General features: G+C 42.7%; 3 protein-coding genes across 10 annotated transcripts; 1 reads left to right on the forward strand and 2 right to left on the reverse strand.

Moving 5' to 3' along the window:
* Positions 1 to 365: 365 nt before the first annotated feature.
* On the reverse strand, positions 366 to 34,032 carry LOC118617632 (protein mono-ADP-ribosyltransferase PARP15-like). Of its 6 annotated transcripts, none has more exons than XM_036243627.1 (11): positions 33,861 to 34,032; positions 21,864 to 22,138; positions 19,864 to 19,953; positions 16,875 to 16,953; positions 14,436 to 14,498; positions 11,663 to 11,830; positions 6,927 to 7,133; positions 6,692 to 6,841; positions 2,514 to 2,647; positions 973 to 1,147; positions 366 to 656 (listed from the first exon to the last, which is right to left on the reverse strand). In XM_036243627.1, exons 2-11 carry the CDS (start codon positions 21,903 to 21,905, stop codon positions 367 to 369), a joined length of 1,398 nt encoding a protein of 465 aa, XP_036099520.1. In that variant the 5' UTR covers positions 21,906 to 22,138; positions 33,861 to 34,032; the 3' UTR covers position 366. The 6 variants fall into 6 exon arrangements, with proteins under 6 accessions (XP_036099520.1, XP_036099523.1, XP_036099519.1 ...); XM_036243630.1 differs by having other exon boundaries at positions 16,875 to 17,024; positions 21,358 to 22,138; XM_036243626.1 differs by lacking the exons at positions 21,864 to 22,138; positions 33,861 to 34,032 and adding exons at positions 30,120 to 30,345; positions 31,173 to 31,544.
* Positions 34,033 to 39,043: 5,011 nt separating this feature from the next.
* DTX3L (deltex E3 ubiquitin ligase 3L) lies at positions 39,044 to 53,026 on the reverse strand. Its single transcript, XM_036243265.1, has 5 exons — positions 52,799 to 53,026; positions 51,593 to 51,807; positions 42,143 to 43,687; positions 41,505 to 41,722; positions 39,044 to 40,624 (listed from the first exon to the last, which is right to left on the reverse strand). Exons 1-5 carry the CDS (start codon positions 52,986 to 52,988, stop codon positions 40,555 to 40,557), a joined length of 2,238 nt encoding a protein of 745 aa, XP_036099158.1. The 5' UTR covers positions 52,989 to 53,026; the 3' UTR covers positions 39,044 to 40,554.
* A 99-nt stretch (positions 53,027 to 53,125) lies between these two features.
* Positions 53,126 to 103,715, forward strand: PARP9 (poly(ADP-ribose) polymerase family member 9). Of its 3 annotated transcripts, none has more exons than XM_036242944.1 (11): positions 53,126 to 53,174; positions 59,499 to 59,604; positions 60,310 to 60,451; positions 62,248 to 63,113; positions 66,348 to 66,575; positions 67,659 to 67,877; positions 72,953 to 73,013; positions 78,486 to 78,863; positions 82,124 to 82,260; positions 83,094 to 83,268; positions 102,961 to 103,715. In XM_036242944.1, the coding sequence occupies exons 2-11, from the start codon at positions 59,590 to 59,592 to the stop codon at positions 103,320 to 103,322; spliced, it is 2,583 nt and encodes an 860-aa protein (XP_036098837.1). In that variant the 5' UTR covers positions 53,126 to 53,174; positions 59,499 to 59,589; the 3' UTR covers positions 103,323 to 103,715. The 3 variants fall into 3 exon arrangements, with proteins under 3 accessions (XP_036098837.1, XP_036098840.1, XP_036098839.1); XM_036242947.1 differs by having other exon boundaries at positions 60,310 to 60,343; XM_036242946.1 differs by having other exon boundaries at positions 53,155 to 53,174; positions 59,502 to 59,604.
* The last annotated feature ends 5,064 nt before the right edge of the window (positions 103,716 to 108,779 follow it).

Here is a 108,779-nt window from a genome sequence, read left to right on the forward strand (position 1 = left end):
AAGACAAAAACTCTATAAATTGTTCTTATAAGTAGATGACTGCCCTGCCTGGTTTGGCTCAGCCTGTAGAGCATCAGCCTGCAGACTGAAGGATCGTGGGTTCGATTCCTGGCCAAGGGCATGTACCTGGGTTGCAGGTTTGATCCCCAGCCAGGTAGGGGTCATGAAGGAAGCAACCAATCAATGTGTTTCTCTCACATTGATGTCTCTCTCTCTCTCTCTCTCTCTCTCTCTCTCCCTCCCTCCCTCCCTTCCACTCTATCCAAAAAGCAATGGAAAAATATCCTCAGGTGAGGATTAAAAAAAAAAAGATATAAAGAAGTAGATGACTAAATCACCTCTGAAATTTTTTTTAAATCCTATGTTTTAACATCTGAAAGTTATGAGATATTCTGGGTAAGCTTGATTATCAAAAAATACCACAAATAGCTTTGGATGTTGTATGTTATCTGTGACAGAGTCAAACAGATCTGTGGGATTGTAAGGGTTCTTTGATGGAGGAGTAATTAATCCTTTATGCCCAAGTGTGTAGACTCCGGTAAGTACTCGTACAACATAAATATGCTTCCTCCCATTGCTGTCTGGTCTGGAGTAAGTATCATCAGCAGAATACTTGGCATCAACAGCAAAATAAGTTCCTTTTCCATGGGCTACGGCTGTGAAAAGAAAGACAAAACCCTTCATAAGAACATAAACTTACCATAGTATGTAGAACCATGCCTAAACCTGACAATTAAATAAGATTTTAATGCAGTTCTTGGTCACCAAAGCTACTCTTCATCATTTCTAAAATTCACTCCACCTGTCCTCAGAAGGTTGCCAGTCTCTGTTTGGGTGAAACAGGATGAGCTCTATCCTGACAATGACGGTATATATGGCTTCCACCTGTGGCTACGCTGTTTGAATATGAATAGTCAACACTGGAACTTCCATTTGCCTCATTCTGATCAGTCCAATTACTCACTTCCTTACCATTCTTCCCAGCATAACTACGATTAAAGCCATGCTGATTGACATGTGGCACTGAGTCTGCATCTGTCCCATGGAAGAGGATTTTCTCATTATTTGTATGGCCATTCTTCATGTCCATGTGTTTTTTCTTTATCTGGTAGGTCTGCCAGAGAAATTCATTCTGTATCCTCTCAATCTGCAAATGACGAAGAGCAAAACATTTTGGAAATGACCTGAGAGTTCAGTATAGTGTTTATTGTGGCCTTTAAGCAATAGAGAGAAGGAGGAGAAGAAGAAAATGCAAATAAATGGCAAATTCGGAGTAGGTGATGACAAGAGAAAAATTCGGAGATGTTCTAAACTGAATTACAGTAGGCTGGACGGTGAGAGAGAGACAGAACACCTAACAAGATTGCTCACGTTCCTGAGTGTATGTTGGAACTGTGGGTTAACTTCCATCTTAATTCATCTCTTTTAGAGATGATCTAAAAGAGAGAATAGCCAGGCACCATCAGACCCCAGGAGCCTCGGATTCTTGTTTACTTTCCAGACTGCTGCCCACCTCCAATCCGAAGGAGCAGACCCTTCTTCCCTACAGATTCTGCGCCTATCCCAGAATCTTCTCCCACCCCTCCTACCAATGTAAATCCTTTCAAAACAACTTACATCTTCCTCCCCTTGCCTGATGTATGAAAATGCTCCACATCCCCAGGAGGGCGGGCATGTTGCCTTTTCCACCGGGCACTGCTGCTGGAGGTTTAGACTTCATGCCTCAGGACCTCGTCTTTTTTCTTACAAGCAATGGCCCAATAAACCTTTCAAAAAGACTTCCAGCTATGGAGCTTAAAATTTTTGTTTTTGTTTTTGTTTAACAGTAGCCTTTTGCCTTTAAAAAAAGAATAGGCTAAAAGTACCTGTATGTTGTAATAGTGGTCATTATTACCTATTTTGCAGAAAAAACTTATAATTTATATAAAAATGTTTACCTATATATATTCCCTGGAATTCCTGGAAATTTACTGACATTCAAATTTCTACTAAAAAAAATTGTAATAATTTAATAATTATTTTGTTAATTCCTTCTGATATCCCAATAATAGTTCTCTCTGCATTGCTCCAATTATGGTCACAAATCACCTCATAACTGCCTAATTTAATGACTACTTCTTTCCAGAGAGCTCAGTAGCATTTCAAACCATGAACCATTCCTTCCTTAAAATTTTGTTCTTCTTTAACTTTTTTTTCCCCAGAAAATCATTCTCTACTGGTTTTCCTTTCTTTTAGAAAATGAATTTAATAGACATTTACTAAGCATCTATTAAACATCTAGTATGAATCAAGCACTGTGTTGGGTCTCTGCCCTCAAGACACTTTCAGTGTAGTGGGGGAGAAAGACAAGAAAGCAAATCATTACCCCTCATAGTGATAAGGATGGGTTAGGAGAAATACCGCCTAACCCGGCAGTATTCATTTATAATGAATAAAGAGTGTTATATTAAAAGGTAACTTTCATGTTAGTTCTTCAATACTTAAAAGACGCCTTTTTTTAAATGCAATATTACCTTCTCTATTCTGTAGGAAAGACAAGTCTGAGAGAATCTGTGCTTCACACTTTCATATTCTGACTGTCCGGGTTGTAGCTGGATCACACAAAACAGCTGCTGATTCATATCAGCCCAGTACTCAGGAATATTATCTGGAAAATTAGCATTTGGTGAAAACAGAACATTCATTACAGGAGATCTCTGAAAATCAAGGCATTTCCTGTGCTCTTTTTCCTCATTCATCTAATGCTGGTCTTTGGGGTGGAGAGAAGCTACACATTTTACTATCCTAAATTTCATAAACACGGATGAAGGGAACAGTTCTGACACTGATACAACATAGGTTAGTTAATGGTTAAGCTAAAATATTTAGATAAACTTAGATTCACTATAGCTTGATATTAGAATTTTCCCAGAAAGTTCTATGGAATTAATTCCGTAGGAAGCTGATTATGTAAACATGAAAGCTAATTTATTGATATTTTCACTTTTATCAGTTCTTTTTTTTAAAAAAACACCATGGCTTTATTTATTTATTTATTTTGTCCTCACCCGAGGACATTTTTCCATTTTTTACTCAGATAGAGCGGGAAGGAGAGAGAGGAAGAGAGAGAAACATCGATGTGAAAGGGACACATCGAGTGGCCGCCACCCACACGACCCAACCAGGGCCGGGGACAAACTGCAGCTAAGGTACATGCCCTTAGCGGGAACCGAACCCAGGTCTCTGTGGACCGCAGGCTGACGCTCTAACCGCTGAGCCAAACCGGCCAGGGCTATCAGTTCTATTTAGTGTGGTTCTTTATTGTTTTTCCTTTGCAACATGATTACCCTGCTAAAGCTTTGTATCCTATCTGCTATGCTAAGTTGTCACTACCTAAAGAAAGTAAGGGAAGTGCTAAGTGGATGCTTTCATATAAAATGTTGGTACTCAAAGTTTTCCTTGGCTTTCCAATGGTTTCCAGAAACTTCTAACACACTAAGGCTACACATCAATGTACCAAGACGACGTGACTAGCAATATGGACAGATTGTATTAGAGAAGAAGATGCCACAATACCACAGATAAAAACCAAATGACTTCTTACAAACACAGCCACAATTTACCCATTTTTAGTGAAAGCTATACCAGGCCTGGGAAAGGGATCCGGGCACTGAAACTTGCTTAGCAAGTCCATTCAGGGAATGAAATTCTAGTGACAAAGCAAAGCATCTAATCCTAATATGGAAGGTTTTTCAAATTTCATCTTCAAAGAGTTTTTCTGGAGAAGTTTCCCATGGTAGGGTGTGTAGTTTCTGCAAATTAAGTTCTTTTCTTTCCCCCACTGTCCACCCCTTCTAGATCTTTGGGCCTAATCAGTTCTAGTCCTAGGTGTTAGAATCTTGTTGGACCTGCTCCTTTCTTTTTCTGAATGCAGTAGGCAAGACAGGAAAGTAAGGAGAGTGTTCCCTTCCTTTCATACCGTGAGGTTGCAGAGCAGAAAACTACTAGCACTTAGTGTCAGAAGACCTGATAAGCTTCAACCTGTGACCAGCCATCTGAGCCTTCATTTCTCATCTTTAAACTGGTGATGATAAAATCTGCTCTCTTTACCACCTCATGGGATTGTTACAAGTTTAAAATATAATAAGAGGTATTAAAGAAAGCACTTTAGGGAATACCAAGTCCTTTACAAACATATGGTTATTGTTCTTAAAAAATTATTACGCTTGATCTTTTCTACATCCCAGAGGTATTTATACTTAAAAAGGGTACTGGGTAAAGCCAAGGGTATTTTCTTGAGAGGAAGGACTTTAAAATCATACCCTTAAGCCACTCCAAACTGTGCTACCTACTCCACCTGTGGACCAAAGGTGTCTCTGGCTGAACAATTTAAGGATAAGAAAAATGAGTCCCAGAAAAGCTGACTACTCAAGCATCCAACATTACATGGAAGGCCACCACTAAAGTAAGGAACAGAATTGTGCTCTATTGTCATGCAGCTCAGTACTTCATAAAAAAACACACATAACAGCCACCTTTCTTTAAGAGTTTACTAGGCACGTCCTTGAGTTCTTTTCCTATAAATCTCTTCTAAAAGAGCAATGTCCACCCTGGCTGCTTTGGCTCAGTGATTAGAGCGTCAGCCTGCAGATCAAAGAGTTGTGGGTTCGATTCCGGTGAAGGGCACGAACCTTGGTTGCAGTTCAGTCCCTCACCCTGACATGTAGGAGACAACCAGTCGACGTGTCTCTCTCACATCAATGTCTCTCTCTCACTCTCTCTCCCTCCCCACTCCCACTCTATCTAAAGATAAATGGAAAAATATACTTGGTAGGATTTTAATTAATTAATTAAATAAAAGAGCAATGTCCATCTCCTCTCCTGCTCCTGGTGTTGAAGATAAATGCCCTCCTACACGTCTCCCTGTGCATCTGCCTCTGTCTCCCTCCACATGTGGAGGTAGGATTAAACACCAAAAGTCCTGGCTCTTCCCTCAGTCTCCACTCTCTTCACCCTTCACACTCTCCTTGGGTGATCCAATCCACACTCAATGGCTTCAACTCCCACCTACTTACATGATTCCCAAATATACATATATTCTGATAAACAGTTGGTGCTTAATAAGTGCTCTTGGAATCAATAAATAGCTGTAACCTACATTGGGAAAGTAATTGTGTATCACTTGCTCAAATGAAACTCAAAGCAAGCTTCTTTAAGTTCTTTTAAAGAAGTCCATATGGTAAATTCTTACTAAAGGCAAAGTTTATCTTTGCCGATTAACTTCCTTTTATCCAACATTTTATTCTGTATTATTCCTTTTATCTAACAACAAAGATTATGTGAGGCAGTTTTGTTGTTGTTTGTTTTTGTGTCAAGTACCATATGGGCATTTGTTTGCTTATTTTTGTCATTTTTTTGTTTCTTTCTCTCTTTAATGTTCCTATTTTATTATATGAATTTCATAAGTCAATTTAAGTTCTTGATAAACAAGTTTAACTTCATTTTTTACTTTACTAATAATGACTTACTACACTTATATTTTATTTAAAATTTCCCCTACAAAAACCAAAGGAAAAAATTGTTCATTTATATATCCCCAGATACAATAGTAGATATGTATTATTTTTAACTGTCTGGCATCCTTTCCCCTTTTTCCTGGTGAAAGTGTCCTAAATTTTCTCTTTGGAGGACAGCCCTTCCCCATTGCTTCAGGTAGTGACCTCCCCTGCCCCCAATTCAAGTGTAGAGCATGTGACTCTGACTTGGCCAGTTCATGTAATTCTGCAAAGATGACCTAAGCTGGTCCAATTAGAAGGAATCTCAGGCCTTATAATGATACTTCTGTTCCCAGGCATCATGCTCCTGATAGGATATATTGCTACTGGATGCTCTCTTTCCTACTGGACCTGATCATACAAGGATATGGATCTGAAGCTGTGTGCAGCCATCTTTCACTATGTGAAGCCTGATCATAAAGACAACCCAGCTGAGAAGAGAATGAAAGATGAAGAAAGTCAGAGTCCAGATGACTGAGCACCTGGATCAAACTGGACCTAAAGCCAAGTATATCTGGACTTTATAGATTTGTGAGTCAATGAATTCCACTTTTTTGCTTAAGCTAGTTTAAACTGGATTTTTTATTACTTGTTACGTCCAGAGCCTTAACAGATCCAAGTATTATTTTTATTTATTTTAGGTGAGTATGTAGAGCTCTTACATGCACTGTCTGTTGCAACACATTGAGGAGAATAGTTGTCAGGAAATAAGTGTAGGGAGAAATGAAATTCCTGCTGACAGACAACAATTCTCAGTTGAGGAAGGCTGCTGGTGGCAGGTATGCCTCATTACCAGTAAAATTCACAGTGCTTTCTGGGAAGGGCTCAAAACAGGTAAAAACCGTGATTGCAAGAGGAGGCTGCATTTTTAGTTATTTTAATAGAAGTCACAAAATGGGAGAAAGCTAGATCAGAGGAGCAGGTCAGCACAGACACTTTCACAGCAGGAATCTGTCTGCTCATGATGTGGTGTGACCAGAGGACCCTGCCCACTCTTCTTGCATCTGCTTCTGTTCTCAGGCTAACTTGTCTAGAGGTTACTGACCAGTAGTACATAGCTACAAGGGGCACTGAGGGTCAATACCAATCAAAAAGGAAAAGAATGAGATCATTGGCTTGGATTTTCAACGTCTATTCCGCTCTTTCCACTTTCTCACCTCTTCTCTCCTTGTCCTGTTTATTTGTTTTTCCTGTTTCCCAGGTACAATTTTGTCTCTCAGAAGAACAATCAGTTGACGGGAGATAGTGATCCTTAGTTCTTGTACTTTCCCCAAATATTATAGGAGGTTGTCTGGAATGTCCTGAAACTGATAAAAACCATGAGTATTCACATCTAAATATGTTCTAAGTGATATTAGAGGTGACCATATAATTTTTAAAAGAACATCTTACATGCATTTTGGGGGGATGTGGACTGAAAGGTAGGTGATATGGTTATTTCTCTTTTCTTCATATTATCATAGAAAACATTTAGCAGCTCAGTTAGAAAGATGACAACTTTCACTTTGTTTAATGATGGCGTAGAATATTTCTGTGTGAAGTCTACAATAGCATTGATTATGTCATCAGCAACTTTAGTTGGGTTTTTCCCAGCATTTCCTGGAAAACAAAATTTTTTTAAGTGACAAAAAAAGTTTCAGCTGGTGTTGGTCATGTGACCAGATGTCACAAATGCAGTTCTTGGTACTGGAAAAGAGGAAAGCAGCACCAACAGCCAGGAACTGGCCTGGCACTCACAGCCGGGCCTTGGTGTTCCCCAGCTGAACAGAGACAATTTCACAGAACATCATCAAATGGAACCACTATGTAACCATGATGAATTAAACCAAAATGAGACCACTGCAGAGTCACGTCTGACCACAGATAAAAATACGAACACTATCCAAACCACATAAATGGCTCAACGCCCCCCATCTGGACTAATATAAGCAATCATTCCTCCATTACCAATCACAGCTTTAGCTACACTCTTCTCTTCTACATAAGACACCCAGTCATAGAATTATGTCTGCTCCCTGAAAGTATCCAATTCAGAGCAAAGTCCTACTTACTTTCGACTGCCATAAAATTGCCTGACACAATCTCAAATAAATCTATGAATAAGTCCTTTCTCACAACCTCTTGCTGAGATGCTGCTGCAGAGTCCCCCATAGTGTGTGTTCCTAGTGGTTTTTGCTGAAGGGTACTGGAAGTGCAGAGAAAAGAATGGTGATTTGGATCAGAAGATCTGGGTTTATGTTCTGGCGCTCTAATGATTAGCTGTGTGATCTAAGATAAGTCATTTGATCCTTCTTATATTAGTTTGCTAGGGCTGCCATAACAAGGTGCCACAGGCTGATGGCTTTAGCAACAGAAATTCATTTTCTTAAAATTCTGGAGGGTAAAAGTCTGAGGTCAGCCCTGGCCGGTTTGGCTCAGTGATTGGAGCATCAGCCTGTGGACCAGAGAGTTCCAGGTTCAGTTCCCACTAGGGGCACGTACCAAAAAAAAAAAAAAAAAAATCTGAGGTCAAGGTTTTGGAAAGATTAGTTTCTTCTGAGGCCTGTCTTCTAGGCTAGTAGATGGCCATCTCCTTGCTGTCTTCACATGGTCTTCCTTCTGTATTGGTCAGTGTCCTAATCTCCTCTTCTAACAAGGACACCAGTTATATTGGATTAGAGGCCACTCTAATAACATAGTGGTAAAAACAAATAATGTTATAAAAAAAAAAAGGGGGGGGGGATAGTTGAAATGTAGAAACTAGGCTACCTGGGTTTGAACCAAGTTATGTTGCTTACTAGCTGTGTAATCTTGTGCGTTCATACTTTAAGTTCTTGTCTACAAAATGGGGAAACTAAGTCAAGGCTGGGTCCCGGTTCTGTAGGTTTTGAAATTTATACATCTCAGAAAAAGAATATAAAATTACAAATATAAAATTATGACAAAAGTGAATATTTAGAATCAGAAAAGAAATCACAACAAAGTATACATTTTTAAATGCTGAAAACCGTATTCCCAAGTCATCTTGTCTTAGCTGTTTTCCGAAAGTGCTGGCAGCTACTAGGGAGGACTGAGAAGTCTAAGTAGGAAGTGACAGTGGTCTTCACCCATGGCGGTTAAAATAGCTCACTTATGAAGTTTTACTAAATCAAATAACCGTGTGAAGGCATTATCAGGGCCCCTCTGAGGGCTTTTAAAAAGCCTGTGCAATTGGGTGTGAGTGAATCAGGGAGTGAGTTATTAACATTATCTTCAACTAGGAGTAAATGATTATATGAAATGATCAAGAGGATGAGGAAAGTGTCCCTGGAAACTGTAGTTGAGGAGAAGGACTGCATCTTACTCGTGGTTTGATTCCCAGTGCCTTGCACAGGACCTGGGTGACTGCATTTCAATCTAATGAAGGCACGAATGAGGAACCAGTTGGGAAACACCGCAGTAAAGAAGATGGGAGCGGTCTTAAAGATTTAGAAACTAAAAGGAAGGCTGAAACTGAACAGCAAAAGGCTGAAACTGAACAGCCCCCCGGAAGAAGATTTAATAGGACTTGCTGACTACCGGGGTCTGGGACACAAAGAAGCAAGGGTGGCAGAACAGCTGGGAGCTCATGGCACCACTGAAGGAGGAAACTAGAAATGAGACAACTCAAGGGATGATGATGAGTTTGGACTGTGATGTAATCAGGGTTTTGGTGACAGAGAAATCTCCCAGAGGAGATCCTGGAGAAGTTTAGAAATGCTGATTTGGGAGTCAGTGCAGAAATGGTCTTTGATATAATAGAGCAAATGAATTCCCCAAAGGGGGAAAAAGAACAGTGAGAAAACCATGAAGTTAAGGGCCAAACATGGAAAGATACTTAGGAAACCTAAAATAAAAAAAAAAGAGAGAAAAAGTTACAACTAAACTACAGAACAACCAACATTCAAAACCACCTGAAATCAAGCTGAATGGAAGTCCTACAACTACGGAATTAAAGCAGCAGCCACATTGAGACTGGTAGGAGGGGCAGAGGCATGACAGGCTGGTCCCACACCCACTTGTGGCAGATAAAAATCAGGAGGACACCTCAGCTGGGAAGGTCCTCCCTGAGGACTGAGGGGTCCCCGTCCCACACCAGGCACCCCGCTCAGGGTTCCAGTGCCAGGAAGAGATCCCCTATAACTTCTGGCTGAAAAAAACAGCAGGAACTGAGGCTCAGGGAGGCTGAGGCGGCTGGAGCCCCAGGCAGCTCCTCTTAAAGGGCCCGCGCTCAGACTTATTGGACTCTCTCCCTCTAAGCTTGGAGGGGAGGCAGCTTGAGGGGCGCCAGAGACATACAGGGAAGAACTGAGCTGTTTGGCATTGGAGTGAGGGCTAGAGAGGGGGCTTTCTCCAGGACAAATGTGTTGTCAGAGGCCTTTGTTCCTTTGGTGAGTCCTTCCCTGGGGCGGCAGACAGTCGTCATATCTTGGACTCCGGCAACCTGGCTCACACTGGTTACCCTGCCCTGGTGATTGCCTGAGGCCCCGCCCCACCCCACCCAACTTTCAGGCCCACCCAAGCTGTTGCCAGTTGCTTAACCATAGGATTAGCCTGTCTTGGACCCTGCTTCAGGTTTTCCTAAAGTGTTTCAAATGAGCAGCATCTGGTCTCAGCTAGCCCCATACCTCCCGTTAAGTAATACATAGAAACAAATATGGGGAGGCAGCCAAAATGAAGAGACAGGGAAACAGGTCCCAAATGAAAAACAGAAAAAATCTCCAGGAAAAGAACTAAGTGAAATGGAGATAAGCAACCTAACAGATGCTGAGTTCAAAATACTGCTTATAAAGATGCTCAATAAACTTAGTGAAAACCTTAGCAAACTTAGTGAGGGCCTCAAGAGCATAAAAAAGGACCAGTCAGAAATGAAGGAGGCACTAACTGAAATAAAGAATAATTTACACAGATTCAATAGTAGAGTAAAGCCAAGAAGCAAACCATCGATTTGGAATATAAGGAAGCAAAAAACACCCAATCAGAACAGCAAAAAGAAAAAAGAATAAAAAAAAAAATTAGGATAGTGTAAGGCGCCTCTGGGACAACTTCAAGCATGCTAACATTCACATCTTGGGGGTGCCGGAAGGAGAAGAGAGAGAACAAGAAATCAAAAACTATTGGAAACAATAATGGCAGAAAACTTCCCTAACTTGGTGAAGGAAACAGACATACAAGTCCAGGAAGCACAAAGAGTCCCAAACAAGATGAACCCCAAGAGGCTCACACCAAGACACATCATCAAAATGTAAAAGGTTCAAGACAAAGAGAGAATCTTAAAAGCAGCAAGAGAAAAGCAGCTAGTTACCTACAAGGGCGTTCCCATAAGGCTGTCAGCTGATTTCTCAAAAGAAACTTTGCAGGCCAGAAGGGAGTGGCAAGAAATATTCAGAGTGATGAGAAGCAAGAACCTACAACCAAGATAACTCTATCCTGCAAAGCTGTCATTTAGAATCGATGGTCATATAAAGAGTTTCCCAGACAAGAAAAAGTTAGAGGAGTTCATCACCACCAAACCATTATTATATGAAATGTTGAAGGGTGTTTTTGAAGAAAAAGATAAAATATATGAAAAAAAACAAAATGGCAATGAATACATATCTACCGACAATGGAATCTACAAACAAAATGAACAGGCAGAACAGAAACATTCTCATAGATACAGAGAACATTTTGTTGGTTGCCAGATGGAAGGGGGGGTTGGAGGAATGGGTGAAAATGGTGTAGGGATTAAGAAGAACAAATTGGTTGCTAGACTGACAAACCTCAAAGGGAAGAGGGGTTTGAGGGATGGGAAGAAATAAACCAAAGAACTTATATGCATAACCAATGGACACAGACTACAGTGTGGGAAAAAGCAGGAGGGGGCGGGAGTGGGGAGGAGAGGGTCAATGGGGGAAAAATGAAGATATCTGTAATACATTCAACAATAAAGATGAAAAAAAAAAAGAAAAAGATGCATGAAAGAGGCGCAGGTCCCACAGGTGGCCCTGGAAGGGTCTGTAAGGTTGCCTGCCCACTCTCTGAGTTACTTCACTATCGCCTTCTGGACTCAGCACTGAATTCATTCGGTGTGAGGCTGTCTAAAGGAATCTGGATTATTCAGAATCTTTGAGTGATGAGCGGCTTCAAACCTGTTCCAATGGCGGGAAGGCAAACAGATGTGTGCTTCCTCTGTTCACACTCTTCTAGAACACTGGAAACCGTCTTCCTGACATCATTGTCCCCAAGAACATGAATTATTATCTTGCACATTAAGTATCCTCCTTGTGTAACTATAAAATCTCTGTGAAACTGTTTCGCTGTGGGGAGAAAAAAAGGAAGCGAAAGAAACAGACACAGCACATTATTTATGGGAAGCAATGCTGATTACGGAGAAATGAAAAGTGCTGATGTCAGAAAACGCCGTGAAGATTCCTGACCAGGTCCAGCCTCCCTCGATCTAGCTGGTTTCACTCACCGGGACTGTGACAGGCTCATTTCCTTTACAATCTGGATTCTCCATTGCTGAATACTTCCAGCGATCTTCAAAAGCACTCTACCTGCATTAATCCACTCAATCCTCAAAACAAGCCTAGGACATAGGTTTTACTTTCTCCATTTCACAGATTAAACAGAAGCACAGAGAAGTTAAGGTCAGCAGCCCAAGACTTCTCAGGATTTGAACCCAAGCATCAGTGTCCAGAGCTCTTAACTCCCACTGTACTGTCCAGAATAGTAATATACATGCTCATTCAGCCAGATTCCTTTTTCAAGGAGGTGAAAGTAATGTATTCTGTGGTGTGGAGGTGTGAAAGGTTGAAAACTTCCCCTCCCTCAGGACCCACAGAGCTTGAGCACGGGGAAATCATCAGGCCTTGTTTTAAGTCGCCATCTTTTTGTACCCTAGTAAAGCAGGGCTCCTGGAAAACACTGGAGGAGAGTTGGTCCTTGCCCACTCCACCCTGCCCTCCTGGTGAGCTCCCATCTCCCAGGCACTCCTTGCTGCCCCTCGGGTATCTTATCTGCTCTCCTCCCCAGGTCTCATCCTCAGAGTTTCTAGCCGTTCAGCCCAGCTTTATTCTCTGCTTCTGCCTTCTAAGGTACAGCTAGCTCTTTCAGCACACAGATTTATGCTAATGTCCTCATGTTGGGATCAATATTGCCATCCTTTGATCTCTCTCCAGGAGTTTGTTCACTCCAGAGAAAATGTCTTAATCAGAGGAGAGCTATTAAGGTGGGAGCTTCAGGCACGATAGTAGGTCAAGTGGTGGGAATGTATTATCAAACATGAAACATTATGACTTCTTCAAATCGCACTCGCAGCTGACTGTCTCCTCCACAAGGTTCAGGCCTGATTTTGAAGGATGAATAGTTTATGATCACTCGTACAGGTTCCTCACTCTGTTATAATGAAATATAAGTCTGGCTCCTGGTTCAGAATTCCCGGAGCCCTTCTAATCTCATGAGTGAAAAGAGCATCTTTTATATACTAATGAGATGACTCTTGGAGCATGGGGGATAGAGCTAGAGAGCTCCAGAAAGACCAAGCCATCATTCCAGGATTGGAACTCTCGGCCCCACCCCCTGATCTCTGGGGCTAGAGATTGAGTTCAATCACAGTTCAAGGTTTTAATTAATCATGCCTACATAATTATACCTCCACAAAAACCCCTAAACGACAGAGTTCAGGAACTTTCTAGTTGGTGAGCACCTCCAGGTGCTAGTAGGGCGGCGCATCTGGAAAGGGCAGGGAAGCTCTGTACCCCTCCCCCACGCCTGTCCCATGCTGGAATACATCTGTAGGTCCACTCCTGCTGGGGTGCCACACCAGCAAACTGAACTTTCAAACCAAACTTTCGTTTTCCTAATGCTCCGCTTGACCAGAAATGCAGCATACCCAGCCAGCCAATCCCCAACTCTGAGCCAACCCTGGGCTCTATACTTATCTCCTTGCTCCTTGATCTTTCTACCTAAGGTCAGATGTGCAGCCCCAGCCGGTCACACACTGTTTCTGCCGTTCCACTTCTAACCCTGGGTAAAACTCGCCCTTGCCCACAACCCCTCAGGAAGAGAGCTCCCCGCTCATGAGGCCCTGCATGCCCCCCCACCCCCCCACCCAGGGGTTGTTCTCCTTGAATAAAGGATGTCAAACTCTTACTGCACCGTTTTAGCTTTGTCATTTGACATATTTTTTTCACTTGGCTGTTCCTGAGTTGTATTCTTTATAGTGTACTAGTAAATGTAAGAAAAGTGTTTTACTGAGTTCTGTGAGTTGTTCTAGTAAACTGTTGAACCTAAGGAAGGGTTATTGGGAACCTCTGAATCTCTAGCCAGCCAGTCAGAAAGACAGGCGGCCCCTGGGACTTATGACTAGCATTTGAAGTGGGGCAGTCTTGTGGGACTAAGACCTTTAACTTGTGGGATCTGGAGCTAACTCAAGGTAGGAGGGTCCTGTATTCATTCACAAAGGAGTAGTGTGTATATGGTGTGCTATATGAAGACAAGATTGGGGAAAGTGAAAGGTAATTTGTGCAGCCCTTTACAACATATAAAACTTTTTTGCACTCATTGTTCCTTCTCATCCTTACAACCACGTGTGGAACAGCCATTACCTACTTCCCATCAGTAGAACGGTCTTACGGGTAAGAGGAGCAAAGCTCATAGAGGTTAGATGACGTGCCCAGGATCCCTCCATACGTGGTGGAGCCTGGATTAGTAGGACCCTGCCTAGATTCTTTAATTCTCAGGAAGAGACAGGTGGGAGGGCGGGATAAAGGACCTCTCCCCTACAGCCGCCACGTCATATACCACCTACATTTGCTCTCCCAAAGCGCTCACCACTTATTCCACCCACGGATCCTCTCATAGTATTCTCAGCCCTCTAATTTTCAATGGGTTGTAGGAGAAAGCAACATGTGACCATACCTAGTACAGCACATTCATCTTCCACAGCTTGTCCAGCACCTTCTAAAATCGCTTTTGATACCCCTGCAGAAGACATTGATGATATAAAGCATCTGTTAAAATTCAGTAAGTGGTTATAGCTTTTGCACATTAGACTTTATTCAGCTCACCCTTTGCATAATCCATGGATACCCCCCTTCCTCAAAAACCATCTTTTCTACAGCAACTTCATTCAATGGCTGCTGAATAAACAATTTGATCCACAGGATGAGGGCACTGCCCAATAGCTGAAAGTCTCCAATGTCTGCAGCTTTACTGCCTCTGTTTGTAGCAGGGTATTTTTGCAGTTATTTAAGGGGTCTTTCTTGCATTCTATGCTTATTATTTTACAAAATTGAATAAAAAATATAAAAATAAAAGTTCTGATGTGAATGAGAAGCATGGATCTCAAAACTTGAATAAACCGAAGCATTTTACTTAAGTTTTGTGATTTTGTTATTTAATTTTGTTTGGTTTGGCTTTTCATAATTAGACAGATAGTTGGCTGGCTTCAGTCCAGTGACTGTTCCGATCAGGCTGCAGCTTCACCACCTTGCTCACATCTAAGGACAGCTGGGTCAAGTGGTGGAAAACATGGACTTTGCATTTGGACCCAATGGGTGGGAGTTGACTGCACCACTTACTAGCTAATATGTGACTAGTCAGTTCCTTACAGGGTTATTAGAACATCAAAGAGATAATGGATGAAAAATGCTTAGCACACACAAAGTATTAAATAAATGCTTAGCACAGAACCTAGCATACATAAAGTATTAAATAAATGTTAGTTCTGTCATCATAAAGATCGACTGATCTATCATCTGTCTACTTATATCTCCTTGATTATGTGTGTTATGTATTGTCTCTTTTTAAAAAAATCTCCTGTTTTTCAGTTTGTTTGTTTTGGTCTCCAACTTTGCAGTGGTTTTCCTCAAATATTAGGTGATACTTGTCACTTCATTCATATTTAAGTGTGAGCTGGGAAGCTCCGTTTGGTGACTGATAGGCTTCAGTGTAAGGTGAGCAGGCAGTAAATACTGGACTTAGGACAGTCAGGTTTGCTCCAGAAAGATCCTCCCATCACTTGTCTGGAAGGCAAAACCCACCTGCTGTTCTGGAAGCCTTGCAGAGACAGGGGTTGGGCACTCACTGTTCAGTACAGAGACTTCACTGAAATCCTGTTTTCAGTTAGCTCCCCACTCCCATCTCACCCATTCCTGGTGTGCTAAGTCTAGGAATCTCTCTGGTTCAGTTTCTCTAAAAAATACACCTCCCATCTCTGGCCAGGAAAGAGCAAAGGAAGTTACTACTACACAGGATGTGGAACAGCATCAAGAGGTCTAAGTGCTACCGATACAGAATTTCATCCAGTTCCATTTTCATCTCTTTGTAGCCTCTGCCTTCCCAGGTTCCTGCTGCCTGCAGTTCTTGCATTTCTAGGAGCTGCTGCTCTCTCCTGCGGGAACATTTTCTCCATTCCATGTCAGTTACCTCCACTGCCTAGCTGCTTCCCATCTTCTGAAAATATGCTTCTCTCTGTTCACTGTTGTTTTCCCTCCAACTTTCTTGTTCTCTGTGGCTTTATACCCTTTTAATTCCTTTACTATTGCTTTTATGGCGTTTCAAGAGGGGGCAAAGATAAATGCATATGTTCAACTTATGATGTTTTAAATGGTTGAATGTTCTGGATTTTTCTTAATTGAATGGATATTCTGCAGATTCACTTCTGCACAGTAAGTTCCATAATATTTTGCATTTAGAAAATATTTAAATTTCTACTTCTATTTATGTTTTATCTTGCCCTTTGCATTTAAAAATTAATGTTTTGTAATATATAAAATGCATCAGCATATGAGTATATGTATATAACATAAATGAATAGACATGTGGGGAATAGACAAAAGTGATATATCAATGGGGGTGGTCAAATATTTTAGGGAAAATCAAGAAAAAGAGATCGAATTTCACTTTGGGTCATTATAGTGTAGAGAAGAGTTGCAGGAGGTAAGATGTGAATACCAACTGAGTTACATTAAAAAGGAAATAAAAATAAAAGAACTTAAAGCTGAATAAATTATAAGTGTAGAATTTGGTAGTTCAGAGCTAACAAAGGGATGAGACATTGACTAAATACAATGCATCAGTTACACCCCACCTTTATATCACTTGTACCCCATCTAGTGCTTCTTTGGGAAACAGGCATTTGACAAGCAGAGAAACTCAGGCCCCGAGAGGTTAAGTGATTTGTCCAAGGCCACAAAATGGTAAGTGGCGTATCTGGGATTCAGACCCAGGTCTCTCTGATTCCAGGGCCTGCATATTTACTACCCACTTCTCTGTAAACATTAGCCACAATGTTCCTCCAGAAATTAGTCATGTTAATAGTTATAGTCAAGTATATTACTCAAATGAAGTACGTACCTAATTTCAGATTAAACGGCCTTCTTGTTGAGTTTACAATAACATCTGCACTTTCTTTTGCAATATCTCCGAGAGCAACCTGGAAAGTAATCGCACCAATTTTCATTTCATACATTGTGGACTTAGGGTTGGTGAGAGTGCCGAAGATACCTGAAAAGAAAGAAGCCGGATGAAAGAATAGCCAGCTCCTGCAGGAGGAGCAAACTTGCTGGGGCCCCTCTCTTCCCAGGCCTCCTCTTTCTTTCCCTTTGACATAAATCCAAACATCACCACATCTCCTAGTCGGTTACACTGCTGAGTGTTCTTTTGTTAAGGAAATCAGAAAAAAATGCTTTGTAGCAGTAGGAGTATCAACATTTTCTCAGTGAAATAAGATAAGGCAGAAACTTCTGATTGGACCACCTGTTTGCCTGAAAGAAATATTTTACCCACTACCATCAAGTCAACATGTTAGGAGTCAGAGTAGAACTATGAAAATGACTGAAAAAGACCAGACAATGAGAGACAGAAAAAGCGAAAGTAAGGATGAAAGGCAGAAGCAGAACGAGAAACATCGTGAGACAGACTGAGAAAAAAACACAGATAGATTGAAAGAGACTGAGGAAGACAGAGAATTGCTTTTAGGCTGGCAGGAACTGAGAGCAATTGTTTTGACTTAATGAGTACACAGAAAGAAAGAATTGGTCCATCTGAAAGGGGGGTTCTGGCCAGTCCTAACGGCCTAAACAAAGGAAGGTCACTGGAGTGAAGGTAGGCAGTGTCATACAAGCTTGTCTGGGGCACTCAGTTCTCCAATGTCTGTGCTGAGGCCATCTCTTTGGTGAGATGGGGTCATTGCCTGATGCCAATAGATATCAGATACTCAATTTATCTCATTTAATTTATTCAAATTTTATGTTCAAATTTGGAGGGAAAATGTTCTAATCACATGGATTTTGAGGATTCTGGTTCCTTGAGGAGCTCCCCGTCACTGTAAATTAAAAGGTGTCTATGTCTCTGGCCACATAGCAGTTCTATTTCACACACTAAGTTAACAATCGGCATTCACGGGTCCACCTCAACTTTATTTATTTATTTATTTATTTATTTATTTATTTATTTTAATCCTCACCCGAGGATGTTTTTTGTGTTTTTTCTTTTTTCATTTTTTTGTTCAGATAGAGTGGGAGGGAGAGAGGAAAAGAGAGAGAGAGAAACATTGATATGAAAGGGACACATCGAGTGGCTGCCACCCGCATGACCAACCAGGGCCGGGGACAAACTGCAACCGAGGTACGTGCCCTTAGCAGGAACTGAACCCGGGTCTCTCTGGACCGCAGGCCGACGCTCTAACCACTGAGCCAAACCAGCCAGGGCTCCACCTCAACTTTATATGAGGTTAGTTAACATAAACTAATCTCTGGACCCAAGAAACTCCCTGCAGGGACAAGAGTGAGTGAGCCTTCCAAAAAAACACTAGATCCAGCCCACTTACACCCCACTCTCTACTTACTGATTCAATATACAAACATGTAAAAGGTAAAATAGTCTCAGTGTTCAAATCAGTTCAAGGTAAGCAAAAATATTCTAGTTACATATACAACTATCAATTGCTATAGAATTTCAAAAACGATAGGTAACATTTTGATTGGATTGGTTAGTCAAGTCTTTACAGAGAGGATAAAGTATGTAACTGGGACAGGTAGAAACAAGGCAGGAAAGCAGTCTAGGTGGGTTATCACCTAAGAAAAGGCATGGAACTGACGAAGGTCAGAGAGTCGGCCAGTTTGGCTAAAGGAGAGTTTCAATGATTACAGACAGGGCTGAAAACAGATTTGGGGCCAGATGATGGAGGACTCTCAAAACCCACATTTTTCTGGACTTTGCCCTATTGGCAGTAGGGAGCACCTGATAAAACAATGTTTTTGTTTGTTTGTTTGTTTGTTTGTTTTTTCCTCACCCGAGGACATTTTTCCATTTTTTTGTACAGATAGAGTGGGAGGGAGAGAGAGAGAGAGAGAAACATTGACGTGAAAGAGACACATCGAGTGGCTGCCACCCGCACGACCAACCAGGGCCGGGGACAAACTGCAACCGAGGTACATGCCCTTAGCGGGAACCGAACCCGGGTCTCTCCAGACCGCAGGCCGATGCTCTAACCGCTGAGCCAAACCGGCCAGGGCAAAACAATGTTTTTGGAATGTGCATCAAACAGCAATATAGAGGACAGATTGCAGGGGGAGAGACTAAAGGTAAGGAGACCAAGCCAGCACTAAGGGGATGAAAAGGAAAGGGTGTGTACAAGAGACATTGTGCACAGAAGCTTGGAAACTAGCTCGATAGGGAAAGGAATTCAGAGAAGAAAGAGTTTGAGAGGATTCCAAAGTTTATACAGCATCATCCAATGGTGAGAATAGGTTCCCTCACATGATTTGACAAGAGTTTAACAATCAGTAGACTGCGTGGTGGAAAGACCTCAGGTTTCTCAACTGTAAAATGAGGGTAAGTAATCTCTCTCTCAATTAGATTGTAGTAGTAATGGGGTGAGGTGAAATTTGAAGTGGTTAGTTGTAAGTGGATAATGATAATAGCTATCATTTTCTGAGTCTTTACTATGTGCCAGGAAGGCAATAAAGCCTTTTATATGAACTATTTTATTTAAACCTCACAACAACCCTAATATCATCATCATCCATATTTACAGATAAGGGAACTAAGGCATAAGGGGAATATTCACCAAGATCAACGGCTATCAGTGGTAGAGTGGCATTTGAACCCTGGCAGCGCTGGCTTTACAGCTGGTCTGCGTAGGTGGGTTTGCACAACATGGTGGGTATAGGAGATGGTAAGTATAGTGCTGTATGAACCTCAGGTGAATTTGACGTCTTAAATTTACATGACCTTAATTGTTGACCTTAAATCACAGAACCAGTTCATTGGACCCCATTGTTCCTTTCTAGACTTACTAAATAGAACCACTTACACAGAAATATGAAATGTCTCCACTTACCAACACCAAGTTGAAAAGTCCTTTGGTTTGGGCTGAGGCTATAACATTTCTGTTTGAAGGACGATCTTTCCAGCTGGCATGGTCTCTTGACTGTGAAGAAAACAGTAAAAAGCATTACCAAGCAATGCTGTCTGAAGACTTTCCTCATAGGTGTCCAAACAAAAAATAACTAGTAGATATCATAGACTTCTCTAACTCAACTCAAAATCAACTGTAAGATTCAAAAGCAAGTAATTTATTATCACAAGGTTTGAGTATCAACTGTGTTTTATACCTCAACTGCCAATGAGCTCTTTTATTTATTCCCCCAAGAATTCTAGCCTAGCAGACCCTGTCCATTTCCCCTGACTCTTACTATTTAAGGGCCCCTCAGTCATATGGCAAGTGTATTTCCTGCCTGAGGACTTTCTGTATGTAGTACCAAGTCTGCTTTGCTTGCCAGCATAGCAGAGAGGAAGTGCAGGTAAATTAAGCTGCCCTCCCTTGCCCTCAAGTCCTCATTCAATGACTGACAGGAACTTGTGTAAAACTATCCCAGCAACCTTGCCTCCCAGATAAGACTCACTCTGATTTCTCCTGCGGGATTAAGTGGTAACTGATTTGATTTGATAATGCAACCTACCAATGTCCTTTACTTTCCTACTTACTTGTTTTTTAAATCCTTACCCGAGGATATTTTTTCCAGTGACCTTTTTTTTTTTTTTTCCAGGTAGAATAGGAGGGAGGGAGGGAAGGAGAGAGAGAAACAGCTACGTGAGAGAGACACATTGACTGGTTGCCTCCGCAAGACCCAAACAGGGCCGGGGATCTAACCGCAACTGAGGTATGGGCCCTTGACCAGAATCAAACTTGTAACTCTTTGGAGGCAGCTAATCAATGTTCTTTGTCATCGATGTTTCTACTTCTCTCTGCCTCTCCCTTTCTCTCTAAGATCAATAAAGAAAAATTATTGAAAATAAATAGATCACTTGCACTTGAATCTGCCTCAGGTCCTCTTCTGGAAGAACCTACAGTAAGACATACCCCATAGTTCTCCCCAGTAATGCATTAGTAGTTTGACTAGTAATCAATCAAATAATTTTATAGTATTTAAAGAGTCCACACAGATCATCCAGTACAGAAACTTCATTCTCCTACAAGGGAGACATGTGTGAAGAGATGAAGCCACTTGCTCAAACTACTAGCTAATGAAAGACACAGTACTTGAATCTGCTCTTCACAGAAGAGGAGCCAGATGGGAAAAGCATGCCACATGTCACCCCCACTCTCTCCCCTGCACCTGTGACAGACATTATTCATTAGTATCGGCACGCTTTTTCAATCAACCCAGACACCGTCTCAAAATTTTCCTCAACACAGAGCTCAGGCAACAGCCATCATTTGATCAGCAGTGACCCATGAAATAAAGTGTATTTTCCTTGTCTGATTGAACTCAAAAAAACGATATAAATTTTCTTTGCTTAAAATAGCCTTAGAGAACTTTTTACACTCTACTTTGTATAACAAACAGAAAACTCCAGAAGGACTTGGGATGGGTTTCTTGAGCAATCCCCTTCACTGCTCAGGAATGCCGTTCTTCGCTTGTACTCTCCTTTATCAGTCTGGTATGTCTGGCGAAAGCATTATCAATGGTCTCCCACACTCAGAACTCCGTGGGTATAGACTCTTTCAAAGCACTGATGTGAAGAGTAGAAAACCTTCCAGAAGAACCAGCCACATTCTCTGTCACAATGTTTCGGTTGGTGTCTTTAGTTGGGTTACAATTCTTTTCACATCTTCCAAACAACCTATTATTATGACCATCTCCTTGAACATATCAATCAAAATCCTGTCATCCTCTATGCTGTTTTTTTACGTCCTCCCATAGCATTGGCTTCACGTTCATTTTGGTGACTTGATAGTTAGACATGACATGAGAACATTTTTAAAAAATGTCTCCTTTTCAGGTCTCGATGACATTGATCTTTGTTCTCCCTTGAGTGAATCAGGTGGCTGCAGACCTGGGTGTTACCTCCAGCCCCATACAGTTGACTTGGGGACATGTTACTGCACAGTGACCCCTTCTCCTTTTATAATTTTTCACATCAATCAGGTGATGCTTTCTCTGCAAGATTCTTCCTGATGAGAGGATCCAGAGCCACCAGGAATGGTGCTGACAACTTTCTCAAGGGCTCCTCTCTTCCATACAAAGCTATGTCCAAAGATACATAATAGGGAAACACAGACAAGGTCCTTTCATTGAAGAAAAGCTTTTTGATCAAGTAGGTGTCCACCACTAAAAAATTAAAAAATAAAAACAAAATAAAAAGTAGATATTCAGACAAAAGCTTTTGGCACAAGAAGAAATCCTGACACTAAGGAGACCCTGAAATACATTGTGTCTACCATCTAAAATGGTACCACTGTCAAGCAGTTCAATAAAGGATGTGACATGCATAAATGCAGTAAGCTACTCCTCACCGAATGAAATAGATCTATTCTATTCATGGTTGCTTTACAGTGAAGCTCCATAAAATTAATCTGATTTTCCCATTCACATTTATTATAATATTGGAGAGGTGATTTTTATTTTTGAAAAAAAAAAAATCTAGACCTTAGAGATTCAATAAATACAAAGAATACTGCATGAGTAATTCAAAATAAACTGTTAGAAATTAAGCAATACCATTTTAAAGGAATAGTTATAATAGTCTAAAATATTAAAAACAATTGTGTGCTATAATAAAAAAAAGTCATAAAATTAAGTCAGATTCTCTAGCAACAGTACAAGTGATTTATTAAAGTCGTCTCAGGAGAAAACTGTAAGAAGTGAGAGAAGACAGAATGTGGGTTAGGTTAAGCCTGGCTTCTGTGTGATCCTGCAAGGAGTTCTGGAGTATATAAATTGTATCATAGTGTTGTCCTAATCTTGAGACAAGGGAACTGGGTGCTTGTACCTCCACACCAGTCAGTTATTGTCTACGGGCCCTCCTGGTTGGGAGATGAACGTAAACTCCCAGGCACCTCTAGTTTCCAGATCTTCAGTCTCCCAAAGTCCTTCACAGCAAATACACAGCAGTTAGTAATAAGTGCACCTAATAAATAAAAGAGATCCCAGGGTACCTGGGAGAGGCACCAATGGAAAGGTAGAACACTTGGGAAAGTCAAAAGAATAACTGCACAAGTCTGGGAGGAAGAGAATGTGACTTAGCAGTGAAGTCATGTAAAAACATCTAAAGGATTTTGGTTGACAATAAATGCAGTACAAATGAACAGTGATGTAGCTGTGTTTGATGGGAGAAAAAGGGCACCAAATGCTGGCAGGGATGTGAAGCAAAAAGAACTCTCATTCATTGCTGGTGGGTATACACAATGGTGCAGCCACCTTGGAAAACAGTCTGACAGATTCTTACAAAACTAAATATACTCTTACCATATGGTCCAGCATTTGCTCTCCTTGATATTCACCCACATGAGTTGAAAACTTACATCCACACAAAACCTACACATGACTGCTCATAGAAGCAATATAGCTTTGATTCATAATAACCAAAACTTGGAAACAACCAAGATGTCCTTCAATAAGTGAATGTATAATATGTTGTGGTGTTTCCATAAAATAGAATATTATTGAGAGATAAAAAGAAATGAGCTATCAAGCTACAAAAAGACAAGGAGAAAACTCAAATTGCTAAGTAAAAGAGCCACTCTGAAATGCTACATATTGCATGACTCCAACTATATGACTTCCTGAAAAAAGGAAAACTATGGCGACAGTACATAGAGAGTACAGAAATATCAGTGGCAGCCAGGGTTGGAGGAGGAAGGATGGATTGACGAGGTGAAGCACAGGGGATTTTTAGGGCACTGAAATTATTCTGTATGAAACTGTAATTGTAGACCCATAACATTATGCATTTGTCAAAACCCACTGAACCATATAACACAAAGAGTGAACTCTAATGTAATGGACTTTAGTTAATAATAACATATCAATACTTTTTTTTATCAATTATAACAGATATACTACAATAATGCAAAAATGTTAATATTAGGGAAAACTGGGGCCAGGGGTAACTCTCTTTACTTTCTGCTCAATTTTTCTATAAACCTAAAACTAAAATCCAAGAGACTTCCGGTCAAGATGGCGGCGTAGGTAAGCGTGGTATCGCATCCTCCTACAACTACATCAAAGTTACAACTAAACTACAGAACAACCATCATTCAAAACCGCCTGAAATCAAGCTGAATGGAAGTCCTACAACTACAGAATTAAAGCTGCAGCCACATGGAGACTGGTAGGAGGGCGGAGGCAGACGGGCTGGTCCCACACCCAAGTGTGGCAAATAAGAATCAGGAGGACACCTCGGCTGGGAAGGTCCTCCCTGAGGACCGAGGGGTCCCCGTCCCACACCAGGCACCCAGCTCAGGGTTCCAGTGCCAGGAAGAGAATCCCCACAACTTCTGGCTGGAAAAACCAGCAGGAAATGAGGCTCAGGGAGGCTGAGGCGGCTGGAGCCCCAGGCAGCTCCTCTTAAAGGGCCCGCGCATGGACTTACTTTGTCAGACTCACACCCTCCAGGCTCCAGCGTGGGGGAGGCAGCTTGAAAGGCACCAGAGACATATGGGGAAGAACTGAGTTGTTTGGCATTGGAGCGAGGGCTAGAGAGGGGGCTTTCTCCTGGAGAGACAAGCTGTCAGAGGCCTTTGTCCCTTTGGTGAGCCCTTCCCTTGGGTGGCAGACAGCCGCTATATCTGGGACTCCAGCAACCTGGCTCACACTGGTTGCCCCACCCTGGTGACTTCCTGAGACCCCTGCCCCACCCACCTTTCAGGCCCACCTAAGCTGTTGCCAGTTGCTTTACCATAGGATTGGCCTGTCTTGGATCCTGCTTCAGGTTTTCCTAAATTCTTTCAAACAAGCAGCATCTGGTCTCAGCTAGCCCCATACCTCTCGTTAAGTAACACATAGAAACAAACACAGGGAGGCAGCCAAAATGAGGAGACAAAGAAACTGGTCCTTAAAGAAAGAACAGAACAAAACTCCAGGAAAAGAACTAAGTGAAATGGAGATAAGCAACCTAACAGATGCTGAGTTCAAAATACTGCTTATAAGGATGTTCAATGAACTTAGTGAGAACTTCAGCGAACTGAGTGAGGGCCTCAAGAGCATAAAAAAGGACCAGTCAGAAATGAAGGAGGCACTAACTGAAATAAAGAATAATTTACACAGATTCAATAGTAGAGTAAAGCCAAGAAGCAAACCATCGATTTGGAATATAAAGAAGCTATGTGAGGAAGAGCATACTATCTTCTCTCTTCTTTTGAGTCCACTCATTCTTCCTCCTAGTATTCTATCCCCACCTGTAGTTTCAGGGATACTTTTTTGCTTCACTATCTCTTCCTACGGATCACAGTTGGGAGGGGATGTGCTGGTGAAGGATGACATTAAAAATGGTATTAATTGGGACTTCCCGCCAAGAAGGTGGTGTAGGTAAATGCAGTACTCACCTCCTTCCACAACCACTTCAAAATTACAAATAACTACAGAATATCTATTGTCCAGAACCACCTGAAATTGAACTGAATGGAAGTCCTACAACTACGAAATTTAAAAAGCCACATCGAGACAGGCAGGAGGGGCGGAGGAGCTGAGGGCTGCTACCACACCCCCATGTGGTGGATAAAAATCAGGAGGCCGCCTCAGCTGTGAAGGTCCTCCCTGAGGACTGAGGGGTTGCCATTCCACACCAGCACCCAGCTCAGGGTTCCAGTGCCAGGAAGAGAAGTCCCCATAACTTCTGACTGTAAAAACCAGCGGGAACTGAGGCTGAGGGAGGCTGAGGCTTCTAGAGTCCCAGGCAGCTCCTCTTAAATGACCCAGGCATGGACTTACTCGGACTCGCTCCCTCTGAGCTCTGGTGCCAAGGGAAGGCAGCTTGAGAGGCACCAGACACATATGGGGAAAAACTGAATTGTTTGGCATTGGGGCAAGAGCTGGACAGGTAGCTTTCTCACAGTTAGAGGAGCTGGCAGAGGTTGTTGTTCCTTTGGTGAGCTTGTCAGTTGTTCCTACAGGGCCCGCACATAGGCACCATATCTGGGACTCCAGCAACCTAGCTCACACCATTTGCCCCACCCTGGTGATTCCCTGAGGCCCTGCCCCACCCACCTTTCAGGCCCACCCAAGCTGTTTCCAGAGGCTTTAACCTAGGACTGGCTTGTCTGGGCTCATTCTTTGGATTTTCCTAAATTCTCTCAAATAAGCAGCATCTGGCCTCAGCGAGCCCCATACCTCTTGCTAAGTGGCTCCAGGCCTAGCACTAGCAGCAACCAGACTTGGTTCACAGCTTGGCCTTCCCTGGGCATCTTTAAGCTCAGTACAAGAAGCACCATCTGAAGATAGCTTTGTAGCTTGTGCAGACAGTGGATGACCTTGGTCTGCACCTACTGGGAGGTCCCAGAGCCAACACATTCAGTGGATAGCTTTAGCGCATGCTGAAGAACCACCACCCAAGCACCTCCATAAGCTACATACTCAAGGGGTGGACTCAGTGGGTACCAGAGCCCTGCTGAAGTAAGTCTTGCTTTGTGTGGTGGCCCCTGTACAGCTGATCCTCCAAGGTGGTCAGAGGTCGGTGGTCAGTGGGCACAGCCAGTCCTTGCAGCTGATCAGCCTGAGTAAATCCCTCCCATTGATGTGCCAAAAACAATCAAAACTCAATCACAACTGACATATGCACAGTCCACATAGAAGGTACACTTCTAGGGCCCAGCTGGTGATCAGAGAGTCTGTGCCATTGGACCCTACAGGACACCTACTACAATAGGCCACCCTACCAAGCCTAGGAAATATAGCAGCTCTACCTAATACATAGAAACAAACATAGGGAGGCAGCCAAAATGAGGAGACAAAGAAACATGTCCCAAATGAAAGAACAGAACAAAACTCAGGAAAATAACTAAACAAAATGGAGATAAGCAATTGATGCAGAGTTCAAAACACTGGTTATAAGGATGCTCAAGGAACTTAGTGAGGACCTCAAGAACATAAAAAAAGACCAGTCAGAAATGATGAATGCACAGTCAGAAATGAAGGATGTACTAACTGAAATAAAGAATAATTTATAGGGAATCAATAGTAGAGTAGGTGAAGCCAAGAAGCAAACCATCAATTTGGAATATAAGGAAGTAAAAAACACCCAATCAGAATAGCAAAAAGAAGAAAGAATAAAAATAATAATAATTAAAAAAAATGAGGATAATGTAAGGAGCCTCTGGGACAACTTCCAGTGTACCAACATTTGTATCATGGGGGTGCCAGAAGAATAGAGTGAACAAGAAATTGAAAACCTATTTGAAGAAATAATGAGCGAAAATCTTCCTAACTTAGTGAAGAAAACAGACATACATGTCCAGAAAGCACAGTTTCCCAAACAAGTTGAACCCAAAGAGGCCCACACCAATACACATCATGATCAAAAAGCAAGAAGTTAAAGACAAAGACAGAATCTTAAAAGCAGCAAGAGAAAAGCAGTTAGTTACCTACAAAGGAGCTCCCATAAGACTGTCAACTGATTTCTCAAAAGAAACTTTGCAGGCCAGAAGGGAATACCAAAAAATATTCAAAGTAATGGAAAGCAAGGCCCTACAACCAAGATTACTGCATCCTGCAAAGTTATTTAGAATCAATGGACATATAAAGGGATTCCCAGATAAGAAAAAGCTAAAGGAGTTCATCACCCCCAAACCAGTATTATATGAAATGTTGAAGGGTCTTCTTGAAAAAGAAGATAAAAAATATGAACAATAAAATGGTAATAAATACTTATCTATCAACAGTTTAATCTACAAACAAAATGAACAAGCAGAACAGAAACAGAGTCATAGACACAGCGAACTTTTTGTTGGTTGCCAGATGGGAGGTAGGTTGGGGGGTTGGGGGGAAAGGTGAAGGGAGTAAGAAGTATAATTTGTTTGTTAGACTGAGGAAACTCAGAGGAAAAGGGGAAGGGAGAAAGAGATAAAGGAAAGAATGTATATGCATATATGCATAACCAGTGGACACAGACAATAGTGTGGGGAAAGCAGGAAGGGAGAGCAGAGAGAAGGGGTCAATGGAGGGAAAAGGGGTAACATCTGTGATACTTTCAACAATAGAGAATAAATAAAATTTGAAAAATAATAAAATAATAGCATCAAAAAATGGTATTTATTTGGTCATATTATCCAAAATATAAACTACTTTGTGGCATGAGTCCTTCAGGAGATTGTTACTACTTTTAAAATGCTTTGTTCAATTTTCTAAATTCTTAAAATGGTTCATTCAGTTTTCTAAATTCTTTTTTTTTTTTTTTATCCTCACCCGAGGACATTTTTCCATTTTTTGCTCAGGTAGAGTGGGAGGGAGAGAGAGGAACAGAGAGAGAGAGAGAAACATCGATGTGAAAGGAACACATCGAGTGGCTGCCACCCGCACAACCGACCAGGGCCGGGGACAAACTGCAACCGAGGTACACTCCCTTAGCGGGAACCGAACCCGGGTCTCTCAGGACCGCAGGCCGACGCTCTAACCGCTGAGCCAAACCGGCCAGGGCTGGTTTTCTAAATTCTTAATGTGCTCTTTGAGAAGTGATCAGATTCTGAATACATCATGAAGGTGGAGTGAACAGGATTTCCTAATGGACTGGATATGGGATATGAGAGCAAGAGTCAGTCTGACTCCCAGGTTTTGGCCTTAGCAACTAGGAGAATGAAGTCGCTATCAAGTGAGATGGGAAAGCCTATGGATAATGCAGGTTGGTGGAGTTCGGTGACAAGGTTGGGGAGTTTTGCTCTGAACATGTAATGTTTATATCATATGCTTTTAGACAACCAGGTGAAGATGTTTACTAGGCAGTGAGTGTAGACATTGTAGTTCATGAGTCTTGACTGGATGTATAAACTGGGAGTCATGGGTATATAAACAACATTTATAGTCATTAGACAAAAAAAACAAACAATGGATAGGCAAAGGGAAGAAGAACACTGAATCCTACATTAAGAAATGAGGGGGAGCCCTGGCCAGTTTGGCTCAGCGGTTAGAGCGTCGGCCTGCGGTCCGGAGAGACCCGGGTTCGGTTCCCGCTAAGGGCACGTACTTCGGTAGCAGTTTGTCCCCGGCCCTGGTTGGTCGTGCGGGTGGCAGCCACTCGATGTGTCCCTTCACGTCGATGTTTCTCTCTCTCTCTCTCTCTCCCTCCCACTCTATCTGTATAAAAAATGGAAAAATATCCTCGGGTGAGGATTAAAAAAAAATATATATATATATATAAAAGAAATGAGGGGGGAAAAGGTGAATGAATGAAGAAAGAGAATTAGGTGCTACTGAGGTAAAAACAACAACCAAGGTGTGATGTCCTAGCGACAAGCAAAGAAAGTGCATCTAGGATGAGAGAGTGATTGAGTCAAATATTGCTAAGAGATCAAGTAAAATGAGGACTGAAAAGTGGCTGTTAAGTTTAGCAACATGGTGACCTCAACAAGAACAGTTTTGGTGGAATGGTGGGAATAAAAGCCTCTCTCAAATTAATTTAAGAAAGAATGAGAAAAGATGCTCAGTGTCGTTAATCATCAGAGAAATGCAAATTAAAACCACAGTGAGATATCACCTCACACTTGTCCAGATGGCTATAATCAATAAATCAACAAATAACAAATGTGGGTGAAAATGTGGAATAAAGGAACCCTCTTGCCCTGTTGGTGGGAATGCAGATTGGTGCAGCTACTGTGGAAAAAAGTATGGAGAGTCCTCCAAAAATTAAAAAATGGAACTGCCTTATGACCCAGCGATTCCTCTTCTGGGTATATATTTGAAGAAATTCAAAATGCTAATTCAAAAAAATATATGCCCCCTTATGTTCATTGCAGCATTATTTACAATAGCTGAGATATGTAAAGGACCCAAGTGTCCACTCATAGACAAGTGGATAAGAAGAACTGTGGTACAGCCCTGGTCCATGTGAATAGAGCATGGGCCCATGCACTGAAGGGTTATGGATTCTATTCCCAGTCAAGGGCACATACCTCAGTTGCAGGTTTGATCCTCAGCCCCAGTCAGGATTGTGCAGGAGGCAACAAATTGATGTCTCTCTCTGTCTCTGTCTCTGTCTCTGTCTCTCTGTCTCTCTCTCACTCTCTCTGTCTCTATCACCTATGTGGCTCCTATTCTGATTTCATTTGTGTGTGGAATGGTTAATAATAACTGCAAACATCAAGAAAGAAAAGAAATTGATTACCTCTGTAGTCAGAAAACTGAACCAGGGCTGGATCTCCTCTGGGAAATATTGGACATTGGTTACTCTTTCTCCATTTGGTGCATTATCAAAGAAAATGACTGTGTAATTAGTATCAACCAGTAGTGGCAGATTTTCAACTCTAATGGTTCTTGTCAGTTCCAGGAGTCTTGGGAAAATCTGAAGTTGCTGAGCTCTATGGTGTCTGTCACAAACATTAACAAATGTCCTGACATCTACAAATAAATATCAGTTTATTGGTACTGTAATTTCATTTCATATTAGAAGAAAACAAATTTTTAAAAGTAATTTATTTGGAGGCCATGACTCAATTTCTATGAAAAGTTAAATTTCACAGTGTCAACTTCTACTTATCCCACATTGCCTACCCTGAATGCATAGTTATCATTAACAGTGACCTTCGTTGCAGATTATTTTGAAAACATGGATCAACATGATTTCCAAATGAAGTCAATTATGTACAGCCATACTGTAAGCTGATAACAGTAATAATGACCGTAATACAATATTATCTCCTAAACCTAATTTCTCTCTGACCCCTGTACTAATTTCACACATCTCAGTCTCTATTTGCATGTGTAATTATCATAAAAATAAAGTCCTATAACTATTAAAACTCACTGGAAATTTAAGGACACATGATCAGTGGTTAAGACAATACACTCAGAAGTCCGAATGTCTAATTTGGAATTTTGACTCAAAAACTTATTAGCTGTGTGACTGTGAGCAAGTCATTTAATCCTCTCCAAACCCAGATTTCTTCATCTTTATAGTGAGGACAATAATATTATATATCTCATAGTGCTACGTGTTATGAGATAAAGTAAGTAAAAACTTAGTATAGTGTTTAGCATAGAGCAAGCACTTGATAAATGTTAGCTATTAGAAGTACTAATACATATTCCCTTGCAATTTTCTCACTGGGAGTTAGAAACAGCACAACTTTTGAAGACCCATTTCAGGATGCCTGGAATCTCAAAGTAGGATACAACCACAATTTGCAAATGAAAGGTTAAAAGCTATTGTCCTTCTTACCAATATTTTGAGAAAAGTGAAGACAGCAACTTTAGTGTTGGGTATTCCTTCCACCCTGAAGTCACCATTGGCTCTGACAGGCCACAGATCAACTCCAAAAGCAAGGATAGCCCAGTCTCAGTCACAGCATCTTGGATATTATAAAATTCAACCACCAGGGAGGCTTGTGAAGGATCTCCTTAAAATTCATTTATTTCATCCACGGCCATTTCATCTACTATACTCACTCCTCTGAAAAGTATTACTTTTGTACTGAGGGCTTCCAACTCAGCAATTTTTAGGGAGACAAAAACACCTAAGATGTTAGTTTTTATATCTGACTTGAGATTTGAAAGGCTCTGTGCTTTATATTACTTGCTGATGTTTTAAATACTTAAAAAATAGATTTCACTCATTGCCTTATTTTAAAAAATAGTAACTCTTTGGCTAAATGATCATGTGAAGTTAAACATTATACTTTGTAAAGACAGACTTACTCACCCAGTCACAGGAAAACAAAAGTAACAAATATGATAGTAAATGATGGTGCTCATCCACTGATATAAATTAATAGAGCTACAACTTGCTACTGAAAAGAAAGAAGTTTCTGTTACTGCAAAATGAAAGGGCAATCTACAGAGATAGCCAAAACACAAAAATGCTGCCTATTCACTAAGAAGATTAGATATGAGTAAACATTTATAGACATTATAGGGAGAACAGACTTCCATTTTTCATTGTGACCAATTTTACTGTGAAATTAAAACTGCTCTAATAAATTGGGATATGGGAACTCTCTGTATCCTCTGCTCAATTTTGCTGTGAATCTATATTCTAAGAAATAGTCTTTTTTTTTTATTCTCACCTAAGGACATTTTTCCATTTTTTGTTCAGACAGAGCGGGAGGGAGAAAGAGAGAAACATCGACGTGAAAGGGACACATCGAGTGGTTGCCACCCGCAGACCCAACCAGGGCCGGGGACAAACTGCAACCGAGGTACATGCCCTTAGTGGGAACCAAACCCGGGTCTCTCTTGACTCTAACCGTTGAGCTAAACCGGCCAGGGCTAAGAAATAGCCTTTTTTTTTTTTTTAATGCATTTTAAATTAATAAGTACAAAACTAAATAGTTCTAAATTAAAAATAGATAATATGACAAGACTACAACAGAAATGCCAGAAATAAGCCTTAATCTATCAAAAAGTGTAACATGTGAAGTATTAAGAGGAATAGGAAAGTGGAGAGATGAATCATAATTTAATAAATATTATTGGAAAATTAGTTTTCATTATGAAGAAAATTAGATATCAATTCCTACTTCATAATAAACAACCAAAGACAGTAGTATTAACTCCTGATAGGTTAAAAATGTTAACGGTAGACACACCAAAAGTAGCGGAATGAAAGTTCTATATCTATTTAACTAATCGTGCCAAGGTAAAAAATGTTCAACTAATGAAATAAAATGTAAATATCAATTTAAATGGAGTCATATAAAACACTAAAATGATAAAAATAAAAAGTTATCTACAATCTAGCAGATACTCAAGAAATGCAAGTTGGTACATTAACACAGTGAAGCATAGGACCCTCTCCTCAGACAGGGCAGTAAATGTGTAAATTTCCCAAACTGAAAGGAGCAGACTTGAACAAATGAAATGGCCACCTTTGTTCTTGGTTAGAACATCTCAACACCATCACAAGATGTCAGCTGCCTGTAATTCAATTGATGAATTAATGCAACCCCAATTTTTGACACTGATCATAAATCATAAGTCAATCCTAAAGTTCATAAGGAAAAATAAGCACACGAAGATAATTAAGAAAACACTAAAGAGGAAGAGCTCTGTAAGAGAAGTAGCCCTGACATTAAAATATGTAACAAAATCTCTTTACAACAGATGAATAAACAGGTCAGTGGAATAGAAGTTCCAGAAACAGACAAATGACGTAAAAAATGTAGTAAATGATAATGGTGTATCTCAAGTTACTGAGGCAATGGTAATCTTTTTAATAAAGTCAACTAATGAACAAAGTGGAAGATCTACAGAGAGCGATTTAAATGGATTCACATAATTGGGTGTTGGGACAACTGGATGCCCATTCAGAAAAAAGAAAGATTAAATTAAATCCATTCCTCAGCCCATATACAAGAATAAATTCCAAACTACCAGAGATCTAAATATAAAAATTAGAAGAATGCATGGGCGATGATAACCTGGGTGTATGGGAAAACTTTCAAAATGTGATTCAAGTCCTGATGCAATAAAACAAGATTGGAAAATTTTACTACATTTTTTAAAAGCCAAACACACACACACTTGCGGAGGCGAGGGGCGGCGGGGGGCACTATAAACAAGTTCAAAAGACCAAAGGAAATATTCAAAACATACATCAAAGATAAAGGACCAATATTCCTAATTGATAAGAAACTTTTAAAAACTTTGCGGGGGCGGGTCTCAGACATTCTATGGGAAAAGATGCCCGTACGCTTTCCCAGGACAAGCCAGGGTGTCTCCCTAGAAGAGAGGGTTCTGAGGGACGCGGGGTCTCTGTGCAGCTCTGTGTTCAAAGTGCAGCACACGTTCCGGGCGCCTGGCAGGTCAGCCGTGTCGCTCCCTCCTCACCCCCCGCCCCCGGGCGCCCCTCACCGTCCTCCCGGCAGAAGAGCGCTCGGAAGCGGGGCGGGCTGCCCGGCTCCTGGCGGACCTCAGGCTCGGCGCCTCCGGTTCTCCTCGGGCTCTGGAAGCACCGTACTCCTGCGACTTGGTGGTGCAGGTTCTTCGGGGGATGGGACCCCAGAGCCCCAGGACTCTCACACCAGCAGCGTGGGGCAGGGCGCAGCCGTCCTCAGCTCCATCTGTCCCCACTGCCAGCCCGCCCCACCCAACAGGCTGGTGCCTACATCTTTCGCTTTCGTTTCCGTGAAAACCACTTCTGCCCTAGGCTGCAGTTTTGAGGTGAGGAACAGCAGCTGCCGTGGACTTATGTCACCCTTTGGGTTCAGAAGTTGCTGTCAGACAAATTCTGGGTCTAAGTCCTAGGCGTTATAGTTTATCAGTCAAGTAACCTCAGTCAAGGGCATCTGTACAGTGAGCATAGCCAATTACTACTAAATGATATTATTGTGCGGATTCAATGAGATAAAGTCTGTAGAGTGTCTAACATATATATTTTTTAAATCAGTATTCTCAGGGATCTAGGCCCCCTGGATAAGACCTTCCCAGGGGATCCTGAACTGCTGGAGTGGGGACCACTGGAGCAGCAGGAGGTCCTGTCCCCAGGGGAGCTGCTGGTTCTGCCTGCTGGAGATCAGCGGCTCCTGCACTTCTATGCAGGGCAGTGCCAGAGCCACCACTGGGCATGCAGGCAGCTGTGGTGGCCCTGATGTCCAGCACCTGGGCCAACAACCAGCCCCTATACCCCTTCGTGCCCCGTGACAAGCAAGTGATGGTGGCTTCTCACCGTCTGTGCCAGCTGGCAGCCTCCGCCCCTCTCCAAGTACATGGCAGGGCTGCAGGTACGGCACTGGGCCAGGCATTGCAGGCTACTGTGCTCACTGTCAAGGGGGCTGCCCTGGCCTACCCATTGGTTTTGCAGCCCATAGATGGTGCAGTGTGTGACACAGCTGGCAGGGCAGACAGTTCACCACCCTGCATACCAGCCTGGACCCCTGAGGGCCCCTGGCCCTGCTCTGCCCCTCCCCTGCCTGCCAAAGCCCTCTTCCAGCCCTTGGACGGTTGGAGGGCTCTGTTTTAGAGACTAGGAGAGGTGGCGATATCTTTCCCTGTCCAGTCATCTCCGTCTCTCACAGAGGCATCTCCTCCGCCATCTGCAGCTTTTTGTATGAGCCATTTTGCATAAATTATTTTCATTTAATATTATTCCTTGCTTTGTCAGGGGCAGGTGCCAGGCCCTCTGGGGGAGGAAAGAACTGAACTCCTCTCTCAGCCTGGGGTGGAGGTATTTCATCACTGCACTGCCACCCACCTCTGGAAGCTTGACCTCACAGAGAATCAGGTGGCTGAAACTTGGGCCACCTGGAGCCCCTTTCTTGTCTTGTTTTTTGGCTCTAGAACATCAGAGCCTCACTGTTAGTTGAGAGTGAGGGCAGGACATTGACCACCCAGAATGTGAAGGTCTGGGAGAAGCCAGAGGGAAGTTGGAGAAAGCTGGGCCACAGGCACTGGGCATACCCCTCAATAAACCCTACTGTCTGGTTTTTTAAAAATCTGTACTAGTTCCCTTTCTTCCTGGGCAACCCCTTCCTAACCCACCCCGCTTTCCCTATTCATTCATCTTCAGAAAAATGTACTGGCTCCTTTTCTTTTCTTTTCTTTCTTTTTTTTTTTATCCTCACCCGAGGACATTTTTCCATTTTTTGTTCAGATAGAGTGAGAGGGGGAGAGAGGAAGAGAGAGAGAGAAACATCAACGTGAAAGGGACACATTGAGTGGCTGCCACCCGCACAACCAACCAGGGCTGGGGACAAACTGCAACCAAGGTACATGCCCTTAGCAGGAACCAAACCCGGGTCTCTCTGGACCTCAGGCCGAAGCTCTAACCGCTGAGCCAAACCAGCCAGGGCTGTACTGGCTCCTTTTCATGCGCACTAAGACAGCTGGAATCAGGTCTAGCCGGACAAGACATTATTTCATTCAACCAGCATGTACTGAAAGTCTTTGATATGCCTGGCATTGTGTTAAGATTATAAAGATAAATTGGACACAGATCCATTATTTCTGGAATGAACATGGAAGTAAACGGGAAGGGAGCAAAAAAGTAGACTCATTCACATTTACCTGGTATATCATAATTTCCTGGTGGTTCCTGGCAGACTATAAATGGTACACTCCAAATAAGTAATTGAGGAGAGTTTAATAAAAAGACTACTTAGGGGTGGGCAAAGAGTAAAAGAAACCATGAGAAATGGTGAAACATTCCACCTTCTCCTTACCATCTAGGTTCAAGGGGCAAGGAGAGGGCATGTACTGAGCCTGATAAGAGCTATCCCTGTAGGAGTGAGCCATTACAAGAGAATCATGGCTGATTTTGGGAGCCAGCAAGGGGAGTGAGTCCCCCAACCACTCTCTCCCCTGAATTTCTAATCTCTTGCTGGGACCTCCCATTGCTGAACCCAGCCAGCAATCAGAGGGCCCAAGAATGGGGTTGCTGTAGAACTTCAAGGTCAGTGCCCAGCACCATCCCAAGGCAGAAAGCTGAGTGAATTTGGTTATCACATCTGCATTATCAACCGAAGGTAGTTGGTGCCAATTGATCTGTGCCAGTTTGCTCTGGCCTGTGCCGGTCTGTTCTGCTCTGCTCCAGTGAGATATCTTCTGTGTTTCAGTTCCAGCCAGGGAAAAAAAGTTTTTGGTGGAAAAGGAAAGTGCGCTCTCGGGGACAGAGAGGAGCGGACTTATACAGACAGAAGTCCCTGCCCCTGGTCCTTGATTGGTCTGTCCTCAAGCAAATGAGGACTCCAAATCCTCACAATTTGACTGTTCCAAAAGGCATTGCCCTGATTGGTCCAGAGCCATACTGATTGGTTAGTGAAGAAGCTGATGGCGATATAGTTGCGCATGTCTGATTATATGGAAAAGCCTCAGTCCTTTTGGTTGAAATAGGATTCCAGGAATTCCTTTTAAAGGGCTGGCTCAGATAGCAGAAACAATGCAGGCAGGCAGTTTAGTGCAGAGGCAGGTAGTTTAGTGCAGGTTTCTCCCTGAAGTGCAGTTTAAATGAGGGGTTCCTGTGTAGAAATGGCTGCTAGGCTGTTTTGTTTGTTTCTCATCTGAGCCCAGTTAGCCACTAAAAGCCCATTTTAGTAGGTATCTTCTTAGGGTCCACAGCATTATTGGGAACACAGGGAATTGCACAATTTGGAGATAAGATTGAATGAAAGTCCCTGTTGAAACCTTGAATGATGAGTAAGAGATTTCTAAGAGAAAAATGAGGTGGAGAGGTATTTCAGAGAGAACACATAGAGCAAAGGCTGTAATAATAAATGTATGGACTATGCTTTGGAAAAACTGGTGGTCTGGTGTGACTAGACCATAGAGGTTTGATGAGGAAGGAGGGACACGAGTTAAGCAAAGTAGAATGAGAAACCCATGATGGCCATGCTGGGGAGTTTGAACTTTATTTTCTGGGCCAGTGGTCCTCAAAATGTGGTTGGAAGACCACCAGCAGCAACAGCAGTGGGAACTTGTTAGAAATGTAAATTCATGGGCCCAACTTCACATCTACTGGATCAGAAATGCTGGGGATGGGTCTTAGCAATCTGCATTTTATTGAGCCCTATAAAGATTAGGTTTGACACGCACGCACGCACGCACGCACGCACGTACAGCTCTGGGCATTAGGGAATTGCTGATGGCATATCATCAGAGGAGCGATGAGATCAGAGCTATTTTTTTCAAAAGGTAGTTTACAGTGGGAGGAGGAAGGGAGATGGGGACAGAGTTTTTAGTGGGTATTTTAATCATTCTGGTGAGACAACTATGAAAATGCCAACTGGGTAGTGAGATTTGAAGTGAAGGAGAGGCAGGACTAGTGATGATGGACCTGAGGAACAAGAGGGAGAAGCCAAAGGTACCACTAAGACTACATTTTAATGTCCTATTACTGTAATATATTTCACATTGTCTGTTGTTGTCCCAGGAAATAAAACTAAGTTTCCTCTTCCTCTATAAAATAGGGCATTTCAACATGCTTTCTGCAGTCCTTTCTGACTCTGTGCCAAGCACATAAAGCTGCGGCGTGACTGGCTGTGTCTTTTCTAAGCTCTTGGTGAAGCAGTGGCCGGGGTGATAACGATGGCATTGCACTGCACCACGCTTAGTTGGCCTCACTTCCCTTCTTGTTTGTCCTCACCTTCACTGTCCTGGGCTTGCACCCCCCAAACAAGTTGTTAACATCTTGATTTTTGCCAAAGGCTCTGTGTTTTAGAGGACTCAGAACCCAATCAATACAAAAGAAAATGGTACCCATCAACTCCTATATGGAAATCAAAACAAAACCAGCACTGCACTGTAAGATGAATGTGAGGAAGTAGCACAAAGGTTTGATTTTTCGCCTGGTGACTGCGTTGATGCTATCTGTGATGTTGTGATTTATAATAGGAGATAAGTATTTGGACTTTGTCCCAGTTTGTGGCACAGACCTCTTAAGACCCTTGGAATTTCCTGAACACGGAGAACGATAAAGATGACCTTTATGTTAATGAGGTGACTTATTATAATGAGGTGACTAAAAATGGGGCCTGGTTGCCTAGGAACCAACCACATGATCAGAGGGTTGGAACTTTCAGTCCTAACCCTGACCTCTGGGGAGGGGAGAGGGGCTGGAAATTGAACTAAATCACCAATGGCCGATGATTTAATTAAACATGCCTATGTAATGAAGCCTATAAAAAACCCCAACAGGACAGGGTTCAGAGAGCTTCTGGGTTGGTGATCAAGTGAAGGTGCTGGCAGAGTGGAACACTCAGAAGGCATGAAAGTTCCATGCTCTTTCCACAGACCTTGCCCTGTGCATCTCTTCCATCTGGTCAGTTGTTTCTGAGTTATATCCTTTTGTAACACACAGGTAATCTAGTGAATACATTGGTTTCCTGAATTCCAGGAGTTGCTCTACAAAAAATTAGTTGAATCCAAGGACAGGATCATGGGAAAAAGGAGAGAAAGAATGAAACCTGCAGCCTACTCTTACCTTTGTAGTACTCTGTGTTAAGGAGGAAAAATATTAAGAATGTAATTTTCACAGCTGAAAGTGACGGTAATGAAGTCAAAAGTAGTTTTGTTGTATACTGTATGTGTTCTAGGAAACCACCAGAATCTCAACCTAAGGGGAAAGAAAAAAGGAATGGGGAAAGAACACAATCTGTTCTGAATACACATATAACTTTATTGAAAGTAGATACAGATGATAATAATACCTCACACACAGAGCAAAAGCAGCAATCCAAGGCTCACCAATCACTCACACCATTTAACTGCCTATGCACATACTACATTGTAATCAAGGATCTAGACCTAAGCAGGAACCAAACTTTTGTTTCTTTAAAGCAAATTTAGCTAAAAGGTCAGTAGATACAAAATAACTATGTATTCATAACAGTAAAGACTTTAAGGAATCACTAAAAATTAAATGCATCATCTGATAAAGAAACAAAAGGCCTATCATTTAGTTTAAGCTTCCTCAACAATCTGGACAAGGGAAAAGATTCTGGGTTTTAAGTTCTTCAAATAGGACCTCTTCGGAGGCTGTTTGCTGTGAGTGCTATGGTAGGAATGCATTTCTGAGAGAAGCCCAAAATAACAGGAACTCCTCAGCCAGCTCCATGAAGTCCCCCATGGGAGGCAGTATAGCTCTGGGGTGCAGAAGCCATAGAACCAGACTATCTCCTTCAAATCCCAGCACTTCTCCTTATTAACTACATGACCTTTGTCAAGGTATCCTTTCTATGCATCAGTTTTCTCAGTTATAAAATGGGAATACTAATAATATTAATCACAAAGATATAAAGATTTTATAAAGGGGACAAAATAAGTCCACAATAAATATTAGCTATTACCTTCTGGTCAAAAATAAGTATGTGTGAGTATGTGTATTTTTAGGAAAAGAAAAGGACACCTCATTCATCAGTTTTGGAGAGAGGCTGGGATGTGGATAATCAGATCAGAAACCCAGTTTTCCAAGTCACTGGTGAGGACTCCAGAAATGGCTTCCTTACTCCTGCCTCTGCTAAAGATTTAGGAAGCATATATCCCTCTGCTGGGGTATTAGCACCCAGAGTCAGGCAGCAAAAATTTATTAAGCATCAACTATATATATATATGGCTCTGTGTTATGAAAAATAATAGCCTTATACTATTTATTACTGAAGGTGCCCAATCTTTGCTCCTGGCCAAAGGGGGGGAGAAGATGGGTCTTTTAATTCTCCATAACCAAAGCCTCCCCTGTCCCATCCTCCCCTATTCACACTCGGATTTTACCTTTAGGGTACTTAAAGGGCAAACCAACCAACCAACAAACAGAAAACTAAAGGACCACCCCAGAGATAGTAATAAAAGAGGATTAATTGGCAGCTAATATTTCAACGGAAGAATATTGATGATTTCAGACCCATAGCACTCCACCCTCCTCTCCCCACAACGATGACACAAGAATGAGTCACACCATCTCTGCGGCAAAAATCACACCGATCTTTGGGGTATTTATCTTCCATAAAAAACAACGCTCCAGAAATGAGACTATCAGATTCTTACTCTTACGGGAACCCCCTTGAGATGAGCATTTTAAAAGCTGTTTCTACATTAGGCTTCAGAATGATATTTATTCCACTTCTTCATCTGTGTCTTTTGAACGCTTGGCTCAAGATATCCTTCCAGCAGTTTTCTTACTCAATTCCTTTATCTTTCAGTTCCTGCTTGACGCGTTTCAGATAATTAGGATCAGGGTAGCCATACCTGCATGAGGAAAAGTCTCTTTAGCTTCATCACACATGGTTTTAAAGAATCTGTACAGCAGGTCCCTGACATTAACCTTGTGTTACAGACATTAGCAAGCAATCCTGGAGGCAGATCAGTAATAATAATAATTTTAAGTGTGTAAATGTGTGTCATTTAGCTAGTGAGTGAGCCTACCTGTCTCTCTAGGATCTGCCTTCCAACAAGACTTTTTTATTTTCAGCTCATGGTAAGCAGTGACTCTCATAAAGTTATACTATACTAGAAGTATATATATTTAAAAAAAAAAACGTTATATATAAAAATGTATATATATTTTATATATATAAATGTAGTATATGCTATATTTGCTTTCAAATTTAAAACATTTGCAAAAAATCTCAGGACTCTTTTGAATACTAAGGGTCTGAGGTTTCTATCTGAATTTCACAAAGAATATTGGGTTGCCTACAATACAACTTCCACAACATTAAATAAGAGTTTTTCTAGAGTACTATTAGCCAATTGAATTTCGGATCTCTGTGGATCGATGGGAAGAGATGGTAGAAGAATGATCTTAAAAGAAGAAAGGGAAATAACATTCCTAGGATCTACCTTTCAAACAAACAGGAACCCTCAAATCAAGTCATCTGAGATATCATTGATCTTGGATTCTGAAGACCCCTGCCTTTTGATGCAAAATTTAGCAATTGTATGCTAAATTGTGGTTGGGAGAGTAGAAGGTGATAGAAACCAATCTTTTTGCCTTTGAGATTAACATCTCTCAAAATACTGGACTATATCCAATCTCGCTGCTATAAAGCGTCCCTTCTAGCCATATCCTCAAGTTTCCATAGTTTATAACCTCTAAATTCTGTTTAGCATTTCAAAAGGTTCTCACCTGTCTGGTCCCCCAAACTGGGATGTCTTGTGGTGGATATCATTCCATGTGATGACATTTGACAAACCTGAAACTCGAGACTCCCCCACTGTGAAAATTAGCTTTTGGTCAAATGCCTTACGAAGCAGTGTCAAAACCTCATTTCCTTCCTCATTATCAGGCAAATACGCATTTCGATGTATTCCAGGATATCGTACTCCTGGATTTGGGTGCTCTTTCTGTGTGAGGACAAAACAATGTCACATGAGGACACTCTGAGTCTAAGGTGTACTATACAAGATAGATGTGTTCATTTGCAAATAGAGCAAATCAAAAACAAAAAAAGTTTTGAAGGTTTGCTCAAATTCCCAATAATTCATATTTCTCTTCTTACCCTAAATTCATGCTGGGAACACGACCTACCTTCCTGATCCCCTCCACCCTAATGCATAATCACCACCCACCCTTTATCTCCCTGAATAGATGCAAAAGATAAGTTATAAGCAAACATTGCTACCTGTATCATTACTTAAAGCCATTGCACATGACCATGGAAATTAAGTCCCTGGGAAATGCACTAACTGGCAACTGCACAGTATCTTTTGCACTGGTAATCCTAACACACTGGAAGGAAACCCATGGATCTCACAAACACTTACTGTTTGTATGCCACCGTTCATGTTATACGTAATCACAATGGAGCCACAGTTTTCATAACCTGGAAGTGAAGTTTTTTGGTAACTGACACTCATGGTTCCCTCTGGCTGATTCCCTTTCTGGACACCGTAGAAAGTGTTGCACACAGGACAGACTGGCTTATATGTCAGGGCTTTGTTGATACAAGGGGTGCAGAATTTGTGCTTGCACTTTGATAGCACTAGCTGGTTACTAATGAGCTCCATACAGATGATACATATGTCCTCTTCCTTGTCCACTCCTGATGCCCCAGAACTGGCAGAGCTCTGGGATGTTGGTAAAGCTGTTGCTGACTCATTACTATCAATGTCCATGGGTGTTTCATGATTCTCATTCGATTTCTCTCCAGTTAATGGGGATATTCCCCCTGTTTTTAAGACATACTGCTTTGCCTTTGCAAGGGGATTTGGCAACCCAATAAAAGTCATTGACTCTTGATTTGGCACAAAGTGTACACCTGCATGCATTTTTCTAAAGTTATCAGTGAATTTGGTCCCATATAAGTTCTTTCTCTCCTTGCCCAAAAGTTTCAGTGAAAGAACTTCTTTCATCAGCTGACAAGAAACATGTTGATAGGCATCGATGAAACTTACATAAGCATGCACAGACAGATCTAACTTCTTGTCCCTAGGTTCAAATAGAATGCAGGTTTTCTGACCTTTTCCCAAAACCTTGCTTTGAGTGTTGTATTTTTTTTCTATCTCTGATATCTCCCGGAGTAATTCAGCTTCTAAAAGTTTATAGTGAGCCGTGTCAACTTCAATTCCATTCGTCATGCACTTGGGAGTCAATATTTTCACGGGTGCCTTGACAAGACTTTCAGAGATTTGGGAGGCAAGAAACTGTCTGGCAGCTGAAATGTCCTCTGGAGTCCCAAGGAGAGTTAATGCTCCTCCATTCTCCTTTATAAAAAGCTTTTTAAACTGGTGACTCAATTCCTGTTTGATTTTATTTGCCTGTGTACCGTCTGCTAATGCAACACAATCCTGCCCAATAGTTCCTGTGCTCTTCTGAAAGTCAGTGATGAAAGACTCCTGAGCTGCACTGAGGCTGTCTGATTGACCTGAGGTGAAGTCTATGGAGATCATATTCGGAGAACTCCCCTGGGTTTTTATTTTTACACCAAATCTTTTCTCTATTGAGTCCAATATTCCAGGAGAGGTATAGGTGAAGTATTCAAAGTGAGGCAAGGGAACTACAAAATGATTGCTTTTTCCTGCTGACTTGGTTTTTGGTTCAGAGGGAGAAACACAGCCATCCAGGTCCTGCTGACGGAGTGGCTCCCTCTCTGTTGTCAAAGGGGATGATTCGTGTTTCCGCTCACTTTTTAGGAGTTGCTCACTCAAGAAACCATGTATTTTTTCAATGTCTCTGAAGTCCCCACACACCTTCTCAATTCCATCATAGCCCTCCATTTTTTTGACATTGGGGCAGAGAATGGTTATGCGTTCCCTCTGCTCTTTAGAGAACAGGTTGCAGTTCAGGTCGGCTGTGACAGTGAGGAAGATCTGAAATTTTAAAAGGAACAAATGAAATCTCTCAGACATCCAGGCCTACAGTCTCCTCTCAGGAAAGTGTCTAAAGACTAGAGAAACAACTACTATCTCCTCCCTTAGCAGAGGGTGACTTTCAAATCCTTTTCACAGAGGATGTAGCACATCATAGTCCAGAGGTTCTCAGCCCTGTCTGCACCTTAGAATCACCTGGGAATTTAAGAGAGAAAACAAAGGCAAAGCCGAAGCACATCTCCAAAGAGTCTGATATAAATGTAGAGCCTGGGCAGGAGCCTTTTTTAAAGGCTCTGTGGACAAGCAGTCTGGATTCTAGAGCTGCCACTATCTGTTTGACTTTGGGGGATGGGGTGGAGGGAATTCATTTTGTCTTTCCAGGCAAGCTGCTATGGTTCTCACAAAAGAGTCTGTGAGCCTGGAAAGGAGCCATAAATCTGAGCAGGATGTTCTTTCCTATCACTGTTTTTTCTAGTCTTCAACCTTCTTTTTTTTTTTTTTTTTTAAACTAAATACCTAAGAGCATGCAATGTTGCTGGGCCCTCTAAACCCTAGTCTTCAGTAGGTCAAGTGTAAGGCAAGCACAACAAACTTAGATAAAGAGAAGATGGGCCTGGGATTCCAAAATGGCGGCAGAGTAAACAGAAGCTACACAGACCGTCTCCCAGAACCAAATTGGAATTACAACTATAACACAGACAAATCGACGGGAAAAACCAACAGAAAAGCAGCTTGTGAGGACCATATAACCAGGGACACTGACTTGATCCTGGTAGGCTTTCGAAGGCGCGAGACGGGGCTGGGAGCCCACGGTCAGCAGCTCGGCAGCGGCCTTAGCTGGGAGCAGTGCCCTCGGGTTACACTCCCAGGCGGCTCCACAGCGCAGAGCCTGGACAGAGGCTGAAACAGCCACAGCCACTCACCTTGGGCTCCGGCAGAGGGAGGGCAGACTGGACTGGAGCTGTGTTGGGACACTCAGGATTTGGAGGGTACTCAGAGCTTTTGCTGAGTGGCAGCCACACAGGACGATGGCCATATTGCTCCTTCCCAGGGCTCAGGGGAGAGGCAGCAGCCCCTCCCTTGGAGATCCAACCCCACCCTGTGGGCCACTGAAGTGCTAATTAAGGCTCATTAACAACCAGCATCTGCCCCACCCTCATGAAATCCCCTTCTGCTGAGCACCTGAGGGAGTTTTCCATCAACTGATAACCCAAAACCCATCAAGTAACCTCAATTGCTAGCCTCCAGGCAAAAAGCTACAGGATAAGAGTACCTTTCCTGGGCTAGCAACTTTAACCAGGAAAGTAAGACTTGACAGCGGTGTTAACGTGGGTCCTCCCTGGCTCATCTAAACCCAGGAGAGGGAGTCACAAACAGCAGAACACCAACACCCACAGGGAAAACTTGACAGGCTCCAAAGGCCACTGTGATAGCCAAAATGGTGAAACACAGAAACAGAAGCCAAATGAAAGAGCAAGAGACTTCCACCGAAGATGAGATCAATGTGGAGCAGTTAGGCATGTTAACAGAGCTAGAATTCAGAGCCATGATCTTGAGGAAGCTGAACAGCATGAGTAAGGACATAGAGACACTGAAAATAAGCCAATTGGAAATTAAAAACCATCAAGAAGAGATAAAAAATGACATATCAGAAAAGAAAAACACATTGGAAGGTTTAAAAAGCAGAGTAGAGGAAGCTGAGGACCGGATCAGTGAATTAGAAGACAGGGTAGAAAAAATCAACCAATCAGAAAACCAAAAGGAAAAAACGATAAAAAAACAGGAAGACAGCTTAAGAGAACTGTGGGACAACTGGAAACGTAATAATATTCGCATCATAGGAGTCCCCGAAGAAGAAGAAAATGAGCAAGGGTTAGAGAATATATTCAAAAAAATAGTGACAGAAAACTTTCCTAATTTGGTGAGGGAAGAAGGCATTCAAGTTCAAGAAGCACAGAGAGCCCCAAGTAAGAAGAACCTAAACAGACCCACACCAAGACACATAGTAATCAAACTGCCAAAAATTAAAGACAAAGAGAGAATCCTAAAAGCAGCAAGAGATAAGCAACAGGTTACCTACAAAGGAAACCCCATAAGGCTCTCAGCTGACTTCTCACAAGAAACACTACAGGCCAGAAGGGGATGGCATGAAGTAATCAAGGTCATGAAAAACAAGGATCTGAATCCAAGACTACTCTACCCAGCAAGGCTATCATTCAAAATAGAAGGTCAAATAAAGAGCTTCCCAGACAAAAAAAGGCTAAGGGAATACATTAGCACCAAACCAGCACTTCAAGAAATGTTAAAAGGACTGCTGTAATTAGCAGGAGAAATGGGAAGAAAAATAGAACCACACTGAACAAAAATGGCAATAAATAAGTACATATCAATAATCACCTTCAATGTAAATGGATTGAATGCTCCCATAAAAAGACACAGAGTAGCTGATTGGATAAGAAAGCAAGACTCGTCTATATGTTGTTTACAAGAGACCCACCTCACAACAAAAGACTCACATCGATTGAAAGTGAAGGGATGGAAAAAAATTTTCCAAGCAAATGGAAAGCAAAAAAAAGTTCAGGTAGCAATACTCATATCTGATAAAATAGATTTCAAAATGATTGCCATAACTAGAGACAAAGAAGGCCACTACATAATATTGAAAGGATCTATCCAACAGGAAGATATCACCTTGATAAACATATATGCACCCAATATAGGAGCACCAAAATATATTAAAAATCTTTTGGAGGACTTCCAAGGAGAAATCGACAACAATACAATCATAGTAGGGGACTTCAACACCCCATTGACTTCAACACTGGATAGATCCTCTAGACAAAAAATTAGCAAGGAAACAGAGACAATAAATGAAGCACTAGACAAAATGGATTTAATAGATATCTACAGAGAATCACACCCCAAAACTACAGAATACACATTCTTCTCAAGTGCACATGGGACATTCTCAAAGATAGACCACATGATAGGACACAAACTAAATCTCTACAAGTTCAAGAAGATTGAAATCATATCAAGCATCTTCTCAGATCACAATGGCATGAAACTAGAAATCAATTGCAACAAGAACATGCAAAGACATTTCAACACATGGAGGCTAAATAGCATGTTATTAAACAATGAATGGGTTACTGAGGAGATCAAGGAAGAAATTTAAAACTTCCTGGAAACCAATGAAAATGAACACACAACAACACAAAATCTATGGGATGCAGCGAAAGCATTTCTGAGAGGGAAGTTCATAGCACTACGGGCCTACCTCAAGAAACAAGAAAAATTTCTAATTGACTCTCTAACCTCACAACTTAAAGAATTAGAAAGCACCCCAGAGCAAGTAGAAGAAAGGAAATAGTAAAAATCAGAGCAGAAATAAATGACATAGAGACCAAAAAAACAATTCAAAGTATCAATGAAACAAAGAGCTGATTTTTCGAAAAGATAAACAAGATTGATGGACGCTTAGCTAGACTCACCAAGAAACAAAGAGAGAGAACCCCAATACACAAAATCAGAAATGAAAGAGGAGACGTAACAACCGACCCCACAGAAATACAAAAGATTGTTAACAGCTACTATGAACATCTATATGGCAACAAATTCAACAATCTAAGTGAAATGGACAAATTTCTAGAAACACACAGTCTCCCAAAACTGGACTGGGAAGAGATAGAAAACTTGAACAGACCAATAACAACTAAGGAAATTGAAGAGGTAATCAAGACTTTCCAGCAAGCAAAAGCCCAGGCCCAGATGGCTTCACAGGGGAGTTTTACTGAATATTCAAAAAAGAACTAACACCCATTCTCCACAAACTATTTCAAAGAATTCAAGAAGAAGGAAGACTTCCAAACACGTTCTATGAGGCCAGCATAATTCTAATTCCAAAACCCAAAAAAGACACTACAAAGAAAGAAAACTACAAGCCAATATCCCTGATGAACATAGATGCCAAAATCCTGAACTTTTAAAATACTAGCAAATCAGATCCAGCAATACATCAAAAAAATTATTCACCATGACCAAGTGGGATTCATCCCAGGGATCCAAGGCTGGTACAATATTCACAAATCAATAAATGTGATACACCACATAAACAAAATGAAGAATAAAAACCACATGATAATATCAATAGATGCTGAAAAAGTATTCGACAAAATCCAGCATCCATTTCTGATAAAAACTATCAGCAATGGGGGAATAGAGGGATCATATCTCGACATAATAAAGGCCATATATGAAAGAGCTACAGGCAACATCATACTCAATGGGCAGAAACTAAAAACATTTCCATTAAGAACAGGAACAAGACAGGGGTGTCCACTTTTGCCACTCTTATTTCACATAGTACTGGAAGTCTTAGCCACAGCAATCAGACATGAAGAAAAAATAAAAGGGATCCAAAGTGGAAAGGAGGAAGTGAAACTGTCATTTGCAGATGACATGATATTATACATAGAAAACCCTAAAGACTCCATCAAATATCTATTATACTTAATAAATGAATTTGGAAAAGTAGCAGGATACAAAATTAACATCAATAAATCAATGGCATTCTTATACACCAATGATGAACTCACAGAAAGAGAAATCAAAAAAACAATCTCATTTACCACTGCGGCAAAAAAATTAAGATACCTAGGAATAAACGTAACCAAAGAAATAAAGGACCTATTCACAGAAAACTACAGGACATTGAAAAAAGGAATAGAGGAAGATATAAAAAAGTGGAAGCACATACCTTGTTCATGGATTGGAAGAATTAATATCATTAAAATGTCCATACTACCCAAGCAATCTATAGATTCAATGCAATCCCCATCAAAATACCAATGACATATTTCACAGAACTAGAACAAACACTTCAAAAGTTCATATGGAACCAAAAAAGTCCCCGAATAGCCACAGCAATTATGAAAAAGAAGGACAAAGTAGGTGGAATCACAATACCAGATATCAGGTTATACTACAAAGCCACTGTAATCAAAACAGCCTGGTACTGGCACAAGAACAGGCATATAGACCAGTGGAACAGAACTGAGAACCCAGAAATGGACCCAAGGCAATATGCTCAATTTATATTTCACAAAGGTGGCAAGAGCATACAGTGGAGTAAAGACAGCCTCTTTAATAAATGGTGTTGGGAAAATTGAACAGCTACATGCAAAAAAACGAAACTAGACCATCAACTTACACCATACACAAGAATAAACTCAAAATGGATAAAAAGACTTAAATTTGACCCATGAATCCATAAAAATTCTAGAAGAAAATGTAGGTAACAAAATTTCAGACATCATACGGAGGAAATTTTCACTGATACATCACCTAAGGCAATAGAAACAAAGGAGAAAATGAACACATGGGACTACATCAAACTAAAAAGCTTCTGCACAGCAAAAGATGCAATCATCAAAATGGAAAGGCAACCCACTGTATGGGAGAACATCATTGCCAATGATGTTTCAGATAAGGGGTTAATTTCCAATATATATAGAGTGCTCATACAACTCAACAAAAGGAAGACAAAGAACCGAATTAAAAAATGGGCAGAGGAGCTGAATAGACACCTCTCCAAACAGGACAGACAAATGGCCAAGAGACATATGAAGAAATCCTCAACATCACTAATCATCAGAGAGATGCAAATTAAAACAACAATGAGGTATCACCTCACACCTGTCAGAATGGCTGCCATCAATAAATCATCAAACAACAAGTGTTGGCGAGGGTGTGGAGAAAAGGGGACTCTAATACACTACTGGTGGGAATGCAGACTGGTGCAGCCACTATGGAAAACAATATGGTGTTATCTCAAAAAATTAAACATTGAACTTCCATTTGACCCAGTGATCCCGCTTCTAGGAATATACCCTAAGAAGCCTGAAACAACAATCAGAAAGAATATATGTACCCCCAAGTTCATAGCAGCACTATTTACAATAGCTAAGATCTGGAAACAGCCCAAGTGTCCATCAGTAGAAGAATGGATAAAAAAGCAGTGGTACATATACACAATGGAGTACTATGCAGCTGTAAGAAAGAAAGATCTCTTATCCTTTGATACGACATGGAAAGTATTATCCTAAGTGAAATAAGCCAAGCAGAAAAAGACAAATACCACATGATCTCTCTTATATATGGAATATAATGAACATAACAGTCTGAGGAATACGGTAGACCCAGAAACATGAAAGTAGGGCACAGACTGACATCCGTCAGAAGAGGGGGTGGGTGGGGTAGGAAGAGAGAAACCACAGAACTTATATGCATGTATGCATAACCAATGGACATGGACAACAAAGCCAGGGACGGGGCGGGTGTGAGGTAGGGAGGGGGGTGCCAATGGGGTAAAAAAGAAGAAACATCTGTAACAAAAAATAAATAAATAAATTTAAAAATAAATAAATAAATAAATAAAATAAAATAAAAAGAAAAGATGGGCAAATTGAATGGAATAAAAAAAGCAAGATTTCTAATGTTTTGTTCTCCCTCGAGGTCCTTGCACATGCTATTTCCTCTGCATGTACCATCCTCCTTCCAGATCTTCCTTCAAAATGTTTCCTGAATCCAGCCACTTCTCACACCTCCATCAGGACCACCTGGAGTCCAAGCCATTATCATCTTGCACCTGGCCCACTGCATCTCCTCCTAACTGGGCTCTGACCTTCCACTCTAGCCCTTTCTTACAATCAGTTATCCAAACAACAGCCAAAGTGGTCCTTTTTTTTTTTTATCCTCACCCGAGAACATTTTCCCATTTTTTGTTCAGATAGAGTGGGAGGGAGAGAGAGGAAGAGCGAGAGAGAAACATTTATGTGAAAGGGACACTTTGAGTGGCTGCCTCCCGCACGACCAACCAGGGCTGGGGACAAACTGCAAATGAGGTACATGTCCTTAGTGGGAACCGAACCCGGGTCTCTCTGGACCGCAGGCCGACACTCTAACCGCTGAGCCAAACCGGCCAGGGCCAAAGTGATCCTTTAGAGACATAGATCATTCCTGGCTCAAAACCATCTGATCAATTCCCTAACATTTAAGCGAAAATCCAAAGTCCTTACCTTCATCCCCCAAAATCTGACTTCTGTGTACCTCTCCAAGTTCCTCTCATATCTCCCTTGTTCACTGCCCTCTAGCCACACTGGCCTTCCTCCTTGAAGCTCCTGAGGCTTGGGACGTAAGCTCCTATCTTGGGGTTTTTGCTCTTGTGCTTCCCTCTGTCTAGAACATTCTTCCCCCAGAAATCCACTTAGCTAGCTCCCTTACTTCATGCATGTCTCTACTCAGATGTTACCTTATTAGAGGGTTTTTCCTGATATCCTAAAGTAGTGGTCCTGTCACTGTCACTGTCCAGCTTTATTCTTCTTCCTAGCACTTATCACCAGCAGACATTTTGTTATAAATCTGTTTACTGTTAGTGCCTGTTTCCCTCACTAGAATGTAAGGTCCCCGAGGGCAGGGTCTGCTGTGTTCCTGGCTGTATCCCCAGTTCCTGTGACAGTGCCTGGCACACAGTAGGCAGTTGATATTGATTTATGAAATGACTCTGCATCGCTGGCTCCGTCTCAGGCCAAATGTCACCTCAAAGAATCTGTCTCTGACTCCTGGTCAGAAGTAGCACGACCTCTTTCCCCTTCCTCTCCCTGGCTCTGTCACTAAGTCACGTATCACTCTCTAAAATTGTTTTATTTGGTTTAACTTGCTTATTGTCCTTCTATGTCCCTCCTCACCCCCAGCAGGGACCTGTTGTCCTTTGTGCCCCAGTGCCTAAACAGTGCCTGGCTCATAGCCAGGAATCAGACAATGGTTGTTGGGCCAATAAGGAAAGGTATGATGACTGGAGAGGGAGTTGCAAGTGCATACCTAGCTCCTTCTTTCAAGTCTCACCTTTTGGACACAGGAATCCACTGCATTAGGAATATGTTCTTCATTTGGAAGCTTCTCATCAGACCTCGCCCCTTTTTGTGACAGTGTGTGCACTTGAGACATTCCAGGTCTCATATTCTTCTCCATTGGATTTTCAGTGGGTTCCAGGAAAATAGTCACAGGTTTGTTGTCAACGAAAATTTGGTGCATTTTTTTTTCCAACACTCCCTCCTTAGCTTCAGTGAAGACATCAAACACACATACACATAAACATGGGAGTGATTTCAAAGAATCCTCTTACTCAGGCATCTGTACCCTGCCCAAGCACCCACCCAGTAAGGGCTGCTCACTGCATGCTGGGATGGTGGGTTGGTGACAGAGGATGTGAGGGAGCTATTCACAACTCTCAAGTGCATAGTTTCAGTTGTACTGTATAAATGAAAGCTCAATGATAATGGAACGTCAACAACTCCTAAAAAGTCATGTCTCTGAAACTTTTGATTTCCCTTTCCAACCATATGGAATAATACTCATATAAAGTGGACTGGAAAAAAACAAAAAAAAAACAAGGAGTCAACAGTACAGATTCAGAATTCTATAAATATACATATGTGTTTACTGACCATCCAAAAAGGCTGAGCCCAGCCAGTGTGGCTCAGTAGCTGAGCATCGACCCATGCATCAAGAGGTTGCCAGACAGATTCCTGGTCAGGGCACATGCCCAGGTTGTGGGCTTTATCCCCATTGGTGGGCATGCAGGAAGCAGCCAATCTATGTTCTCTCTCATCGATGTTTCTCTCTCTCTCCCTCTCTCTAAAAATCAATACAGAAAAAAAAAAAGGCTGAAAGAAATATACCAAAATATTCACATTATCTCCAGGTATTCTTCTTTTTCATTTTTTCTCTTTTCCATAGGGTGCATATATTATTTTTGTAATTCTCAAAAATAAATTAATTAATTAGTTATTTAAAACATAAAAGTGGAATACCTAAATGGCAAGGGGTGGCAGGCCTTAAGGTGCAGTCAGGACAGATCATGGACTGGGCACCTCTGGGCTCTATCCTCCACTGTGGTCTGTCTCTTGGCAGCAAGAGCCCCCGGTTCCTGTCCCCCCACCAGACAGTGCCATACTTCCTCCCGCCGCCTCGCACAGGGTCTGCCTGGAACCCCGCGAGGCTGGGCCCCAGGGACGACCTTTGCACTCGCAGCCCGAGCCTGCAGCTCACCTGTCCTTTCCAAGAACTCCACCTGGTAGGTGCCCGGGTCGCTGGGGCCCAGGGCTCGGACGGTGCACTCCCCGCCGCCCGACTGCCGGCTCTGGAAGTAGGTTTCCAGCTTCCGATGTAGTTTTAAAGGGAGGCCGGCCTCGGACACCCGCACAAGCAGCGGGGACGGCCGGCAGGGGGTCGAGGCCATGGTTCTGGGCGTCGGGCTGGCGCAGCGGCTCCGGACGTTGCTAGGCCTGGACTGAGTCAAGGGTGCGTCCCGCCCCGCCGCCTGGGGCCGCAAAGTTTCAGTTTCGCTTTCCCGGAGATCCCTCCCTGTTCCCGGCACAGCCGGCCCCCCTCCTCTGCTTGCAGCTTCTGTTCAGCCGGCCGCTGGGTGAGTAAGTCCCCTCCCGCGTCCTCCGGGGCGGTGGGCGCCCGACGCCCTGGCCTCCCCTCTCCCGCGTGCGGGCTGCTTGGGCTTGGGCGGGCGGGATGCGGGCCGCAGAGCCCCTGGGCCAGGCCCCCCATGTGAGGATGGGAATGGTCAGACTCGGAAGTCAAAGTTTCTCCTGAGTCTGTGATTCCTTCCAACACTTCTGGTTACCATTATATGCAGCTAAAATGTAATTCCCATTCGGAATTCAGATTAGTACCTGCCTTTTAAAAAAAAATTTAAATTGTTCACTTGTATTATGACAATCACCTGTTACTCCCTCCAACTCCATCCTTTAGACTGGCTCTTGGGGTCTTTCTGCCGTCATTCCTTGATTTAACCAACAGTATGGACCGTTTCCCTGTCCAGTGTACTCGGGAATAAAGATGAGCATGAAGACCCCCACTTCCCCGGCTAGTCAAGGAAGGTGGACTTGGGAATAAAGAGGCAAATCTCTTGAAGGCCTCCAGGAGGAGATTTAAAGCAGAATCTTGAGGGTGGTGGTGATGTGTGTGTGTGTGTGTGTGTGTGTGTGCGCATCTGAGACACAGGGACCATTGTGATCTGAAGCACAGAGGAGCCCTGGGGTCCTGGAGGAGTCGAGATGGTGAGGGACATGATGGAGGAAAGGGCTAGATCAGTGCTGTCCAGTACAAATATAATGAAAACAAATATCTAATTAAAAATTTTTTATGAGCCCTATTTTTAAAAGTATAAACAAGTGAAATTAATTTTAATGATGTTATTTAACTCAATATATCCTAAATTTAATCATTTTATATATCCTAAATTAATCATTCATCATATAATCAATGTTAAAAAACTTTTGAGATATTTTATATCCTTTTTGTCATACTGAGTCTTTTTGATCCAGGGTTTATCTCACACTTATGTCACATCTCAGTTGGGACTAACCACATTTCCAGAGACCAAGAGCTACATGTGGCTAATGGCCCACACTGGACAGATAGCACAGGTCTAGACAGTGAAAGGTTTTGAAGATCAGTGGGGAGAAATGGAAGGTTTGTGATCAGGGGAAGCAGGAGAGTGACATGTGAGATGTGCAATTTGGAAAGATGGTGTTGACCACCATGTGGAGGACATATTTGCAAGCTGGTATAAATGGAGGCACTGAGGCCAGAGATAAGGTTTTTTCCACGTGACTGGTAAGACTGGAAGTGGGTCAGTCTTTGTGGAGAGCATTTTGGCAGTACTATCAAAATTACTACTGCATAGACTTTATGATTCTGTAGTTAGGGATAGGAGAGAGCCTTTCACACTTCTGAATTTGAACCGGTAAACATAATATACCTATTTAAACAATAAAAAGTAAAATTAAATACATTTAAATCTTTAAAGAGAATGTTTTGACATAGCTCAGGCAAGAGGCCCTGAGGCCCCGAAGTAGTCAGTGGGCAAGGAGGTTAAGGGCATAAGTGAATTAGGTGTTTGGACCTAATTGATGGGCTGACTATGGGACAAGTGAAGAGTCTAGATTTCTGACTTGAGGGGATAAATGGTGCGCCGTTTATTGAACTATGGAGTCCAAGAAAAAAAGCATGGTTTTTAGAGGGGTTGGGTGAGGGTCGGAAGGTGAATACGGGCAAAAGGCCTATAAAGGTAAAGTAAAAGGTAACAAAAGAACCAAAGGAAGCCCTGGCCGGTTTGGCTCAGCGGTTAGAGCGTCCGCCTGCGGTCCGGAGAGACCCGGGTTCGGTTCCCGCTAAGGGCATGTACCTTGGTTGCAGTTTGTCCCCGGCCCTGGTTGGTCGTGCGGGTGGCAGCCACTTGATGTGTCCCTTTCACATCGATGTTTCCCTCTCTCTCTCTTCCTCTCTCTCCCTCCCACACTGTCTGTACAAAAAATGGAAAAATGTCCTCGGATGAGGATTAAAAAAAAAAAAAAAAAAAAAAAAAAGAACCAAAGGAAGATGACACAGGAGAAGCTAAAAAAGCAGAGTTTTGGGACCCAAAGAATGAAATAACTATAGAAAGGGGTCAAGTAAAGATTAGGACAGGAGAGAGTCTCTTGGGATTAACTGCATGGAGGACACTGATGAGCGGTTTCAGGGGAGCGCTGGGAGTGGGCAGGAGCCCACTGCAGTGGGCTGAGCAGGCAGATGGGTGGAGGACAGTCAACTTCTTCATGCTGCCCATGCAGAGAAAAGAACACAGTAGGAACCAGTTTTGGAAAATTGGGAAGGCTTTTGTTGTTATTGGTGTTGTTTTGAAAATTGAAGAGATTGTATGTTTTGGGCAATATGCTCCTTGTTTCTAATTTCTTTGGGGTTAAATATGCCCCTACTCCCCACCCTTCAAGTCTGTTCCTATGCCTTGAAAGCCTGATCTAAAGGAAAAAACAAGTGCAAAACCAAAGCAAAAGCCCATGGGAAGCCAACTACCAAAACAGACACAGAAGACTTCATTCTTTTGTGAAAAGAGCAGTGCCCTCTAGGGGCAAAAATGCATCTTGTCCTTGCACTTTAGGATTGTACTGGACTTGCTATTTTTCTTGGCATGTAAGAATAATAGTGCTCTGCAGTAAAGATCAGAGCAGAAATAAATAACATGGAGACCAAGAAAACAATTCAAAGGATCAGTGAAACAAAGAGCTGGTTCTTTGAAGAGATAAACAAGATTGATGGACCCTTAACTAGATTCACCAGGAAACAAAGAGAGAGAACCCAAATACACAAAATCAGAAATGAAAGAGGAGAAATAATAACGGACACCACAGAAATACAAATCATTGTTAACAAATATTGTGAACAATTATATGGCAACAAATTTGACAATCTAAGCAAAATGGACACATTTCTAGAAACACATAGTCTCCCAAAACTGAACCGGGAAGAGATAGAAAACTTGAACAGACCAATAACAACAGAAGAAATTGAAGATGTAATCAAGACTCTCACAGCAAACAAAAGCCCAGGCCCAGACGGCTTCACAGGGGAATTTTATCAAACATTCAAAGAAGAACTAATACCCATTCTCCTCAAACTATTTCAAAGAATTCAAGAAGAAGGAAGACTTCCAAACTTGTTTTATGAGGCCAGCATAATTCTAATTCCAAAACCAGAAAAAGACACTACAAAGAAAGAAAACTACAGGCCAGTATCCCTGATGAACATAGATGCCAAAATCCTGAACAAAATACTAGCAAATCAGATCCAGCAATACATCAAAAAAATTATTCACCATGACCAAGTGGGATTCATCCCAGGGATGCAAGGCTGGTACAATATTAACAAATCAATAAATGTGATACACCACATAAACAAAATGAAAGATAAAAATTATATAATTATATCAATAGATGCTAAAAAAGCATTCGACAAAATCCAGCACCCATTTCTGATAAAAACACTCAGCAATGTGGGAATAGAGGCATCATATCTCAACATAATAAAGGCCATATATGAAAGACCTACAGCCAACATCATACTCAATGGGCAGAAACTAAAAACATTTTCCTTAAGAACAGGAACAAGACAAGGATGCCAACTTTCACCACTCTTATTTAACATAGTACTGGAAGTCTTAGCCACAGCAATCAGACAGGAAGAAAAAATAAAAGGGATCCAAATTGGAAAGGAGGAAGTGAAACTGTTATTATTTGCAGATGACATGATACTATATGTAGAAAAATCTGAAGACACCATTAAAAATTTACTAGACTTAATAAATGAATTTGGCAAAGTAGCAGGATACAAAATTAACGTCAAGAAATCAATGGCATTCTTATACACCAATGATGAACTCACAGAAAGAGAAACTAAAAAAACAATCCCATTTACCATTGTGGCAAAAAAATTAAGATACCTAGGAATAAACTTAACCAAAGAAATAAAGGACCTATTCTCAGAAAACAACAGGCCATTGAAAAAAGAAATAGAGAAAGATATAAAAAAAGTGGAAGCACATACCTTGTTCATGGATTGGAAGAATTAACATAATTAAAATGTCCATATTACCCAAAGCACTCTATAGATTCAATGCAATCCCCATCAAAATACCAACGACATATTTCACAGAACTAGAACAAATACTTCAAAAGTTCATATGGAACTAAAAACGACCCCGAATAGCCACAGCAATCTTGAAAAAGAAGAACAAAGCTGGAGGGATCACATTACCAGATTTCAGGTTATACTACAAAGCCACTGTAATCAAAACAGCCTGGTACTGGCACAAGAACAGGCATATAGACCAGTGGAACAGAACCCAGAACCCAGAAATGGACCCAAGACAATATGCTCAATTAATATTTGACAAAGGTGGCAAGAGCATACAGTGGAGTAAAGACAGCCTCTTTAATAAATGGTGTTGGGAAAATTGGACAGCTACATGCAAAAAAATGAAACTAGACCATCAACTTACACCACACACAAGAATAAACTCAAAATGGATAAAAGACTTAAATGTGACTTGTGTATTCATAAAAGTCCTAGATGAAAATATAGGCAACAAAATTTCGGACATCATACGGAGCAGAATTTTCACTGATACATCACCTAAGGCAATAGAAACAAAGGAGAAAATGAACACGTGGGACTACATCAAACTCAAAAGCTTCTGCACAGCAAAAGATGCAATCATCAAAATGGAAAGGAAACCCACTGTATGGAAGAGCATAATTGCCAGTGATATATCAGATAAGGGGTTCATTTCCAATATATATAGAGTGCTCATACAACTCGACAAAAGCAAGACAAAGAACACAATTAAAAAATGGACAGAGGAACTCAATAGACATCTCTCCAAACAGGACAGACAAATGGCTAAGAGACATATGAAGAAATGCTCAACATCACTAATCATCAGAGAGATGCAAATTAAAACAACAGTGGGGTTATCACCTCACACCTGTCAGAATGGCCGCCATCAACAAATCATCAAACAACAAGTGTTGGTGAGAATGTGGAGGAAAGGGGCCTCTAGTACACTGCTGGTGGGAAGGCAGACTGGAGCAGCCACTGTGGAAAACACTATGGTGTTACCTCAAAAAATTAAAAATTAAACTGCCATTTGACCTAGTGATCCCACTTCTAGGAATATACCCTAAGAAGCCTGAAACACCAATCAGAAAGAATATATGTACCCCCATGTTCGTAGCAGCACTATTTACAATAGCTAAGATCTGGAAACAGCCCAAATGTCCATCAGTAGACGAATGGATAAAAAAGCAGTGGTACATATACACAATGGAGTACTATGCAGCTGTAAGAAAGAAAGATCTCTTATCCTTTGAGATGACATGGAGGGACCTGGAAAGTATTATCCTAAGTGAAACAAGCCAAACAGAGAAAGACAAGTATCATATGATCTCATTTATTTATGGAATATAATGAACATAACAGTCTGAATAATGGGGTACTTCCAGAGACATGGAAGTGGGGTACAGACTGACAATCCCCAGAAGAGGGGATGGTGGGGGAGAGACAAACCACAGAACTTATATGCATGTGTGCATGAACAGTGGGCATGGACAACAAAGCTGGGGACAGGGCAGAAATGGGGTCACAGGGGGAATCAGTGGGGGGAAAAGGAGAAACATCTATAACAAAAATTAATTAATTAATTTAAAAAAATAATAGTGCTCTGATGCTGTAGCTAGCTGTACACAATTTTTTTATTGCAAAGGCATTACAAATCATTTCAGAGGTCTGTTGGCAGCTATGTGGACAACAAGTGTAGGCTACTGTGTCATTAAACATTTTCCTTTCTACCTATTAGATGGAAAATCATTAAAATAGTTTTTTCAGAGTTTCTGATTTTTTATCCAAATATTTTCTTTTCTTATTAGATCAGGGAATTTATCACAGACTCTTTCCACACACCCTTGACAGGCATAAGTACAGTTCCTTTCTTCAAAAACTCTTGCGGGTTCTTCATGCTCATTGAGAAAGCTGGTTTTTCCTCATTGTTTTGTTGAATGCTGTGCTCAGTCTTACCACTTGGTATCATTCTCCTCTTCTAACTATGTAGAAACCTGTTGCATCCTTCAAGGTCTTATTCTAGTCTCATCTCCATAAAGCGTTTCTCACCATAGCCCACATGGCTCTTTGCCTTCTCTGAATTGCCATTACGGTTTCAGTTGTAACTCTGTAAAGGATAGAAGGTGAACAGTATCTACAGCAGCAAAACAATAGTGCCTTCTCACCAGTAAAACTAAAAACTGCTTAAGATCAGAAATCATGTTTAGTGTTCCTATGATGCATTCTTACCAAACTCCCTGAGATGCTGGTCAATGCTTATTGCATCCTTTGTATTCACTTCTAGAAGTGGGCCACCATATTTGGGAACAGCAGCCTATGCTCAGAAAAGCAAAACAGAGTATAAACATTTGAAGACCCAAGGGTCCTCCTGGAGGATGGACTTTTCTAAGGTAAAAGTACTTATATGTAAATGTATATAAATCATGATCTTTGACCGGCACATGAATAGTTCTTCCTGTAACAGCAAAAAAATCTAAGTCTCCTATTTGGTATTCATAAAAGCCCAATAAAAACTTCTTCTTTCATCATGTGAGACAAAAGAAATAAAAAATATGCCAATCTAATCAATAGAGGCAACAAGAGGATGGATGATTTGTAAAAATGTGACCTCAGTATCATTTTGATTCTGTCTACTCATTCAGCAATTCTGCTTTTGCAGGATGGGGGTGGGAGGAGGGATATGGAGGAAGAATAAAATTAGAGAAAAGACACCTCATTTGTTTAACTAAAATTCTACATTCAGGCCTGTGTCATGAATCAAGCAGTAGAAAGTGGGTCCTTACTGGTAGATGGAGAGGTGTAGCCGAGGCAGCTCATGTCCCCATGTCTTCTGTTCTGTCTAGAAAAACTCCATAAGCCTTTGGAAAGCCGTTTCAAGTGTGGTCAGTGTTTGCTAGAACATTTAGTATTCCAAGTGTTTCAGGCACACAGATCAAACAAACAAACAAACAAACAAACAAACACTGTTCCCCTTCACCCGCAAACCCAGGGCTTTTAGCAGAGTTTCTGTTGCTTTGTGATCATTAGGCTGTGTTATCAGTAATCTGTAGTCATTCAATTGTAGTTTTATTTTAAACCACTCTCATTTTTCACAGGATCCTGGAGCAGCAGCTTACAATGAGAAATCAGGTACGATCACCTCACTCTCAGTCTTGTTTCAGAAAGTCTTTGCTCATGTCTATTCTCCATGGAAAAAGGGAAATACAGAAGGAGACTGTCACCCCTGCAAGTGTTCAGGTGCGTGATTGCAGGACCTTGTGGGGACAGCTTCAGAGGCAGTGAGTAGCAGCAGACATGTTCTCTTAGAGTTCCCATTGATCCGTTTCTTTGCTCATAAGATGTGAGATGCTTCTGACCAAAGCCCTAGAAATTGGTCAGAAGAGGTGACGTACTGATTGTCCCTTGCTCAACGAATGGAACCTGCCTAATCCTAAGGGTAGCCCACTTGAGATTTTCAACCAAAGCGCAGGCCAGATGGAACTGGCTACTCATGTACTACTTCTTTTAGATAATTAAAGCCACCAGAGGTCTTTCTAGGTAGCTGAAATTAGAAATGGGAATTGAAGTAAAATATAATTACCACATTTTACCTATTTTAGGATGCATAGTTTTTCACATCTCTGAAATAAAGCTACTACTGTACCTATCAATCAATAGTGCACCATGGTTTAATTGGCATTATTTTTCCTTTCTCAGCGGCATATAATAATTGTGCTTTAGCCCAGCCAAAGTGGCTCAGCTGGTTGAGCATCAGTCCTCTGCACTGAAAGGTTATGGGTTCGATCCCTGGTCAGGGCACATACGGAAGGCAACTGATCAATGTTTCTCTCTGTCTCTTCCTTCCTCTCTCTAAGCATGTCCTAGGGTAAGGATTAAAAATAATATTGATGATGTTTTAGATTCCATGAAATACAGTGTCACAGGTTGGGTTCCCAAAGAAGCAGAAACTGAGAGGGAGTCAGGAATGCAAAAGGGTTATCGTGAAAGGGAAAGACAAGAAACAGAATTGGGCAGGCAGAGCCATCGGACTGGAAGGAAAACCTGACAAAGCTCTGCCAGCCTGAGATTGCCCATCAGGGAAGTCCCACATTGGACATAAATGACCTTGATCAGCCATTGATGGGGGCCACCCTGAGAATAGCGTGACCTTGGCTACAAAGCCCAGAGGGGCTAACAACGGGAGGCTGTATTCTCTCCTTCATAAGCACAATGAAGGGGGATCTGAGCAGCTCATCTTCCTGTCTGCCACATACAGTAAGTAGTTTTTAGTCAATCAGTCTTAATTTCACTAAAATTATTTCACAAAACTGAAGTATGCTATTCTGCCCATTTGCTGCACTATGCCCTCCACAGAGCACCCTTGACCAATGACTGAGAGAAGCTCGAGAATATCCCAGCTCCTTTCCCTTCTGGTGGTATAACTCTGAGACACGCTGTCCCCTGGTGGAATTAAGCTTCATTTGCTTCATAACATATCCTTTATTTCTTTCCTTCCCTATTCTGTCTTACTTTCCCACTCTGCCCTCCCATTTCCTAGGTGTTTCCTAGGATCAATCTCCAAATAAACTTACACTCAAATCTTTGTCTCAGAGTCTGCTTCTAAGAGAACCCAGACTAAGGCACTAAGACTAGACAAACAAGTTATGAATAAAGCCTCCACTTGTTTTTGACTCATAATTAAGTCCTTTTCAATATTTGGGCCCTAAACATGGTTCTTTCCATGAGACACCACATACACAGTTTTCTTACCACCATCGTTGTATCATAGTAGAGTAGCTACCTCTTATGGAGTATTTACTATATTCCAGACACAAGACTAAGCACTTTATGGGTGATTTACCATTGAAAACTCTTGGATATTCTTGGTCTAACTACATATCTAGGTGAGAAAGAAAGTTAGGAAGGAGGCTAGAGGAAGTTTATCTCTCTTTTTTATATGGGACACTCAGTCTCCTGATGTGAAGTGGAATTACATTTTTTTTAAAGGAATCCTTGCTTATTTTTTTATTTTTTAATCTCCTCTCCTATTCCAGAGACTGATAATTTGGGGGAAAACTACAGTTGGAAAATACCCATTAATCACGACGACTTCAAAATTTTAAAAAATAATGAGAGTCGGCTGTGTGAATTTCTCCGGAATAAATTTGGCTGTGTCTCTACCCTGGTCTCTCCAGCCCAGGAAAGTAACAGCAAGTCTTTAGAAAGTCTCAGCAAGTCTCAGCAAGTCTTTAGAAAAAGGCTGACTCCTGGGCTTGAGCTGTCTGTCTGGAAGGGTGACCTCACCAGACATGTTGTTGATGTCGTGGTGAATGCAGCCAATGAAGACCTTAGCCATGGGGGAGGCCTGGCCAAGGCCCTGGTGAAAGCTGGCGGCGAAGAAATCCAAGAGGAGAGTACAAGATTTGTTTCTAGACATGGTAAAGTACCAACTGGTTCAATAGCTATCACAGGAGCAGGGAGGCTTCCCTGCAAATACATTATCCATGCCGTTGGGCCTCGGTGGTCAGAGATGAATAGAAAGATATGTATGGCTAATCTGGAACTGGCCATTTTAAATATTCTGGAATCTGTCATCTTCAGCACACTGTGCCCCGAGACAGTAGCAATTCCAGCCCTGAGCTCTGGGATTTTCCAGTTCCCTCTGGATTTGTGTACAAAGATCATTGTGGATACTATCAGGTTTTATTTCCAAAGGAATCAAATAATCAGTAATTTGAAAGAAATTCACCTGGTAAGCAATGAAGACCCTACTGTTGCTGCCTTTAAAAGTGCTGCAGAAGTCATTCTAGGGAGCAGTGAGCTGGGGTCTGGGGTGAGTCAAGGAGCCATCCTTCACAATACGATGGTTTTGAACAACATGACTCTCCAGATTGTCCAAGGCCACATCGAACAGCAGAAGGTAAGTCTTTGTTTCTATTTTCTTGCACTGCCACAGGGGATCCCTGAACTGTTTACTACCTATCAAGTATGTTTGGAGTATATACTATTTCTTTTCTTTTTTTTTAATCCTCACCCAAGGACACCTTTCCATCTTTTGTTCAGATAGAGTGGGAGGGGGAGAGAGAGAGACTGAAATATCAATGTGAAAGGGACACATCGAGTGGCTGCCACCCGCACGACCCACCCAGGGCCAGGGATAAACTGCAACCGAGGTACATGCCCTCAGCGGGAACCAAACCCGAGTCTCTCTGGACCGCAGGCCAATGCTCCAACTGCTGAGCCAAACCAGACAGGGCTAGAGTTATACTATTTCAGACACTATTTAATCTTGTTAAGGTTAAGAGCATGGACTTTAGGGACAGACCATCTGGATTTGAATACTAGCTTTGCCATTTACTAACTGGGTGATGTGAATCTGGTTCCTTTATGTTTTGGTTCTCAGTTTCCTCATCTGAAAAATGAGGATAATAATAACACTTATATCTTAGAATTGGAATCAATACACATTAAATGCTTAGAACAGAGCTTGACATATGATAAGTATTTATAGCTATATTGCTGTTTTTCTTAAGCACCATGAGGAAATAAAACAATCTTTGATATGAAGGAACTTAAAACCTATTATACCCTTTCTGTGTTGAAATTTCTCTATTTAAAAAAATCTCATTGAGAGACAGACCATCTGAACATTTCTGAAGCAACCTACCAATAGGAAACAAAAAAGTCTTAATACAAAATGAATTCATAATATTTAAGAGTATATCAATTGGTGACAAGGGTGGAGTGGACCAAGAAAGATTACTTTAGAAGATGAGAATTTTGGATGTGATCTCAGCTTATGATAGATATGATTTGGCAGGAGGCATAGCCTGATTGTTAGAATGACTTGATCAGAGAGACACAGAGGATGATAGAAAGAAAATAATGGGCTGGACCAGTCAGGAGATTTAGGTGGACTTGTAAGTCGAATTCTGAGTATACGACTCTATGCCAGGGGCCATAGAAGATACAAAGTGTGACTTAGCAGTTAGCCAGGGTTTCTTGGGCACAAATGAGAGGGCTCTGGCAGGGAGGGTAGGGAGTCAGGGAAACAGTGAACCTAGGTATTTTGGGTTTGTGCAGCTCCCCTGCTAGGTAGAGAGCACCTTGAGGATGGGGGTCATGGCTTGTTCATTTCGGTAGCCCCAGAGCTCAGTTGGGGCATGCTTCTAGGTGCTGAGCAAATTACTGATGAATAAGTGAAGGGGGAAGCAGGGAGCAGGGACTGCTACAGAGGAAGATAAAGAATGTAAGGCTATATTCTCTTTCTTTATTGGATCAGTGATGTCACACTTAAGACTCTCCTGTGGCCATAATCAAATTGACTTACTCATAAGTGAAAAAATACCATGTACTACCTGCAAGACAATTAGAAAGAAAACTGAGGGGACTCCCACAAAATGCAATGCAGTCAAGCCTTGGTTCTTGAATGTCTCCCATGACGAACAGTTCGGGTCTCGACCAAGTTGTTCATGGAAAAATGTCTTGGTTGCCGAACAAAACTTCCATTCGAGAACCCTCTCATGCTGATGTCCGTATGATCAGTCATGCGTCTCTCTCAGGCGACAAACAAAGGAGAGAATGCATGAGTATGAGTTGGTTTACTGCTAAACTTTGAGTTGTTAACATCTCAGGAAATTGTGCTGTAAATATTTTCGTGGGTTTTTTTTTTTTTTTTCTTTTTTGGGTGCTTATTATTATTAAATATATACAGTAAGTCACCATGGGTCCTAAGAAGGTTAGTGACTGCAGCAAAGAGAAAAGGAAAGTTGTAAGAACAATGTTAGAGCTTAGACATGTACTGTGTATAAGAAAGGTTAAAACAGGAAATCATTTGGGGGTCTGGAATAGATTAATTCAATTTATATTATTTTTATTGGGAAAAAGTGATTTAGTTTTTGAACAGATCGCTTCCCAAACAGCCTTACAGAGCAAATTGAGTTCAAGAACTGAGGTTCCACTGTATTTATTTGATAAGTCATTAATATGCCAATTTAAAATTAAAGTGGAAACATCCTGGTTGAATAACGTATTCCTTTAACTAAAATTTTATTGTATTTATCTATTGCCAAGAACATTGGGAACTTTAAAATTTTTAAAGGGGGCCAGTTCCCCAAAATTGGAAATTCTGATTGTACTTTCAAAGTGAAATGCCCGGCCGGTGTGGCTCAGTGGTTGAGCATCGACCCATGCATCAAGAGGTTGCCAGTTCGATTCCCGGTCAGGGCACATGCCCAGGTTGTGGGCCTGATCCCCAGTGGGGGGTATGCAGGAAGCAGCCATTCGATGTTCTCTCTCATCAATGTTTCTATCTTTCTCTTTCTCTCCTTTCCTCTCTCTCTAAAGTCCATAAAGAAAAAAAAAATGCTTAGACGAAATGAAGCATTCATTAACATCTATGAGAAATACCTAAGTTACACCCAAAGGGAGCCAAAACCATCAGGATGATTTAGGGGGATATGGGCATAGTGGGGGGGGAAGGATATAACCTTTTAGCACAGTTCTTAGAGCTAACTAGGTGATATTACTTACAATACAGCCCATGTGAATGTACAGATAAAAGGACAGATGAAGAACTGGTAAAAGCAGTTGCCTGTAGGATAGGTGAGGGGGTGGGGGGTCTGGGGACCCCATCAAGAGGGAGACCTACTTTTCACTGACGATTTTTTGGTTTCATTTATACTTTTTTAAACCATGTACTATTCACCTTTAAAGGAAATAGAAGGTTGAACTTTCCTGAGAAATTTTAGTTTCACTCTATTTAAAACAAAACGGAAAATTCACACAAAAATAGCAAAAAGAGATGACAGTGGGGCAGGGAATTAAACCATTCATTGATAAAGCTTAAAATAAATCACAGGGAATGCTCAGAATCTGAGGCTATCGGGGTTATAAGCCAGCAAGGGGCTGACAGGTGTTTGCAAAAAAAATTATGTCATCCACACACTTTACCTAATTACTGAATAGGATAAACAGACTAATCAAATGATCACTCTTTGGAAATATGAGTTTCCATTCATTATGAAATTATATCTTTGTGGATTTAGGATCTTCAGAAGTATTTTTCAAAGCTCTTCAGGGAAATAAATATTTGAATTAGTCGTTTAACAAAAAGTAATTTAACAAGGAATCCTGTCCATTTCTTTCCTTTCAGACGGATGTAATTGTTAATTCTGTAAATCCAAGTCATGGTCTTAGATGTGGTCTTGTGTCAAAATCAATTCTACAAGAAGCAGGAGATGACATGGAAAAGGAATTTCTCCTAAAAAGCCATCCGATATCTCAGGATTCCCAGTTGGTACTGGTCACAAAAGGATATAAACTGCTCTGTCAGTATGTTTTCCATGTGTTGTGGCCTTCAGGCTGTTCTACACCAGATCTGGTAAGGTCAAAATAAATTTATCTTTATGTAGTTTGATAGTCTGTGTAGTCTTTGTTGAATTTCCATTATGTCATTGCATTCATGAAATAGTATCAAGTGGTATAGTCCCCATTTTCTACCACTCTTATGAAAACCTGAAATACTGAATAACTGTTCTCTTAGTAAGTTATCTTAAGAAGTTTAATCTAAAATATTACCTAACACATGTCTAAATTTTAAGTGGGCATACCACAAATAGACACAGAAACATCAGTCTGCACATCCATTCACCTCACCAAACTGACTCTTTAGGCCTTTTCCTGAGCGTGCCTAGGATCCAACCTCTCCACATTTCCCTCCATCTGTTAAATTCCAGGAGGACCTGGGATTTCCCCTCTACCACCATTCTGGTCAAATCTATTACCTGCAGTGTCTTTCTCCCTGCCTTTGTCTATATTTTGTCACCATTTCTGGTTCTTTCTGGGCTAGAGGGCCTTGTAATCCCAAATTGGTCCTCCAGTCATCTCCGCCCCCTCAGTTTTCCAAGGCCCTTCCACAGACAACCTTCCTGTATTAGTATTCCATTTGGATGTTGAAACATTGATGGGAAGTTTAAGTCTGCCAAGTACACTAGCACTTCTCAAGGAGAAATTACAAGACAGACCTTAATGACATTGAATAAATGCTGCTTACTTATTTTAACCTCTCCTCCTTTATGAAACTCCCAAGAGCTCTTTATGTTGACCTGGAAGTAGCAGGTGAGTGAGGCTAAACTGATGGTTGGCTCTCTGGCCTGGGCAGGGCAGCAAGGCTACGGAAGCTGGGAGAAATCATGGTACCCAAAGACCCTGAATAGCACAAAAAGGACAACTCAATTACTCCAGTTTCCTCGGCCCATTCTTTTATCATCATTTAACCTTGTAGCTGTAAAGGGTTCCCTAAGGAATGGGACCTTTTCTGCCCTCTAAGGAAGCATGGACAAGCCCCTGAGGGAGGGAGAATGGAGATTAGCATTGTTAAATATGGGCTGGATCAAAAGGGTAAGTGAAGTCTTATTTTTGGCTTGAAGGCTGATTTAAAATTGTGGGGTTTTTTTTCCTACAGAGATTGAGATATGCAGTGGCGAAATGTTTGGAAAAATGCCTTGAGCTAAATGTGACTTCCATTTCTTTTCCTGCCCTTGGGACTGGATACATTAGTATTGAGAAGAATAAAGCAGCAGAGATTATGTTTAATGAAGCTTTAGTGTTTGCCAACTTCCATTTTAGTAAACAACTAACTATAAAGTTTGTGATCTTTCCTACAGAAATGGAGACATATAAGGTAAGTTAGTATCTTAGAAATGCCTTAAAATTCATTCATTCATTCATTCATTCATTCATTCAACATCTGTTTAGTATCTCCAATGAAAGACATGGGACTAAGCACTGTATGGTATGGTGATGTTCTGATTTGGTGAAATTTAACTTTCGTAAATTGTCCACCTCAGACGTAATAAAGAAGGCCATTAGAGAAGCCATGTTAAACCCACTACCTAGCTTCACTCTTGTCCTTTGTTGGCACTTATTCTTCCTCTGGTCCTTAAAGGTAAGCGAACTCCTAGTTTCAGTGTGGGATCCTATGTTCCTCTCTCTTCTTTCTTTTGTTTGTTTGTGTTTTTTGTTGTTGTTAATCCTCACCTGAGGATTTTTTTTTCTAATTTTTTTTTTCTTTATTGACTCTAGCGAGAGGAAGGGAGAGGGAGAGATAGAAACATCGATGAGAGCCCTGGCCAGTTTAGCTCAGCAGTTAGAGTGTCAGCCTGTGGACCAGTGAGTCGTGAGTTCGATTCCAGTCAAGGGCATGTACCTCTGTTGTGGTTCGTCCGCCGCCCTGGTGTTGTCATGTAGGAGGCAGCCAGTCGATGTGGCTCTATCACATCAATGTTTCCCTCTGTCTCTCTGTCTCTCTCTCCCTCCTTCCCATTCTATCTGATAATAAGTAGAAAAATATCCTCAGGTGAGGAATTTAAAAAAAGAAAGAAAGAAGGAAGGAAGGAAGGAAGGAAGGAAGGACGGACGGAAGGAAGGAAGGAAGGAAGGAAGGAAGGAAGGAAGGAAGGAAGGAAGGAAACATCGATTGGCCGTCTCCTGCATACCCCACACTGGGGATTTGGCCTACAACCTGGGCATATGCCCTGACCGGGAATCAAACCGGCAACATCTTGGTACATGGGTCGACGCTCAATCAGTGAGCCACACTGGCTGGGCAAGGATATTTTTTCCATCGATTTTTAGAGAGCGTGGAAGGGAGGTAGAGGAAGGGGAGAGAGAAATATCAGTGTGAGAGAGACACATCCATTGGTTGCCTCCGAGCCAGGGATAAACCTGCAACCCAGGTATGTACACTTGACCGGGAATCGAAATCTCAACCTTTCCATGCTTGGGCCAGTGCTCGAATGACTGAGGGAGGGCAAAACCAGCCAGGGCAGAACAACTATTCTTAAACTTCCGCTACTTCTGTAGAGTCCTATCTTCTGAGCCAACTTCAAACCTACATCCCCAACCCCCTTTCATTTCCACTTAGATATCTTACTCTCACCTTAAATCCAACATATTTAAAACACATTCTTTGTCTTTTCCTCTTTAATCAATCAACGTCCTTGGGCAAGTTAAGTTGCTTATCTGTACCTCCGTTTCTCCAGCTTTAATATGGGGATAATCACTACCATCTTAGGGAGATGTTGTGAGAATTCACTGAGTTACTACACGTAAAACACTTAGAATAGTACCTGGCATACAGTAAGTCCTCCATGAAGGTCAGCTGTTATATTAACTGTAATGAGCTACAGTTCACTGAGTGCTGAACTGAATACTAAATTAAGTGAATTGCTTGTTATCTTTTGCCATTTAGATTATAAGTTTTTTAACAGCAAGGCTGTATGTGACTACTTTTGCCATGTCCCCAGTACTGTCCTCAAATTCAATCTATTTTTCTTAACTCATTTGCAGGTGACTTCAGAGGGAAATTAGCTGTAGTCTAACACAGATGGAGGGACATGTGTGTAGGGGAGTGTGTCTGTGTATCTGTGTGCGAAGAACTGGTACCCAGTGTCTTTCATTTTCACTTCATCTCAGCTTTTAGTTTTACAGTGGCCAGGTCAGCTGAGTTTCTCACATGTGAACAGGCTGCTGATGCATTCAGCATAACTAGTATATATTGCTGGGCTGTTCTGCCTTTAAAGTACCATCTCTTTGCTTTATTCTCATTTAGCTGACATTTCAAAAAGGACTTTAATGATGTTAAGGAAGACTAAAAAAAGAAATGAGATAAGATACAGCACTTTACACTAGGTTTTGAAGACACAGGTTTCTGATTCTGTTGACTGCAACATTGAAGGGCTAGTGCGACCTCCCAGGCATGTGTCTGGGTTCCGGGTGTAAAGGGCCTTCTGAGTGCCTGGCCCAGAAACTGGCTGAGAACATTAGTCCTTTTTCCTACTCCCAGCCTGTGTCCATGTGGTTGGTTTCCCTTTATCTCCTTGTACAAGGAAACAGACATATTGGTTTTAGCTTGCTGTTTCCTGAAACAAGTGTAAAGGTTCTCATTTCTTTTGCTGCCTGACTAGACACAAGGAAGTGTGTAGCATTTGCTCATTTCCCCTGCTGACTTCACAAACTATCCATGTGACACCACTGAAGGTGGAGGTGAGAAGACATGTGTACAAGCTCTTGTGAGCCGATGCCATCTGGCCCCAGCACACCAGTGTCTCATCCACAGCTGACCTGCAACATGGTGGTGAATTACCTGGTGAAGTGGCCCACCTTCCTGACAAAACAATTCATCCTGTTCTTCAAATGAAGTTCACCAGTTCCCCCCTAAGCAGAGGACTATTATTGGGCTCATATAGGTGCCCAGAGTATGTATTTGAACTGTTCGTGTAGTACCATATCCCTAACGAGGAATTAACCACATCTAGGAAAAAAGGTTCATTCATTCCAACCTACCATCAAAAATGTACATGGCAGTTCAACAAAAGTAGAAAGATTAACCACAGCCTGAGGGCTAATAAAAGTAGCTGCCATGTATTACATCAGCCAGGTACTGTGCTAAGAAGCTGTCTCATTTCATTCTCCTCCCCTAATCCTGTGATGAAGACACAGTTACCATCTCCACTTTATAAATGAGAAAATGTATTAACCCAGAGATTAATATACACACAGGTAGTCAAATGACCAAACCAAGATTCCAACCATGGTCTGTCTGTCCACAAAGCCTGTGTTCTGAACCACTAAAGAAAAACACAGAAGAAAATAACTTGAGAGATGATACATCTTTCAGTTCTGTAACTCACAGGACAGGACTCATACACATTATAACTCATGTTACACCCGGACATCCCCCAGCGACCCCCTTCAGTTTTTTTTTCAATATCAACACTATATTCACAAGGAAGTATGATGTATGTGCACGTATATGTATTCCCTCTGGCCTTCTGATAAACACATCTTTTCTTCCTGAATAAGTCTTTCAGTGAGGGATGTGTGTTCAGAAAGATCAGAGGGCAATTTATACATTCTCACGGGGGGCTTTACCTTTGCAAGTCCCTACATTTCAGAAAATGGTTGTGTCAGACATTCAGAGTTGACCTGACTCAGGAAGACCAACCTACACTAAACTCACAATAAGATGATTCTTACATTCACACTCATGAATATTACAGTTCATGAATGACAGTGGGTCAACAACTTCCCAGCTGACTGACACTTGTGTTCACCAGTATTTCCTGGTGATAAGGGTCCTGGTTGGAGCTGAGTATCTGTAAAAAGCGATGGATAGTCATTCATTTGGTTATTTAACAAACATTTATTGCATATCTACCTTGTGCCAGGCATTACGTCTCAGAATAAGGAACACCTCTCTAGGAACACACTACTAATGTTAGGCATTAGTCATTTGTGGACAGAGTTGGAAATCCTGCCAAATTCTTGCCATATTGGTCCACTTTTCCAAACGTCTAGCAGACCATTTGCTTGTTATCCACACATTCTTCTAATTTATTGATACTAAGTTACAGATTTCTTTCAAATTGAATTCAGAAGCCTCACCTGATCGATTTCTCACCCTGGGACACATCCTGACATTTAAAGGGGCTTTGGGAGAGAGCTAATTTTCATCCATTCTGTGTATGGCAGCTCTTCTTAATTTATCAGCAGATAATATTATCTCATTTTATTTCCAAGTTCTTGGATGGGGAATGCAGGAAAGTTCCCTCTAATGACCTCTCCGGGTACAAGCTATGGTAAAATACAGGGCTTTTTGCTCTAGAAATAGCAGCTGGAAATATAATTGATGAAGAAAATGGCCTACAGATTAAGAAATTTTATTGTTAAAGTTCAGATGCAAAATGAAATCTAGTTTTTGCCTCACTATTTACCATCTTTTCCATGAAGTAATTACTGCCAATTGTATCAGCTTTAAAAAAGGAAGGCACTGGAAATGGTAATTCCAAACTCTAGGAGAGAGTTTTTTGGGGGGTTTTTAAATTAATTTTTGTTACAGATATTTCTTCTTTTTCCCCCCCAGACACCATCCTGCCTATCCCCCAGGAGTTTATTTTTTTTTTAAATAAACAAATCTTTGTCCATAGACTGCCATATAATAATATTTACAATAACTAACATACTGAATGTTTCCTATGTGCCAGATACAATATTAAGCACTTTATAGGAATTGATCATTTATTTGATCTACAGAAAAAGTAGTGTGTATAACTTTTTAAAAATAAATTTATGTTTTATTAATTCAAGAGCAGCTGCCTGTATATTTTTCTTCTTCAGTGTCATATCCAGAGCTTTAGTTTTTTACAGTGCCTAACATGCACTAAGCAAGGCATTAATATCTTTTGATTGTGCGGGTTCGATTCCCGGTCCAGGACACATACTTGAATTGCAGGTTCGATCCCCAGCCCTGGTTAGGGTGCTTGCGGGAGGCAACCAGTCGATGCCTCTCTATCATAGCACACATCGATGTTCTCTCTTTCTGTCTCTTCCCTCTCTCCCTTCCACTCTCTCTAAAAATCAATGGAAGAAATATCCTCTGGTGAGGATTAACAACAACAAAATCTGTTGATTGAATGAATGAGTGATAATATTTGCCTTGGAATATACATTCTTCTTTTTTATACCAGATTTTGGTTTTCTTTTCATTTTTCTTATACCTGTTTCCCCTACATGTTTTAATAGATTGTAGTACTGCACTTGCTGTTCCCCAAGATTTTCCTCCAGGCTGCTTTAGATTTGTGGCACTGGAAATGGGGACTCACAGAGATGAGGTCGAGTGTGGTATGTGCAGGTAGGGGGAGAGACTTTGATGACAATGGCTAAAAGCCCTGCTCTGTTCTGTTCTGCTTCTTGTAGGCTTTCATCACTGCAATGGAAAAGAGTAAGTCCAAGCTGCAGCCCCCCAATAATTACAGTGGTGAGTATGAAATTAATGGGCCTAGAACCAGCAGCTCCCACCCTAGGATCATGCTATTCTTGATCATCTAAACTGATGGAGGAGAAAAGAAGGATAAAGAAGCCAAATATATTTCATTTTGCTCCTGCTTAGATACCAACCTGCTCTATACCTGACCATGTTCTTCTCAGTCCAGTTTTATGATACGAGCAGAGCGAGGCAAAGTTGCATTAGATAATTCACAGTGTGGATAGTTCATTTATGAATGCTATCTAATTTTTTTCTAAGAAAAGTTCTACTTTTCACAAGCTGACTTAGCCAGCTGTCTTTCTACTCGGAATGAGCAACATCTAAATGGAGTTACTCTTTAATAATTATAGAAAACACATCTCAATAATACCAGATAACAATAAATAGTTTAAACAAACACTACCCAAACTTAGGTTTTAGGATCACTGGGATCATGATAGAAACTTTAAAAAGCAAACACACCAACAAATGTGTGTATAAGCCCCAACTCTCCAGAGTCTGATTCAGGAACTCTGGGCCTGGGCCAAGCATGTATATTTTTGAATGCCTCCTACTCAATTTTGCTACTTCACCAGGTTTGGGGATCACTGAACTAAACCAATCCTGTAGTCTTTTTTTTTTTTTTTTTTATCCTCACCCGAGGACATTTTTCCATTTTTTGTACAGATAGAGTGGGAGGGAGAGAGAGGAAGAGAGAGCGAGAGAAACATCGATGTGAAAGGGACACATCGAGTGGCTGCCACCCGCACAACCAACCAGGGCCAGGGACAAACTGCAACCAAGGTACATGCCCTTAGCGGGAACCGAACCCCGGTCTCTCCGGACCGCAGGCTGATGCTCTAACCGCTGAGCCAAACCAGCCAGGGCCAATCCTGTAGTCTTATAACTACATTTCTTTAGTGGCGTTTACGTGGACTGAGGTGGCAACTAGGTTGTGTACATCTGAAATAGTCTTTTCATCTGATGGTAAGAACACTAGACAATCAACCAGCAATAGAAACTGTTAGGATATTTCCCATTAGGGTAAAAATTATTTGTTTATACCTTTTTTTTTCATCCTTACCCGGGGACATTTTTCCATTTTTTGTTCAGATAGAGTGGGAGGGAGAGAGAGGAAGAGAGAGAGAGAGAAACATCAACGTGAAAGGGACACATCGAGTGGCTGCCACCCGCACAACCAACCAGGGCCGGGGACAAACTGCAACCGAGGTATGTGCCCTTATCGGGAACTGAACCCTGGTCTCTCTGGACCGCAGGCCGACTCTCTAACCGCTGAGCCAAACTGGCCAGGGCTGTTTATACCTTTTTTTTTTTTTTAATTTTTTTTTTTTTTTTTTATCCTCACCCGAGGACATTTTTCCATTTTTTGTACAGACAGAGTGGGAGGGAGAGAGAGGAAGAGAGAGAGTGAGAAACATCGACGTGAAAGGGACACATTGAGTGGCTGCCACCCACACGACCAACCAGGGCCGGGGACAAACTGCAACCAAGGTACATGCCCTTAGCGGGAACCGAACCCGGGTCTCTCCGGACCGCAGGCGGGCGCTCTAACCGCTGAGCCAAACCGGCCAGGGCTGTTTATACCTTTTAATAGAAGGGTTCGCTTATGGTTGTTCAATGGTCCATCAATTCTGGAAATGAAGGGGGAATTTTAAGAGCCATGTTCTTTGACTACACCTCTTATGAACCTACTTATATTTATCTGTAAAATGATAATGACAGACTACTATGAGGATAATTAGAGATTATGTAGGTAAAAATGTTCTATAAATTGCAAAGCACTAACTAAATGCCAGGGGATAAATAATGACTGGACAAACTTCCCAAGTGTCCAAGAGGAGGGAGAGATTCCTTCTACTGCAAGGGATCAAGAATAGCTTCATGGAAGAGATGGTTCTAAGCTTGGCTTTGAGGATGGCAAGATTTTCAATGGCCAGAGTTGGTGGCGTGGGTCACCCAAGGTGAAGAAAACCCACAGAAAGCAAAAAATGCAGTACATGTTTGGGGAACCACAATGAATCTAGAGATGCTAGATAGCAGGAGTTTGGGGTGAGGATAATATACAAATGTCTCTCTGTCATTAATCTGAATAATGGGGCCAGACATTACTATTTACGTCAGTGATTTTTGAGGATATCTATAAAGGAATAATAGCACAGGACAATAATTGACATTAATAGTGATTGAGCCCTAGCCGGTTTGGCTCAGCGGTTAGAGCGTCGGCCTGCGGACCAGAGAGTCCCGGGTTTGGTTCCCACTAAGTGCATGTGCCTTGGTTGCAGTTTGTCCCCAGCCCCAGTTAGGGTCGTGTGGGTGGCAACCAGTCGATGTGTCTCTTTCACATTGATGTTTCTCTTCTTCCTTTTCTCTCTCCTGCTCTATCCGAAGATAAATGCAAAAATGTCCTCAGGTGAGGATAAAAAAAATAATAATAATGATTAATGTTAATGATCCCAGGTTATCAAGGAAAAAAGCTATTTAGGAAGGCAGTGTGGTTCTATTAGAAATATTTAATTAATAGTTAAAATGAAATATGTTTTGGTGTTGGAAGAGTATCCTTAACAGTGTTGTTACCTAGAACCATTCATCTTTCCTGATGATGATGGATAAATGAAGTATCAACATATATTATTTTTCTTTTCTCCTAAAAAGTAATGTAAGCTCCCAAGCAGAACAAGGGTTAAAAAAAAAAAAACTATGGCCCTGGCCGGTTTGGCTCAGCGATTGGAGCGTTGGCCTGCGGTCCTGAGAGACCCGGGTTCGGTTCCCGCTAAGGGCGCGTACCTCGGTTGCAGTTTGTACCTGGTCGGCTGTGCGGGTGGCAGCCACTCGATGTGTTCCTTTCACATCGATGTTTCTCTCTCTCTCTGTGTTCCTCTCTCTCCCTCCCACTCTACCTGAACAAAAAATGGAAAAATGTCCTCGGGTGAGGATAAAAAAAAAAAACTATGCCTCCAACTTAACCCTTCTGCCACACATGCACACACACACACACACACACACACACACACTTCTTAGTGTTGTATAAAACTTGGGTTTATATTTTTACTCAGAGGGAGGCCGTCTTCCCCTCGAGGTTTGTCCTGATCCTTTTTTATAGTTCCGCGTACCACCCAACTATTACATTAGGTAAAATATGCTAATTGTTCTGGGATCACTCACTGGGAGGCAGAATTGTGTGAGCACTGGTGTCAGACTGCCCACACCCACTAGCTCCCTGGCCACCACTTACTAGTCCTAAAACCATGGGCAGTTACTTAGCAACTCCGAATTCGTTTCCTCATTTGTAAGATGGGGCTACTAATAGTACCTATCTCATTGGGTTGTGAGGATTGAATAAAGTATGTCAAGGTCTTAGGATAATGCCTGGAACAACGTGCTCAGCGTACTCTCCCTCAGAGTACGTTACTGAGATTCATCCATGTAGCTAAATTCATGACTTTTCATTGTTGTAATAATATTCCATTGTTGAAGGACATTTGGGTTAGTTCCAGTTCCTGGCTGTTACAAATAAGAATGTTAGCTTTCTTGTACACATCCCCTGGTACACATGTGCCAAACTTTCTTTAGATATAATTATAGGAGTTTTCCATCTATCATGAATACAGAGGAGTACCAGTGGCTCTACAATGTAGAGTCTACATCCTTCCCAACACTTTAGATTGTCAGATTTAGGAATTTTTGCCAATCTGGTGGGTAATTTTTTATAACCCAGGTTACAAATGAATAGGAACATCCTTTCACACACATATGGGCCATTTGTGTGTCCTTTTCTGTGAATTCTTTTTGCTCAGCTGGCTACTAAGTTGTTTCTTTTTGTTAATCCTCACCCGAGGACATTTTTCCATTTTTTGTTCAGGTAGGGTGGGAGAGAGGGAGGGAGGGAGAAACATCGACTTGAAAGGGCCACATCGAGTGGTCGTCACCCGCACAACCCAGTCAGGGTTGGGGACAAACTGCAACCAAGATACATGCCCTTAGTGGGAACCGAACCTGGGTCTCCCTGGACCGCAGGCCGACACTCTAACCGCTGAGCCAAACCGGCCAGGGCTCCATTAATTTTTTGATAGAGTGGAAGGGAGGGAGGCAGGGAGAGGGAAGCATCAATGTGAGAGAGACACACACATCTGTTGGTTGCTTCCCACATGACCCTGACCAGGGCTGGGGATGGAACCTGCAAACCAGGTACATGCCCTTGACCAGGAATTGAACCCGCAACCCTTCAGTCCAAGGCCAAACTGGCCAGGGCTGGGTGGTTTTTCTTAATGATTTGAGGGAATTATTTTATTCGTCCTCATCCGAGGACATTTTTGCATTTATCTTCAGATAGAGCGGGAGGGAGAGAGGAAGGGAGAGAGAGAGAGAAACATTGATGCGAGAGACACACGCCAAGTGACTGCCACCCACACGACCGCAACAGGGGCTAGGGACGAACTGCAACCGAGGTACATGACCCTAGCGGGAACCAAACCCAAGACTCTCTGGTCTGCGGGCCGACGCTCTAACCACGGAGCAACCGGCCAGGGCTTGAGGGAATTATTTTTTTTAATATTTTTTCTTTATTGATTTGAGAGAGAGAGAGAGGTAGAAACATCGATGAGAGAGAACATCGATGAGCCGCCTCCTGCACACCCTGCAGGGGCATGTGTCCTGACCGGGAATGAGGGAATTCTTTATATATATTTTAGATAATGCCTCACCTATGAATTCTCTCTCAGCTAGTGCATCCCCCTACCTTTTTTTGTTTGCAATTTGGGTTCAGAGCTGCCGTAATCTATCAGTGGTTCTTCTTGATACATATATTTACTCCTTGTGGAGGGGATTGCAGAGAGAGGTATACATGGGTGGGTTTGAATCAAGTTCCATTTCCTTTTCTGCTGGGATATACTGTGTCCAGCAGTGGGAGCTCCGAAGCTCCCAGTGCCGGGGCAGGTGTGAACTGTTCTGTGGCACACAGATAAAATGTAAATAGGAATCCCAGGGAGTGGGATTAGGGGTATTTCCTTCTTTCATTATACTTTGATAATTTCCCAATTTTTCAGTAATAAACATCTATTATTTTTATAATCAGAAATACATTTTTAAAATAATTTTTACTCTTTAAGCTCTATGGCTTAATGAGATGTTTGATTTTAAACCTGGCATTGGCGAGAGGTTAAAGAAAATCCCATTCAGCAGCAAGTAATAGCTGGTCAACATTCAGTGTGAGATCACAGGGTGAACTCATTGGTGAATTGGTAAATGCAACACAGCAGGGGCAAGACAGGATGGAGCCAACCCCTAAAGCTAAACTGTGTTCTCAAGAAAACTGTAAACTATACTTTTAGATTTCCTTTACACCCTATGTAATCGAAGCTGTTAGGCAAACAATGTTGACACTATCCTGGGGCAAACACTGGCCATTATTCTGCTCTGGTTTGAAACCCACCTGTCTTCTGTGGTTGCTTATGATAGTGTTTTCAGTCCTCCAGGGCATCAGAGAGAACCAAGAAAATGGGCTAAAAGCTAAACCTCCTGCCATCAATCTGATGGGATCTAACCAGGAAAAGATGAGTGAAGCCCTAGAGTGGATACAAAGGATAATGACCCACCAGGACCAGCACATCATTGAGAATAATCATATCCTCTACCTTGGGAAAAAGGAACATGACATTTTGTCTTGGCTTCAGGAAACCTCAAGGGTCTCTATCTCAGAGGTTATCAGTCCAGGAAAGGCAGTTTTAGAGATTAAAGGAGCCAAGGCTGACGTCATTGAGGTGGTTATGAACATTGAAGAAATGCTGTGTGAAATTCAAGAAGAAATGGCGAGAAAAAAGGAACAAGCCCTTTGGAGCTTGTCAGGTGAGTAATTTTCTATTAAGTTGGAAAGTCAGGTCTCCCAGCTGTCCTTTTGGGTGGGATTATATATGTGTATGTGGATAAGAGATAGAATGGGAGGGAGAGCAAACCATGCAGGCTTTGTACTAGGCCATAAACTTTTATAACCATTTTTGGGCTCTGTTTCTACCAGCAGGGTTAATTATTAGTAAATGAACATGCACACACACACACACACACACACACACACACACACACACACACACAATTGGATGTACTTATGATGACCTGGATTGCCTAAGCGGCAATTAAGTGAAAAGCCTAGAGTAACCCACTTCCAGTGGTGGGGGAAAAAAGTATATCCTTAATTCTGCAGGTGGAGCATTCAACTATAGATACATTTCACTTAACTTTTTAAAATTGAGTTTTATTGCATTTATTTGTTGCTGGCCACCCTAGGAACCCTAAGATTGCTTACTTTGAGCCTTCTCACCAAAGTAAATTAATTGGTACTGTTAAGTACACGCAAGCATCGCCTATTTAGTGGGGCAAAATCCATCAGGGTGTCTGGGAATTGGGGTCTGGAGAGATCCTGTTTACATAGCCCTAGTGCTAACTTGGAAATTATACCATTGAAAACACTACCTTAGGAGGCTTATTTCATTCATTTATTCAACTAATGAATATTGCATCCATGATATGTACTGGGGAACAAGCATTGTTCTAGGTGCTGGGGATACAGTGATAAAATGGACATTGTTTTCACTCAAAATCTAATTGGGGATACTGAGAAGCAAGCAGGGTTAGTTATGAAAGAGGGTGAAAGTGCTCTGAGGCACCTAACCCAGACTTGGGAGTCAGGAGAAAGCTTCTCAGAGGTGGTGTCATAGTGGAGAACTGAAGAATCAGAAGTTAGTAAGGGAAAAGAAACTTTTAAGAAATCACACCATAGTAAGGCCTAGGTTGTGTAAGACTTTATAGGTCACATGAACGAATTCAGAGTTTTTCTTGAAACAAACGGGGAGCCTTAAAAGATTTTAGGCAAAGATCAGATCAGACTTGTATTTAGAAAGATCACTGGTTGTCATGTGGAGAATGGATTTAGTACAGAAATTCAGATGCAAAATTTCAAAGGACACCTTATTTTCACCATGTGTTTATAAAATGATTTAGACAGATATGGTCAAAGTGAGTGAGAGTTTGTAGCAAATGTTGTATCCACATTCCACAGAAAACCCTGAGTCAAAACTATGAGAAAAAATAATATACAAGAATGAGACCCAAGATTATGATTTCTACTTACCTTTTTTTAATCCTCACCTAAGAATATTTTTCTATTTATCTTCAGATAGAGTGGGAGGGAGGGAGAGGGATAGAAAGGGAGAGAGAGAGTAACATTGATGTGAGAGAGACACACCGACTGGTTGCCTCCTAACCAATCCCAATCAGGGCCAGGGGCCAACTGAAAACAAGGTTCATGCCCTTGGCCAGAATCGAACCCTTGACTTATTGGTCCACGCACCAATGCTCTCTACCACAGAGCCAAACCGGTCAGGGCTCTACTTACCTTTTGAAGTATAATGTCTGTGGATATGTAAACTGACACTGATACCTCTCAAGAAAACAAAGGACAAAGAAACATTCATCTCCTGTAAAGCCTGTGGCCTTATTTTAACTGCATTTGTAAGATTGACCCATCCTCCCAGCTACTGGCAATTTAATCATGTAAGTCCCTTGTTCTGCTGCAAGGTGGCATTTTTAGTACCTGATAACTAAGCATATTGTTCCACAGCAGTGTTTCAGAGGTTCATACAGACTCATCCTCTCTTAATTAGATTAATATCATCATTAACAAATTGGATACATTTGAAATGAGCTATTACTACAGAGAACATCAACTATCCATTAGAGTAATAAAATTTAAATAATAGAAGTTAGGCATCTCCTCTCTTTTATGTTGTTCTTTGAATCCTTCCTGGTGAACTTTTCTGATAGCAAGAGTTTGTAGATTTTGAATCTCCAGTGCCCAGACAGTGCTTGGCATGTAACAGGGACTTGGTAAATGTTTGCAAAACTCAAGTCAACTAGCCCTGGCCGGTTTGGCTCAGCGGTTAGAGTGTCGGCCTGCAGACCAAAGAGTCCCTGGTTTGATTCCGGCCAAGAGCACATACCTCGGTTGCGGTTTGTCCCCGGCCCTGGCTGGGGTCATGCGGGTGGCAACCAATCGATGTGTCTCTCTCACATCAATGTTTCTCTCTCTCACTCTCGCTCTCTTGCTCTCAGTCTATCTGAAGATAAATGTAAAAATATCCTCGGGTGAGAATTAAAATATACACGCACGCGCACACACACTCACACACACACATAAATAAAATAAACTCAAGTCAACTAAACTTAATACTATATTTCATCAATGTGAGCTATTGCTCTCCAGATTTAATTTGTAGTCTCTTCCTTTGAAATTTTCTGGCTTTGGAGTTCCTTTACTATGGATTTTTGTCTCTCCTGCCTTCCAAATTTACAACTTGACCCTCTAGCGAATTTCTCTGGATTCATCATCTGCTTTTTGTAGTTAAATTCAGCCCACTCAATTAGATACTGCGCTGGGGATTGGGTCATATTAGTATACTTGGTCTAAAGTCAAATGCAAACCAAAAGGAAACCTTTTCCATTTTGTCCACCTGTATATTTAGTCCAGTAAGAAGCTTCTTTGGCCCTGGCCGGTTTGGCTCAGCGGTTAGAGCGTCGGCCTGTGGTCCGGAGAGACCCTGGTTCGATTCCCGCTAAGGGCACGTACTTCGGTTGCAGTTTGTCCCCGGCTCTAGTGGTTGTGCGGGTGGCAGCCACTCGATGTGTCCCTTCACGTCGATGTTTCTCTCTCTCTCTCTCTCCCTCTCTCTCCCTCCCACTCTATCTGTACAAAAATTGGAAAAATGTCCTCGGGTGAGGATTAAAAAAAAAAAAAAAAGAAGAAGCTTCTTTGGACAATAACAGGTTGTCCCTTGAACTTAAAAAAGGAAGTAAGTTAAGGGAGAGAGGAAAGGAAAAAGGGAGGAAATACATGACACAATTTACTCTTAATCTCCAAATTTTGCTCTTCTTGATTGGGTGGTGGCATGAGTAATATATATGCCAAATACTCTATCTGTCTTGTCTTTTGCATGTCCTAAACATACGAGGCATACAAGTTAAACTGGCTAATCTATGCCTCTAAACTTCTTTGTTTCATTAAATTTCTTGCCTCTCGCAGAGCACTGAAAAAGTTTTGTGTTACTCATTTTTAGGACAACGGACTACTCAGCAACCAAAACTCCAAGATGAAATGAAAGAAAAGAAGTTCCTGAGATGTCTAATGCCTTTAACTCAAGAAATTTATGATAAAAAGAAACAGTTTGAAAACTGTGGTTTGCAGGTTATAAAGGTATACATAATTAAGGGGAAAATTTGACTTATTTTGCTATTAATCCATTTGGTTCTGTAGCTGAAGAAAACACCTCTGATTACTCACCTGACTGGGATTCTCAGAAAGAAGACTGAGAGGGAGCTAGAGATGGGCAGGTACCAGGGTATGGTGGGAACCAGGAGGCAGAAATGATGTCAGGATGTACAGAAGCATAGATCAGTATCCAGGAAAAAGCTGCTTAACGTGATGCAAAATAAAAGAACTGGAATAGCATTTATCACACTGCATTATTATAATTGTGTACCCATTTTTATCTCTCACTAAACCATGAGCTTTAAAAGGGCAAAGATGGTAAATACACTGTTGACCATTTCATTACCAGTGCCTGCACATAGTGATTCTTCAGTGCATTTTTATTAAATGAATTTGTCAGAGAAGGGATGGGGAATTCTGAAGAGATAAAAGTCAAACTAGGAGGTCGGTTGGGCTGGGAGAGACTCTTACATAATTTGAAATGATAAGCTAATTGCGCCCAGCCAGTGTGGCTCAGTGGATTGAGCATTGACCCATGGACCGAGAGGTCTGGTTTCGATTCCCCAGCACGTGCTTGGGTTGTGGGCTCCATCACCAGTAGGGGGTGTGCAGGAGGCAGCCGATTGATATTTCTCACATAGATGTTTTTCTCTCTCCCTTCCTCTCTCTAAAAAACCAATAAAAACATTTTTTAAAAAAGAAAAGTAAATGGCATGCAAAGGAACAAGTGCCTTTAGGTTTGAAGCACTGCATCAGGCACTTTAAGTAGCAGTTCTACAGTGTTTTTTTTTTCTGTTTTTCATTCCCTTGGGTTCTAGGTCGAGAAGATAGACAACGAGGTTCTCATGGCTGCCTTCCAAAAGAAGAAGAAAATGATGGAAGAGAGAATGCCTGGGAAACCTGTGAGCCAAAGATTGTTTCAGCAAGTCCCACAGCAGTTCTGCGAAGTGGTATGCAGAGTGGGCTTTCAGAGAGTGTACTCAGTGCCTTGCGGTAGGTGTCAGCCCCCCATTATTGGGACCACTGTGGGTGGGACTTGGTGAGCAGACATGTGCAGAGGACTCACTACAAATAGCATTTGTCGCTGGGGGGGGGGGGTCATTTGCACCTTGGATTTAGTGGTTGAATCATTTGGAAAGGTCATATATATATTTTTTCTTTTTCATATATTTTGTTGCTGATGGGTTTTATGTTGATGAAATTATTAGCAGTAAGATGTACAGTTCCGGTTTTCTCCTTTCTGTGTTTACATGTCCTATCTGCAGAGTATCCTGGAGCTTTTCTTTCTTTTTCTGTTTTTTTTTTTTCTTCCACTTATCTCAAGAAAATTATTAACACTGCCACACCATCCTACTCCTGTAATCAAAAGGGCATTTTCCTGAATTTAATAAAGTTGGTCTTTTCTCTTCCATCCTCTTCATTTCCTGCTAGTGAATGAATTAGATTTCACCTGGCAGGTGAAGTGACTAACACCTGAAGACCCTTCTCAGCTGTCGGAGTTTTATGTGTGGCTTCCACCACTCTTTCCAGTTGTACAGAAATGTTGCATATTTCATTGCTAAATTGTCCCCTTTAGACCTCTTCAAAGGAGGCCGAGAGTTTTGTCATTATCATGGGGGATACCTAGCAATGCAGCCTGATTTTGCCTGGTCCGTGAAATCTGTGGCTCTTCATTTTTACCTTCCAAAACATGTAGCACGATCCTTGCTGTGGTGCCAACTCCAAGTCTTGATTTATGGAAAGCAAAGGGTCTAAAAATTCTCTTCTCTTTGCCCCAGAGGAAACGTAAGCAATACCCCAGGTAAAAATTGAACATGCACAACTGGAGGTGAAAATTGATCTATGAGTCCCCACCAAGCAGTCTTTGAGTATAACCAGGAAAGTGATATCAGTATGGTCCTTTTGTTAGTAGTCTTAAAAATTCACAACTTCTGCCCTAGCCGGTTTGGCTCAGCGGTTAGAGTGTCGGTCTGCGGTCCAGAGAGACCCGGCTTTGTTTCCCACTAAGGGCCCATACCTCGGTTGCAGTTTGTCCCCAGCCCTGGTTGGGTCGTGCGGGAGGCAGCCACTCGATGTGTCCATTTCCCATCGATGTTTCTCTCTCTCTCTCTTCCCCTCCCACTCTATCTGAACAAAAAATGGAAAAATGTCCTCGGGTGAGGACAAAAAAACAAAAAAATTCACAACTTCTTTTGCTCCTAAACCATTGTAACTGGCTTCTCTGCACCCCACTCCCCTTGCTCCTCCGCACACAATCACCACCTTGTACTCAAACTACTCTAAGATCATCACTATCCTCCTATTTTCCAAAGCCTGCGAGTACCCTCTTTTCAGTCCTGTGGCAGATATGGGTAATTGCCTACCCAACATCTGTAACCTCCTGCCTCTCTCCTGACCTGCAGGGTCCTATTTCAAACTGTCTTTTGGACATTTCTACCCAGATGTCTCATAGCCACCTCCAACTGAACTCTTTTCTTGGCCGTACTTTTCCCGAAGACATAGGTTTTTTCCTTTTTTTCTTTCTGATACTACCTAAACTGGCTAATACCATCACCATCTATCTATCAGGTCTTCTAAGCTGAAAACTGTATCATCCTCCATTCCTTCCTTCCTCTCTCTCACATCCAGGCAGTCACACAATCCTACTGATTTTCTCTCAATAAAGTTCTCAGCACAGCCTCCCGTCTCTATTCCTACTGCTTTAGTTCACCTTCCTGAGCCTAGATGATGACCAGGTCCTTTCTTTGCCTCAAAACCTCCTCTTTCTAACCTATCCTTTTTTCCACCGAATTTACCATGCTAAATAATTGCATGCCTATTTAGCATCTCCATTCCTAGTTGCCTATAAGGTAAAAACCCAAACTTGTTCATGGAGCACAGAAGGCCCGAACCCTACATTATTTCACCTGCCTCAAGACTCACTATGTTCCTCAACACTCTAGCCATGAACTTCTTAGAGTTTCCTGAAGATGCTGTATTGTCTAGTGCCTCTGTACCTTTGCATGTGGAATACCTTCCCTCCTCACCCTCTTTAGCCCTGCAAATTCCTATTCCTTCTTCAAGACATAGCTCAATAGCATCTCCTGGTTGACACCTTCCCCAACTCCTACAGGCCCAGTGAGCTGTTTCCTTCTCTGTGTAACTGCTCTCCCTCCATTCCTTCATTACAGCCTCGATAACTCTAACAAGTACAAAAATTTAGTCCTACAAAACTCAGGTGTGGGACTTGTCTTTACAGCTGCATAACTGAACTTTACCTAGCTTTCATGCTCCCAAGTTCACAGATGTGGAAAACTCCATCTTGACAGTTCAAGATGAACTCAATCATTTTCAAAGTGTTCTTAGTCCCTTTGGAGTTTAGACTCAGTTCCTGCAAGGTTTTGCCTGTAGTATTCCTCTTCTGAGAGTGCTCTCCACAGTGGGAGAGCACCCTCCTGTGCCTAAATTTCCAGTCCTCTTTGCTCTTAGGTAGTGTCTACACAGGGCACTCTATTTTTCGTGTCAAAGGAATTCCTCTCCAGGCCAAGTTTGTGTCCCTCCCACAGTGCAGACAATTTTTTAAAAATGTGTTTTTATTGATTTGTTAGAGAGAGGGGAAGGGAGAGAAAGATAGAAACATCGATGAGAGAGACATATTAATCGGCTGCCTCCTGCACAACCCCTACTGGGGATTGAGACCACAACTCGGGTATGTGCCCTGACCAGGAATGGAACCAGGACCTCTCAGTCCATGGGATGATGCTCAATCCACTGAGCCACACCGGCTGGGTGACAATTTTATTTTTAATTCTTTCTTTATTTACTTATTGTTTTAATGCTCACCCAAGGATATTTTTTATCTATCTTCAGATAGAGTGGGAGGGAGAGAAAGAAAGAGAGAGAGAAACATTGACATGAGAGGGACACATTGACTGGTTGCCTCCCACACAACCCCGACTAGGGCCAGGGATGAAACACAGCCAAGGTACGTGCCCTTGGCCGGAATCGAACACAGGATTCATTGATCTGCGGGCTGATGCTCTACCACTGAGCCAAACCAGCCAGGGTTGGGCAACAATTTTTGAGTGTTCATGCTCCAAGCTGAAATGTGGATTCTTTTTTCTTTTTAGTCATTTTATTGTTGAATGTATTACAGATGTCCCCCTTTTTTCCCCATTGATGCCCTCCTCCCCAATCCTGCCCCCTTCCTGCCTTCCCCACATTATTGTCGGTGTCCATTGGTTGTGCATATGTGCATAGAAGTTCTTTGATTTATCTCATCCCACCCTCCCTCCCCCTTTCCCTTTGAGGTTCATCAGTCTAACAACCAATTTGTACTTTTTTTTTTTTAATGTAAATGGTTTATTTATTTATTTATTTATTTATTTTTTATTTTTTTTTATCCTCACCCGAGGCTATTTTTCCATTTTTTGTACAGATAGAGTGGGAGGGAGAGAGAGGAAGGGAGAGAAAGAGAGAAACATCGACGCGAAGGGACACATCGAGTGGCTGCCACTTGCACGACCAACCAGGGCCGGGGACAAACTGCAACCAAAGTACGTGCCCTTAGCGGGAACCAAATCCGGGTCTCTCCGAACTGCAGGCCGACGCTCTAACCGCTGAGCCAAACTGGCCAGGGCTAATTTGTACTTCTTAATTCCTTCATCTTGTCACCCATCCCTCCAGCCCCTGCCCATCTGGCAAGCAACAGAAAGTTCTCTGTATCTATGAGTCTGTTTCTGTTCTGTTTGCTCATTTTGTTTGTATATTCAAGCGTTGATAGACATGTATTAATTGCCATTTTATTTTTGTTGTTCTTCTCCTTCAAGAAAACCCTTCAACATTTCATATAATACTAGTTTGGTGGCGATGAACTCCCTTAGCTTTTTCTTGTCTGGGAAACTCTTGATATGTCCATCGATTCTAAATGATAGCTTTGCAGGATAGAGTAATCTTAGTTGTAAGTTGTTGCTTTTCATCACCTTGAATAGATCTCTTGCCACTCCTTTCTGGCCTGCAAAGTTTCTTTTGAGAAATCAGCTGACAGTCTTATGGGAGCTCCTTTGTAGGTAATGAACTGCTTTTATTTGCTGCTTTTAATATTCTCTCTTTGGCCCTGGCCAGTTTGGCTCAGTGGTTAGAGCGTCAGCCTGTGGACTGGAGAGTCCCAGGTTTGGTTCCTGCTAAGGGCGTGTACCTTGGTTGCAGTTTGTCCCAGGCCCCAGTTGGGGCCATGGGGGTGGCAACCATTGGATGTGTCCCTCTCACATCAATGTTTCTCTCTTCCTCCCTCTCTCCTGTTGTTGACCAACGAGACAGACCAGACTCAGACTCCGAACTGGGTTCAAATTAAGAGAGTTTTATTAGCTGCGCGGTGACTGTCCCATCCTATACAGAGGAGAGAGCAGCCCCGAGCTCGGGGGTGGGTTGCTTATATAGTTATCTTAGCCCCTGTTAAGGAATTTGGGTTAAGGGTATGTGAGCAAGCAAGCATGTACAGAAGCAGATATTTGCAGTTAGCTGTTATGCCTGAGGGAACAATCAGTTTCTGTGTACACAAAGCAAAGGTTATCTATACAATGCAGTGGTTATCTATTAGGAGCTAGTTCTTGCCATTCCCTTAAAATCCAGGGGGTAAGGTCATGTGTTTGTCCTTTACACTCCCTCCCCCTCTCTCTGAAGATAAATGCAAAAATTTCCTCGGGTGAGGATGAAAAAAAAAAAAAAGATTCTCCCTTTGTATTTAACCTTCGGCATTTTGATGATGACTGTCTTGGTGTGGGCCTCTTGGGGTTCATCTTGTTTGGGAGTCTCTGTGCTTCCTGGACTTGTATGTCTGTTTCCTTCACCAAATTAAGGAAGTTTTCTGTCATTATTGTTTCAAATAGGTTTTCAATTTCTTGTTCTCTCTCTTCTCCTTCTGGCACTGCTATGATGCAAATGTTGGCATGCTTAAAGTTGTCCAGAGGGTCCTTACACTACCCTCATTTTTTTGGATTCTTTTTTCTTTTTGCTGTTCTGATTGGGTGTTTTTTGCTTCCTTATATTCCGAATCGATGGTTTGCTTCTTGGCTTTACCTCCTCTACTATTGAATCTGTGTAAATTATTCTTTATTTCAGTTAGTGCATCCTTCATTTCTGTCTCGTCCTTTTTCTTGTTGTTGATGTTCTCACCAAGTTCCTTGTAGGTCTTCTTAAGTTCCTTGAATGTCTCACAAAGTTCCTTGATCAATCTTATAACCTGTTTTGAACTCTGCATCTGATTGATTGCTTATCTCCATTTTGTTTAGTTTTTTTCTTTCATTTGGGACATGTTTCTTTGTCTCATTTTTGCTGCTTCTCTGTGATTGTTTCTATGTAGTAGGTAGAGTTGCTATGTCTCCTAGGCTTTGTAGGGTGGCCTATTGTTGTAGGCATACTGTAGGATCCAGTGGCACAGCCTCCTTGATCACCCCAGCTGGGTCCTCGAGTTGCACCCTGAGTGTGGACTGTACATTCTTCTTTTTTTTTTTTCTTTTTTAAATCTTTATTGTTGAATGTAGAATGTATTACAGATGTTCCACATTTTTTTCCCCCATTGACTCCTTCCTCCCCACTCCCGCCTCTCTCCCACCTTTTCCCACACTATTGTCTGTGTCCATTGGTTATGCCTATAAGTTCTTTGGTTTATTTCTTCCCACCCCCCAGCCCCTTTCCCTTTGAGGTTTGTCAGTTTAGCAACAAATTTGTACTTCTTAATCCGTTCACCCATTCCCCCAAACTCCCTCCCATCTGGCAACCAACAAAATGTTCTCTGTATCTATGAGAATGTTTCTGTTCTATCTGTTCATTTTGTTTGTAGATTCCATTGTTGATAGATATGTATTCATTGCCATTTTGTTTGTTCATATATTTTATCTTTTTCTTCAAAAAGACCCTTCATCATTTCATATAATAACGGTTTGGTGGTGATGAATTCCTTTAACTTTTTCTTGTCTGGGAAACTCTTTATATGGCCATCAATTCTAAATGACAGCTTTGCAGGATAGAGTAATCTTGGTTGTAGGTTCTTGCTTTCCATCACTCTGAATATTTCTTGCCATTCCCTTCTGGCCTGCAAAGTTTCTTTCTTTTTTTTTTTTTTTTTCCTCACCCGAGGACATTTTTCCATTTTTTGTTCAGGTGGAGTGGGAGGGAGAGAGAGGAACAGAGAGAGAGAGAGAGCGAAACATCGATGTGAAAGGGACACATCGAGTGGCTGCCACCCGCACAACCAACCAGGGCCGGGGACAAACTGCAACCGAGGTACGCGCCCCTAGCGGGAACTGAACCCGGGTCTCTCAGGACCGCAGGCTGACGCTCTAACCACTGAACCAAACTGGCCAGGGCCAAAGTTTCTTTTGAAAAATCAGCTGACCGCCTTATGGGAACTCCCTTGTAGGTAACTAGCTGCCTTTCTCTTGCTGCTTTTAAGATTCTCTCTTTGTCTTGAACCTTTTGCATTTTGATGATGATGTGTCTTGGTGTGGGCCTCTTGGGGTTCATCTTGTTTGGGACTCTCTGTGCTTCCTGGACTTGTATGTCTGTTTCCTTCACCAAGTTAGGAAAGTTTTCTGCCATTATTGTTTCAAACAGGTTTTTGATTTCTTGTTCTCTCTCTTCTTCCGGCACCCCCAAGATGCGAATGTTGGCACGCTTGAAGTTGTCCCAGAGGCTCCTTACACTATCCTCATTTTTTTGGATTCTTTTTTTTGTTGTTCTGATTGGGCGTTTTTTGCTTCCTTATATTCCAAATCGATGGTTTGCTCCTTGGATTTACGTACTCTATTATTGAAGCTGCGTAAATTATTCTTTATTTCAGTTAAAGCCTCCTTCGTTTCTAACTGTGCATCGATCATTTCTGACTGGTCCTTTTTTATGCTCTTGAGGCCCTCACTGAGTTCATTGAGCATCCTTATAAGCAGTATTTTGAACTCAGCCTCTGTTAGGTTGCTTATCTCCATTTCGCTTAGTTCTTTTCTTGGGGTTTTGTTCTGTTCTTTCATTTGGGACCTGTTTCTTTGTCTCCTCATTTTGGCTGCCTCCCTGTGTTTCTTTCTGTGTATTACCTAACGAGCGGTATGGAGCTAGCTGAGACCAGATGCTGCTCGTTTGAAAAAATTTAGGAAAACCTGAAGCAGGATCCAAGTCAGGCCAATCCTATGGTTAAGCAAGTGCCAACAGCTTGGGTGGGCCTGAAAGTTGGGCGGGGCGGGGCCTCAGGGAGTCAGCAGGGCGGGGCTACCAGTGTGAGCCAGGTTGCTGGAGTCCCTGATATGGCGGCTGTCTGCCACCCCAGGGAAGGGCTCCCAAAGGAACAAAGGCCTCTGACAGCACGTTTGTCCTGGAGAAAGGCCCCTCTCCAGCCCTCGCTCCAGTGCCGAACAGCTCTTCCCTGTATGTCTCTGGCGCCCCTGGAGCTGCCTCCCCTCCAAGCTTAGAGGGAGAGTCCGATAAGTCCGTGCGCGGGCCCTTTAAGGAGCTGCCTGAGGCTCCCGCCGCCTCAGCCTCCCTGAGCCTCAGTTCCTGCTGGTTTTTCCAGCCAGAATTTATGGGGACTTCTCTTCCTGGCACTGGAACTCTGAGCAGGGCACCTGGTGTGGGACGGGGACCCCTCAGTCCTCAGGAAGGACCTTCCCAGCCGAGGTATCCTCCTGATTTTTATCCGCCACACGTGGGTGTGGGACCAGCCCGTAGCGCCACCGCCCCTCCTACCAGTCTCGATGCAGCTTCTTTAATTCTGTAGTTGTAGGACTTCCATTCAGCTTGATTTCAGGCGGTTTTGAATGATGTTTGTTCTGTAGTTTAGTTGTAACTTTGATGTGGTTGTGGGAGGACGCGATTCTGCCTTTACCTACGCCGCCATCTTGACCGGAAGTCCTGTACATTCTTCTGTTGTAATTGAGTCTCGATTGCTGTTGGCACGTCAATGGGAGGGTTTTTACTCAGGCTGATCAGCTGCAAGGACTGGCTATGTCCACTGCCCACTGACTTCTGACTACCTTGGAGGATCAGCTGTACAGGGGCCTGTAAGGTAGCCAGGCGCCGCCGGTGGGAGGTGGAAAGAAACCGAAGAGCCAAACAGCCAAATAAGCAGAAATCAGGCTTTATTGGGTACACTCCGGGCGGGTTCACAGACTCCGGGGGTCGATCCTAGAAGCCGCGCCCGATGCTGGGGTTTGTGACTTTTATATCTGCGCCTATGGCAGCGGGAACTTGTTGTTAGGGTTAGGTCCTGTGGGGCTACGCATGGGAGGCCCTGGAATGCGAGTCTATTGTCCCGGGACAAACAGTTCCTGGACTAGGACAGGAGAATAGGACAGGAGTTGATCTATGAGTTCAGGGCAAACAGTTCCTGAAACAGGGTGGGAGTTTAGGTTGGGTAAGCGAGGTAATGGCTGAACAGTTTGCCTGGCGCCAGTTCCCAGGATATCGGACAGGGCCCACCACACAGAACAAGACTTACTTCAGCAGGCCTCTGGTACCCACTGAGTCCACTCCTTGAGTGTGTCACTTGTGGAGGTGGTTGAGTGGTAGTGTTTTAATGTGGTCTGAAGCTGTCCACTGGGTGTGCTGGCTCTGGGGCAAGGTCAGCCACTGCCTGTGTTCTATCCAGGGCCACCCGTCATAAGCTACAATGTGATCTGCAGATGACTAGTTCTTGTGCTGAGTTTGGTGGTGCCCAAGCGAAGCCAAGCTGTGAACCAAGGCTGGTTGCTTCTAGTGCCAGGCCTGGGGCCACTTAACTAGAGTTATGGGGCTCGCTGAGAGCAGATGCTGCTTGTTTGAGAGATTTTAGGAAACTCTGAAGCAGGATCCAAGACAGGCCAATCCTATAGCAAAGCCTTTGGAAACAGCTTGGGTGGGCCAGAAAGTTGGGTGGGGCAGGGCCTCAGGGAATCACTGGGGTGGGGCCAACAGTGTGAGTCAGGTTGCTGGAGTCCCAGATATGGCGGCAGTCTGTGGCCCCCAGGGAAGGGCTCACCAAACGAACAAGGGCCTCCACCAGCATGTCTGTCCAGGAGAAAACTGCCTCTCCAACCTTTGTCCCAAAGCCAAACAGGTCAGTTCTTCTCTGTATGTCTCTGGCACCCCTCAAGCTGCCTCCCCTCTGAGCTTAGAGGGAGCAAATCTTTTAAGAGGAACTGCCTGGGGCCCCAGCAGCCGCAGCCTCCCTCTGCCTCAGTTCCCACTGGTTTTTACAGCCAGAAGTGATAGGGACTTCTCTTCCTGGCACTGGAACCCTGAGCTGGGTGCCTGGTGTGGAATGGGGACCACTCACTCCTCCCACTTCAGGGAGGACCTTCCTAGCCAAGGTGTCCCTCCTGGTTTTTATCTACCACACGTGGGTGTGGGATCAGCCCGTCTGTGCCTCTGCCCTTCCTACCAGTCTCGGCATGGCTGCTTCTTTAATTTCGTAGTTGTAGGACTTCCATTCAGCTCCATTTCAGGTGGTTCTGAATGATGGCTGTGTTGTAGTTTAGTTGTAATTTTGATGTCTGAAATGTGGATTCTTGTATGGTAGTCCTCACCCCTTCTAGAAATCTTCCCAGTCATTGCTACTTTCCATTCAGGTACCAGGCTGGATGAGGGGGCTGTAAACGGTGGAGTCAGGCAGTGGTCCCTTCTATTCCGAAAGTCCCCCGTTTTTCTGAGGTTGCTATTGTTCTTCACTATCTTGATTCCCAGGGCTATTTTGAGGGAGTGGGACAGATAAGTGAGTCCCTCTGTTGTATACCAACGAGACAGACCAGACTCAGGCTCCGAACTGGGTTCAAATTAAGAGAGCTTTATTAGCCACAAGGCGACTGTCCCATCCTACACAGAGGAGAGAGCAGTCCCGAGGTCAGGTGAGTTGCTTATATAGTTGTCTTAGCCCCCATTAAGGAATTTGGATTAAGGGTATGCGAGCAAGCAAGCACTACAGAAGTAGATACTTGCAGTTAGCTGTTATGCCTGAGGGAACAATCAGTTTCTGTGTACACAAAGCAATGGTTATCTATACAATGCAGTGGTTATCTATTAGGAGCTAGTTCTTGCCATTCCCTTAAAATCCAGGGGGCAAGGTCATGTGTTTGTCCTTTATATTCCCCACTGGTCTTAGGGTTAAATCAAATCTTTGATTCTAAAGTGTCTTCAATTTCTTCCATTGTGGCTAGCCTCTGATAGGGAGTGCTAAGAACCATGAGCTTAACAGCCTGTACTTTTTCTCTAAAAAATTGCATTAAGTGATTAATCAGGACTGGGCCACAAGTTAATATTAATAGGAGGAGGATTAAGGGGCCCACAGGGCCAGTGATAAGAGTAGTGAACCATGGCGACCAATTAAAGAGGTTCTCATACCAATTCTTAGAGGTGGATAGAGCTTGTTCTCGTTCATCTAGTCACTGTCTAATTTTATGCTTTCTCTAATAATACCAGATTGGTTAGCATAAAAGCAACAGGTTTCTCCTAAGGCTAAACAGAGAAGAACTAAACCTGTGGAATAATGTTAGCCAGAATACACAAATCTTTGGTTTCAATGGGAAAGACGCAGGGAGTCAGTCCTGAGGTGCAAGCAAACCAAGTCCCAGGGGTTGCAGTTAGGACCCAAGTCTCTTGCGATGAGGGGCTTAATGGGGTTAGGGTGGTAGTGTCCCCACATGAGTCCATATAAGGGGAAGAGCTTAGGTCGTAGTTGCTGATGATGAAGCATGTCCCCTGTCCTTGTAGGTCTCCGAGGGTCAGGCGGGGGCCTGACCTTCATAGCAGTGGCCGCCCTTGAGTGCATCTAAATTGGGTAGGTGCTTTACTGGCAGTCAGAGTCAGGAAAGAGACTAGGAGGAAACCCTGGGGAGCTTTATCTTCAGGGGATCCTCGGTCCGCTGTAAGGCCCATGGTTCAGGCATTTGCTCAGGGTGTGCTTTCTTTACCTGAGTGTGGTTAATCCAAAATTTCCATCCTGCTACCTTCAGAGCAATGGGCGTAGTCAGGATAACAGGAAAAGGGCCAGTCCAGTGAGGCTCCAGGGAAGCAGGCTGATGTTTCTTGACCCAGACCCAGTCACCAGGGGTGAAGTCGTGCGGTGCTATCTGGGGTGTCCCCGGTTGGGGTCTGGTGTCCTTGTTTGGCTGTCGGGTTTGTTCTCTCAGCCTCTGGATTGCCTGCAAAGAGCTGAGGAGGTTATGGTTACCTAGGTTGGCTAAGACCTCATCCCCGATTTTGGGTAGAATAGGGGGAGGTCGGCCAAACATGATTTCAAATGGGGTGAAACCCTTAAGATAAGGGGTACAGTGCACACAAAGGAGGGCAAAAGGAAGGAGCCTTACCCAGTTATCACCCATCTCAAGGTGGAGCTTAGTTAAAGTTTCCTTTAATGTCCTATTCATTCTCTCTACCTGTCCTGAACTCTGAGGCCTGTAGACACAATGCAATTTCCACGTAATCCCTAAAGCTTTAGCTAACAATTTTGTGGTTTGAGCAATGAATGCTGGGCCATTGTCGGACCCCAGAGCTAGAGGGAGGCCAAATCGGGGGGCTATCTCAGAGAGCAGTAACCGGGCTACCGTGGTTGCAGTTTCATTCTTGGTAGGAAAAGCCTCAGTCCAGCCGGAGTAGGTATCTATGAAAACCAGCAGATATTTATAGCTGTATTGGCCAGGGGTGACCTCAGTAAAGTCAATTTCCCAGTGGTCACCAGGAGCTGTGCCTCGTTCTCAGGTCCCGAGGTCTGTTTTTTTCCCCGAGGGTGAGAGTTGACTTGGGCACAGGCAGGGCATCTCCTTATTTCAGGTTCTATCCATCTGTTGAGGTCCCAGGCTATGAGACTGGAAAGTTTAGTCTTGCCGAGGTGGGTGCCTGATGGAGCTGAGAGATCAGCTCTCGGCCTAGGGCCACAGGCAAGAGGATCCTCCCATGTGGCCCCTGGTTGCAGCTGAGCCTCCGTCCAAGTTCTTCCTCCTCTTGGGTATAGGAGGGCTCTTTGGGGAGGCTTTTCCCTGGAAGGTCTGGAAGGATCTCTAGTGGCTCCACTGGTCTTAGGGCAGCCTCCTTGGCTGTCTGATCGGCGAAGGTGTTCCCATTAGCTTCAGGGGTGTCGGAGTTCTGGTGGCCCTGGCAGTGGATAATGGCCACTTTTGTTGGTAGCCAAATGGCCTCTAGGAGGGCAAGAATTTCTTCTTTATTTTTGATCTGTTTCCCTCCTGAGGTTAGGAGTCCCCTTTCTTGGTAGAGGGCCCTGTGGACATGGGCTGTGGCAAAGGCATAGCGGCTGTCAGTGTAGATGTTTACTGACTTGCCTTTCACCCATCTTAAAGCCTGAGTTAGAGCAATTAGTTCAGCCCTCTGAGCAGAAGTCCTGTGCCCTAGTGCCTGGGCCCAGACGACCTTGTCTTGTGTAACTACCACCACTCCTAGATGAAGCTGCTCCCATCTGTATAGAGAGCATGCTCTGGAGTTGGGAGAGGGTTGTCAGTTAGGTCAGACCTCAGGTTAGTTAGAGTCACAAGAATGTCGGAGCAATCATGGGGGAGCCTGAAGGTCATCATCAGGCAGCAGGGTGGCCGGGTTGAGGGCAGAGGTCTTCAGGAACTGGATTCAGGAGGAGTCTAAGATGAGTACCTGGTATTGGGAGACTCGGGCATTAGACAGACATCCACCGGTCCGGAAGGCTCCTGAGCAGAGCCTCAACAGAGTGTGCCCCAATAATCTGAAGGTCTTTCCCTAGGGTTAGCTTGGATGCTTCTTTAACTAAAATAGCAGTAGCTGCTATGGCTTGCAAGCAGCTGAGCCAGCCAGAGGCTACCGAGTCTAATCTTCTAGATAAGTAGGCAACTGGTCTCTTCCAGGGCCCTAAAGATTGGGTTAGGACCCCTTTGGTAATGCCTCAAGTCTCAGAGACAAAGAGCTGAAAGGGTTTAGCGATATCAGGCAGAGCTAGGGCCGATGCAGACATTAAGGCCATTTTTAGTTTCTCAAAGGCCTGTTGTTCTATCTCAGTCCAGATTAAGGCATTGTCTTTTCCCCCTGTGCTGGTATAGAGAGGCTTAGTGATCTCCGAATCCAGAGGCGGCAGTACCCTACAGTCCCAAGAAATTCCCGTACCTGTCTCTTGGTCATGGGGGTAGGGATTTTCATGACTGCCTCTATCTTGCTATTGGAGAACAACTGTTTTCCTTCTTTGAGTTCATAACCTAGGTAGGTCGCAGTGATGGTGCATAATTGAGCTTTCTTGGCTGAGACCCGGTATCCTAAGTGTTCTAGCTCTAGTAGGAGTGCCTTCGAGGCCTCCTCACATTCAGGAAGAGAAGCGGCTGCTAGAAGCAAATCATCTACATACTGTAGCAGGGTGACATGTCGGTACCTTTCCTGGAACAGTTGGAGGTCCTTGCTCAAGGCCTCATCGAAGATGGTGGGAGAGTTCCTGAATCCTTGAGGCAGTCGGGTCCAGGTCAGTTGTCCTGAGAATCCCCCTTCTGGATCAACCCATTCGAAGGCGAAGATGGGTTGGCTGAGAGGCGATAAAGGAATTGAAAAGAAGGCGTCCTTGAGGTCCAAGACAGTATAGTAAACAGGTTAGGAGGGATCAGGCTCAGAAGCATGTAAGGATTCGGAACCGTGGGGTGGATGGTTTCCACCCGAGTGTTTACTTCCCTTAAGTTTTGGACTGGCCTAAAATCCTCAGTCCCAGGCTTTTTAACTGGCAAGAGGGGAATGTTCCAGGCCGACTGGCAAGGTTTTAAAATGCCAGCTTCTCTGAGTCTATCAATATGCGTGGTTAGTCCTAGCTTGGCCTTTATGGAGATCGGGTATTGGCGGACCCGAATGGGGGAGGCATTGCTGCTCGGTTGTCCTATAACTGGAGGCTGATGCTTAGCTGGACCAGGAAAGTTAGTCTCTGCCCAAACCCCCGCTATTTCTTTTTTCCATTTTTCGAGGACAGCACTAGAGTTTTCTTTAGAAGGCTCCTCTAGTAGGAGGTATTCCTCGGATAGGGGCACAGAGAGCAGGAGAGACCGCTGGTTCCCCTAGTGTCAGGGTGGAGCTCTCCTGTTCGAAGGAGATGGTGGTCTGCAATTTCTGGAGGAGATCTCGGCCAAGGAGGGGGTCGGGACAGTCCGGCATGACTAGGAAGGGATGAGTGATAGTTCCTTGCCTAGGTCAGTTATCCTCGCTGTAGTCCAAGGGTAGGATTTGGACTTCCCCGTCGCCCCTACAATTGGAGTTTTCTCAGATGAGAGTGCCCTATGGTCTCCTTTAGAACAGGAAAGGTGGCTCCAGTATCAACTAGAAATTCAACAGGATGGCCCCCAACTTGTAATGTTAACTTGGGCTCCCGAGGGCCTAATCTGTAGGAGCCCCGACCCCCTCATTCAGTGTATTCTAAGAGGATGAGGTCCTTAGGTTTCTGTTGGGCCCCCTCTTAGGGCAGTCCTTTTTCCAATGACCATATTCTTTGCAGTAGGCACATTGGTTAGGGTCAGAAGGTGGCTGAGATCGTTGTCTAGGTCTCTGTGGGGTTGGCCCTATGTTTTTAGGCCTATTTCCCCATTGCCCTTTTTGATTCTCTTGAAGAGCGGCTATGATTACTCTTGTGACTTTTTTAGTATTGGCCGTTTCTGGGTCTTCCTGGTTGTTAAATACTCTCTGAGCTATTTCAACTAACTCACTAAGATTCTTTCCTTCAAAACCCTCTAATTTCTGGAGTTTCTTCCTAATGTCTGGGGCCGACTGGGTGACAAAAGCAATATTAATTGCCTGTCTATTCTCAGGGGCCTCTGGGTCTATGGGAGTAAAGAGGCGATAAGCCTCCATGAGATGTTCAAGAAAGGCCGCTGAGGATTCCCCTGCGGTTTGAACAGTCTCGCTTACCTTTAGATTAGTTGGCTTTTTGGCTGCTCCGCAGAGGCCCTGAAGTAGAGATCGGTGATACTGGGTTAAAGCCTCCTTACCTTGATCAGTGTTTGGGTCCCAATTGGGTCAGGTAGTTGGGAGGTATGCTCCTATTTGGGCCGGAACTGTGAGGGGTTGGTCGTCTGGCCCAAGGACGGAATTTGCTGCCTCTCTGTGGATCCTGTCCCTCTCCTCGGAGGTGAACAGGACCTGCAACAATTGCTGACAGTCACCCCAGGTGGGCTGATGGGTGTGGAAGATCGTCTCTAGGGGAGAGATTAAACCTTGGGGTTTATCAGAGAAGGAAGGGTTCTATTGTTTCCTATTATACAGGTCGCTAGTTGGGAAGGGGACATAAACCATGAAGGGCCGAGTCTGGTCTTCACCTGGTGGTGGAGCAACCTGATGGAAGGGCAGGATGGCAGCCCAGGAGTCTGGCGCCTGTGGAGGAGGGTTATAAGTGGTGCCGCCACGTGTATGGGAAGGACTGAGCTGCTGAAGGGCTTCAGCCTTTCCGGCCCAGCAGCGGCAGGTGGCGGAGACCGATGAGGGGGTGGCCCCACAGGGTCAGTGAGGGGGTCTTCTGGGGGACCTGAAAGAACAGGGTAAAGCCTTTGGGAGGGAGCAGGAGCCAAGGGCTTCTGAGGATTCCGCGGAAGCTGGGCAATTAAAATCTTCTCCCTATTAGGGTGCAAACATTTCTTAATATGATTAGGCTTGTCAGTAGCTAGGTCAATCCAAACATCGATGTAAGGATTTTGGTCTGGGTGTCCGGGAGTCCCGTAGATGACGCCTCGAACTGCGAACAAAGAGCTTAAGTCAAAAGTGCCCTGGGAGGACCAATTGACCCGGAAAGTGGGCCACTCCCATTCGCACAAAGTGTGCAAGAATCCAGGGTCTGCTGAGATGCTGTAACCTGAGGTGCTCTTGGAAACGTCTGAGAAGTTATTAAGGAGACATTGAAGAGGGGTCCTAGGTCCTGAAGGTCCCTGACCCACTTTCAAGGACACAGGCTGACACAGCACAGAAACACAAAACACAAAAAGACAAACAAATAAGACAGACAAAAAAATCAGAAAAACCGAACCGGGGCCAAAAGCGACGTCTCGCTATGGCCCTGGGGGTGGATCTATGTGCTGCGTCCAGCAGGTCCACTTCCCCTTATTCTGCAGAGTTTTCAGAAACAGACTTACCGAGGGACGTCCTGTCAGCTGAACTGAACCTGGGCCCAGGGTTTCCAGATGCTCTCTAGATGGAATTTGGAGTGGAGACAATTCCCAGGACAGAACGGCGTCTGGGGCAGAGAACATCTCTCCGAGGCCTTCCCTCCCCTAGACCGCCCATCCGCTCCTGGGATGATCCTGCCTCCCCGAGTCTGAGGAGGTCAACCCGCCGAAGTGGGGGACCTCGTTTGTCTATCTCACTCGGGCCTCCAAATGTTGTAGACCAACGAGACAGACCAGACTCAGACTCCGAACTGGGTTCAAATTAAGAGAGCTTTATTAGCCGCGTGGCGACTGTCCCATCCTACACAGAGAGAGCAGCCCAGAGCTCAGGGGGGTGGGTTGCTTATATAGTTGTCTTAGCCCCTGTTAAGGAATTTGGATTAAGGGTATGCAAGGAAGCAAGCATGTACAGAAGCAGATATTTGCAGTTAGCTGTTATGCCTGAGGGAACAATCAGTTTCGGTGTACACAAAGCAAAGGTTATCTGTGCAGTGGTTATCTATTAGCAGCTAGTTCTTGCCATTCCCTTAAAATCCAGGGGGTAAGGTCATGTGTTTGTCCTTTACACCTCCTCAGAGTCCCCAAGAGGTCTAGTCATGTCCTTTCTGATTCTTCTCTTCCCATCAGGTGGAAGGAAGAACTTATATCTATCTTGAAGTGAAAAAACTGCTCATAGAGTATATTGTATTGTTGCCCGGCTGGTGTGGCTCACTGGTTGAGCATCAACCCATGCACCAAGAGGTCACCAGTTCGATTCTCAGTCTGGACACATGCCCAGGTTGTGGACCAAATCCCCAGTCGGGGGACATACTAGAGGCAACCAATCGATGTTCTCTCTCATCGATGTTGCTCTCTTTCTCCCTCTCTGTTCATCTCTCTCTAAAAATCAGTAAAGGAAAAAAATCGAAAAGGGAAAAAAAAGAGCCCTGGCTGGTTTGGCTCAGCAGTTAGAGCGTCGGCTGGCAGTCCAGAGAGTCCTGGGTTCGGTTCCCGCTAAGGGCATGTACTTTGGTTGCAGTTTGTCCCCGGCCCCGATTAGGGTCATGTGGGTGGCAACCAGTCAATGTGTCTCTCTCACATCGATATTTCTCTCTCTCCCTCCTTCCTTCTCTCTCACCACTCTATCTGAAGATAAATGCAAAAAGAAAAAAAAGAATATACTGTATTGTTCTCTTCTCTGTTATATATGGTATAAAATCCATGCTCTGAATCCTTCCGGCTTTTATCTTATTGGTTCAAAGAACTCCTTTCGTCACTCAGAAAATCTAATCATGAAGCCCATACTTTCAAGGCCATATTTTCTGCTTTGATTAAAAATAATTATGTATGCCCTGGCCGGTTTGGCTCAGCGGTTAGAGCGTCAGCCTGCAGTCCAGTGAGACCCAGGTTCGGTTCCCGCTAAGGGCATGTACCTTGGCTGCAGTTTGTCCCCGGCCCTGGTTGGGTTGTGTAGATGGCAACCACTCGATGTGTCCCTTTCACGTCGATGTTTCTCCCTCTCTCTCCCGCCCACTCTATTTGAACAAAATATGGAAAAATGTTCTCGGGTGAGGATTAAAAAATAATAAAATAATTACGTATTAAAAATATGTATTATATGATTATATTATATATATTATATGTATGTATATTCAGTTGATTTTGTTCTATGCTTTATACTTTTTGCCCGAGTTAAGTAGCAAGAACTCAACATTTGGAAGAACAAGAAGAAATTCCCAGGAAACAAATCTTTAATTTTTATCTCAAAATATTTACTTGCCATATAAAACTGTACTATATTTTATCTGTTTCCATGTGGGGAGTTCCCCTTGTGAACTTTTGAGAATAGGGGTCATGTCTTAGTCATTTATAAAAAAATTTTTTTTCTTTCTTTATTGATTTCAGAGAGAGAAAGGAAGGGAGAGGGAGAATGAGAGGGAGATGGAAACATCGATGAAAGAGAACATCGATTGGCCAACTCCTGCATGCCCCCCACTGGGGATTAGGCCCACAACCTGGGCATGTGCCCTGACTGGGAATCGAACCGGCAACCTCTTGGTGCATGGGTTGATGCTCAACCACTGAGTCACACTGGCTGGGCTTAGTCATTTTTGAAGTTCTATAGCTGCACTGTTCAATATGGCAGCCACTAGCCACGTGTGGCTGAGAACCCTTAAAATGTGGTTAATCTGAATTGAGATACACTGTAAGTATAAAATATACACTGAATTTTATTTATTTATTTATTATTTATTTTTATATTCAGATAGAGTGAAAGTAAGGGGAACAAGTACATCAATAGAAGGAAGTCGTTTCTATTGGTGCAGATAACATAAAAGTGATGCTAACTCCAAACAGTTTTTAAATTTTTCAATCCCGTATTCATCATTCTGGTAGAAATAATATGTTTTTTTATTATCTTGGCAACCAGTTCTTTGGGATACAAGGTTGTTTTAGGCCCAATCGAAAGGTTATTTTGCCCTAAACAAACATTCTGTAGGTTTGAGGCATAAAATGTGCAAGGCAGTTCCTCTGGGATGACAGTTCCAACTCCATTTTATTTCTTTTTTTTTTATCCTCACCCAAGGACATTTTTGCATTTATCTTCAGATAGAGTGGGAGGGAGAGGAGGAGGAAAAGAGAGAGAGAAACATCCACGTGAGAGAGACACATCCACTGATTGCCACCCACACCACCCCAACCGGTGCTGGGGACAAACTGCAACCGAGATATGTACCCTTAGCGGGAACCGAACCCAGGACTCTCTGGTCCATGGGCCAATGCTCTAACCGCTGAGCCAAACTGGCCAGGGCTACACTGTATTTTAAAGACCACTACCCAAGGAAAAATGCAAAATATCTCCTTAATAATTTTATATATTGATTACAAGTTAAATGATAATATTTGGATATAATAGATTAAATAAATGTATTATTAAATTAATTTCACTTGTTTCTCTTTACCTTTTTTAATGTGGCTCCTAGAGAACTTAAAAATACAGATGTGGCTTACCCTGCATTTCTATTGTTCAGTGCTGCTCTAGAGCCTGATATAGTGTTTGATTAAGTGCCAGATAAATTTAAAGAAAGAGGAAGGTGAGAGAGGAAGGGAGGGAGGAATAGAAGGAAGAAAGGAAGGAAGCTATATTTAAATTATTATTGCTCTGGCTGGTGAGCTTAGTGGTCAGAGTGTCAGCCTGCACACCGAAGGGTCAAGAGTTCGATTCCCAGTAAAAGGCACATACCTGGGTTGCAGGTTGGCTTCCCAGTCTGGGTACTGCAGGAGGCAACCAATTGATGTGTCCCTTTCACATCCATATTTCTCTCTCTCTCTCCCTCCCTTCTACTCTCTCTCTAAAAAATTTAAAAAGCAATGGAAAAAATATCCTCAGGTGAGGATTAACAACAACACAAAAGTAAGCTATTATTGTATGATGATATCAGTAATAATTTTCTCTAGGGAACAACTTTGGGTGTCTGCTATCGACACAGGGACTTGGGACCAGAAAGTAGTAATTATTTGGAGGACTAGATAGAAAATATATATTAGAACCCAAATATACAATATGATTCTCCAGATCATAATAACCATTTACTCTTTTTTCTTTTATCAGACCCAAAGTATGGAGCTGGCATATACTTCACCAAGAACCTCAAAAACCTAGCATACCAGGACAAGAAAACATCTGCCACAAATAAGCCGATCTATGTGTTTGAGGCTGAAGTACTCACAGGCTCCTACTGTCTGGGTCATCAGCAAGCTATTGTACCCCCACCACTGAGTCCTGGAGTCATAGATAGACATGACAGTGTGGTTGACAATGTCTCCAGGCCTGAAACCTTTGTCATTTTTAGTAGTGTGCAGGCCATGCCTCAGTATTTGTGGACTTGCACCCAAGGTCCTATAAGGCCACAGGATTACTCATCAAACCCAAGGAATAGGGGGACATTCTCAAGTGGCAGCCCTGTTGATTAACCTCCATATCATTTAACAACTGACATGGCCTTGCTTTGGAGGAACTAATAATGACCATCAATGACTGAAAGGGTGGTTTGAATATGTCAAGTGGATTGTCTGTATGGACTGACTGAATTATTGAAGGAACCAGCTACATAACATACTACTAGCATCTTAGTCTTTATCTCCTGGGGCTGGGATAGATAGATACCAACTAAAACACATTCTGGATCATCCCTCTCCTTCAAGGTTTTCTTTCACTTCCTTTACTATAGATAACAGCATAAATGTTTTATATGTAATGAAGAGGTTTTTCTAGTATATGATCCAAGCCTTTTATTCTCTAAAATGATGATAGTATAACAGAATTATTACAGCAGGATTATTTTAGATTTTCCAGATAATCTTATACAGTGCTTTATATATCAAAATAAATCACCTTTGCTTTGAAAAATTACATGTAAAATGAAATTATTTGAAGTGAAAGGATATCAAAAGGCTGATATTCTACCGAAATCCTGTGTAGATTTGGCCATATCAAGCGATGCCACTCAAGCACTACTAGACCAAATTATTAATTTACCAAATATTTTTTGACCAACAAATACATTTTAGTCACTTTCTGGTTGCTGGGGATATGATGCTGCACAAGACAAATGTCTTCATACAGCTTTCAGTCTGAATAATGAGAAAGGCAGCTATGGACAACTTAACAAGTATGATTGGGTATAACAAATGAGGAATTACAGTTTCTTTGGGAAAATGTAAAGGGAAGAGGGATCAAGGGTTTCGGGGGGGAGGGCCTTCTAAAGAAAGTAAAAGTACCCCTGGCTGGTTTGGCTCAGCGGTTAGAGCGTTGACCTGCGGTCCAGAGAGACCCGGGTTCGGTTCCCACTAAGGGCAGGTACCTCGGTTGCAGTTTGTCCCCGGCCCTGGCTGGTCGTGTGGGTGGCAGCCACTCGATGTGTCCCTTTTACATCCCACTTTCTCCCTCCCACTCTGTCTTTCTCCCGCCCACTCTGTCTTAACAAAAAAGTGGAAAAATGTCCTTGGGTGAGGATAAAAAAAAAAAAAGGAAAAGTAAAGGGGAGAGGGAACAAGGGTTTCAGGAGAGGGCCTTCTAAAGAAAGTAAAAGTCAAGCAGAGACTGAAAAATGTGTAAGAGTCAGGTAAGTAAGAGATGCAGCAAATAGAGAGCAGAGTGAAAGAGTATTTATGCAGAGAAAATAGCTCTTATAAAGGCTGAATCCACTGTGACTGCCTAAATTTGGCTTCAGTTCTGCAATGTAGAGGCCAGCTGACCTCACCATGCATCTCTTGCCTATTCTGAAAGCCATATTTCCCTATACTTCCAAACTTGTCTAACCCTCACATCCGCAACTTCTTGCATTAACACATTTTCTTTCTCATCTTACCATAACCAGCATTCTTCCTTTTGAAAGAAGCATGCTTATTGTCTCATATGTTACTGCCCTTGGATATAGGCAAGAGGGCCCTGCTGTGGCCTTCTCCAGCTATGCCCATCTCCACAAAGTGCATACCTCACTCCTAAGTCTCTCAGTAGGTACCTGGAACCCCCAAATTTCCTGCCTAAACAGCTCTACATCTACATACAGGACCTGATTGGGCCTCTTTCTTGGGTCTCTCCTCCCAAGGGTGGACTACGCTACAGTCTGAATCAAGAATGGCCTTAGGGTGACTGTTTGCAGGGATGGGGCTTGAACAGGAGGCTGAGGTATTCATATGCCTGTGGATGAGGCCTGAAGCACAGAGCTGAGGGTGACAGGACACCTCTGAAAGATCTAGCATATGTTTAATAGGGATTTCAAGAGAGAATGGAGGAGAGGCAACATTCTCAAGGACAAGAACAGAAGAAAATCCACACCAAGAAACATAGTGACACTGTAGACCACCAAAGAAGTGATCTTAAAAGCAGCCAGAGAGAACCATCAACTCATCCACAAAGGAATAACAATTAGATTGACAGCATAGGTCTTGTGGTAGGCAGAATGATGTCCTCCCCCTGACCAGTGCAAAGATATCCACGCTTTAATCTGAATCTGAATATGTTACCTTGCATGGCAAAAGAAATTTTGCAGATGTGATTAAGGTTACCCATCAGATGGGAAGATTAGCCAGATTATTCAGGTGGGCGAAATCTAATCAAGTAAGTCTTCAAAAGTAGAGAAACTTTCCTAGCTGTGTCAAAGAGATAGCAGCATGAGAAGGATCTGATGCCCTGTGTTGGTTCTGAGATGAAGGGGGTTATGTGCAAGGACCAGAAAGAAGCTTCTAGCAGAGAATGGTAGCCCCCATCTGACAGCAAGGAAACCATTATCTCAAACCTTTAACTGCATGGAATTGAATTCTGCCTATACCTGAGTGAGCAAGAAAGTAGACTCAAAGGCTTCCAGGAAGGAGTGAAGGCTGCCAACACGTTGATTTTAGTCCAGTGAGGCCCATAGCTGACTTCTGATCGACAGAACTGTGAGATAAATTTGTGCTCTTTTAAGTCACTAAATCATGGTGATTTGTTATGGCAGTAATAGAAAACTAATACAATTTTTAACAGCAATAATGGAAACCTGAAGACATTAGTATAATATTTTCAAAGTGGCCGAGAGAAATGAACTTAACCTTGAATTCTGTATTTAGCTAAACTTTTATTTTGCCTTAATTTTATAATAAAGACACTCCTAGACCATCAAAAACTGAACTGACCAAAAATAGACTCTGATTTAAAAAAATTTAAAATGTAGCCTGGCTGGTGTGGCTCAGTGGCATGAGCCTCGTCCCATGGACTGAGAGGTCCCGGTCCTGGTCAGGGCACATGCCTTGGTTACAGGCATGATCCCCAGTAGGGGGCATGCAGGAAGCAGCCCATTGATGTATGCCTCTCACATTAATGTGTCTATCTCTCTCTCCCTTCCTCTCTCTCTAAAAAAATCAATAAAAAACTTAAAATTTAAAGGATATACTTCAGGAAGGCGGGAGGAAAAGATCTAAGCTGCAAGAAGCATGATGAGCAAAGAAATGGTAAATATGGATATATGTAAACAATCATCGTCTTCATAAATCAGCAGTAATAGGAATGTCTAATTTGGGGAATAAAATAAGACTGAAATAAAATATTGAATAATAAACCATGTAAAATGGTAGACTAATGACTACAATTAAAGGGATTTTACCATGTTGTTCAAGAGAAGATTAGAGTAAATTTCTTATACAGAGTAAAATGTAAGGGCAGCCACTATAAGAAGAGAAATAAAGTATTTAACTTCTAAGTAGACCACACACAAAAAAAGAAGAAAATTTAGTTGTGGGTTCGAATTTCCATCAGGAAACATGCCCAGGTTGTGGGTTTCACCCCTGGTCAGGGTGTATGTGGGAGGCAACCAATGTTTCTCTCTCTCCCTCTTTCTCCTTTGCTCTCTCTAAAATCAATGAAAACATACCTTATGATGAAGATGCTTTTTTAAAAGAACAGGTAGAAAAGCAAGGAAGGGGGGGGGGAGAATTAGGGGAAAATACGAGGGACAAACAGCACAAAATGGTAGAAGTAATTCCAAATATGTAAGTGACCATAACATGTGTAATTTGAAAGAAGCTTGCTAGTTAAATCACAGTCAGATTGGATTTTAAAATCCAACTACTGCACGTACTATTTACTGGAGATATTAAAATACAGAAAGATTGAGAATAAAAAGATAGCAAAATGTGATTAGCAAATATAAAAAGAAAGCTGGCATGCCCTTATTAATAACCACAAAATAGACCTTAAGTTAAAGAGTGTTATTAGGGGACTTCCGGTCAAGATGGCAGCATAGGTAAATGCGGTATCGCCTCCTCCCACAACCACATCAAAATTACAGCTACACTACAGAACAAACATCCTTTAGAACCACTTGACATCAAGCAGAATGGAAGTCCTACAACAATGCAATTCAAGAAGCCACATCGAGATAGGTAGAAGGGCCGGAGGAGCTGAGGGCTGGTCCCACACCCATGTGTGGAGGATAAAAATTAGGAGGACACCTGGGCTGTGAAGGTCCTTCCTTAGGACTGAGGAGTCCCGGGTCCCACACCAGGCACCCAGCTCAGGGTTCCAGCGCCAGGAAGAGAAGTCCCCATCACTTCTGGCTGTAAAAACCAGCGGGAACTGAGGCTCAGGGAGGCTGAAGCTGCTAGAACCCCAGGCAGCTCCTCTTAAAGGGCTCGCGCATGGACTTACTCGGACTGCTCCCTCTGAGCTCCATCATGGAGGGGATGCAGCTTGAAAGGTACCAGAGATATATGCGGAAGAACTGAGTTGTTTGGCAACAGGACAAAAGCTGGAGAGGCAGCTTTCTCCTGGACAGACATATTGGTGGAGGCCGTTGTTCCTTTGGTGAGCCCTTCCCTGGGACGGCAGTCAGCCACCATATCTGAGACTCCAGCAACGTGGCTCACAGTGTTTACCCTGCCCTGGTGATTCCATGAGGCCCCACCCCACCCAACTTCCGGCCCACCCAAACTGTTTCCAGTGGCTTTACTATAGGATTGGCCTGTCTTGGATCTTGCTTTAGATTTTCCTAAATTCTCTCAAACAAGCAACGTCTGGCCACAGTGAGCCGCATTCCTCTAGTTAAGTGGCCCCAGGCCTGGCACTAGAAGCAACCAGCCTTGGTTCACAGCTTGGCTTCGCTTGGGCACCACCAAACTCAGCACAAGAACCAGCTGTCTGCAGACCACCTTGTAGCTTATGCTGGATGGCCCCAGGTAGAACACAGGCAGAGGCTGACCTTGCCCCAGAGCCAGCACACCCAATGGACAGCTTCAGACCACATTAAAACACTACCACCCAACCACCTTCACAAGTGACACACTCAATGAGTGGACTCAGTGGGTACCAGAGAACTGCTGAAGTAAGTTTTGCTCTGTGTGGTGGGCCCCTGCACAGCTGATTGCTCAAGGTAGTCAGAAGTCAGTGGGCAGTGGGCACAGCCAGTCCTTGAAGCTGATCAGCCTGACTAAAACCCTCAACAGCAATCGAGACTCAATTACAACAGAAGTGTGTAAAGTCTACATGAGGGGTACCCTCGATGGCCCAGCTGGGTAATCAGGGAGGCTGTGCCACTGGACCCTACAAGACACCTACTACAACAGGCCACCTTGGGAAGCCTAGGAGACATAGCAACTCTACCTAATACATAGAAACAAACACAGGGAGGCAGCCAAAATGAGGAGACAAAGAAACATGTCCCAAATGAGAGAACAGAACAAAACTCCAGGAAAAGAAATAAACGAAATGGAGATAAGCAGTCTAACAGATGCAGAGTTCAAAACAATTCTTATAAGGACGCTCAGTGAACTTAGTGAGGGCCTCAAGAGCATAATAAAGGACCAATCAGAAATGAAGGATGCACTAACTGAAATAAAGAATAATTTACAGAGAATCAATAGTAGAGTAGGTGAAGCAAAGAAGCAGACCATCAA

Source organism: Molossus molossus, unplaced genomic scaffold (genome assembly GCF_014108415.1).
Source record: "Molossus molossus isolate mMolMol1 unplaced genomic scaffold, mMolMol1.p scaffold_m16_p_5, whole genome shotgun sequence".
Taxonomy (NCBI): Eukaryota; Metazoa; Chordata; class Mammalia; order Chiroptera; family Molossidae; genus Molossus; species Molossus molossus.

Coding starts and splice junctions, on each gene's coding strand:
- LOC118617632 (XM_036243626.1), bottom strand. CDS start 31,240: ATGGTGACTTCAGGGTGGAAGGAATACCCAACACTAAAGTTGCTGTCT. Junction 30,346..31,172: donor TCACTTTTCTCAAAATATTG/GTAAGAAGGACA, acceptor TGTAGATGTCAG/GACATTTGTTAATGTTTGTG. Junction 7,134..11,662: donor CCTTCCCGCCATTGGAACAG/GTTTGAAGCCGC, acceptor TTTGTTTTCCAG/GAAATGCTGGGAAAAACCCA.
- DTX3L (XM_036243265.1), bottom strand. CDS start 52,988: ATGGCCTCGACCCCCTGCCGGCCGTCCCCGCTGCTTGTGCGGGTGTCC. Junction 43,688..51,592: donor TGGATTCCTGTGTCCAAAAG/GTGAGACTTGAA, acceptor TTAAAATTTCAG/ATCTTCCTCACTGTCACAGC. Junction 41,723..42,142: donor TGAACGGTGGCATACAAACA/GTAAGTGTTTGT, acceptor GTCCTCACACAG/AAAGAGCACCCAAATCCAGG.
- PARP9 (XM_036242944.1), top strand. Junction 63,114..66,347: donor GCCACATCGAACAGCAGAAG/GTAAGTCTTTGT, acceptor CTTTCCTTTCAG/ACGGATGTAATTGTTAATTC. Junction 66,576..67,658: donor GCTGTTCTACACCAGATCTG/GTAAGGTCAAAA, acceptor TTTTTCCTACAG/AGATTGAGATATGCAGTGGC.